Consider the following 107135-nt stretch of genomic DNA (forward strand, 5'->3'; position numbering starts at 1 on the left):
TAGTAAGTGTTTTATGAATAAAAGGCACATAGAAATATTCGTATTATTTTTTATGGTTTTTAAATGGATTTCTGTAACTATATCTAAACAAAAAACTGAAAATTATTTCAATTATAACCATTATCTCCTATTGGATATTTTCCAATACGAATATTTCTTAAAACATATTTTCTTTATTTTTTTTCTTAAAGGAATATTGCACCCTCGTTTTCATGATAACAAATAACATTTTTGGGTAATCTTAATTTTTGCTACCTTTAGTCAGCGAATTCGTCTAAGTTTTTAGCGAATGAGGTGTCAAAACAGTCGAATGAAAACTATGTATGTAACACGGTTAATAATGAAAACCAAATCACAAGTAGCTAAGAATAAAATAAACTATTTTGCAACTCTGTAAACATGTTATTTTTGATGTGTTAAAGTAGCAACATTTTGGATGTGGCGTATGAAATTTTGCTGAATTCGTCAACTTCATTTGATTCGCTTAACCGATGGCCCTGTTTATCATGATAAAATTCAAAATTATTGAACAGAATTTTTAAATTTTAATAAAGTAATATTGGACCAAAAGGTTTAATAAACAACAACAATTATCAAAAAATAGATACTTCATCATTGATCATATTGACCATATTCATCATATTGGATTACCAGTCATTCATTAGCCTAATTTATTTAAAAGATTTAATATTAAGAACAATAAGAATTATTAGAAATTGTATTATACGAAATAGAATATTGTAGTGAATTCGGGAGTGTTATCTTAAGAGCTTTTAATAGCTGTAAAAATTTAGTATTTTATCTAATATATTAGCCTTACAAGTTATTTATAAAATTACAATACTAACTTAAATTGTTCAAAAACTTCATTCCTTTACGCTGCATTTTAAAATACCCAACATTCTTTATGTTTTGATCTCATTTTTAAATTTCAATCTAAAATGCAATAAAAGAAAAAACTAATTTTCAAAATGTTCCTAATGCGATACGTGATACATCGATATGCTTTCATGTATTATATATACATAAAACATATCCTCTATAATTTTCCATCATAAATTACTAACTTTGGGCAAATTCTGCAATGTATTTTTGCTAAATTCAATTCACAATGTTATTTTACGAACGCAAACTCTCATTTATTATGCTCTTAATCCAATTATAATTTTTCAGAATATTATTTTACTCCAAAATTTTAAATCACCTATCACCTCTAATGCAGTTAATTAAAATTCTTTCTATCATAACGTTTTACAGCAACAAAAATCTACAATTTAATTATGAACATTAAAAAATTTTGTGCCATTTTTGTAAAAGAACAAAGTTAGGAACCATTTTTCATTTACAATATAGTAAGAATATGTTGCAAGAATGACTTTGTAATTATGTGATATACTTTATAATTTTTAACACAATAATCTTTAAAAGCTCAAAAGTTTTTCATTTCATCAAAAAATTAAGATTGTTTCATTATAAAAAAAGTTTTCCTTTTTTTCTCATATACAAAATTTTATGCTATATATGTGTAAAAAGTAAAAGTAAAGACAGCTAAAAAATGTTATTCAAAACGACATAATAAATTATATGTAAGTAATTATGTCATATACGTACAAACGTAAATACGAGGAATATTAAAAGGAGACCTTTGTTTTTAGAAATACTCATACTGCCGAATATGATGACAACAACCAAATAGACATAAGACATTTGGGTAAATTAAAATATTCCAAAGAGCAAAAAACTGAAAAAATTAAAAGTATTATGTTGCAAACTTTACTTGTTATACACCCAAATTAAAAAACACATAATAATTATATGTGTTTGAAAACAATGTATAACAGCTTTATTATGTTCAAATAAAAAATTTTCTCTTAAAATATTTGCAAGATTTTACAAAAAAGAAAGGAAAGTAGTTGATCAAACCTGTGCGTCAGTAACATTCGAAAGTAGTACATTTTCTTAGAAATTCTAAAATTTTTATTTATAACACTTTGGATCTAATAATAATGAAAACGTTCTATTGAAATTATTCTCTAATTGCCACATACAATTTTGCATACATTTAGGATGAATGTGAAACTAATTATTTTTCAAATAATCCCAAATGGTAAAGAATGATGAATTTTGTAATATGAACACGAAATACATTTAATTTTGTTAATAACAGTAAAAATTAAATTATTAATTGCATTAAATAAAAAATTATTTCTGTTCTGCTATTTCTATTAACAGAGTCTGCCAACAGAATCTTCAGTATAACAAGATGTTAATAAAAATTTTATTACAAAAATTTTTATGTAAATGACAAAATTGAAAAAAATTTATTACTTTTAACAAGGCTAGGTAAAGCTGAACGTGCCAACTCTGTGTGATAACATCACGAATAAATAAATTTAAGAGTTGTATAATATTGCTATTTAATGCTATTACAGCTGTACTTAAGCCATAAAATCTCATCTAATTTTACATAAAATTACTGCATTATTAACATTTTCGTTTGCGAAAAATTTCAGTCTTTAGGTGAAATATAAGTTCTAAGATATACATAAATAACTTTTGAAGTTGTATGCATACCTGATTAGTTTTTGAGCTTAGAAGAACGAACGTCTGGAAAAACGAACAAATATTGCTAAATCGTTTCAGAATTCGACGCCTATCAAAAACATATACTTATATCTATACTTAAGACCATTGTGTCTTAAAGTCACGAACAAAATGGCAAAATTAACTTGTCGTACGTTTGTTCGGGTATAAAAAATATTGCAAAGCTGCACATACATACGAGCATTTTACATACTAATTTTAATAAATCTAATAAGTATACAATTGCAAAATAAAAGAAAAAACTTAAATCCTCTTAAAATTAATTTAAACTCTTATATTTCTATATTATATACATATGTACAAAATTATTGATATACTCGTAGTTTCAATATATTTATTTTAATTTCAATAACAATTTCTTAATTTATATTGCTTAAATTATAGAAATAAAATAATTAAATGAAAAAAAAAATAATAAAATACAAGTCACTTAAAATATATCTAACTAACTGCTTTACAAACATACAAAACTATATACAACTTTTGGTTTTAATTTTTGATCAATTTCAGTACAATTTGCCAACACTATACACTATATATACATACATACTATCAATTATTATTACTACTCTTGTCATCTTTTTTACTACTTTTATTTGTGTTAGAATCTTTATTTTTCAAATCCCCAATATTATCATCACTATTAATAAGTTCGTTTCCATTACAATCTTTTTGAATAGTTAAGCTGTTATTAGAAATATTAATTGTAACATTTGAATTATTTTCAACATTTCCATTTATAATATTATTATTATTATTATTGTTATTATTATTATCATTATTATTTCTAGTTGTTCCATCACTATTTGATAAATTCTCTGTATTTGTATATGATTCATTTAAATAACCGGCAGGACATAGAATTACTTCAGTATATGGAGGTGGTCGATGTAATTCCTAAAAATAAAAATTACAATTAACAACGTTTCTTCAAAAATTTTAATTTAATATAATAAAAATTTACCAGTTCTAATTGATTGTCAGAATTTAGATATGGTGGTGGTGCATCAATATTTCTTTGAACTGTTATACCATTGTTATTAATATTATTTGATGAATTAATATTTGTTGCTGTTATTATATTTGGTGCAGATGTTAATCCATTAGAATTTCTATCACGTACATTAGAATTATTAATACCATCATATGTGGGTGGACGATCTCTTAATCTATTTATAACACGAATTTGCATTGATGTCAATGATGTTCGAGCATCACTTGGATAATTATTAGCAGGATCATTATCATTTTGATTTCCTCGTGCTCTAGCCAATGCAGCTCTATGACGCGCTCTTAAAAACAAAAATTATTTTAATTACTTTAATTATTCAACTTAAATAGAATTTTTAATTAATTATTTAACTGACATATTTAATATTTTTATTAAATAATTACAATCAAAATATTTATTGAAAGATTTGCATTATTAAAAAGATTATATTTTATAGTTCATGAAATTAAAATTCAAATAAATGACTTGCATTTAAATAAATGTTATAGATATAATTTAGTAAGATCGCAATACAATTGCAAGAAAATCATGTATAATAAAATATTATATTTAGTATAACAGATAATTTAATAATAGGATTCAAACTTACGACAAATATTTTGGCCTGGTACATAAACGGTAAACAACCATTGCTAGTGCGGCAATACCCATTATTAAAGCAGCTGATAATGCTATTTGTGATGCTGTTACCAAATATCCACCGTTAGCAGAACTATAATAAAATGGATAAAATGTCATTATATTAGACTTGCCTGTATAGCTCATAGTTTTTTTGTTGATGTATAACAAATTTTATTTTCGAATATATAATTAGAATTTTAAGTGTTCAATTTTCAAAATGTCGTTATTGAATTATTTTTTTGAATAAATTTTTGTCATTTAAAAGTTATATAGCTGCGTTATCAAAAAACTTATTTTTTACACAAATAATAACATAAAGATAAGAATTTTATCTCATATACATTAAATGTATATAGGTTATGATATGACAGAATTGCCATCATTCCCATTTCTTGAAATATTAAAAAAAAAAGTTTTTATACCACTCCCAAAACTCATACCGATTTTCAATTAAATTTATTTTGATCACCATCTTCATATAGTAGCTACCAATTATATCTGGTACAGTCTTACAAAATCATTGAAGAAAGCATATACTCAATTTAATTTTGTTTTAATTTTTGAAGGCATACAATATAGTGTATTAGATACCTGCTCGCATTTGTTCCGAAAATTATTTTCTGAAAAATGATAAATCAATTTTTACAAACACAATCAACTATACCATACGAAAACTGTAATGGTCGTTATAATAAAACTCACTATCACTATAGCGTCTACAGCTTAGGTAAGACCGGAAGTGCCGTATGAATTGATTAATTATAATTATTAAAAATTTTAATAAATAAATATAAAATCGAGTATTCACAAAGATATAATACAACTTCAAAGTGTACTCTTAACTATAATTAAAAACGAGAAAAAATAGAGATGACCTTGTCAACTCTGTTATATCCATACGAATTTGTTATCCTATGTGCGAATAAATATTCCGTAACAGACTATGGGACAGAATATGAATTTAAGTTGCCGTATTACCATATTAATTTATGCAAAATCTCAGTACTGTGTGTGTCAAACTACTATTGAAGTTGTATAGCAGCTACCAGAAAGAGTCAAGCAATTTCAACGACTTTTATCAAACACATTGGCTCTACTAATATATTTGCTTGTGTGAAATTTCAACACCATAGCTTTTATAGTTTCTGAGATATAGCCAAATAAATTTTGAAGTTGTATGGCAGCTACCCGAACCGGTACCCCGATCATGTCCAATTTAAATAGGGTTCTGGTACTTACTACAATAAATTATTACTTACTACAATAAATGATAGAGTTTACCAACATGTTAACATACTTGTATTTGGAAAATTTATTTTAAGGTAATTTGTCGTTCCAAACTAAAGACATTCAAGTTCAGTTGAGAAGATCATAATTATTTAATTATTTATCTCTAGTGTAACCTCTAGAGAATTACAGTTTCGTTCAACGAATCGACTATCAACTTTATATGCTGAATTTACTCGAAAGATTTTTTTCAACTTGTAGTTAATTCCGTTTAAAGTCAATGCTATATGAGATGGAAAGTTTATTGAACGGCATGTTAAAAATATATTAAGATTTTGTTTTGAGTAGGTATATTTATGTCTACATGTACATATGTCTAAATAGTTCATTAAAAACTTTTATTTATTGCTCTAGTTATCAAAAACGAAATTGTTTTTAATAATAGAATATTTAATTTTAATTGTAGCAATAAAATTAACTTTAAACTCAATTTTCTTTACTACGTTTTCAAAATAAAATAAGCAGATCATTCATTACAGTGAGTTGAGGCTTTGTTTACAAACAATAGAGCAATAAGTGTATATGAAGTAACTTTACCTTATAGATATTCTATATGAAATATTTAAAACGAAAATTTAAAACGAAACTAATTTAATTTAACATTTAATAGACATTCAAATTTGGTTGCATATTACTAAAATAAATAAACTTTAATGTTGTTCAAGTAAAAATCAAAATTAATGCAATTGTAAGGAGCAATAAATTACAGCACATCTGTAAAAAAGGATATGATAAACAAAATTAGTGCAATGGGATAGAAATAGTACAAAATTGGTTTTACAAGAACTTAACTGCAAGAAAAATATTTAGAACAATGATATTTTCTAGTTTTGCTTTCTATAACCCCTTGCAAACCCGTAAAACTGCATATTGACGTGGTGGATAGACTTCGGGCAAAACTTGGAAAATAATGAAAATTTTGTAAAATAAATATTACAAAATTTTGATAGACACTTTAGAGAAATATTCAAAAAATACAAAATGAGTAAACTAAACCAACAAAATCGTAAATACCCTTGATGATAAAAATATTAATTTAAGGAATGAAAACGACTCTTTAGATACAAAAAAAAATCAAAAAACAAATGTTGAAATTTTAAAATTAAAACGAAAGAAGTATGCAAGCATAATCGAGATCATTGAAATTTCAGACAAATTGAAATAAAATTGAAAATAAAATTAAATCTCCAAAAAAAGAATTTGAAGAATTAAGCATGGAATTAAAGGCTGAATTTATATATTTAGAAAAAGGAAGATTTTTCAGGTATTCTGGACAAGCTAAAAGTATTATTATAGATCTGGCTAATAGTAATACAAAAAACAAGCCAATGGAGTTAAGACAAAAAGAACAAAGTCAAACTATTCACATTAAAACATAAAATTTGTGTAAAAGCCTTCCTTTTATATTTTAACAAAAAGGCAGATATCACAGGTTCAGCGAAACAAAAGAAATTTTCAGAAATAACGTTGTAATCACTGTTTATTACAAAGTAATACTTGATCCATTTTTCAAGAAATATTTATAACCTCGCCTTGTTATCGGTTATCATTAATAATTAAATAGAAAAAAATTACCTTTTGTTATCAAGATAATTATTTATTTTCACTTAATTTTGCGACTCGAAAAAAAAAACCTTCCATTACTTAAAATAAATACGAGGATTTCTTAGAAAAAAAAATGACTGTTCAAATCAAATTAAGAAATTTGCAAAAAACAACTTATTATTAAAAAAAATATTACAAAAAGCACTAAAACTTATAGAAAGCACTAAAGATTTTTAAAAAAACAAATTTTTGAACCCTCATTTTGGGAGTACTAATTCCAGATACAACAAAAAGTTAAAGCTCAAAAAATCTAAAATCCCCTTCAGAAAAAAAATTATTTTACGTAACTTAAAAACCAAAAAAGTAAAAAATTTTGTTTACCTGCACGTTGAATAATCAAAACCACATTCGCAAATTCCTTCGATACATACTAATTCAACACTTTTACAACAGTTGCCACATGCTTCCCCTAGTGCTAAAAGTAAAATAAATTAAAATTAATTTAATATTTTTATGCGAAATAGTAAATTCGAAAATGTTATTACTAAAAGTTTTTTGAATAGTTCGTCATTTTATAAAATACTATCCATAAGTTACAATACATCCGCACAGTACATATACAGGATAATTAAGTAAAGAGTCAATATTATCACACTCATCCCTCGCTTAACGGAAGCTCTTTGTACAGAATTTCGGCTTTACGGAATTCAAAAATTACACCAAAGCCTCTTTTTACGGAAAAAAAATTCGATTTAAAAGTAGTTTAAAAATTACAATTTTTATAAAAAAACTTATTTCTGGGAATTTTTTTATTTAAATATACATACATACATATATGTTAAATATTATGTAGATCCATAAAAACCATTGTGATTATGTATTCTATGTACTCTAACATTTGCAAAGAATTTATGTATGTAATTGCTTTTTTCCAAGAATTAAAATTTCTTATTGATTCTGATTGCCTAATGTTGTAATAATAGTAAAATCCCACTATATTTTTTGCAAATTAACCAGAAATATATATGTACCTATATAAGTTAAGGTAAAGAATTATGTATACATTTTGATAGAATGGAATTTCTCGTTATTTTTTTAGAAATTTAGAAAAGCCGTTGAAAACTCCAAGTTTCCGAATTTTGAAGGGAGATATCTTGGGAAAGGTCGTGATTAAAATTTACTTCTAGTGAAATAAGCAAATTACGTCTATAAGCTGCTATAATTTCAGACCCTTGCAACTTTTCGTCTAAAAAAACCTACATATATCAGGAATTTGAAAAATTGGTTTCAAATAACAGTTCAATTCGACGGCCCTTTACATTGAAGGATGTAAAAGTTTTGAAAACAGACACACGGACAGACAAACGAGCCGGATGAGCAGAGTGAAACTAATAAACATTTTTTGTAAGTTTTATTTATAACGAAAAGCGCATAAATAATTTAATTTTACGCATTACAGCTAATAATATTTCTTAGGGATTTAACAATAATCCCTAATGTTATATAGGAATACTATAAGAAAACTTAAAATATTAAGTATACGAAATTATTAATAAAATGTCAAGTTGTTGAAACAAAAATAAAATGTAATACTTTTATAAGCTTTCATTTCTATTTCTTGCGTTCCATTTTACATGTAACTTTTTATACTGCTGGACTAAAACTTGACTTAGCATATACGTATGCCTATTAGTTTCAAAAACCCAGCATTGTCATAGTGAGTCATTTTGAGTAAATTAGAAAAAACTCCTAACTGTTTTATTAATCATGACCTTAGTATGAATTTTTGTTTATTAAACTTTATTTTGAGAAAGCAAAATCTGTTACATATATTACTAATAGCTTCTGAATTATTTCGAATTTAAAAAGTGGAATTTGTGTTTTTTGCTACCAATTATCGGAATTAATGGTTTCCGCTATGTAAACATTTTGAAATTGGAGATAGAAAGCTAAAATTTCATACATAAATAGAAATACAAGAAAATGATTTCCGTAGAAGAAAATGTTTGCCTATCTCCCCCACTCTAAAAGTTACAGCTTCTCAAAGGCCTACAAATACATTTTTCAAACTCTGTAAACGCAGGAAAATAATGTCAGCCTTTTTCTACAACGGCATATTATATTCAAATATTAAAAAAATTAAAATCCGTTTTTTCCAAAATTTTTATGTCGTTTTTCTTCTAGACCTCAGGTCACAGGAGTCTAAAATTTTAGCAGCTTTTAAATATTAATAAATAGTTCATTTCGTAAGAAGAACATTTTTTTCTACCTCCAGACCCTCTCAATTTATCACTTCTTGGAATTTGTAAAATTTGAATTTTTGGCACGTTATATTCCCGAAACTGCAAGGTTTTTCAAATTTCTATAAATGCAGAAAGCTAATGTTAAATTCCATACCATTGAAAAACAATTATTTTTTTTAACTTAGGCAATTCACCCTTAAGTTTGATCTTTACGTTTACGTCTCTTTAATTTTTTTTGTTTTATTTCAAAAATTTTATAAATCCTAATCATCCTAAATATATGCAATCCGTGAAATAGTTTCGTTTATGAATGAAAGTAACTTTAATAGTGTAGTAGATATACATAGATCTATTGTTTTTTTTATATATTATATAAATTTAAATATAAAGATTTTGTTATTCTACTTCTCACTTAAATGCAAATCTATCGAAAGCAATAATTCTCTGTGTAATCCCTCCTCTCATCTACTAATTTATAGGAGGTGAGGGATTATTATACACCTAGAAACCTTTATATAACTTTATTGAAGTATTACATACTCTCACAAATGGAACAAAACCATTATTATTTTAAGTAAATTTTACGTATATACGCAGAAATAAGATTAAAATGCTTGGAAATTTTAAGGCTATCACTCATGAGTTTATCAACATAAATTTTATTTTTGGTATTTTTACATAGCATTGCACAACGTACACTTAATTGTTTTATTTACATTATGATTTCTCTTACATATTAAAAGAAATCTGACTATCAAAAAATCAACAAAATTTAAATTTAGACTAAATTTTATAAAACGTTTTCTAAAAATAGAACGCTCTACAATTAACCTTAATTTTTTAATCATATGATTTTTTTATCAATCTCGCATATACTCGTGTATGCCTAAATTAATTTCTGATTATTATTATTAAAATTTTAATCACAATAATCTACGTAATATTGAAAAGATAAGAAAATTAGCAATTTGTTCCTAAGAACAAAACGACACTCTCTTTTCTTTTTTATAATATTTCGTCACAAGCTTGAGTAAACTCTTTTCAAAATGTCTTATATTATGATCTTATGCAAACGTCTGTATGGCTCATAAAACAAATTTAATTAATGCTAATATTTACCAGATTACGCATTGCTATTATCAGTTAAATCAATTTGAATAGAATGAAGCGGGTTTTTTTTTTTTGGTTTTACAAAATGGAATTTTTTAACATGTGTATATTTTACAAATACACAAATGGAAATATATAGTAACAATAAACACTTGTTATCTTTATTGCACATATATACAATTTTTGGATAATAAAAAAAATTTATAATCTTATATAAAATCTACATAAGTAGGTGATTAATGATGCAAAGTGATTAATGAATTATGCAATTGAACACTCCAAAATATATATGTATATATGTTTATAAACAACTATAGTTCACTTCTAATTTCGCAATCCTAGAGATTATTAAATGCAGTAAACTACAAGCCATATGAGCTCCAAAGGTCCGTTAAAGTAATTAAATGGTTGATATGAGATTTCATACATTTCTACTGGTATAACAATTTTGGGTGGAAATGCCTTCCCTCCATGGTAGGGAAGTGTAAATAAACTATTTTTAGCAACCTTTTCGGTTCTGTCGGTCTGTGTGTGCACGCGTGTATCTCAAGTTCGGCTAAACCGATTTTGATGAAATTTTAAATGTAAGTTTATTTCGACAATGGCTCGGGTTGAACAACTTTTGGGATATGTCAGGCCTACACTTTTAGAACTGGACTTTTTAGCGGGTCTGTTTTATATTTTTGACCATTTTGAAGAAAATACTCAACGGATTTGGTTAAAATTTCATATATAAGCTTCACTCGATCAAGAATTTCAATTTGAATCCTAATTTTTTCAATTGGAATAGCTAAAATTATGTTCTCGTATTTAAAATAAATTTTTCTAGATCAAAACCGATGCGTACTCATACCTTTTATATATTACAAGTCTATGTACAATACTTTGATAGTATTTCAAACCTCTCATAACTCCTAAAGTAGAATAAATTGTATAAACAGCATAGCAAATTATATGTAGTTACATATTTATGTACACTTATATATAATGAAATAAAGTTATTTAAATTTAAACCATGGCCATAACAATTATTACCTTACATTTACCAATGTATTATGTAAATATAACTAAGGGTTGTGAGTAAAATCAACAGTGGGCACTAGACATTGTAAAAACTAATACGCATATTACGATCAATAATCATATATCATTAAATTACGAAATCAATTTCTTCAACATATAAATTTCAAGTTTTGTAACCTAAATTCTGAAATGTGCTGTAAAAAAAAGTAGTATGTATAAAAACTACGTACACCTAATTCTTAATGGAATATGCATTTAATTGGTATACGCCATAATATCATAAAGTCTACATGTTGAATATTTCTATTGAAAAATATATTATTAATAGATCTATCTATTCATATGTATATACATAATATGTAAATATAATTTCTGCAATAAACTACAAACTAATTGTGTACAATTGTATGTAAAAGTTCGATACTTTGTTAAAAAAAAAACTAATTATTTTAAGTTAGTGGGAGTTTTCCTTTCAATCAACATTCATTGTTGACATCTAACCCACTTAATCATTTCAAAATATTTAATAAATATTTTCTACAAGAAAATGACATAATACCTCAGTATCCATGATCTTAATTAGTCCAACCTAAAATTTCTTGAGGGAAACACTTATACTTTTATTATAAGGCAGTTGTATGAGTAAACTATTGAAGGGGTAAGCGGACAAAGGGGTTAACTTACATTTGCATCTTGACACATTTTTTCATTAACAAATTGCAAAACTATTAATTTTGTTTTGTTACTTAACTCCGATATGCACCGTCAATCTCGTCTTCTATTAAATTTCTAGTTATAAAAGTAATCACAGTTGAAAATATATGAAATTTAATGATGTTCTATCCGAAAAGCTCTATTTTCGTCAAAATGTTAGTTAACCCCTTTGTCCACTTAACTCCTCAATTGTGAACAAATAAGAATTTTGCAAAGTTTTCTAAAAATCTTTGTATATAATCTGGGAAATGCTTCCGATTTGCAAGGAATTTTTTATTAAAGTTCAATTATTCTTACAAAATCTTTTATAGCTCCGTATTTTTTTCTGTGTCACCCGATACTGCCCTGAGTTTTAATTGTATCCTTATGTACATATATTTTCATAGTATCCAGTTTGCTTGAGTACTATGTAAGGCTGTTTTGTAGCAAAATACGCAAATGTGTATCAAAAACACATTCGTTAATCATTGCGTGATTACTGTCGGTTAAGATTTATTGTATTTTAACCTTTAATTTACATATTTAATAGATTTATATATACATACATATTATATTTAGAAATTAATTAAATAAATAGACTTTAAATTTGCTTTTTAACTAACAATTTTATTTATACGCATTACTCAACCGAGAATTCATAAAAAATTTAAAATTAATTTAAAAGATCTTCTTTATATAACAAATATGACCACTATCAAATCAACTCAACGTTAAATCAACTTCAACTTTAGTACGGAGATTTCTGAAAATGTGATTTTATACTTCAAAAATGTGACGTAAAATTTCATCAAAATTTTGAAATGGAATGAAGTAATATAAAAAAAAATCTGATGTGGTCAGCATATAACCGACCGCATTGTATATTGTCTAGTTAAGTGAAAGGGTTGCAGAATATTATAAAAATATCTTTCAAATACTTCTTTCCAATTTTTAGGACATTAGTAAGCTTATAGTTAACATACCTAGAAAAATGTAAATTTGGTTCTTAGTAGAGTTTCGCTTTGTGCTACCCGAATTCCCAGAAATGCTCGCCAGTTAACCAGAACTCAAATATTAAATTTCAAGAAATTCCATCAATTCGTTCCGCAGATATGGGGAAAAGTGTAAAATCGGCCCGCAAATCAGTTCTCGAGCCCTGATCTGTCCAAAAAATTTATATGTTCATTCTTTTAATACGAGGAATTCATATATTAAATTTCAATGGAATCGGTCAATTATTTCTTTTTATATACGCAAAAATGTATATTTGGCCCGTATAGTAAACGTCCAGTTGCTGATGCCTGATTTTTCCAAAAGTTAGGAATTTTTGCGGACGGTCGAGAAAAGCTTATATATGAAATTTCAAGTAAATCGGTTGAATACTTTCTTCAAAATGTTCAAATATGTAAAACAGGCCCGCTAAAAAGTGCAGTTCCCGAGGCCTGATATATCCCAAAAGTTGATCAATCCGTGCCATGGTGGAAATAAACTTACATATAAAATTTCATCAAAATCGGTTCAGCAGAACTTGCACACACAGACCGACAGACCGACAGCCCGACAGACCGACAGACCGACAGACCGACAGACCGACAGACCGACAGATCGACAGACCGACAGACCGACAGACCGACAGACCGACGGACCGACAGGTTGCTAAAAATAGTTTAGTTACACTTCCCTACTATGGAGAAGTGCATTCCCACCGAAAACTCGATATGCAAAATTTGTTGCCATCACATAACCTACCTATTGTTTACACAATACGGTCGGTAATAAATTCAACGCTTTCAGACTAGGCGATGAACCTTCATAACAAAAATGAGAGCTTCTTTAAAAATAGATCGTCTTAATGGGACGTACCAATGAATTCATCTTTTATACAGCGAATTTGCTAAATAAGTTTTTTTTTAATTTTGAACGTTCGAATAATATGTATATTCAGCATAGTTAAATATATTAGTTTATTTCCTTCTGGCAAATAATTTCCGACAACTCTTATAATTTTCATACAAATTTGGAAATTATTTTCGATTTACTCTTAAGCTTGATGTCCTTATAAATATTATAGTGGCATTATTTAATATTTTTTTCTACAGTACTAAATAGAAATCTATATACAAAATATCAAAATGTTATAATGTGTCTCTTTACCTTACTGAATCCTTTGGTGAACTAAATTATATATAATAAACCTCTCTGAAATGAGCTCTAATTTGATAAATCGATACATGCGAAAATCTAAAATTTGATAACACCTTATTGTCTACCCAAACTTATAATTTTTCATAGATATGATTTATAAGATATATAACAGAATTCTTAAATGATTGATTGCCATTGATTGGTGTTTTCAAAAGGTACAATAAATATGAAATTTGCCGACATAGTATGTGACTAATAAAAGAAAATTAAAATTAAACAACTTGAATAAATCAAGTTTTTTCATTATTATAAGTTGAGCTACCCCTTCGTCATATTCAAAATATTCTTAAGAATTTTAACACAACTTTTAAAATATTGCTACACTCAAAACGAATATTTATACCAAAAATTCTGTAATTAAAAATTATTCATTTAAAATGTAATTTGGTTAAAATTACAAACCTAAAGATAAAATAAACAAGTTATACTCGTACTAGAAACAAATTCTAAAGAAAAACAAATTCTACATTATTTATTACATTTTATTTTTAATATACTTAAATGACATGTCCTTAATCATACTCGTACTTTGTATATGTTAATATGAAATATATGACGAATACCCACTGGTATATAATAATTATTTAATTTGAAGTCATGTAGGAACCTAAACAATACAAAAGCGTGTTAACAAAAAAAAAAAAATTCTGTAAAAATAATTTACATTTTTTTTCTATTCAAACATTGCATGTGTTTATTTAATTTCCTTTACTAAAATACTATGAATGTCGTCATCATACAGTCCAAAAGCCCTTCAAACTATTATATGTATGTATGTACATATTTTATATATATCATATTAGAAATAATATTGAAAGTGAAAAAATAATTTCCCGCAAAATTAGATTCTACATTATGACTCCAAAAATATAAATATGTATATAAGACCAAAAATTATACATTAAAATTATTTACTATATAAATACATAACTATGTCTATTTTTAAAATAAACTTAGTATTACAACATTGTTCTTAACTTAACAAAAAAAGCACATTAACATTATTGAAAAAATAAAAAAAAATAATAAAAGAAAATACAAATTTAATAGAATGACCAGTAAAAAACAGTGCATTCCGTATAGTGGTCCATTGACATATATTGGAACATGAACATCTTCGTTGCAGTAAGAAAGCAAATTGTTTCATAATATGTTTTAGGAGACCTTTAAGACAAAAAAAATTGCATGCTCTTTAAGAGAAACAAAAATTATTTTTTTTGGCTGTCTTTACAGAAAATAGGTCTATAACTTTAACTTTGTAATCAAAAATGTAAAGCAGGCCCGCTAAAATGTTCAGTTCCCGAGGTCTGATAATCCCAAAAGTTGATGAATGTGCGACGCATCACGCATGTGCACCCACAGACCGGCAGACCGACAGACCGTCAGATTGCTAAAAATTGAAGTTCGTTCGAAGATTGCTAAAAATTGAAGATTGAGAAGTTCGTTCCCACCGAAAAGTCGATATGTAAAATTTGTTGCCATCATATGACCTACCATATCGCATACATTATATTAAAATATATACCATATCGCATACGGTTGGTAAAAATGTTTGCTATTTATAAGAAATAAAGTTGGGTCACACCAATGGTTTGTAATGTAGCAATTTACTCTACTGAAAGTAAAAAGTGAAAGTACTGTTATACGAATGAAACACACGAATATATTTCAAAGATTGCATATACTTAGGATGAGCAATGTACACAATGTTTGAAGTAAAACAAAAAAAAATTTAGAAAGACGTTAATATAATACTCGAATTATATAATATAATGGTTAAGAATAACAATTATATTTTTTAATAGCATGGAATTTACCGCTTAGGAAATGTTAGGTTTCATAAATTCAAATTTTACAAATTTCGACAGGCTTCAACTTGAGAGAGGGTGGAGGTGGAAAACAGTTTTCTTCTAACGAAATGAACTACTTATTAGTGACTGAAAACTGTGAAATTGCAGACTTCTACAATGTGCGGTGTAGAAGAAAAATTATATTAAAAATTTGATAGACGAATGGAGGACGGACAGAGTGAAATTAATAAGCATAGAATTAACAATACCAGACGAAATGGGTTCTTTTTCTAGATTTTTTCCTCTTTTCCGAATTATTGCAAATAGAATGTTTATTTATGAAAATTCAAGCCTTGTAATTTGGTTTGAACTTTCAATCAATAAAGGAAAGTTTTCTAAATTCCCGCAAACAAAAAAACGCTCGAACACTATTTTTACAATCATTCTCTCAAATTTAATTATTTCTTTCCAAAATAAATCAAAATTTTTAATTGTTTACTAAACAGTTTACAAACTCGTGTGTAATCTTATCTTAAATTTTGTTAATTACCCAAAGAATTCAAATCAAAATCAAATTTCCAACATTTTTTTTTTTTTGGAGTGCATAACGCTTTTAAAACAATTTAAATATTATCTATTTGTGAACAATTTTTAACCACTTCTGATAAGGTTTACCGATATTTTAACTGATATTTCATGTTGAAATTAATATCAAATAACATAGGTTCTAAAAAGGTATATATATGTAGGTACATCAAGTACACAAGAACATTATAAAGCTTAAACAACTTGTATTGTGTCACAATGCTAAAAAAAAAATAATAATAAAATGACATTATACAAATCATTCGTGGGGCATTTGTCAGGTCCTTGGAGATTTTTTTTATTGTGGTATATTATATATGTGCAGGTGCATAGACTTATAAAAAATAACAATTTTAACATATTTTGTATATACAAAAAAAAAGCTTTTAATTTTTTAAACTTTTCATTAATGATAGCCTATAGTTTTACTATACAACTCGTATACATACGAGTACTAAGTAATATGATGGTTGACAAGTGAAAAATTTTTGAAAACAATATTTTCTATTTCAAATTTGTTCTAAACCATAAATAGAATTAAATTCTAATAAAATCTAACTTCTTTTAGTCATCGGCCGTGAACAAAATTAGAGTGATCAAAATTCGACTAACAAATTGAGCTTCGTATGTACGTATATGTTTCGACTAAAATTATAAATGTTAGTAATTATCCCAACTCAATTTCTAATTTTTTTGAAAATATGAGTTACATAACTATTATGTAGCCATATTTAACTATAGGAAGGTAATAAAAAATTTGATTTTTGTTTAGGAAAAAACAAGAAAAACCGGAAAGAAGAGGAATGAGTGAAAATTGAATGAGGTGGTTCCCTTTTTAAAAATTTTGAAAATAAAATTTTTAATTACGAAAATTTTCGAAAATTTATTGTAAATTTAACCAGATAAAATGTACATGAAAGGATACTTGTACGAATGTTTTCTACAATTCATTTTAGCATTTTAGTAAAATGTAAATCCAGTTTTTCAACTTGTTTTGTAGCATTTGCAGATATTACATAGCTATATAATAAAACTTATGTCACACTGCAAGCTATTAGTGAATTTATTGCCGCCTTTAATTTCCAATAAATGACCAAATTATTTTAAAAATTGTATGGCATTTATTTCAGGAACTGTTTAGGAACACTTAGGAAAATTTAGTAAATCTAAGCTTTAGGGTTTCATTGTAATACTAGAATTAATTTTTAAATTTAACAGGAGCTACTCGAACCAATACTTCAACTAAACATAAATTAAGTGAAGTTTTTTCTCGGACAAGCAGATAAACAGATATATGTATAGCTTAATCCACTCAGAACTTGGCTCAGCTAAACAAAAACATATACGTCGGTTGTGTTTGAATCTTGAACGTCTATTTCTTAGCATTGCGAACGGAGTAGGCAAAATCTACGTGATTGAAAATTTATGTGAATATTATAATTCTTCAAGTGTAATATTACAATTTGATAAGTTAACAATTATGAGCTACGAATAGTTTATTTCTCATTTAAATAATTTAAAAATATTTTTGCTATTATAGATAAGAATATTTTTTCAAAATCAATGTTTTAATACTTAAAGATATCAATTTAATAATTAAAAAATAATTAAATTTAAAACTAAAAGACAATCAGTCTTTTTCAAAATCTATGAAATTCATTAAATTTAATTCTTTTAATTAAATTTTTACTTTGAAAATGACTTCTCTGTTAAATAAAAAATTGCTAATAAAATTCTGATAATAACGAAAAAAAAAATAGTTGAACTTGTCAACTCTGTGATATCCATACGAATTTGTTATCCAATGGACGAACAAATATTAAGTTGCCTTATTACCATATTAATTTTTACAAAATTCCAGTACTGTACTGTTTTTTCAATAGTTTCTAAGTATATTAAAACAATGGTTACAATAGTATTGAAGTTGTATGGCAGCTATCACAAGGAAATGAACAAATTTTAATGATTTTTGTCAAACTTTACAGCCCTAATAAAACATTTGCTTGTATACGAAATTTCGAATATTATAGCTTCAATAATTTCTGAGTTAAGGTCAAATAACTTTTGAAGTTGAAGGGTATCTACCCGAATTACTGCCTCGATCATGCCCAATTTAAATAGGTTTTAGGCATTTACTATAATAAATCATATAGAGTGAAAATTTGGTAATCTTAACTCAATTAGTTTTTAAGTTATCACTGGGCACACAAACTGATGGACAGACAAACAGATATGGTTAAGACGGCTCAGAGTTCGACGCTGATCAAAAACATGCACTTATTTCTATATCTTAGAATATAGAATATATAAAAAATTAAAAAAAAAATATTATTACTTAATAATTTATTAATTTATAACGTGTATATAAACTGTACCCACATATTTGTGTCTAACTAACTTGCTCAGAAATTTTCTAATCTAACGACTACTATCAAGTATATTGAATTTCGTATAAAAACTCCAAAGTGACAAAAATGATATCGAAAATTTGCTACAAAATTAGTTTTTATTTTTAATTTTTGATAATCACTAACATGATAACTGGGTCTTTATTGTAATGCCAACGCGCTTCTAATGTCAATAAATACGCTTTTTATCACAACAAATGCACAATTATTATCGATAAAGCTTATATAGTTATAACATAGATAAGTACTGCAATTATATTGTATATATATATACGTAATATCGTCGGTTAAGAATCAGAAAGCATTAAGTCAAGAAACTGTGTTTTGAGTAAATTCAATTTGAAAAAATCGTAAAATTGTAAAACTAATCAATTAGTGCAATTAGATTGGTCTCTTTAATTTCTAGATTTATAAACTATATTCTGGATTTGCATGATTTTTTGCCATACAACAAAGATTATATTATTCTGATTTAATTCATCTATGAAATCCGAATTCTCAAAAAATGCACTTAGTGCTTTCTGCTTTTTAACCGACGTTATATTGTTGTAAAATTTTTAAGTTACTTAATATTGTGACCTATAAATGCGCATATTTAATGAAATATATGTATACGTGTTGTTATCATTCAATAAGTAAATTAAAAAATACATGCATAAGTAGTTTATGTAATGTGGATAAAATTTATACAAAGATAAGATTTTTAATAACTCTACGTGAAATTATTTTGAAATCAATTGGCAATCTGAAAACAACTGTACATATGTATGTAATCTATTAGATGTTGCATAGTTAATAACTATTAGATTAGTCGAATAGACTGATATATTCGATTCATGATCAATGAATTTTCAATAATTATAATGTGTGATAAAACACTAACTGCCCCTAAAAGTATGCAAAATATTCAACTACATTAAAACTTCAATAATAGGTTTTAATAAATTTTCTTGAATTTCAAACACGAGTTTTCAAATTGTAAAAACAAAGGTATGTAAAATTTATATGGTATATAATAGAGCAATATTATCCAATTTATATTAGGATTTTTAATACTTTCATTTAAAACATGACAGTTTCTTATTTATTCTCGAAAGCTACTACAAAGCTACACAAGGTCTTTTAAAGACTTCTTTCAAGACTTTAAATTTGATATTTAAGCGAAATATCAAATTAGTTTTTAGTAAAAAATCTAAAAATTTATTAAAATAGAAAATTTATTACATAAAGTTCAATGTACCACCGCATTTTAAATACATATTCATACATATTTAATGTGGGTATATAATATATTGTAAAAATTTGGTAATTGCCTTCGTTTACCGTGCACGGTCTTAAACATTATATAAACACAATTTACACACTACTGTTTTATATTATATATATTGTAATTCTACGCTTATCACGTTTTTCTTTAAATATCGATTTTATTAAAAATAATATGAAAATGTAGCTAGTTATTAACTATTTACTATATTTTATCATAAAAATTTTACTATTCTTTCGTACATTCAACTTTAATACATACGGATAAAAATTGTGATAACTAACAAATGTAAGTAAATAAATTAAAATGTATATAAAATAAATATAAATAATTTAATATTATAAATATTAAAAATGCATAAAAATAGCGGACAAAGTCCTACTCGGAAACTACATGAAACTTTTGGAAAAAGGATTTGTGACTCTCGTAAAATTTACCCGTATAGTTCCCTGTTAATATTGGTAAATTTTCTGTATGTGTCTCAAAATGCCTTCTAAATTACTGCAAAAAAAATATATAAAAGACAAATTGCAACATTGTATAAGATATTTAATTTCCGTCCAAGTTAAAAAAAGTAGCTCATGGAAAACTGCACGAACCAATAGTTGATATTGTGCTTTTGTGTATAATTTGAAGAGTTCAGCTTATTAGTGGCCTACTTGCAAAAATGACATTTCTAGTAAACTGCGTTCTAAATATTTAAATATTTAAGTTTAAAGAAACAATTTAAAAATTGAATAGAGGAGTAGAGAATTTAAAGAGGAATAAACTAAGTATTTTGAAAATATAGAATAATTCTTTAGGCCATTACTGCTCTATTGAAGATAATAACTCATTTTTGCAAGAATGATAGGCCACTAATATTTTGAGCGCCTCATTTGTAATTTGGAATTTTTGATAAGTTAGCTTTTTAATACGTATTTAATATAGCGACTCTCAAAAAATTTCAAATTTTGAAAAATGATTAAATTATGAAAAATCAAACTATTAATTAGCACGGCAACACTAATCTATGATTTTATAATTTTATTCATTTATTGAAAATTTTCTTTAAATATACATTTTGCATATTTGTAAAGTAAGCACTTGTTTATAAATATGTCAACAATTATGCTTATAATGTCTGAACTTCATTCTTTAATAGAATTAAAAAAAATTATAATAATAGCGATTTTTATATATTAATTCAAATAAATAAATTTATAATTAATTATTTTTGTATGTAAGACTAATGAAAACAGGTGACAAGCAAAAATTAAATATCTATGTTTTCACAGAAATAGCTATTTTCCATTTTCATGAAAATTCAATTCTACAACTCAGTTTTAATTCAATTTACAGGGTATTCCATCCAAAAAGGTATACTTTATTATTAAAGAGGTAAGTGAACAAAAGGGTTAACAAACATTTTGACGAAAATCGAGCTTTTCGGATGGAATATCATTAAACTCCATGTATTTTCAACTGTGATTACTCTTATAGATAGAAACTTAATAGAAGACGAGATTGACAGTAGACGTAGGAGATAAGTAACAAAAAAATTAATAGTTTTGCATTTTGTTAATGAAAAAATGTGTCACAATGCAAATATATGTTAACCCTTTTGTCCACAAAGAGATGTTTTGTTCTTGTTGACAAAGAGATTAGCTTTCTGAAAAGATAAATCCGGTAATAGCGTTTTTGTTATGACGTTCTTAAATAAAAGAATAATTTCTTAAAATTTATTTTTTTTTATCAAAATACAATTCTGGAAATACCTACTGCTTTTCATAACAGCCATTTGAATCGAAAATTTTTAATATACTTTCTATACTTTTTATTACAGCCTTTTAAAATCTTGAAATTTAAATGGTGTTCTTTTCGCTATATCTCCTCGACCATAAAATATTTTTAAATTTTTGATAGCTTAGATTAATGTTTAAGCAACGGGAAAAGTTTTTATGAAAAATTTTTTTCGAAGTTTCAAAAAATTTTATAAGAAATTTTCAAGATAAAAAAAGTAAAAAAATCGGGAAAAATTGAAAATTTTTTAAAGTTCGAATTCTTGTATTTCCAAAACTACAACAAAACTACAACAACAAAATAATGCGGTATATTATTATCAGGTCATTTATAAGCCCTTGTTATACAAAACTGTAAATTTGAAGTTTCTATCTTTTTAGAGCATTGTGTACTTTTCTGAATCACCTTGTATATTTTTTATCCCGTACATTTAATAATTTTAATTTCATATTAAATATTATAATATTTCACAGTACAGATGGACTTTGATATCTATATTTATACAACTATAATACAAAAAAAAAATTTTATTAATAATATTGTATTTTATTGAAGGTATATAAAAGGTATATTAAAGGTACAATCAAATAAGATTTACAAACATAATAAAAATAAAATGAATGAAGTCAAGTCAATTAATATGCAAAAACAAATAATTATTATTATGATAAAAATTAATTGAAATATGAAGTTAATTAAATAGAAAAATAATATTTTGAAAAAAAAAATATTTAATAAGAATTATGAATTACGTATGTAACCAAGCTCTCCATTTTTTATTTTTTTTTCATCATAAATTATAATTAATTTGAATATTAAAACTATTTCAATTGGTGATAGAAAATTTTATTAAAATAATTTGTTTTATAATATTAAAAATATTGAAATGTACGTTTATTATGTGAAACACTGGGGAAACTAGGGGCTACCCAAGCGACTTATTTTGAATTGATATAAATAGTGATGAATATTAGAAGCCAAGACCTTAAATTTTCGATATTTTAATAATATTTATAAAAAAAGCCAAATTGAGTACTTATTTTCTTTTTTAATATTTTAAGAATACTTGAAATAAATTTCATAATAATCTTGAGAAAGAACGCGATACAACACAATTGGAATTTAAAGCCTTTAAAATTATTGTTACCGTTTACAGTTATATTATACTTACATACATGGTTCTAAATATAGGATTGATAATAGAAATACACTCAAAAAATCAATTAACAAAATATTAAAACTTGGGATTAGCTATGGATTACTCTGGAATATGAACAACTTATAATTGTACTCTTAGTTATAAATTTAAAATTAAGTGTTTACCATACAAAAAATGGAGTAAGATATAGGCAAATTTTTGAAAAGTTCTTAACAAATTTTAAGAAACAGAAAAAAATTCTTATACATATAACTTACACAATATTATTATTACTGCAAACCTCTTGCATAATGCAATTTTACAACATTCCTCTTAGTAGTTTGCTATTTGGTATAACAAAATGTCGTAATCAACGAAAATTTTTACAATAAAGCTTATCTAATCATTTGTTTAACCTTATATAAATTTTAAGTAAATAATAACATATTTAAAATAAAATTAACATCATTTAGCCTTGTTTTTTTTGTTAATTTGATTAACAGGTGATTAAATATTTGACATATAAGGTTGTAATTACAAAAATTTTGTTAAAATTACATTATAATTTTGGAATTTCAATAGAACGAACGTTCAAGATTTCATTAGTTTCGTTTGTAAGTAACAATGAAAATTTTTTTTAATAAAAAGAGTCTTTAAAACTAAAACAATTATTGAGAAATAAATTTGTTAGCGGTAATAGGGGTTTTTACTGAATATAGGATTGTTAAATAAAAATTTAACTCCATTAAAAATATTATTAAAACAAAGTCGAAAATATTCTGAAATTTTGATATGAGAATAAAAAAAAAAATGTTGTTAAAATTCAATAAAAAATGGAACAAGTTTTCATGCATAGAATTTTTTTTCAATAATGCACTTGAATAAATTTAATTTTAATTGCTTGTCAGTTTAAAGAAAAATATCGAGGTATGTAAAATGCATAATCGTACTCACATTTTTAAGTTGTCGGGTGAGCTTTGGAACCATAAACCAAAAGGAATTGTAAAACAAAAATTTGCAATAATTTTAAGTGCGAGCTCAGTTTAAAAAAAATCTACCCGATGGGTTTTAATTACCTTAATTCATAATTAGCTAATACGAATTTAGTATTTTTAACTTCAGAAAATCAAATTCTTCTAATTTAGAAATTATTAAAATATGTGCCTTTTAAAAGCAATTTGTTTTTATCAATGCACTTGTAATAATGGCTAATATCCTTTATTTTGTAAACTTAAAAAAGGGATATGCATAATAATTTTGTACCGAATATCTCCAAGAGAGAGAGAGGCATAAAAGTAATAGTTTTGAATTAGATATGAGGTAAGATAATATAATTTGTAAAAATCTAAGAATTTAATTATAATCACAAAAAAAAAACAAAATGGCGTAAAATGGTCGCTTTCAGAACTCATCCGCCTATATGTAAAATTGCCTTATAGCACTCAATTAGAGGGATGCTTGAATGAAAATTTATGCACTTTTAACTACCTTTAACTAATAATAAATATTAACTGATTTCTTTTCATTTGTTCCATAATTTGCATAATTAAAAACGTAAAAAAAATACTATTACTTTTAAGAATTAAAGAAAAAATATCGTAAATTACGCACACCATTAATTACGTACACCAATATTGTATTAAAGCTTTGCATAAGTCTTGGCGTTTTATACTTATTAACACATTATGAGCGGGTGGCCTAGCATGAACAGCAATGTTGCGTAGCGGGCGTGTATACAATGCATACATCCGGATACATAAAAAGTTTGAGGGCCCTATTACTCAAAAAATAACAAGTTTTTGAAAAAAAAAAATATAAGAATAAAAAAATGTCTAGAATAAGTTTCTACATCCATATTGTCTATAATAGGATTATAAGTGACAATCCACACAAGCGGGTACTACCCGACCCGCTCATAATGTGTTAAAATATTTATTTACAAAGTATTTATGTATGTATGTATATCTACAATGTTAAAACCATTTCATTATTAAATACATAATGAATACAAGAATCAAACTAAATGAAAAATTAAATTTCAAAAAAAAAAACTTTATAAAACTTACAAGGACAAATTTCACATAGTCCAGTATTGTAGTCTCTTTGGTAATGTGGGAAACATTCACAAAATCGAGTTTGTAAATCACAGTATTCGAAATTTTTACATTCACTTGATTCATTACATCGATCATTATAAATATAATCCGATTTGAAATCAACATTGAAAATATCCTGTTTTGATGTTGCATATAATCCTGTTGTACCAAACATTTTCTTATTTTTGTTTATTATTTTAAAACTTATTCCAAAGCTAATTTAATTAAAATAAAAATTTAAAAACAGAAAAAATTTATTGTAAGAACAATAAAAACAATATAACAGTAAGTTCTATAAATTCACGATTCTAAAAAAAAAAATTTTCCTATTTGAAAATACCGGTTTTCCTCGTAACGTCTTGTTTCGTGACAATTCCAAACTAATACTAAAACATTGTAAAGGAGTTTTTACTTTTTTTTTTGTTTTCTTTAACATACACACAAAGTACAACTTTCCTTTCTTTTCCAAGCTAATCAGCAAAAAAAAAAACAAAAAAACACAGCGGCAACAACAAAATGAAAATAAAAGCAATTGTATGTTTTTCTTATCGCTAATTTATCGAAATGTAAAAAAAAAAAAAATAATAATAAAGCACAACAGTCTAAATATAGTTGAACAAGTGCTTTCGAAACTAAACTTTTTTTACATTGTACTTTATAAGGTTTACACTGCATACGGTCACACATATTTATTCATATAGAGTTGGGGTAGGCGATTAAATATAAGGGTAACCAAATGTATTAATTTCTTTCTAGTAATATGTCCTTGTATACGGTCTATTATTGGACACAAATTTGTATTTGAAATTTTAGTAATGAATTTTACACGTGGTAAAATACGATATATAATTATACACACACACATCTATATTCATGTTAATATTTTATAACAATATGAAGGTTCTTCTAAAGAATTTTAAAATCGGTGTACTTTGAATGCGGCACGCTATAAATAACTAATTTAAACCTACTGATATTTTGAATATATTTCAGAAATTATTTAATTCTTTTTTTTTACATGTTACACGAATTTTTATCGTCGGTAGGTTTATATCGTTATAGTAGGTTATAAAATTTATTCAAATTAAATACCTTTTTTAATCAAATTTAAAATTAAATTTATTTTAAATTCGTTGAAACTGAAGTGCAGTGGATATTCATACAATGAGTACAAACATAATATGGTTTTATATGAATATTTACACTATCCTCTAGCTTGATTTATAGACTGATTCTTTTCTGCTATTAAAATATCTGTTATACTGGATACCCTATTCAAAAACTTTGTATTATTATAATATGCTTACTTACCATACGTTCGTGCATTCAACAAAGTAAAGTAATTATAACTCTACTCGCATAATACATAATACATATATACATATGTATGTATTTTTCAAAAGCTTCAATAATTATCGCAATGATAAAATAATCTTCTAAATACTTACACATATATTCACAAACAAATATGAGAGTACCATAAAAACTGATAGCATTATTCTTATCATTTTTTTATCATTTAAAGATTTTAATATTTGGCTTTTTCTTTTAATTGATTAACTTATCATACACTCGCTCTTCTGCGTACAAGAGTTTTCATTAAGTTTCAGTATATTGATATAGGTAGGTACTTTATGTATTTAGGAGATAGAATAGATTTTATCATAGGGCTTAGTACTTGAATTTCCTAATAAGCAATAATTTTGCACTAGTATCAATTCAAAAACTAGTGGAACGATATTAGAGTAAATGAAAGCTTCATGTACATAAAAATAGTTTTAGTTGTTAACAAGAACACATACATATGTAATTATCACACCAGATCAATTCATGTTAACACGTTTTTAAGAAAATTTTAAAAGTTTACACATAAACATATACATATTTTATCTTCAGATCTAAAAAAAAAAACAAATTACATAATATCGTAATAATATGATGTCTTATATAAAGATGAAAAAAATAAAAAACAAATAAACTTTCTGCACTATAGAGCTAGACGTTTCCAATTATTGGGTTTGCAAGTTCAGATTTGGAAAACAACCCACATAATTTATATTGGTTTTTACTTAAAGCTTAATATATACATTTTGAACCAAAATCAGTGCGAAAATATGAGAAGTAAATTTTTGACCTATTATTTTTACACGATTTTATATACATACATATCATGTAGTTCTTTGGAACACCTTTTTTTGAAGTCTATATGTCAAATTTTACTAACATAATATTACGGAACTCACAACTCATAATTTACCTACATTCTAATCAATAGGACCCAGAATGTTAAAATATCCAATACAACCACAACATACTGTATTTTTACATCATATTATGTACTTTTAGTTTTTATAAGTCATTTTTTGTTAAACAATGCAAAATAATTTCCAAAAACGATTAAACTAAAATTACATATTTGAATATAATCGCCTAAATTAATAGCAATCTGGACTTATATATATAAACGTATTTTTAATTAATAAAAAACCTGGTAAATAACAAAATATTCGTTTTATTTAAAATCTGATTTATTGCATTTTTATCAAATTCTATTTTTAATTTCAGTCGGCCTATATTTTATAAATGTATTGTAATTTTATTTGAAAATATACAATTAACTAAAAGGATTCAAAATACGTTGATAGAACTCTCGCGTTTTAAGCAAATTTTATAATGATATAAATTTCGCATTAAATTTAAAAAAAATCTAGTATACTTTTTAATTAGTAAGAACTTCCAAAGCAGCAACTACGTCCCCACGTTGCTCTCGCAAAACCTTTTCAGCTTGTGTCCTAGATATTAACATTTCATTCATCTAAAATTTATAATATAATATTAATTTCATTGCACTTTATAACCAGTTAGGATATTATCTATGATAATACATGTATGATTACTCACAATTAGTTCTATATCTTCTTTCTTAACATGAATTTTTTGTAGTTCACGTTCTTTGGCTAATTTTTCTTGATCTTCTTTTATCCTTTTATCACCAAACTGTTCAACTGCCTATAATAAATATGAAAAAGTTTTGCGATTAGAACATTACGCTTTTTTTAATGCAATATTAATTTTTATATTCAAAATTAAATGCATCGAATTTTCACAAGAACAAATGTTCAATATGCAATTTATATGAACCAAAATATTTTGAAGAAATCTGTTTCTAACTAAACCTCATATCTCTGCACTATATAATTAAGAAATTTCGTTGAAATTATATTTTCGTATATCTTCGCATATATAACATCTTATTCTGAGTTGCAATAGGTTCAGTTGCAAATAGGAAATTGTATAATGATTTAATTTTTGGAACAAACAAGTCCTAAATATGTAATAATTTTCTAATATAACATAATCATTGAATAAGGTCAAAATATGTAATACAAAAAAAAGTTTTTAGAACCTTTTTTAAAACTTGTCTCAGATTTGGAAGAAAATTCTTATGCATTCAGTATACAATATACATATGTATCTACATAGCACATGTAACATAAACTTACACTTGACATGTCCGCAGATGATATTTCCTTCTCTTCCGCATAATCTAAAATAATAATTATAATAATAAATAAAATTTTAATTCAATCATATCTTACTAACCAGTTACTCTTTCCAAATCTGCAGCACCACCATCATGTTTTGTTGCCTTCTTTTGTTTTTTGTCTTGAACCTCGTCGGTTCCATTAATTTCATGCACCTCCGTCATAATCTTATATTTATTTAAACCGTTTTTTAATCAATTGATTCGTTTTAATTAAAGAATATATCAATTTGTCCAGTAACAATAATTATTATTTTAAATTTTTTAAAAATAAAAATAATAAATAAAGCAACTCTGTAAATAAATGTGTGTGCAAATGAAATTATCAAGAGGTTATGTTCTTTAAGCTGTCAAATAATTTTGCAGAGCAAGATTTTTACTAAATTTACACGTTTCATCATGTAAATAACCAAAGTCTACGAATTTCACTGTACAGTAATGTTTTCCAATTTTTTAATAATATTTTTATTATAATGTAAATTTATTAATAATTTTTCAATATTTTTATTGCAATCAAAAAATTTTAAATAATATTTGTTTTTAGTTTCATCTAGTTAATTTGAGCTTGTCTAGTAATATCACCAATTTTGATGAAATAAAAATATTCATAGCTATTCAAAATTCCGTAAATAGTTATTTTGTTTCTAATAGGAGCGAAATAATAAAAATACTCTGAAAAAATAAAATGAAAAAGATCTCCCACCTTTGCAGAGAGCGGATAAATTTTATGTTTTTATGCAAAGCGGCCTTTATGCTCAATTGTAAATGAATTACGTTGACAGTTTGAATAACCTTTGACAGATTGACACATGTCTCGTATTTATTTTTTTTTAACGCGAATTTTCAACCTTAGTATCAGATTTTATTTATTTGATTTTTTAGATTGAACTCCAAACAAAACAAAAAAATAAATTTATTTTTTTTAATAAACAGAATTCCTATAATGGAAAGAAATTACAAAGAAGACCAGCAAAATGAAATCGAAGCTCTAGATTCAATTTATTGTGGTGATATGGAAAGTAATAACTTTTCTAAAACAAGTACATACTTATAATTGAAATATTGAAATTCAATATTTCCAAATTTACGTATGTACTTTTTGTAATATGCACATATTTTCAAAATACATATAACTTTTTCCATTTAGTTGTCACAACAGAACCATTTCATCAATTCAAAATACCTATTGCGACAGAAGGATACAGCGATGAAGAACAAAATGGTATTAAAGTACACTTAATATTTACCTTTACCGAAAAGTATCCAGATGAAGCTCCAGATGTAGATATTGATGATTCTATTAATTTAGAAGAAGAATCACATCAAAAATTGCTGAATAATATATCAGATACTATTAAGGAAAATATAGGTATGGAAATGATATTCACTTTAGTTAGTACAGCTCAAGAGTGGATAAATGTTCGTTGGGATGAATTAAAAAAGGAAGAAGACATGGAAAGGCAAAGAAAAGTGCAGGAACAGGAAGAATTAGAGAGGAAAAAGTTTGAAGGAACACGTGTAACTGTTGAGTCTTTTATGAAATGGAAATTAAATTTTGAAGAGGAAATGGGTATATCTTTGAAAAGAGAAAAAGCCAATTCAGATGCCAAAAAATTAACGGGCAAAGAGCTTTTCCTTAGAGACAATACTCTTAATGAATCCGATATCAAATTCTTATTAGAAGCTGGTGATAGTATAGAGAATGTTAGAATTGATGAATCGTTGTTTCAAAATATTGAAGATTTAGAATTCGAATCAGAGGATGAAGATGATGAAGATTACGTTCCGGGCAAAGATAGCTAAATTTTGTTCATTTATATAAATTTATATAAATTGAATCTAGAAATTATTTAATGGATTATATTTGAATAAACCTTGGCATTTTATAATATAAAATTATTCAATTATGAAAATTTTGTATCATTTCTGAAAATTTTCGTGATATATTGAAATTTAATGTTAAATTATATTTGCAATCAAGCAATTTTTTGGTGAACAAGAGAAAACTTTAATTATTAAATTTTCAAAACTTAAAATTTCAAAAACTCGCTAAAATATTAAATTGTAAAAATGTTAAAATGTAAAATTATGGAATTTCATCTTTATCACAACTTCGCATACAAATATATAATTTTTCGAAAACTGATTAGGGTTTGAAATAAAAGAAGAAACTTATTTTTAAAACCTTTCATCTCTATTTTTAGTAAGTTTTAGGTACATATACAAAATGAGAAACTTATTTGATTTAAATAATTAATATGATTTTAAAAATTAATGCTATTCGTATATTTTCTCTTATTGAGAAGAATTCTTTCAAATTAAAACTCATTAAATTCTTTTATTTAGTTTTCGAAAACAAGAGATCCAGATGCATAGCTAACGCTCGAGTCATTCATATTGTGACACTGACTGCTTTGTGCATATTTCAGAAATTTAAAGCTCAATTTATATCCCATTTTATCTCTAAGAACTTTAGCAGCGCCGAGCATAACTCCAATTGGATGACGCCCACATATCGTATTATTATATTTTCTTAAATAATCGGTAAATGCACTCAAATTCAAAGTTTCGATAATATCCATTCCCTGAAATATTTCTTCAATCCATAGCAGGTCTTTTTTTAATTTGAAAAAATTAAGAAGTTTACCTCTTTATCTAATTTTTCAATAGATTTATAAATAGGTCCACATGATTTATCATAATATGTATAACGAAATCTTTGACCCCAATGACAGAAATCGGACGATATCACAAATAAATTTTGTGGATCAGTAAAATACTGTGAAAGAAGTTCACCATACATAGACTCCTGTTCAGGAGAAAGTGAACCAACTAAAATTGGTACTATTGTAAACTGTTCTTTATAACTAAAATCAAATTAGATTTATTAACAAATCATTACCTTTTTTATATTTCATTTATATTAGTTATTAATTCAACTTACTCTTCCATTACTTTGGCAATATAAGGTAAATGCATTTCGATACTATGTTCATCTTCATCTGTTTTCATATCCATCCAAGAAAATTGGCCAGTTTTTTCAAGCTGCGAATTAACTAAAAAAAATAAATGCAATATAATCATAATTCACTTAAAAAAATTTAAGTCTTACTCTCCGTATCTATTTTAAGATTATATAAAGGTGTTTTGTATTTACTAGCAATTGATAAAGCACAGCCTCTTAATCGAACATGATGTGATGGACCTAATATGAAAATTCGTTTTCTGCCCAAGTTTATAAAAATATAATTTTAATATTTTTGTATGCTATAAATTAATACTCACACAACAGCAGGGCTAACTTGTCTATAAGCGAAACCTCCGCAAGCACCACAGTACGTATAACCAGCATGACTAAAAATATTTATACTTTTAATTCAATATATCTTTAGATATTTCGAATACTTACGGGGCTATAATTGCCCTAGCAGGACCATGAGATAAATCTGCACTAACCAACCAATCATTAAGTTGTTCAGACAATTCTCTTCCTGAAATTAAATATTAGAAAACTAATAACATTATCTAGTTATTTACAATAGTAGGTAGATATGTACATATATTTACTTTACACATTAAATTAACAACATCAAACTTGGAATTGCTATAGATACGTTTATTCAAAATGTTTATAATGTTTAAACAATTTGTTTTCTAAATTTTTACTCAAAAATTAAATTTTTAAAAAAATTATTAAAATATAGTGAAAGACATGGATTTAACATCTAAAAATGATGATGAAGCTTTTAACAATCTTCTCAAGAGTATCCGAGAAGAACTTCTAGACAATACTGCCTTTGAAAAGTATTATTAATTTAAAAAAGGAATAAGTATATGATGATTTTAATTAAAAAAATTTATTTTATTTTTAGAGATGAAACAGATCCAGCAGATGAACTTTCAGTGGAACCCAGAGAGTGCAACACAACTCCGATATATGATTTTGATTCTGAAAACTCAAAAAATTATAATTTTCTAAATGTGTCCGAATCAAAGAAAATTGAAAAGGATATAAAGCAAATGAAACTAGCTCTAAAACAAAGCCAAGAATTTTTTTCATCAGCACGCGATTCATTAGAATTAATAAATTTGGAAAATATAAAGCATCGTATTAAAGATCTACATTTATATCCGAATACTCGTGAGTTGAACGATGTTTTACGTGATTTAGAGCGAAATAAGAAACATGATGTTGAAATATTGACAAAAGTAATTGGTGAAAAATTTAAAGATCATCCAGGTGAATTTGCAGATATCCCCGAAGTGAGTTCATTCTTTAAGTTGTGCACTCAACTTCAACGAGGCTTAGATGACTTAGATAAAAAGAAAGAAAACTTGGATAGTCTCGAAAAACGAATACTTTGGGCTACAAATGTGTCTGAGAATCGTTCCAAAGACATCCAAAATCTGTTACCTAAATTAAAAAAAAATTAAAAGCGTTTCAGCTTAAATCTGCGAGCATAACTTTTATTACTTCCGCAATTATTTTCATTTATCCATCTAGCACAATTTCACAACTTATACCCAAACATTTCCTTATATACTCACACAATTCAACTCTATTTTTAAAGTTTTAAATAAAAAAAAATTTATACTAAAATCTTTTTTTTTGTTTTGTATGGGTTTTTTAAAAAAAATTTAAAATACATAAGTGCAGAATACCTTTCAATAAGTAGGTTACAAACCAAAATAAATCACATAAAAATTAATTCGTACCGTAATCTGAATACCAACTGCCTGCGTGTGTTGCTCTTCTAGTCATTATGTTTTATAATATTTTAACTTGAAAATTGAGCAGGAATTTAAAATAATTTATCAATATACTGGCACAACAAAGAAAAATATTTTGTTTTATATTTAGGGATAATGTAATTAAAGTGAAATTCAACTACACGAGACTGCGAGTTTTGACAGCACTGTAAATTACCAATTCACAGTACTCTATTGTGAATATTTTATTGTAGATGCCATAAAAGTCAAAATACGACAAAAATAGAAAAAAATGCTTTGTACTTATATGTACACTACGGAAATTACCGCACCGCAACGGTTTCGGATTTCCAGTTCCAAGATCTATGCAGAATTAGAACAGTATTTCTAATTAGAAAATTCCAATTTTATAACAACAAACTAACGTTATCTTGCTATATCATTACGGTATTTTTAACCACCGCATCGCCGTATACAACGTCAATTCAAGTTTATAAGGTATAAAAAAAAATCACGCAGTAAAAAAATAGATTGTGAATAGCTATATATTTCGAACTTTCGAACTGTCGAACAAATTTATCCGAAATTGAGCAGCTGATGTTTGTTGATATTTTAGTTAAATTTGCGGATTGTTTTTTTTTTTCAAATATTAAAAAGAACTCAAAATGTCTAAAAAAAAATATACGCAAAATGATTTAAGGCGTTTAATGCAAGAACAAAAACTTAAAGTTTCTAAAGCTGCAGGAATAAATTCAAATAATATTGAGAAAATTGATTCCCCATTAGCGAAATATGAAAATGGTAAACTTACTTGTATTTTATGTAAAAGTGTCGTACGATCTGAAACTGTTTGGAAAGTTCACATAAATTCAAAGAGCCATAGAGAAAAGGTTGCTGCAGCAAAAGAATTGAAGGATCATTTAATTAGTGCAGGTACAGCAAATGAAAATCGAAAAAGGACAAATAAAGATGAAGCTTTGTTTGTAAAGCCTGAAATTCCGGCAAAAATAGCAAAAACTGATGTGTCATATCAAAACTCTGAAGATATCAAAGACACTAAATGTTCTATTCCAAGTGATTTTTTTGATGAGAAAAGTACTTTTTTTTCTGTGACACTTAACAAAACTAGTATTAAGAAAGATTTGGTCAATATTAAAAGAAACTCAAATGAAGAAACCAAAATGGAGGTTGAAGAAACGATTGACGACGATAAATTACCTGAAGGATTTTTTGATGATCCAGTTAAAGATGCAAAAATCCGAAATACGGAATACAAAGACCCTCAAGAAGAAGAGTGGGAAAAATTTCAACGTGAAATTAAAGAAGAGACTACACACTCTGTTGAGATAATTGCAGGAGAACATGAAGAAGCAATAGCAGAAAGACAAATTGAAGAAATTGATGAACAAATTCAAAACTGGTCCAGAGTTCTAAATATGGAGAAAAAAACTGAAAGTATTCTTTCAAAAAAACAAGAAATGCGTTCAAACTGCATGGATTTAGATGAAAAGCTAAATGATTCTGATGACGAAGATGTAAATCTCGACAACCTGACAGATTGGCGAGCCAAAAAATTAAAACTGAAATCTTAAAATAATAAAATAAAACTTTTGCACAAAATTTATTTTTCTAAAAATGAATATACAAACAAAACTTTGATAGATTTATGAAAGATTTAGTATTTTAGGACCCATTCCAACTGGATCTAAGTCATCTAAATCCACATCAGAATTTTCAGAATCACTTTGTTTTCCTTTATTATCGACATCATTCTGTACAGTTTCACTTACTTGTTTTGATCTAGGAAAATCTAATTTAGCCCAAGAACCAGGTTCAGCTTTTGGCATAATAATTTCAACTTTTGTTCCATACATTTTTGCTGTTGTTTTCTTTACATCAATTATCTATGGAGAAACTTTTCATTAAAAAAAAATATTTAAAAAAAAAAGTTGAGTACTCCTCGCAATTCTAAATCCAATTCAAATTTTGCATTATTTTGTTCTGGGAAGCACAAACTGACTTTTAAACGTATAGGATTAATTTCTATAGAACTATTTTCGTAGTGATACAATTTTGCATATATTGCAACTATTACATCTTTCCCTGTTTGATGCCAATCGTAACGACAATTTACAACTTCCGAATTTTGATCCTAAAAGAAAAAGTTATGAATCAACAACTTTTATATATGCATGTTTGTGTATGTAATATATGCGCTCATACAAAACATAATTTGTAATCGTTACTAAGCAATATTTCAAGTTTAGTCAATAAATTAAAATTGTATAGAAATTTTAATCTCGTATGTTATAAATATTTTCTTGTTAAATAAAAAATGGTTGAAATATGTCAAACTGAAGACGAAATTAAAATTGTAATTAAACTAATTAATATTGCATCTCATCGCCCTGGTATAGTTTTATTGAAAAGGTATGTGAAATTCAATTGTCCTCCAACGTTTTTTGAAGCTCATTTGACGGATGACATTGACGAAGAGAAAAGTACTTGTAAGCTGTTTAAAAGAGAAGCTAGAATAATATTAAAGAAAGTAAACAAAGGATTATGGGAACAAATTTTCGAAGTACCAGAAAGTAAAGCTGCAGCTTTGGAAAAACGTAAGGCGATGGTTGAGCAATTGCAAAAGAAGAATGTTGAAATTGAAGAAGAGGCTATAAAAAAATACGATATCAAGAAAAAAGCAGAAATTGTACGAGAAATGAAACGTGAATCAAAATTACGTGAAAAATTTGAAGTGGCTAATGAACAAGTCCTAAAAAACGAACTGGGAGTAACACCAGAAGATACAAAAAAGATTAAGGAAAGGGAGGGAAGACAAAGATTAAAAAAGCAACAATGTTCAAAAATCAACGCAGTTAGTAAGCCAGCAAGCTCAGAATTAGAAAATATAGAAGAGCTAGAAAACCAAAGCGAAATTAAATTAGAAAAACAAAAATTACGAGATGACTATTGTGGACCTAAAATCGGTAAAGAAGAAGCCAATGTTATATTACAAAAAATAGAAAATCAAAAGCAAATTCGCCGAAACGGTAGTATAAAAATATCTTTTACAAAATTTGATTTTAAAACACCAAAGCGTGAATCTCAAAAAGAAATTCAAACTAAGATAATTGAACAAAAAAATAAGGAAAGTAATACAAACCAACCTAAAAATGAAACAGAAAATTCCTCTTGTAACAAACATGCTAATAATTTAGAAAATGTTGATTAATGAATGATAGAAAATTATTAATAAACAGTTTGTTGCACTTACATCACTAAACCACTTATGTTTTGAATAAGAACATCCTTTCTGATTCATAAATGCAGTGAAATCTGATGTTTTTTTTTGGCAACATGTCCAATATTTCATGCCTTCATGGAAAACTGGATAGCCTGAATGGTATTGGCATTCAGAATCAATTGTCTCTGTAGAATACACGGCAGTACAACCTGATCGTTTACAACTAGTACCTATTTTAATATCCCTAAAATAATATAGCGTAAATAAAAATAATTACTTAGGTTTTAAGTTATTACGTTTCTACTCGATTACTTAATGAACTTTCTTTTAATTTAGGAATCAATGAATCAATTGCTTCTTTGAGTGCTGGTAGTACAACTGGGTGAACTTTAGTAAGTGTTTCATTAAATGGTGGTCTTTCCATGGTCGATTTGATCGGGAGGCGTTCTACCTTAGGTACTTCTGTAACAATTTCGATATTTTTTTCCTCTTTCACTGGCTCAGGAGGTTTTATGTTCGAGTGTTTTGATAGTGTACATCCTTTAATATTTAAAAACTCAGTAAAATCAATAGTTTTTTTATTGCAACACAACCATCCTTTATATACATCATGAAAAAATGGTTCACCCGGGTGATGACAACAAGATTCTTCCAGAAAATAAATACATTTTGTTATAAATTCCAAACATTTTATCTTAACCTACATACCATCCGTATTTTCATCTGCATTAAATTTTTTACCGCATCCCCTGTTATAACACTGCAACATTTTTTAATTTAAACCTTAATCCAAATAATATTAAAAAAATTGCTAAGTAACAGTTTTTTATTTTATTTATTTTAATTTAAATATTCGACCCAAATAATTTTTAGATTTATTTAGACTAATAACAATGTGAAAGATAGTGTGTCAGCGTTCAAAATATCAAATGAAAATGAAATTTCAAATTAGTTCCATAAACATCGGTTCTCAAACTATATATAGATTGTCTAGCAGGTGTCAAAAATTAGTGTTGGTACCGTTGAATTAATTATCATATTTTATACATTAATGTGATATTAATTCTTATATAATTTTCAAGTTAGAAGTTAAAATTTTGAATACTCCTGGCATAGAGAAATTAGAGCTAGTGTGCCTGAAGGCAGTATTCTGGGTCTTATATTATACGTGCTTTATACAAGCGATTTGCCAGATTGAGAGGGTGTTACTGTATCTACATTTGCCGACGAGACGGCAATATTGGTAGTAGGATCTATCGTTGAAGAATCGACAAAAAATATACAGTAAGCAACTAAAAATTTAAGTAGATGGACAAATACATGAAAAATAAAACTAAATAAAAGTAAATCGGAACGTGTAAATTTCAGAAACAAAAATTTAGTAAACCCACAATTGAATTTGAATAGTGTCAAAGCATCAATCCGAAACGCAGCGTAATACCTAGGTATGACTTTGAATGTCAGGCTCAGATGGAAAGAACACGTAAAGGACAAAGGAATAGAATAAGAAAACAAATATAGAGGAAATTATTAACTGTTAGGTCGCAGGTCTAGATTGGAAACATACAATAAGGTGTCGATATATAACCAAATGATAAAGCCAGTATGGTTTGCAGATATGGGGTTGTGCCAAGTAATCAAACAAATTCAAAGTTCGATGCTTCTTAGTATGTGCACAATAGTGACATTCATGCGGATCCTGGTGTCCTTCAAGTAAATGACAAGATATAAATGAGGCAGAGTTTCCATATATCATATGACAAACTTTGCATCATTTATTCGTATTTATAAGTACATATATTTGTGCGTGTTCGTCAATACAACTAGGAACTTATATATTCGTTCTGCAGAATTCGCCAGGGACGCGATTGGCTTTCAATCAATGTGAGGTTACAATAATTGTTTAAATGTAAGGTTTTATGAGGTTATATGTCAATTTATCAATACTTTAAAAAGGTGAAGTTATTCAATTAAAGTTGTCAAAACCTTCAAAATACAGAAACATTATTCAAAATATTCGATGTATCAAATGAAAATAGGTGCAAGCCGTTTCATACCAACACATTCAAATCATTCACGATAAATAAGTAACAAATATTTTGAACAAATAAGTAAGAACTTTTAAATATACTACATATTATATTTTTTGGCAATCTAATGTTATTCCAGATTTAGCAGGTTTTGATAGTCATAGATAACCTTATATTTTTAAAGTTTTGAAAACCCAACATGACCTTACTTTTTGAAAGTTTTGACAACCCTACATAATCTTGTAAAACCATACATTTTCACAATTCTAACTTTACATTCTGATTGTAATTTGCAACCTAATCGCAGCTCAAATCTCTATACGTAATGTATTTAAGCTCAGTGCTTTTTAGCACTTTTCCAAAAATTTTTTTGAAAAAAAGTGCTTATTAGTCCGTCCGTCCGTCCATATTTGAAGATAGAAAGCTGAAATTATATATGTACATAGATCTTTACTAGACACTTACTTGCGTAGAACAAAATTTTTACCTATCTCCCCCCTCTAGAAGTTATATCCCCCCAAAACCTTAAAAATGGCCTATTTTAACTATTTGTTGCAATGAAACCATAAGTATTTTTAAAATTTTGCAAACTCAAAAAGGCAGCGGCTTGCTTTCCCTAGCGCGGTATACTATAGGTTAACTTTAGAAAAACGAAATGGCCGTTCAAATTTACCGTTATCTAAAGTCCTTTTTTTCCAAATGTTTGATGTCGTTTTTCTTCTATATCTCAGCCCGTAGAAGCTTAAAATTTTTCATTTCCACCCCCTCTCAAGTTATCCCCTCTATATTTCCGAAACCGCAAGCTTTTTCAAATTTCTATAAACACAAAAAGTTAACGGTAAATTCCATGACATTAAAAAATACAATTATTTTTCTTAACTCACACAATTAAACCTTAAAATCGAGCATTATGTTAACCCCTCTTTATATTAATTTTTGCTTTATTTCAAAGACTGCATGTATGCATCATCCTAAATATATGCAATCCTAAAAATAGTTTTGTATATGAATGAAAATAATTTTAATAGTGTAATAGGTATACATAGACTGTATTTAAAAGCAGAATTTTCACTTGTTGAAGGGAAAAGTGCTACAATACAAACGTTTATTGGTTTGACCCAACTTTATTTAAATTACGTTTTTTAATGTACGTGCAAACTAGACTGACGCAAATTATTTTAAATATCGAATTTCGCAGTTGTTGTCAAAAAGCATGAAATACTTGATAAATGGTGTAAAACAAATGTTAAAATGCATCGATCTTTTCCTAAAAATTTATATTCGATTTATTTCGATGTTCGATATATCGATATATATAGGCCCAGGCTAACCCTACTAAAAACTAATTTAAAATTAAACAGCGCGCGATGTGTTGAGTTCGGCATCTTAAATTTTTTATTAAATAAATAAAAAATACTTTTTCATGAGATTTTTTTGAAAGTTGTTAAAATATTACCAATATTGTACATTGAAATGAAAATTAATAGCCCATTTTTTCAACTCTGAAAATATGAAGTTAAGAAGCAGGTTTTGGCTTAAGTAAAATAAGGAATAACTCATTATTTTTAAAAAGTGGACATTGTTTTTGAAAAGTGGACGCTATTTATAAAGTGGAGATTGTTTTTGAAAAGTGAACAGCTTGATTCGTACATCCATAAATTTGTATTGACGCATCCATCCATAAAGAAATAACGGTAAGTGTTTTAGCTTTTTTACTAAAAAATTTAATTAGATGGTTTGTTAAATCGATGTTAATATGTATTTTCTAATTTATTTAAATTTTAAATTAAATTAAGTTAACAAAGTATATTTACAAAATTTTAAAACTATGTACACATTTTAACTTTATTTTACTTTAATCATTATAAAAATTGACTTAGGATACAAATTCAAAATATTTACATGATGTAAATAGCCTCAGAACTTAATTCAGAAAAATGGAACTGGTTTTCTTAAATATCGACTGCTATAACGATTAAATCGTGTTCCATAAGTTCCTCTTGTTGAATCAAATGAATCAAAAGCAGGTCGAATTTCGTTATCTTCATCAAATAAGGTAGATGGTTGATTGGAAAATGTGTTAACTGGTCGACCTAAAAAAGCAATAAAAAATTAGTATCTATATATATGTATCTATATTCAACAAGTGATGAATAACGAATTTTCAAATTTTGATAATAAGCTACATAGTTTGCAGAATAAACTTCATATAGACTACATACATATATAGAAAAATTGAACAAAAACTTGGTAAACGTAATCTGAAGATTAATAATATATTTCGGAGTTTCGTAAAATTCATGTTTAAAAATTTACGCAAATCCCGAAGTACATGTGTTATTTAGAATGTGTTACTTGGCTTAAATGTTGGAAAGAAGCATAATTTTGTAAAAGTATGGTATTTGTCCATTATTAACATATCAATGAAACGCAAAAAGGAACTATATACATATGTACAAGTGAGAATTTAAAAAAAAAATATGTTGATACATGGATTTGTGTTTAAATGTTGCTTCATGTCAATGTTGTTTTTAATTATTAATCTGGAGTTTGATCAAAGTTTATTTGAATAATATTATTGAGAAAGAAATGCGGTTTTCTAAGGCGGTTTTCTAAGAGTGGTTTTTATATTATGAGAGTTAAAAGGAGATGTATGAACAATAACAAAATTGCTGTGTTGTAATCAGATTCCAATAATTAATTTAAGTGCTTCTTTACAGACCCCCAGAAGATACATCTGTTTCAGCCCAGGATGGTTCCACTGCATCCTAATCTTAAAAAAAAAGAACTCCGGCACCAGAAAGGATGTGTTTTCCCTCTTCCTTGCAAGCACGTTATTATGCTCATTGCCCATTATTACCGACACCCAGTACAGTGTAACTTCTAATTCTTACAGATTTTGTCGTCCAATGCAAAAAAGTCTATCAAGACAACTGCACACTGTTTTAGAGTTCACTTAGTATGAAATCAACGCTCCAAACAGTGTGACTGTCCAACATGTTCGCTGTATCTTGTCTCAGATAACCCCCCGCTAGACTAAAGTGTACGGAGGTATCAGTTGCATGAAGCAAAGAAAGAAACTTGGATACATTCCAATTGGCTCGTAATACGGCATCATTTGCCGCGAGTGGTTTGTGACCTAGGACGGGCGGATATATGAATATATGGAAAATGTTCATTAAATCTTTATCTCAAGATTTATTTACCATTTTTCTATTTCTATTTTCGGTAAATTTTGTAAAAAGATGGAAAAGCTCCATCGCTACGTTTATATGACAATGGCCATATTTTTGACAAAAATATTGCGAAAATGTAAAGAAAATATTTTCTCATTGTTGCTCATTTAATAGCATGCAATAAGTACATGTACATGTATGTTTATTTATGCATATTTTATAAACAATCTGATCAATATACGAGTATTAGGTTATAAACAATTTTCTAGACCACATAATGTTCCAAATTCGCTGGTACGCGGGAATTTCAGTAATACTTATTTGTTTTTATTTTTGTTATCAAGTCAGAAATTAGGAAGAATTAGTAAGCAAATTTTCTTTTATAAATAAGTAAAAATTTTGGAATAATTTTTTATATGTATGAATTTCCATAATGCCCGAAATTAAAATACCTCTAAATTATGCATATTATATGTACATACATATGTATATATTATGTGCCAACATATTGATTGAAAAATCATATTTCAATCAAATATTTTCCTCTTTTATTTTCTATAGCCTGCAAAGTACATAATAGTAAAAGTAATATAAATGCCAGCAGTCCTCAAAATATACAGGTGCCTTAATGTAATACATGCGCTTAATATGTATGTATATACATACATATGTAATAGAAAATTTAAATTTTTTATATACGTATGTATGTATGTAATTTGTACTAGAGAAAAACTTCAGAAATTCAATACTTTTTTAAGGAAAATTACTATTTAGTAAAAATTTATCTGATTTTACATATTTTTTACTTTTTTTAAAATAGCTCTTTTTTTTTGTTTGACGGAAATAATATTTCTTTATTTTCACACTTACAGCAATTTTTTGATTAATGATTAAATTTTTGTATTGAGCTTTAATTTAATTTCTTATTTAATTTGTTTAAATTTACCATTTTATTTGAATTCAAGTTTTTTTTATAGTTTTTTCTTTTTACTAAAAAATTTTAGCTTTAAGACACAACATTTACTTTTCTCACCTAACATAGTAAATGAAAATTATCATAAATGCATTAGGTATTACATTGGTACGAAAAATTTTAGCAGTTGTGTGAGATAACAAAAGCAAATTGGCCCTTTAAACACAGAAAACAAAAAACGAAACACAACGAACAATAATGTTAATGTTATGTAACATACAATCCATAATATTAATTAAACTCTTCAGTAATGTAAAATTATTGTTAAAAGCACAGCTTATGGATTGGTAGAAAAATTTTATTATCATTATCACTAAGTTTTTGGGTATTTTTTTAAAGAAAAGGAAAAAAAGATATTTTAATTTGAAAGCAATAAATGTATGTAATTACGGTAATATTGCTTTATTTGTTTATTTATAGCAAGATTAAGATTATACATAGATTCATATATATTATCTAAATAATGTAGTCTTGTACGTTTATTCTTTTTTTCAGTAAAGAAATAAAATCGAAAAATTTTTAGGTCTATACATTAATACAGGTTACTTAGATTTTCTATTTTGAATTTGAGCATTTTAATCTGAGCAGATCTGGAGATATATATTATTATATTATTTGTGAACTTGTGCGGTTTCTCAAAAATTTTACTAAAATAGAGGTCCTATTACCAAACTGGTTTATGTGTATAAATATAACATGGGGATATAAAACATGTATGCTAATCTCTAATATTTTCCAAATTATTATGAAACTGTTGTTAACGTATACTTGATCGTCTACCGAAATTAAGTCCAAATTACAAAGAATTCGTTTGTGCTTTTTTTCAAAATTTACCGGACGTAATTATAATTATTGTATTATCAAGTTTATTTTCTTAGATACAGGCACAGACATTGGTTCATCAATTTAGAAATCAATAGTGTAAAAATAGAGAATGTTTATGGCTCAGATTACTATTTATTTGCGTTTCAAATGAAAATGTAGGCCTATAATATACTCTTTGAAAATACATATTTGGTGTTGGTGATATAATAAATTGAAATTAGTTTATAGGCATTCTAGCTTCTTATTAATATCTTAGGCATTCTTGCTCCAATCATAAATATAACTGTTATTATAAATATATTTATTTTTTTGCCTCTTACTTTTATTTTCAATTAAATTTGGGGGAATATAAATACATATGTATATATAGATATTATTATATTTTCATTGAAAGAAAGTAACCACCATTAAAAAAATTTAAGACAGGATTAAAAATATCAAAATATATAATTGTTATAGGTAATATTTAAAAAGGAAAACCAAAAGACAAGATATTATTTATAATTAAAATAATAACCATAATCCTTCCAAACCCAATAAACTATTGCCTAAATATATACATATATATATATATAGAGCAATATTATATTTCTAAAAATTAAATTAAAAAATAAAAATTAAAAAATAAATTATTAATTAAATTATAAATTTATTATAAATGAATTTTTAAACAAAAAAAAATATAAATATAAAATTTGAACTTAAAATTAAAAATTCCTAAAAAATTTTTATAACATTATGTAATTTTGAAAGAACATAAATTAAAATAAAAATAAAAATTTACAAATAATAAAAAATAGAAAAATTAATACAAAAATAAAATAAAATAAAAAATGTTGTTATTAAAAATATATTTACAAAATTAAAATTTTAAATTAAAATTAAAAATAATAATTTAAAAGAAAAATCATAATTTAAAAATAAAAAAAAATATTTTATTGAACATTTACAATTATTTGTATAGGTTAGTTAAAATTTTGTTAGATTTGTTCAGTATTATTTAATAAATATTATTTAATAAAATAAAAATTTGAAATGGAACTTTAAATTTGAAAACAATTTGGAAAGACGACGACTGAATCCAAATTTAGAAAACTTTTGCATTGTTATACGGTTCGCAAATAACAAATTTTAAATTTGTATTAAAACTATTGAGGCTCTTCGTAATAATCGCACTTAAATAATATTTATAAAAATAATTATTATTTTTAATGTTGAAAGGAATTTGAAAATTATAAAATATGTATACAAGTTATATAAATATTTGCCTCAATTTTAAAAATATGAATTTTTTAAATTTTATGATTGTGAGAGAAAGAACATTGTGAACTTTCATGTTATAAGGGTGTAATTAATAATTTGCAGTTTTGAAAACGAAAATTAAAAATAAAGCTTAAGTATACCCAAAAGTACAAAAAGGGGATTTTCGATAATTCTGTTCTAATCTAGGTCTTAATATAAAGCATGTTCGATAAATCTACACTGCAAAATCTGCAGAAATAACATTTTCGAAAATGACAATTTAGGTTAAAGTTCCAAAGAAATTTTTAAATTTTATTTTATAACTACTGCAAAAATAATATTACAAATTTAAAGAGGGAGGAGTATAACAGATAAATATTGAATATTTAAGAATTACTTGAGTCTGTTACAAATCTGCAAAAGTAAAGTATTTAATTTCTGAAATTTTGTTAGTATGTTTCGAAAGACTTTGAAGATTTAATTTAGAACTTTCTGTGCATCTTTGAATTAGCGAATATTCCCAAACGCATGCGTTTTTTGTACAACACGTGTATGATTATATAAAAATATACAATTGTATAACAATGGTTATTAATTTATTAATATTATGATTAGAATTATTTGAATTCCCATTTTATCATATAGTTAAATATAAATGCTTTTTGATATAAATTATTAAATTATGGAAGTTTTTTAATAAATATTTTTGTACAAATTATTAAATAAAAAAAATTTTTTTAATTTCATTTAAATTATTAGTTTAAATTAATTAATTAGTAGTTAGTTTTATGTTAGTTTTGGAAAAATTTATTATACAAGAGTAATTTTCATGCAAAAATTTATACATAAACGGATTTTTCTGAAAAATATTACATAAATTATTATAATGTCCTTTAAGGCACATTCAATCGACTAATTATTTTAAATTTAATTTATTAATTTTGATTTGTTCTTCTTAAAACTAAATAACTTAATTAAACTTAATTTGTATTTTGTTTATTATTAATTATTTAATGGTTTTTATCATTCACATTGCCGGCAAATATAATTTCAAAAATTAATTTACTTCATATATGTACTCGTATATATATATATACTCGTATGTTTAAAATACATAAATAATTATATAAATTATATTAAGTATTAAAATAGAAATAAAAAAAAAAAAACAAAACAATTATTATTTACTTCTATATTGTGGACTATTTGGTGGTACAAAACCATAACCAGATGCACCAATAATTACACCGCTACTTTCTTCTGGTGCATCACCGGGTGGTGGTGGAAAAACTACTGGACCTTTAATTTAAAAAAAAAAATAAATAAAAAGAGAAAAAAAAAAACATTTATAAATTAATTCATTTAAAGTACATGGAAAGAAATTTATTTGATATTATGTAAATTTAATAGGAAAAGTGGAAAAAAAATTATGCTTACGTCGTTGTGAAAATATGATGTAAGCATAATTTAAAATCAAGTATTTTTGAAATAGTTTTTATATACAATTAAATTTTACATGGAAGATTTTGAAAATAATAGTAGAGTAATTTAATATACCACATGTGTGGTTTTATAAATACCTCTATCTTGTCTTGAATCTCTTATTGGTGCTTGATAATTACTACCAGAATATGATGATGCACTATTATAATCTGGTACTAATGAATGTAATCCAAAACTATTATGACCACCAAAATTAGAGTAATGTGATCCAAAATACTGGCCGGTTACTAATGAGATCGATAAGAATAACGCAAATGCTATTTGTAACTAAAAATATACAAAAAAAAATTTTTATTATTAAAATTATTACTTAAAAATAAAATAAAATATTATCAAAACCTAAATTTAAAATTTTATCTTTATAAATATTTTGAAAAATTACAATGCATAATTGATTTTAATTCAATTTTAGGGTAAATTATAGAATGTAATTATGTGTAACAATACAACAATCTGTGAAAACTGCAGAGAGCAATTATTTTCCTAAATATGTGCTACAAAATTCTTTCAATGCTTTTTATATGAGTGACTGAGAAAGTACACTTAAACTTTAATTGGAAATTATCAAGATATTATCTTCTCCACAAGATAAACTATAAACGAAATATTTATGTTAAGACAAATCTTTGAAAAAAAAAACAAAGAATTCAACTTTAACACATTCTATCTGTTCATAAAATGTTGAAGCAGTCAACCTCCATTGTCTAGTAAAACTATACGCAGCAATAACTGAACTCGGTAGTTTTCACAAAATATTCAGGCTGGTCAAGTGTAAAATGGTAAATATACACAATACTCTTAGAATCGAATAATGTATAAAAATAATTTATTTAAGTAAGGAAACTCGTTAGCATCTCTTTCTTTCAACTCTTAAAAAAATTGTAAGAAATCCCATTGTATTAACACACAACACTGTTATCAGCCCCTTCATGCTATGATGTATACTACATTTACATATGTACTAATATATTTACAAGTTTAATATGCCTTATAAATTTTAATTTTATAGTTTCAACACTTTTTAACTTTAATATTAAAAAATAATAAACATTATTTCCATAATAAATTAAACATCAAAAAAAAAAATTTTAAACATTTAAGTAAAACAAAATTACAGCTCAAAAAACTTACAAAAAAAAAATAAAAATAAAAATTATGCAATATTTGCTCATGAATGAAAATTAAATGCTCAGTGTAAAATGTACTATGTATACAAAAATGTATTTAAATTATTTTTAACACCTGAGTTGTTTATGAACCTAGGCATACTCAAACATACATATTCGTATGAAACGTTGTGTATTGTTACATTTAAAAATTTTTGTGCATAAATTTACAAAATCTAGATTCGTCAAAATTGTTACAATTGTTACAAAAAAATAACAAATGAGTCTGTGAAAGCCTGAATTCAACAAACAAAATCTAAACAATAATAATTTACATGAAGCGAAACATTACGTTATTACAATGTAAATATTAAATGTATACATACATACTCTCATTTTTTCCACATTATTATTGTTTTTGCTGTTTTACAACACAAACACAGCTGTGTGCATGAGATTATTTTTTTTTTTATCTTATGAGAGATTCTCGCATTTTATGAATTTTTGTTTTTACTTTACATTTATATTATATACTAAAACATATGCCATGTATTTTAATTTACAATTAATTTTCCTCTATATATTTATAATATGTAAAATGAATAATAATGTCATGGTATAACATAAATGTAGCAAGTTTATCAACTAAACAAAATGGAAATAATGTAATTATAAATTTTATTGCAAATAATTTCAAATTATGTAAAACCATTGTATTTTATTTTTTTTCCTATGATACAAGTGAGAAAATTATAACATGTTAGATATATAATTTCGTACACACATACAAATTTATGTATGTACATACATTTGCTATGAATTATATAAGCAAGAAAGAAACTTAAAAATTGAACGTTGAACTAAATTTTGTCTTCCTAATTTACTTCATTTAATTTGAATCTTTAAAATGTTAAAAAAACAGGAGGGAAAAATTATATTCTCTGTAACGAAAATTCCTTATACATAGTGTAACATAATATATAAATTCACCTCTACATATACGTTTGTGTATAAAATCATAAAACAATTTACAAAAAAAAAATCATATTTTTCATTCTTTTGCGAAATAATAAAATATAAAAAAATAAAAGTAAAAGCTAAAAAATTTACTAGCGAACGTGATCATTTGGTATAAAAAGTACAAAAAATAATAATAAATAAAAAGCGAGAAAAATAAATTAAAACTTTTGATAATGACCTTATTATTTCCTAACCTCTGTATATAAAATGCATTCTTGCAATGTTTGTAAGTTTACAAGTCTGTTATATAGGTAACAGATAAAAAAATTTTGTTTTTATTAATTATTTCATTTTTAATATTGCTAATACATAAGTAGTTTATATATTTTTTAGTACTCGTATTAAATTATAATAATAATATACAATGCAATATAATTGAATTATTTGAATTCGTATATAGTTATGTGTAAAATTGGAACCTTCAGACATGCAATCCCAATAATGCAATCTTTTGTTTATATATAAATTAAAAATTTTATTTATACACGTATTCTTACATGTACATATTCTTACATATATATATATATAGCTTTTATTACATAACATTACATTACAAATATATATATTATAACAGCTCGCTTGGCAGTGACATCTATATATATGATTTTGCTCAATGAATTTAAAATAATGAGACATTATTTTTTTGTTCATTTAGCATACCAAATAATATTATATACTATATACATGAATAATATATACGTACATATACATATGTACCTACATTTATGTAAAATAATTAATTATAAAATTTTATTGTTCTTATAAATTAAATATTTGCAGTTTTGTTCATTAAATGTTGTGGTTTTTTATTTCTCTCTTCTTTCATTAAGTACAAAAAAAAAACAATAATTTGTAATTAGGTAAAGAAAAAAGACAACACCTGATATAATTAAGTACATTATGTATAAAAATTATATTAATTTTTTTATTTAATAAATTATTGATTTGAATTTTTTTCATAACGCGGTAATATTATGCACTATTAATAATAAGGTTATGTGCTATATTAATTATAATTAATGTGTTCCTAAATGCACAATAATATTAATGTCAAATTTAATTCATTGAGCAAAATTATAGATGTCACTGCCATACGAGTTTTTTTGTTAAATGTATAGATAGTTGTAATAAAATTCCATAAAATATCAAAATTAATAAAATAATGAAACTAATTAATTAATTATTACAGAATTTTTAAAAAGAAAATCATTTATTGGCGAATTAAATTTTTAATAATTCTTATTTATGAGTGAAGGATATGCAATATGTATATTGTATATTTGAGGGAAAGATCGTGACCTGAATGGCAACAAAATACTATTGATGAACAATTTATGTAATAATTTAATTGCATATAAACATAAGGGAATAATATTTTAAAGTAATTACATTGAGGTAATCAGTTGGAGTTATGAAGATAGGTAGTTACTTTAATTTGAGTTCAGTATAATAACATTCAGCAGTAACATTCTTTTTAACGCATGCACCTAACATCAACTATTTTTTTACGATTAGAATACGAATTGGAAGAAGCAATTCTTCCAATTTTTTATTAAATTGAAATATTTTTTTTTTAGAAAATTTAAAGCATTAAGTGCAGTAAGTATTGAGTGTTTTTTTATTAAATTTAGAAACACAAGATATTTTAATTTGTTATTTGAAATTGCTTATAGTATTAAATATTTTTCATATAAAAAAGCTGTAATTAATGAAGAAAGTTCAGAATAAAAAATTGAGGGTTCTTTCATTTAAAAACTGTGAAATAAACCATCAGTGTTCTGAAAGGAGGTCAGTCTTAGACACATTTAAATTATTAAAATAAAGACCAATAATGAGAAAGGAATATTAATTTATATATTTGTAATTTACATTGGGGAACAAAATCATTTCTGTTGATTGGTCAGTATTGAAATTAATATTTTACCATTACTTGTTATTCTTTGTTGGAATATTTTCAATTACATATATTATTAGACAATATGCTCTAATTCTAGAATCTATTGAATCATTACGAAAAGAGAACTGATTTAATAAAAAATATCCTCTTAGATTAATTACATTAATATTACCAAGTACATACATGCATATGTAAAAACCATTTTGTGATACTGATATTGATTTTAATTACTAAACCATTAATAAATATACAAATTCATTATTGATTGCTCTAATTTATTATATTTATTCAATTTAAAATGAAATAATTGTATAGAATGAATGACAAATGACGTTACTCTCATGTTATACGCTAATTGCAATTTCAACTATAAGGTTTAGCTCTTGTATTTTATGTATAACAACAGATTTCATGTACCATGTTTAAGGTTCTTCATGTAAATTGAAAGGTTAGATTCTTATAATTTTAATTAAAACAGAAACCAATTTAAATATGTTCTGTGATTATTTTTTTGTTTTATACAATGCCTGAAATACAATTGAATGAAAACGATTAGTATATTATGTATGTAAATAGATTTATTTTAAAATTTTAATAAAATCAAATAAAAGACAAGTATGCATATAGATAATTGAAACGTTTTCCTTTGTTTGATTAATTTATTACATTTTATAGTTTAAAAGACATTCGTCTATTAAATTGGATAAGGTGGTACTAATCCATTTTTTTACTATAATCCATACTAGATTATTGTTATAAAATTTAGTCTATATTTAATTTGTATATATATGCAAGTATGTTTATAACAATAATAAAAGATATAATTAAAATAATGTAGGTACTCTCATTCAATCAATTGAATCAAATCTGGAAATTCATTCTTATGCTCTGTATGATAATTTTATTTTAATTTTAAAGCGAATTCTGTTATACGTTTAAAGTAGTTACATCATAAACACGTATACTATACTATTTTTAGGTAATTTTGATTTGATAGCTTTATTCAACTTATTTTAAAATTATTCTTGATTTGGTAATTTATATTTTCTGTTTTAAAGTTTATAATGCGTAGTGTTCAATTTTAATCAGATTTTTTAAAAATTTAGTAAATCCTAGTTATGGATGTCAATTGAAATTAATGAACTTATTAATTTCAATTGACAAAAGTAATGAGTACTTTCTTCTATGAAAGTTATGATCAAAATAAGCTCATAGGAAGAAATGAAACAATTATGAATGTTTACAAGATAAATTGGTTTTTTTATTGCTTTTCTATTGTTAAAACTTTTTAAAAATTTTTAAAACTTATTTTCACTTTGTCTCCATTTATCCATTAAAATTATAAAATAGACTATCTATTTGGCAAATTTTCATAATGCGCCAAATATATATTTTTCTCGACAAGACCACAGAAGTTGATATCAAATTTGTGCTCATGGTAGATATTCGTCACCGCTGGCTTACGATTTTGGAGTGGAGATTCTTAACATTATTAAAGAATTTATGATTTTTTAATTAAAATCTATCTTCCAATTTGGTTAAAATAAAAAAAATGTTGGATTTTTATTTGGATTTGATATCAAAACAACAAATAATGAAAAAACATAGAATAATTATAAATTATTTTTGAAAAATTTGATAAATTTCAACATTTGTTATGAATTCTGCAAACAATTTATAAAAAGGTATCAGTGGAACAAATTGTTAAAATGAATTTTCGCATTATCAAATTTAAACCAGAAAATAGATTCACGGGAAGTTTTATTGATAAATATGCAAGAGCGATGTTGTAAAACTCAAATTGTTTTTCATTACTAAGAATAAAAAACAGCGATAATGCTTTTAAAAAATTTTCAAGGTAAAAAAAACTAGAATTGTTATACAAATTGGTTTTAATTTTTCTTATAGAAAAATATATAAATTTTATGTGCATATTAGAAATCGATAAAAAATTTAAAATTCTATTCAAAAAAAAATGTGTGAAAAATTTTTAGACCGTATTTTACTCAACACCTTAAAATTTATTAATATTTTTATAATTGAAAAACTTCAGGGAATCGAAACATAATAAAATTTAATTTACAATATACATATATGTACTTGTTATTTTATGTGAACGCTCTAGGAGTATGTGTAAATTTATTTCTCATCTTGTAATGAATTATCTATATTAAATTAAGGTTGAAGCATAGAGCTATATAGCAACAAGGCAAAAACTCTTAATTTACTAGTACGTAATGCAATTTAGTATTTGAAATTTTTGCATTTAAGTAAATGATCCAGTAAAATTCGGAATTGTAAGTTAGTCAATTTTTACCTTTATATAATTTAAACAGATGGTGTTGTTGGCAAATCTTAAAACTTAATTCTACTTCTATCAGCGGTATTACAAAGCAGAGAATTTAAAAACTGAAGAAATCAGCTCTACTAACAGTTGATAGCACAAATGACAATAAATTTTTTAATATTAAATAAAGCCTTTGAAATTTATTGACTGACATTGATTCCTTCATATTCACTTTATAATTATAGCTTTTCAATTGTATTTTTAGATTATGTCATTTTCTGATTATTGGCAGTATTAATTTTCATGCTGACAATTTGAGAGAAGATCTTGCCAAGTTTTTTTTACACAAAAACGATCTGCTTTTTGCAGTGTTGTCACAAAACCCATTACAATTTCAGACTAAAGTAAGATCTGCCGATATGAATTCAACCCTCTTTTATTTAATATTTTTAATAAATATTCTCAATCAATTTTAATACAAAATGAAAAAGAGTTTTTGTGAATTACGACTCGTATTTTATAATTTGTCAAAGAACATTTAAGGAATAGCAGAGTTCCTAGAGTTTTATATGGAAAAAAATAAAAATATTTTATAAATTTTTATTTAATAAGTTCAGTTCATTAGCACGAAATTTCTATAATTTTTAGAAATAAAATAATAATATAAATTTTATTGCTTAAATATAATTACAGTTGTCAGTTCCAATTAAAATTTATTCCCCATAATGGATTAATTTTATTGGTAGCCCTAAAATTTAATTAAGTAGAATAGGAATTAAGAAAATTCAATTAAAAAAATGCATTAAAAAAATATTGGTATTCTTTTAAAAAATATTTTAATTTGCTGAAATAAACGGTTGCAAATAATGAATGCATTCTGCATCATTATAGTTCTATTGCAAACGCTTATGTAATACAACAATATTGTTAGCGTCTAATTTAATTATGTCTTTTTGTTTCCTTTTTATTACATATATTTTAATTTTTTTTTATTCACAATAGTGGCATTATTATGGCACGGCATGTTACCGATTTTACAATTCAATTTGATTATTTTTATACAACAATTATCAGATTTATTTTTTATTGCAATTAATTTAAATAAAGAACATCCTATCAGAGACAAAAATGGTAACATATTAACTGAAACGCAAAGACAAATTGAAAGATGGGTCGAATACTTCAATGAAGCATCCAACACACAACTTCCGGAATTCCAGCCAGAAATCTGGGCAAGTCGAAATGAAGAACGCTGCAATATAAACACTAGTCCACCCTCATCCAGAGAAATTTGTGAGGCCATAGCCCAACTGAAGAACAATAGGGCTGAAGGAACTGATGGCATAAGAGCTGAATTAATGAAGGCAGACCCCTTACAATGTGCTAGAGCACTACAGCCCATAATAGGGAGAATTTGGGAAACTGAAAACATATGTAAAGAATGGAAGAGAGGCATCATTGTGAAGCTTCCGAAAAAGGGTGATCTGACCAACTGTAGCAACTGGAGAGGCATTACACTACTCAATGCCGTTATTAAGATACTCGCCATCATCCTACATTCAAGAATTAAAGATCACATAGAAAAACGACTAAGAAAAGAACAGGCAGGCTTCAGAGAAGGAAGAAGTTGTACTGAGCACATTAACACAATAAGAATAATTGTGGAACAATCTAAAGAATTCAACTCGCCACTCTATATGGCATTCGTGGACTTCAAGACAGCTTTCGACGCCATAAATAGAAGCGCCATATGGAGAGCTCTGGAGCTGAGGGGAATCCCTAACAAGATAATCAAAGTTATCAAAGCAATGTATGAAAACGCAGAGGCCCAGATCCTCCACAAGGGAAGGCTAAGTGAACCAATAACAACAACGAGGGGAGTTAGGCAAGGCTGTCCCCTGTCGCCAGTCCTCTTCAATATAGTGATAGACGAAATCATGAGGAAAACGAATGTTATAAGAAATGGAATCGGCTGGAACATCTTCAACACCCTGGATGATTTGGAGTATGCGGATGATGTATGCCTACTTGCACACACATACGAAAACATGAAGCAAAAACTAAACAAACTGAAAGAGTGCGCAATGGAAGTCGGCCTACACATAAACACGCGGAAAACAAAGACCATCAGAATAAATACAACAAATCATCAAGAATTTGAAATTGATGGCGAAATAATAGAAGATGTGGGTTCCGTGACATACCTGGGGAGCATTATAAGTTCAGATGGCGGGGCAGGCGCTGACATTGAAGACAAGCTCAAGAAAGCTAGGGCGGCATTTGCTAGACTATGGAAGATCTGGAAGTCCACGCAACTTTCCAGGAATGTTAAACTGAGGATCTTCAACGCTTGCGTCAAATCAGTAATGCTATACGGCAGTGAAACCTGGCTCACTAACAAGAAAGACATAAATAAAATGCAGGTTTTCACAAATAAGTGCCTCCGCATCATCTGTCGAATATTCTGGCCCAATAGAATTAGAAATAGTGACCTATGGGACCTGTGCAAGCAGAACCCGATAGAAATAGAAGTCAGAAAAAAGAAATATAGATGGATAGGCCACATATTGAGGAGGCCAGAGCAGTCCATAGCCAAACAAGCATTGGAATGGAATCCCCAGGGTAGGCGAAGCATCGGTAGGCCTAAGAACACGTGGCGTAGAACGATAGATAAAGAAATAACAGCAGTGGGGAAAACTTGGGCACAAATAAGATCTATCGCCCAAAATAGAGAGAGATGGAGAGGTTTAATCGAAGCCCTATGCTCCTCAACTGGAGTTTGAAAAGGATAAAAAAAAAAAAAAAAAATTTAAATAATAATATGTATGTATGAATGTATAAAATATTTGTATGATCAAATTGAAAAAAAGAATTGGTGAAATATTTAGGATTTTTATATTTCCTCTTATTTCAAGTTCATTTTTTATTTTATTGCATTTTGTTATATAAGGAGTGGATAATTTGTTAGATATAATATACAATGATAAATATGAACTTACACATATTTATGTTCTAAGGCTTGAATTTTTCGCACAGATAAAATATTAAAGTTTTAAAATGTTCTTATTTTTCTAAAGTTTCTTTTGCATAAAATTTGGGGCCACAAATTACATAATATAAAACAATTTGTTGTTGAAATTAAAACAAATTTTTCAATTTTCGGTAAATTTTATAAAGAGAGTTAATAAAAGGTTATCAAATAAATTTAGCAAAATACGCAGATTGAAATGTATCGGAATTTTCGAGATTAACTGGAATATTTTGCAAAAATTTTTTGATTTAATTTAGTTTTAATGAAATTCTATGTAATACATTCAAATCGAATTCAAACTGACCTGACATTTTTTACTAAAAATTGGTATTACTCAGGTACATTTTTTAGGTACTTATTATTAAGGAACTAATCTGGCCACTGGGAATTTCATGGAAAATTAAGCGGATTTACTTCAGAGTTCGTATTATAACCTGTATTGTTATTATTTTCATAACATTTTTAATATTATTAACATATGTATGCACAAATATTAAAATCCTATAAGAAGTATTTTGCTTTTACATCAATTGCTTTGAAAAAAATATTGGCCACAGGCTTCCTACTTATTAAATATTCAATTTGTTCCAACGAAAATTAATATCAAATTGGTTAATCGACATTTAAAAAAAAACTATTGTTTTTCATTTATTACTCGTATTTCAGATTTCTAATTTTATTATATGCACTATATGAGATTAAATTTACCATTATTAAAATATTATTTGCTTTACAATTTAAAATTGAAATGAATCTTTTAAAAATTTTAACCTTGAGTCAACAAATAATTTTTTATAGTTTTCGATAATGCTTTTGTTATATAAAATGTAAGGAAAAAACAAAATTTAAGCAATTTTATTAGAATTAATTTGCTCGCACCTTTTAGTGCATTTAAACATTTCCTTTTAAATATTTTTTGATACACAATACAATACTCAAAAGTAGTAAGCGACATATGATAGTTGCAGTATCTTCGATAATTAAGCACAGCGTGAACTATAAAAGAAGTATATGTATTGTAAAATGTTAGAAAAGCTTCTCCAGTCAGCAGAAAAACCAACGAAATTCTTTAAAAATATACTTGAACATGAAATTGAAGAGATTTTCAAAAAATATACCGAAATTTTACAATCTTCATTTTATTGCTGCGTAAATCCTCTTTCTACAAATATTAAAATAGCAATTCTTAATAGTGGCATATTTAAATTGTTAAAGCTATTCAGTCAATTAATATTTTCTCTTATTTAGTAAAGAATATGTCTGTAATATTGACATTTTTTTTTAATTTAAATTTTAAAGACAAAAAAAATCATATTCACATACCTACATTGAACATTTTCTACTAATTATTTTTCTTTGATCTATAAAATTGTAGATATTATTATAAAATGTAACATTCGGAGTGAATTTCAGTATAAAATTTAAAATCTTAATTATCCATTGAATACTCGTATTAGTGCATGATGCATTTGTCTATGGTGATATGGCGAAACTGTGTAAGTTAAAACAAAGTCAAGATAGTGCAATGTATATATACATATATTTTAATAACCTTTATTCAAATCTAAAATCCAATAATATTTGATTCAATTAGGACTATTTTAAAATATTCAAATTAGAAGTAAGTTAAATAGAATTCTAAAGATTTCTTTATAAATTATGTTTTGGAAAAATTACATTAGGAATTCGAAATTTGTATTTTATTTTGAAATTATTTACACAAATTCTACAAATTTTCAAGTTGATTTTTCCTTAATGCCACAGATCTTTTTTCATACATTACATACATTAATATTTTTTTAACTCTACAGTCCATATTAACCATATACAACATGACTTTAACGAAATAAAATTACTTAAAAATTTTGCAAATCATACATTTTTTTTTTAATTTGAGAAATTTAAAAGCAAATTTTTTTTGTCTTGTTAAAAATAGAAAAATAAATCGGCTTTTGTAATTTTATTTAAAATCTAAAAACAATGATTAGAATGAATTTAATTTTTTTTTTTTAATTTTCTTTTAGAAAATCACATTAAAAAAATTTCAAGAAAATTCAATTTTTTTTGTTTTTGTATAGAAGGAAGCATATTTTTGTTAAACGTTTTAGTTTTTGTTTTCTCTATTTAACGATTTGTTAAGGCTATACTCGTATTATACCATATACACATGTATAATTTAAATTAAAGTAAAATTATACCATGATAAATTAAATTACAAAAAATGTACAAGTAAATTATCGATTGAAAATCAATTACAACTATGTAGACTATTTTATATTATAAAAAAAATAATTTTCCATATAAACTAAAAAAAAAAATTCTAAATGGTATTTTTACAATAAACTCAATTAAAAACAGCCATCAACAAATTAAAACAATTGACCTGTTGAGTTAACATATATGATATAATTTAATTATTTAATATATAATAAAAAAATATATATATAAGTATTAAAGGAAAATTGCAATATAGTTAAGCAAATTGCATACCTTTGAATAATTTACTTTGAATTAAAATACATAGATTTTTCAATTAAAAATTAAATGATTTTTAATAAAAAAAAAAAAGTTGCTTATTGCTGAAGGTACAACTGAAAATTATTGGATATAAATTTAGTAATTCATTTACAATTAACATGTATATGTGTATATATGCGCCCTAATCAAAAATAAATTGCGTTTAAGGCAAGTTATTATTTTAAAATGTTAAATGACAGTACAAAGAAAATTCAAAAATTAAAAAAGTTTTCTTGTTTAATTAACTTAGACAATTACACTCAACATAATTTTTCTCTTTTTTGATTTACTTAATTTTGCTTTAAAACATAGAGTCTGTGGTCACAAACGCAAACTGCCTGAGACAAGTTTTGTAGTTTTTAGTTTAAATTTGAAAAATTCGGGCTCTTCAAATGATTTATTCAGTATTCTACACAAGCATTTGATCATTTTATTGAAATTAATTTCGGAGGCAAAATTGTAAAATATTTGAACTTTTTAAAAAATATCTAAAACTGTAATTTAACACCAGTTTAGCAATTTTTGTGATAAATAATTAAAAATTAAGTTGTTTAGAGCTTATATTAAAAATTAAGTTGTTTAGAGCTATCTTCAAAATTTCCAAATTAAACATATAGAAATTCATTAAAACCAACCACGTCTTTTATTTTTTAAAAGTTCAAAACTTAAAAAAAAGAAATGTTAACACTTAAAAAAAAGAAATGTTTTATTCAATAAGAAAATTACTAATTGAATAAATATAGACTGACGTTGTGAATTAATAGAAATAGAATATTTTTTTAATTAAATTTTAAATGAAATGAGTCAGAGATCAAAGATTTAGAATTAACAAGAGCTTATTGAGTATATTACAATAAAAATTTCTTAATATTTTCTGTTTTTTTTTTTGTAAAATTTTTTCTTGTATATGATTTACATTATTTATATTATAGTTAATGTTTAAAATTGTTAAAATATTTAAAGAAAATAAAAAAAGCATATAAGATTTTAAAGATTTCCTTATCTGATTTCAAATCCCAATGAAATTTTATTAGGATTTTATGAGTTTGAATCAAATTGCACACATTTCATATGCAATATTGTAAGTATATAGGAATAAAAAGTAAAAATCATTATCGCTAGAAATGATCTTATATTTGTTATATTTATATTAGGGTGACCATCAGTTCGCTGTTTATCAGTAACATCTTTTTTTTTAATATATTGTAAACTCTTTTTTCATTGTATCATTTTTAGCACTTTCCCAAAAAATTTTTGAAAAAAGTGCTTATTAGTTTCACTCTGTCCATCCGTCTGTCCGTGTGTCTGTTTATAAAACTTCTACACCCTTGAAGATAGAAAGCTGAAATTTGGTATGTACATAGATCTTCACTAGAAACTTGTTTCTGTAGAACAAAATTTTTTCCCCCCAAAACCTTAAAAATGGTCTTTTTTAACTATTTGTTGCAGTTAAACCATAAGCATTTTTGGAGGCAGCGGCTTGCTTCCCCTAGCGCGGTATACTACAGTTAAACTTTAGAAAAACAAAATGGCCGTTCAAATTTACCGTTATCTAAAGTATTTTTTTTTCCAAATTTTTGATTTCGTTTTTCTTCTAGACCCCAGCCTGTAGAAGCTTGAAATTTTAGGGGCTTTTAGACATTAACAAATAATTAATCTTCATCTTCATCTTCACCCCCTCTCAAGTTATCGCCTCTTGAAATTTGCAAAATTTGAATTTTTGACAGCCAATACTTTAACATTTCTATAAACGCAAAAAGCTAACGGTAAATTCCATTACATTAAAAAATATAATTATTTTTCTTAACTCACACAATTAAACCTTAAAATCGAACATTATGTTAACCCCTTTTTATATTAATTTTTGCTTTATTTCAAAGACTGCATGTATGCATCATCCTAAATATATACAATCCTAGAAATAGTTTTGTATATGAATGAAAATAATTTTAATAGTGTGATAGGTATACATAGACTGTATTTAAAAGCAGAATTTTCACTTGTTGAAGGGAAAAGTGCTACAATACAAACCATTGGTTTGACCCAACTTTATTCATATCTAAAACACTTTGCTTACTTGATGCTTAACTTTATACTTTTAACGTACAAAAAGTTTGTAGAGAATCCGTGGTAATACACGAATGTAAATAAAATAATTGTTTAGCAAGATCTATAAGTAGGTATATAAGGTATTGTTTATACATATACGACAAAATCTGTGAATAAATCTACAATAAAGTCCTATAAATGTTTACATGACAGACTGGAATTATCTGACAAAGGTTAGAATTTCAGACAAACAAGACTTGAAATCAGACAAAGTCTGATATCAAGCAATGCTTAAGTACACGATTTTCACCGGACTCAGATTAAATTTTAGATTTCGTCGTATGTGTTAACAGGTGTTCAACAAATTAATTTAACTTTATCAATATTATGATGTTATGATTTATGATTTTTATTATACAGATTACTTTTCCGATTTTATATAAGGAATTATTTGTTTGTTGGTTTGTTCGGATTTGTTTGATATTTTTTTGTTATAATATTTTCTGCTTGTATGATAATGGTCACCCTAACATACTTCCATACATTTCTACTATACATGTATTGGAATTATTGTTATTTATTAAAAAATCTGTTATAATTCGTAACGAATGAATATTATTATGGTTTGAATTGCAAGTTTACAAGAATATAAAAATAGAAACTATACCATTTTCGCTTTTTTATTTCATCGTTATTCAAATGCATAAATCATTTTGAATGGTGAATTCCGTTTAGCAACAGTTGTTACTATTTGAATTTTTTTTCTTTTTTTTATATAATTTAATAGTATGATATGCTAATGTCAGTATGGAGGATGATGTGAGCCAAATATTACAATAAATTCAACAATGTATACAATATTATATATTTTATTTTATATAATTATATATTTATATATATTATTAGCTTCTGAGAAAACAGAAAAAGAAATATAACTATTACTGTTATATATATGAAATATAAAAATTTTCAAACAAAGATTTTGAATTTAACAAGTTAAATTACAAGTACAAGTACCTATGAACCATTTGTACAAATATTGTACGTATTTTTGTTTTCTTTGTTATATTTTGTAAATCCCAACCAAATTTGTATAATAGCTGGATACAGAATGATGTATAAAATAAATTAAAATTTTTTTGAATGTTGCGTTTTTCAATAAAATTCTTTATTGTATATAGAGCTCTTAAGTTAGTTTTATTAATATACCATTTTGTACGACGAGTATATGATCTAAGACTCCAAAAAATAAAAATGAAAAAACTGTTAAGAGTGTTATGAGAAAAGAATAAATTCTTTCTTTTTTTTTATTTTTATACTTATAGATTTTGAATTAATTGAAAATTGAATATATAGACAGCATTGAGCTTTGCATCAAAGTCAAGTGAATATTAAAAATGTTACAAAATAATGTTGAAATAAGTTAAAAAATATTTAAGTCAACCTATTTAAGGATTAGTATTTTTGCAATTTTTGTAACAATAAAGTGTTAGTCTTATAAGAAAATTAATGATTACATATTTTTATACAAGAGTTTTTCATTTTAACATTTTCAACAACAGATGAATCGTATTGGTTTGAAATTTATTGTAAATGTAATTTAGGATTGTGTAAATTTTTAACACGACCGTCTGTAAATCAATACTTTTTTTTTGTTTTCAATTAAAATCGACAACTTGAATATTAAACAAGAAGATTTTGTTGAAAATATTTTTATGTTAACAATAAGAAGAGTAATAAATAGTTATTTTTGGAATTTTGAATAAACAATAACATAGAATTTTAAGTGAGAATTTAAAACATACTCGTACTATATAACACCTATTACCAAGAATAATATTTTCCCAATAAAAAAATTTATTGAAATTGGCTCTTAGAAAGTGAATTTTTAAAGCAAAAGTTTTTCAAATTTTAAAGGTGAAAATGGGCTAAAAAGTAAGAGAAAGGGCGTTTACCAAAACTGCAAATTTTTAAGCAAAATACGCAATCTATTTCTTGTTAAACATTTTGGTAATCAAAAATATAATGTAGACTGGTTATTCTACTTTAGTCAGCTGTATATCTTTAATTACAAAAAAAAATTCCACTTATAAAGTTTCTCTTTCAATGCATATTGAAATTTTAGTCTGCAAAAATAAGTCAAGTTGACGTCAATTTCGCTTGATTTTGACATAATGGTACAAAGTGATTTTGGTACATTCTTACTTTCGTTAAAAATTCAGATTGTACCAAAATTCAGAACGTCAAATTGATTTTTTATTTTGGTAGGAGGGGAAAATTTCGTATGGTTCTCTTACAGATGTATAGTTGCCCGGAATTTGCTTCCATTTCGATGCGTTTCCACAAACATTTTGAATGTTTTTTCTTATTTACAATAAAAATTACTCAAAAACGAAGTTATTTCCTCTTGATTTTAACCTACATATTTGTAATAATTTCGATTTTATGTATGTATATGAATCCGCATCATGGATGATGTCAAATGATTATACTTATTAGAGCAAGTTACGTACTGTATAATGTACTTAGGAATAGGTTAAATTTTAAATTAACATTCAAGTATACTAATTCATTTAGATGAAATTACATTATTATTCAAATTGAATTTAAAATTATATTTAAAGACTGAATGCAATTGTTAATCACTTTCGATTCGATTTGATTCTATATTAAAAATTGATTATACCTATTATTCCATACTATGGTATTCTGTATAGGAATTTCAATGACATTAATTTAGAATAATAAAAGAAGCGATTACATACAAGCATAATTCCATTCCAATTAATTCAATTCAATTTATTATAGTTTTAAATGTATACCTACTCATAATTCATTCTAAGGCAATTTATCTAAGGTATTTTTAGTACCATTATAGCTCGACATAAATAAAATATATTCAAACTTTTAAGAACACTAAATACGAGAACATAAATATACTTTAAATTTTTATAGTTCATTTATCATAAAAAGATAAAGTATTTTTTAAAAAATCTATTTGAATTTATTAATAAATCGATGTATATACATAAATAATATATTTCTATATTACGAGTATATATTTAAATATAGGTCATTAATTTGCTATTGAATTTTAGTATTCAATGTCATATCCGGCTATTATTATAAATATATATATATATATAAAAATTCTTTAAAGAGAACATAAACTTTACTTATAATAACAATTTGAAAATATTTATACAGAAATTATAAACAATATTTTAAATAATTACAAAAATTTTCATGCACATTTAATATTCACAATCACACAACACAATAAATGGGTACTTAAGTTTTTATGCAAGTTGTAAAAAACAAAAATCTAAGTATAAATATTTTTTTTTTATATATCGGAAGATAAAATAACTATTTTTTCTAAACATAATGCGGCAAATCATTATTATTATTTAATTATTTAACGCTCAATTTAGTATTAAGGCAAAGGTCATGCCAAGAAATTACAATTTTTGTAACAATAAAAAAAAAATTGTATTACAATATATGTAAAAAAAAATATAACAATACACGTATAAGAGTTGCTTGTTGCATTGTAAACAAATATAATATATACTTAAATATTACATTTAAATGAAATATAATATTATTATATTGTTATTTTAATAGCATCATATGCATAAAGTGTAAATAATAATCCGTATAAATAATAGCTTAAGTGCGATTGTAATGTCAGTACTATTCAATCAAAATTTGAACATTAAATGCGGAACAAATACATTGTAAAATTTGTATTATTTATGTTTGCCGGATGCAGTGCCGAATTTAAGTACTAACCTGCTAAACAAACTGCGAAGCCAAGGGTTTCAAGAAAAATTGATCATGTCATTTTTGCTCAAGAAATTTCGGACACAAATTTATATTTACATACATATATGCTTGATTCAAAAAATATAAAAAAGTACAATTTATTTACAAATTATTTTACAAATCGCATGACAATCAAATGATTTTAACAAATGACGATCTCTTGAGTCTGTCTTTAGATTAATACTTTAATCACTTGAATTTTAAAATTAATTACACTTTCAACTCACACTTTCACGACCGATGCCATATTTTTAAATTTAAATATAGATTGTAACCAGCCATTTAATTGTCGTTTGATATTGTAATCAACAGCTGCACATTTTTCGCAGTCCAAAAATATATGCCATTAAGTTTAGTGAAGTAGTTTTCCAACTAGGGGGTAATCCCTAATTTGTATTTGACGCTATATATGCACCTTTTCCTCCATTCAAGAAATTCTACTCCTCATAAGCCCAAAAGTTTTTAACTAAAAAAAATTCGGCTCTTTTTCTATAGAATTTTAAATATCACGCTATAATTAAAAGAAGAAAATGAAGTAATAGAGGCATTTGCATAATTATACTCATAAATTTGCATACCGCATACATATGCATACTTTACTCATATTATATTTTGCGTTATATATGTACACTCGTATATAAGAAAATTTTTTGTTCTTTAATTAAACCATATTATACTTTTATATTCCGCGGAACATTTAACATAATTTTATGAGCAATTATTTTACATAAATACATACATACATGCACACATATATTAATTTACGTTTTTCATATTACGAGTATCTGTAAAAATTTTTAAATTTTTATGAATAATTGCAATGCAATACATACTCGTATGTATCTACATACATTCTATAAAATTTATTAAGAGCATAAAAGTCGAAATAAAACCAAATTTTTTAAAAAATTAAAATAATATTTTTTTTCTCTCAATCTCTTAATGTTTAATTGGGGTGCAATATGTAAGGCGCTCTAGTGTAATTTTTAATGAACCTTGAATGTTTTTATTTTGTTCATATTAAATTAGGGTATGTACTTTAATTTTAATTCATATATAATATAATGCAACACACCTTCATAATATAACACCTTTCAGATAAAACAATTAGCATTATTAGTAGGAAAACGGAGCATTAAACAAAACTGAATTAAAAATTTACTCAATTGAGCAACAGTTATAAAGATTTTTGTAATTTTATTTGTTTAATTTGCTCTCATTTTTTTCTGTCAATTTCAATTTTTACTATACAACTAGAATGAGTTACTACAGATTTTTTAATTTTTTAGTAGTTATTCCATGTGAGGGTAGTTATTTGGGTGCAATGACGATTACCGTTACATTCTTGCTTTTATAGCAGTTCATTAGACGAGATAGAATACTGACAATTTATATATTTTGTTAAATATTCAGGAATAATAACTTGGAAGGATGAAGAGGTACAAACAAATTTTAATTACCAAAATTTAAAACTCGTATAACAGTTAATATTTAAGGTAAAAAAATTGATTGGACTTCTCATTTCAGTAATTTGTCATATCTAAATATTTGCTCGAACTAGAAAAGTTACAATTTGATATTGAGGAGAATTCATGAGCATTTGTTCACAAAATTGCAAGTTTATTTGTTTATGTACATATCTTTAAGAGTGAATAGCAGAGAGAACAATAATAACTGTATTTTTATACCCACACATGTTAGTAGTTTTTGTATATACAAAAACTATTAGTTTACATTTCGTGGCATTAATTAACATAATATTATGCAAAAATTTATGAATAAAAAAATTATGAGAAATATTGTAATAAATTATGACCTTCAGAAGTCGGAAGCAAAAAGAAAACAAATTTATTCTCAAAATCTCTTGATCTAAGAACATAAGATTATTAATTGAAATGTTTATTTTCTCATATTTTTATTATTATTATCTATTTACACATTTCAAAATCTACTAATTCTAAATTACTTAATTACAGTAGTATTACTATTATACACAGAAAAGAAAACCGATTATACTCTTATATTTCTGAATATTATGATAGTATATAATTTAATCTAATTATTTGAAATAAAAATTTATTTTATTTTCAAAATATTATTGTAAAAATACACAAAATTATAATTCTATAATACAAAAAAAAAATTATTTTTAAAGTGATTTTATTTCACGGTTTAATATTTTATTTAAGTATAATTTATTGCTTGCACACTTTCAATTTGTTTACATGTTTACTTTAAACACATTTTATATATGTTTTCCTTATTGTATGTATGGCATATACTATCATTAACTCTTCAGCGCAATCTGACATATCAAGTTAAATTAAATTGCTAAAGGCGGTGTGGCGTCACTAAATTGAGTTCAAAACCTTTTTCAATAATACAATATAAAACTTTAATTTAATAACTATGCTTTAATAAATTTGTTAAAAAAAATTGACAAGTTACTTATTATCCTATTAGTTATACAAGATATATTATATTATAGTTTGTGTTTGAAAGAATTATAGTTAGATTAAAAATTGATTAAATTAGTAAAATAAATATAAAATAAAATAATGTAATTGAAAATATGTTGGTAAGTATAGTAGAATTTAAAATTAATTGATTTATTTATATGTAAGTAGATGTTTGAGTATACATAAACGGATATTTAGTAAATTTGAAGTTGACAAAAATTTTTTTGAAATTGATCTTTGAAATTGTTTTAGTAAGTAATAAATTAGTTTGTGATTGTATAGGAAAATAAGTATAGGAAATTTTGAGTTTTATATTTAAAACTGAGGACATTTTGATAAAGAAATTGAATAACTAAAATTATTTTCATTGAATACATACTGTTATACAATAAGAGAAGTAATTTAAATACTGGCTCACTTAAATAATTCCGAGCCGAAATTAAGTTTAAAAATAATTGTTTATATTTTTAAATTTAATTTAAATATAATTTATTCCCAAAAAGTTAATTTGATGTCTCAAAGTTTTGCGGAATAAGTTCGCATTTCAAATATTTTTATTTTTTTTGTTTTAAAAATTTATTTTGATGATCAGGCCCTTTAAATTTAAATTTTTTATAGTAAACAATTGATTTATTTTAATAAACGCAAGTTATAATGGCAAAGTAAATGCGAAATTTTCAAGAAACCAATAAAGTTTAAGGGATTTTTAAAATACCTTGGATAAATTTTTGTGCCACATGCGAGTATTATTATAGAAAGAATATGAAAAAAAAAATATTTTTGAACTATGATTATTTCAAGTGTTCATTGTCAAATTACTTTACATGGCCTGGTTGCAAATCACAATTTATTTTAATAAATTTAATTTAAATTTAATTTCATAGTTGCAATTTATAATTACTTTAATTATCAAAGGGAACATTTTTAATTACTCATTTTATACTTAATTATTTAAGAAAAAAACCATAGATTTCCTTAACATAAATAAGACTATTAGTTTCTATATTATAATTCGTTTTAATTGTATATGATAAAAGGTTAAGTTTGTAGCAATAATTATTTTAAATTATTGATAAATTTACGTAATCTAATCTTTTGCTATGTATGTATGTAATCATTAAAATTTTCTTTTATAGATTAATCCACTTAGGAATAGCAACAATAATCTTTTAATAAACGTGAAATTAAAAAATTCTTAAAATTTTTTCTTGAAATACCGCATAATCTTGTTTTGACTTTGAACTTGAATTTTAAAAATTGATTTCGCACAAAAAAAAAAGAAACTTAACCTCAAAACCTCACTTTTATTGCTAAAAAGATTCAATTATTTTTATTTTTGCTGTTTCTTTTTTTCTAGCTGGGAAGTGTGTAATGATTGCCAATACGCATAGCAATCATTTAAAAACCATAAATTAAGGCTTAACTAAAAATATTTTATTGATTTAGTTAGATTAATTTTATGCAATATTATATGTATATGTACTATATAATATGTATAACAGTTAACAGTAAATTAAAGTAATTTTTTTTTTTTAAAGCTAATACTTTTTGTTGCTAATATACATAAGTATTATGAATTATATTTAAAAATATTTTGATATTAAAATTTATAATACAAATTTAGAGTTGCCGCTTCAGTTAAATTTAAGTAGTACTTCTCATATTACAAGAATTGTACTAGATATACAAATCTTAATTTGTATATACGAAAATATAACAGTATATCATGTAATATAACAATATTTTGGAAAATATGTAGAAAATATTGAATATATTGAGAAAGAAATTCACAGAATTGAATTCAAAATTACAGTTGAAAATTGCATACGTCAAGTGTAGAAGTTTTTGAGTTTTTTATAAACGTAGATTTTAAACAAATTTTTCATATTCAGATCACGCAAAATTCCTTGGGGATCTTATTATTTCTTTACTTATCAAGTGACAATAATATTCACTAATTGTTAAATTCAAGCCTATCACGTTTATTTTTAAATTGATTTTCCCAAATTTCCTGTTAAAAAATTTTTGATACAAAATTTCTTTCTCATAATACTAACACTTTTACCATATTTTTATGACTAATATGAATTATGACAAAAAAGTAGCTTTGCTAAAATAAGTATGTATGTATATAGCACACTGAGAAAAGAGAATTAGAAATCATGAATGAAAAGTCACTTATTAAATAATATACGGTATGTTTGTGTTTCATTTATTTCGAGTTTTTTTTTAAACCGTTGCGTACATGTAATATGCCATACTATGGCATATGATTTAATTTTAACTCTTGTATAGTAAATTGTTTAATAAATTTATTGAAATAAATTTTTAAAATTATAATGGAATGTACATACTGTAGATAATTGGTACGACATAATAGTAATTTGGTGCGGTCTAAAGTTTAAATTAAAAACAAAAATTGTCTTTAAACGTATATTAATAATTTGACAAAAGGCTAACACAATATAACAGAATATAAATAGTATTATAAGTTTAATATGAGATTTTATAATAGTTTTATTACTGTAATTTCACAATAGGAAGTTGTATTGAAATTATAAATATGTCCAATCTTATAATTTGTACAAAAAAAAAAATAATGTTGAGAAAATTGCAAACAGATTTTTAAAATATATTTACATGTATTTATATATGAGTATATGTGGCATATATGTACTATGTTTGTATATTTAAATTTTCATTTTCTACTCGCTTACTTATTATAAAATCATATTTATATTTGAAAATTTTTGAAAAAATTTTTGAAAAACTACACACCTTTTTATGTAACATTTTAAATTGGGAAAATAATAAAATGATTTCTAAATTTTAAGATTCTGTAAAACATAATGGAAAAAATTATATTTTTTCCCTTTCATTTTGTTTTTTTTTTTTTTTTATTATTTTGTAGATCACGTTAATTTTCACAATTGTCACTTTTTATAGAAAACAAAGTACATAATACATAATAAATGTTACCTAAATTAATAAAATTAAATATAGTTACTTAAGATTTTAAAATAAAGAAAGTTGGATAAATACTGAAACAGAAATATCAAATTTATAAATTGTTTAAAAAATTAAAGTAACAAATCAAACATGTATTAAAAAATCTTAGATTCAATTGGATTTAGAGTAATAATTTTTGTGGTAACAAAAGGAAAAACTATCCAATACAATATTGTCAATAAAATTGAAATATAGGTGTATTTGAATCTCTTGCATTGTAGTTCGTATTCAAACAAATATGGTTCAATACTGTTCAAATGTTAATTAGAGATCTTAAAATTTTTCTTAAAATGATTTTAAATCTTGAAATTTGAGCCATTCGAAACTATTATTTCTGTTTCAGGCGATTTTCTGATTGAAATTCCTCTAGATTTGGGATATTGCTAATATTTTTTACCTATACCTATATGGTGAGTTGTATTGCAATACATACTTTTTATAATAACAAATTTTTAAAATAAACTATTTGAATTTCAACTAGTACGCAGACGTGTAAAAGGTCTGCTACATAAATTAAATTTTGTAATAAAAATCTCAAAAAAATCGAATGAGTTCAAATTACTTTAAAATTCCAAGTATTCAATAACTAAATAAAAGAGTATTTCATGTGATTTATATGTATATATATAAATCTAAGAGAACTAAATAAAATGACTAATTCATTATGCAATATACTTCAGGAATTTGAAAAAAAAATCATATGGAATGTTTTAGAGACAACTTCTAATTAGCATTTAATAACATTTACCTATATCTATAATCTATAAATATATATTTAAATCACATAATATATATTCACATATATTAAGAACTTTATTAGAAACCTCCCACATATTTTACATAAATTGATTGAATTTGACTTCCTATCCTATTTTGTTTTTTTTCTTTATATAAATCAAGAAACAATTCAAGGATAAGTTTTTTTTTTAATAAATACTATCAATGTTATGTGTATATGTTATGTATATATATAAAATACTAAAATGTATGTATATGTATTAAAAATATTCATATATATTTTGAAATAAATAAGCCAACCCTGTATTATTATAGACCAAAAAATTGCAATTTATTATTGAAATTTAATTTGTTCAATATGATTTATGATAACCGCGTATATTATAAGAATAATTAAAAAAATATGAATTTGAGGACAAAACATGTGTATAAGTTAAAGTTCCAATTCACTAATTTAATATGCTTCAATAATTTTTTGATTTATGTAAATATATAGTAGTAATAATGTAATATCCTCTATTAATTAATAATTCAAAATTTAAAATTATTTTTATAATTAATACGATTTTCTCTACATTTTAACAAAAAAAAAATTCATATATGCCTTCACATTCTGCATGTTGTTTGTGTCCAATAGTTTTATAACATACATGCTTTAATAATATAGAATTTTTTTAATTACCTACACATTAAATATTATTTTGTTATAAAATAACATAATAAAGTTTTAATTAAATTAAAATCCTAAGAGTCGAACCTATTTATTATAAAAAAAGACTAAAACTCGATTTGATTAATTTTAATATTTCAATAATCAATTTAAACATTTCTTGCTACCTCAAGTTCAACTCGCGAATAATTAGTAAGAAATCCATGAATCTTAAAATTATATTGAGCCTTATTATATCAAATTGTATTAGTCCTACTCAATATTTAATGAAAAAGAAAATGTTGTATGTATTATAATGTCAATAAAATTATAAAAATTGTGGCCTATTTATTTATTCATGAATTGTACACACGGATATGGGAGAAGTACTGTAAAAGTAAGCATATATTAATGCAGAAAAATTAAAACTCTATTCATTATTGTTAGTTATTTAGGTTGTTATATTCGATTCTGATAGTCAAGAATTACCCGTAAATTGGAATCTCGAAAATGAAATTTCATATTGTTCATATAAGGGGATTTTTTGTTTTTTTTATTATTCCTACTTCGCTCCTGGGAGGAGCATAAAGCTGATACACGATATTGTAGATAACCGTGAACACCAGTTTCTTACGTCATTGAGTTTACTAGGTAGGTGACGAGCCTACCGTAGTTTTATATTAAATATTTAACGTTATTGATATTTACTATTTTATTTTCCTGGTTTTAGGCTATTTTAAGGATATAATTTACGCTACAGAATTATTATTCTGTTATATTTATAATTAATTTTTTTTAAAGTCATATTTTACTTTGATTTCATATTAAAAATTTTGAACATAGCTTAAACTATTAAAGCAATGTATATGAAATTTATTTATAACCGTCCTCTGAATATTTCTTTAAAAAACTTCCTTTAAAGCACTTCGTTTCTTTATTATGTTTTCCTATTTTGAGTTGAGTTTGATAAAAATTTTTTCCTTCCTCCTGTATATGGAAAATAATGTGTACTTTTTTTACTAAGTTAAATAACAGTGTCAGTAAATCCGAAATACGAAATTCAATTTGCAATAAAATAATAAATTTTTATCAAATTCTTTCTGCCTGAAATGCTGAATATCATTATATTTTTATAATATTATAATATTTTTATAATACATTCTACTTTTATAATACTCGTCTACTTTTATAATACCTTCATCTTAAAATACATATTACTTTCTTTTCAAAAAAAAAAATCAGTAAATAACAAACATTAAAATCATTCAACTTTCAATCTACAAAATCATCCTTTATTTACACACTTATTTAATCAAATACCATAATTATCCGTATAATTATATACAATTCAAATATTCAATTAATTTATTAAAAAATCAAAACAAATTGAATGAAAATCAATAATAATTGATATTGTTAAAAAAAAAAAAATCAAATAAATATTTTAAAAAAATTACTTCAATTAATTAATTTAATTAATTACTTAATTTGATTGAATTTACTAACATGCACATACTTAATTAATTAATACTTTTGAAACTAGTTTTTGTTTTCTTTTACACATTTTGATTTCCCTTTTATTATATAAGCATAAATTATTTTTTTTTAACTATTTTCCTCTTTAATATTAGTGTTTCACTCTATTTTTATTTTTGTTTGTGTTTGTTTTCTTGTGTTTTTCGAATAAAATATTTTTAAAATGTATTTTATCAAAGAACAGAAATCATTCCAATTATTTAATTGTAAAATGTTTTTAAATCAAGATGAACACATATAAAAATATCCTTTAATAAAAATTTTTGAAATAATAATCATAAGAAAAATATGTCACCTATTTCTTATTTGCTTTATTTCTATAATTATGGGTAGCATTTTTTATTTAGTATATTATGTCTATTGTGAATTTTTCGCAAGACTATTAAAATTGTAAAAAAATAATACCTGGTTTATTGAACAGCGTACTAAAAAGAATGTGATATTAATCAAATATTTGCAAACAAAAAAAAGAAATAGAGAAGTAAATGAGATTTCAAAATAATTTTTAACAAAAAAAAAATAAATGAAAATAAATGAAAATCACGATCTCTTAATTTTGAAATTAATACGAGAATTAATAAACAGAAGAGAAATAAATTAATGCAATTTTTAAAATCTCAATTTGGCTCGAATTAATTTGGATAAAGAAATTCCAAAATTTTTTATTCTATAATTATTTGTTAATATTTAATTTAACAAATTTTCCTATAATTTTTACTATTAAGTAATTCCCAAACTATTAACTTAATTATTCTACGGGCCAAGAACAATTTCTTAAAAATTATTCTCAATTTTCATTTACGAATAAAAATTGAAGAAATCAACAAATTTTAATTTGACGAAAATGCAGCAATTTACCAAAATTATTAAAAATTGTAAAATTTTTTAATTTTACAAAATTTATTTAAAATTAATAAAAAACTATTAATTATTAACTTACGTATTTCATTTTGAAGATTTTTTTTTTAAATTTTTATTTCCTTTTCCTTTTATAAAATTATGTATAAATATAAAAATTTTTTAATTAAATTTTTATAATTAACGGAACTTGTTCACTTATTCAATTGCAATAAATATATTTTGCTTCTGATTTTTTGTAATTAATTTTAAAATCACAAAATAAATTTATAATTAAAATATTTAATTATTTTGTTAAAAAATTTAATTAATAACAAATTTAAATTATTAAACTTAAAAAAAATTATTTTGAACTATCGATTATAATAATTATCTAAAGCACTAAAAAAAAAAAAATAATTTTCTTTTTTAATTTTTTGCACTTAAAGAATTTACAATTAAGATTTTTAATAATTCTCTTTACGATATTATTTTATAAATAATTAATTATAAATTAATAATTAAGTTATAAAAAAAAATAGACGGTTGCAAAATAAATTAAGAAAACAAAAAAAAAGGTTATAAGTTATGAAGAAACGATTTTTTTTGTTGTTGTTTTTTTTTTTTTTCTTATAATATTTTTCAATATTATTTTTTATGATTTTCCATCGAGTTATACCTAGTGTATATTGTGAAAAGTTAAAGCTTAAATGACTTCCATTGCTTTTGGTTTGTTTATTTTATATGCCATTTTCGTTTTCATTAATTCCTAAAAAAAACAAAACAAATCAAAAAAAAAAAACGAAAAAATAATGTCTAGCAACAATATTAAATAACAGGCAACAATTTTTTTATATTTTATTTTAACAACGATACACAAAAAGTATTATTATTTACTCATAAGTCGTGATATGATTCAACCATGTAAAAAAAAATAATAACAAAATGAAAAGAATATTAAACTTTTATATAATAACAGAAATCTCTTTTAGATTAGCTCAATTTAATAAAGCAACATAGAGCATAAGCTAGAGAACAATTTTTATGTATAAAATACTTGTATAGAACAGAATAAGTTTTAAAATATAAAGGAAATTATTTTGCATAGTAACAAATTTGCAATTTACACTATATACCGTTAATTTTACTCGGGATTTAAAATTCTCAATAAAAATATTTATTCTCTGTTTCTTCTCTCTTTTCGAGGATTTTTAAATCATAAAATATATCTCTGTTGTTGCTGCAATGTAAACTAATTTTGTTGAGAAAAAAATTTTTTTTTCTCTCAATTAATTTCAAAGAAAATTCATGTTAAACAAAAGAAGAAAATTTAAAGCAACATTTTTAATAATATTGCAAGAAAATGTTGCTAGTAGTAGTAATAATGATATTGATAAAGTTTGTATACAGTGATTTTTAGTCTTACGAAAATATCATGATGCCATAAGAATTGAGGTAAATAAAATTATTGTTTTAATTGGTAAGATAACGAAATTGATTTTAAATGGATCCATTATGTACTATAAATATTTAAAAAAAACTAATGTTCAGAAAAATTTAAAATTAAGTTAATTAAATTAAAATTTTTCTTTAAAATTCTTTATAGAGAGTTTTATAGTTATATGATGACCTTATATTTGGTTGCATCATATATTTTTAACTTAATTTTAATAAATAGTTATATAAATAACAAATATAGAATTAGTATTTAAAAACAAATTTTAATATCACGGACATTTAAAATTATTTTGGAGAAAATAAAATTTTTGATTTCAATTTTTTAAAAAATTGAAAGTTTCTCGCATGAGTCTTTTGTTTCACTCAAAGGATTTTCTTATGATGATTTTTATTAATGTTCTACAATATTCATAATATTAAATTGCTAAACACATATAAATTTTAAATGACAATATTTGTATACATTTTTTAATTTTTAAGTTAATGATTAGTCATTATGTTTATAAACATATTCTTAAAATGTTTACAGAAACACAGTGCTTATAAGAAAAATAAAAAAAATTTTCTTTTCTTTTAAATTCAAGGTAAATTGTATTTTATTTCCACAATCTCTCTCTTTGTCTCTTTGTATTTATCTTTCTTTCCAGTTTTTCATATAAATTATTAAAATATTAGTTTAAAGTGATAACGGTTATTAGAAGAAAAAAAAAATAGAATAAGAAAATGTAACTGATTAAATCCTTTCATAAATTCACTTTTCCCCTTTAATAAAAAATTGTTTGAAAATTGAAGGCTTTTTAAACTGAAATTATGGTCAACTAATAAAAATAGGAAGTTAACTATTAATATTTTGAATTTAAAATACTATTGAAATAAAAATTATTAGCAGGTGTGTTTGTTTATAATTAAATTTATTGTTTTGATAGATAAGAAAATTGTTATGAATAGAAATTGTTATTTTTTTTTTCTTTATTTTTAAAAACTCCATATAAAGATACATAGCGGGAAAAAAATTAAATACATTAATGCAATATTACATTCATAGAGCATTGAATTATTCTAAATAAATTATTATTATGATTTCTGTTGAAAAATTAAATGTTGAGTGAAATTGTGGAATTTCTATTTTGATTACTATAATAGGTGATCTTATTTTATAGCAGATAAATATGTTTCTTCTAAAATATGTTTGTCAGTCGTACTCTCGCATATTATTGATCTTACATAAAATATTTTGAGTTGTAGAATTTTAGAATAATATTTCCTTCTAAAATTTTCTAATTAAAAACTAATTAATAAATAGGAAATATTGTACTATATTAATGACATTGTCACACAATATATTAAAAATTTAAATGTTTGTGATATTAAAAGTGAAAGTTTACATATATTTTTACGATACGAGGTTTTTTAGTACAATGCCGGTATTCATAGATGGGTATCCTCCCTAAATTTTTAAAAAATATGTGTCAATTCAACCTTTGTAGAGCAAATTTATGGTTCGTAAAATTTTTGCGAACAGTTTTTTTATTCACTTGTGCTTTTCAACTTATGCCTGTTTATTCAATTAATTGAATTTTAACATGTCGGAAGATTTTATTCCATGATTTCGGGTGGGACTGTTTGTTAAAAAACTTCTCAGAAAAACTTTTAAAACATTTTTGACGATATATTGTATAATTAGATAACTTAGAATTTTCTATGCGGTTCGGTGTCTGGCATAACCGATCTCCAAACAGAACTTTTTCAGGCTTTTATTGAAATTTTCTTTAAATCTGTAGTCTCGCAGTGCTGATTTTGTATAAATGTCAAACGGAATTTGATAATCTTTTCATTTGTGCTGCATATGAGTGTATTTGCTGACCGTCAACAGTGACAAAAAAGAGATTGGGTATAGAGATAGCTATTATTATATTTAAAATTTGTCATAAAATCTGCTCCTCTTTAAAAACCCTACAATGAATCAAAAGTCAATTGTTGTCGGAAAAAAAAAATACTAAATGAATTAAATAAAATTAGTGTATTAATTTAAAATATATAGCATGATTTTAACAAATTACAATTTTTGTCTAAACATTATGAGCTCCATATACGTTCCACACAAAAATTATTGTAAGACTATAAAGTGTGGCTTTTAATAAGAACCAATTAACGTGAATTCCTTGCAAACATTATCTCATATTTCTCATATGTTCTGTGCTGCAACCATGTAATCCTTCGCAGTACAGTGTACGTCAATATTTCTATATAAAGAATCATAAATTTTTCGTAACAAAACCGCACAATTTTTTTTTGTTTTAATCGAACACTTATTATAATGTGTTTCTAAAATATTTCCTTTAAAAAACAAAAAAAAAATTTAATGATAATTTAATGAGCATAAACAATTAATTGGAAAATTGGTAGTTGTTTACTTAATTTTCAAGTTTGTTTACCTTTTTCCTTGAGTAGGTAATTTCTGTACTTATTAAATTTTTCGCTTTGTTTACCATAATTTCACTTGTTTACTGTATTATATAATATGTTACAAATCAGTTATAATAGAAATAAGTGATACAAATCTGTAATAATGGCATTCAATTGACGATTATAACGAATATTCTTTAATAAAGCAATTAACAATTTAGGCAAAATTTCTTATTTACAATGTATTTATATTAAAACACATTCGAACACTTGTGTCTATGTATAATATCTTTAAATAAATTATTGAAATGTAAAATTATGTTTTTTTCCAAATTTCATATTGTTATTTTTAATTCACCTATTGTTGAACTATGTAATTATCATATTGTTATGCTAATAATACTATATAAGTGTTGCTTTGAACTTCATAAAATTAATTACATTGACCTTTTTTGGTTATTTTTTTTTAATAGTAATTTTTTACATTACTTCCAACATAAAATCATGTATATTTTTCACTCTAACACATTTGTAAAATATGAACATTTAAATTCTATTAAAAAAAAGTACGAGTACGTCATATAGTTCAGTGTTTTTATGCTCTTAAGAACCATAAATAGTTCCGGTATTTGTGCAATATGCACACAACCTTTAACACCTGAGCGCATATTTAATTTTATCAATAACATAAAATCATTATCAATACATATACAACATAATTATGGCCTCATCTATTTCTCACGTATACACATAATTTAAATGTATAAGAAACCCTCTAAAAGAATAAATTTTAAAATTAAATTTTAAATAAAAAAAAATAAAATTCTTATATGAACTTCACGCAATTTTATTCTTAATTATTTCCTTGCGGTTAAGATATTTTTCGTAATTTATACACACTCATGTAAACTATTTTTTACATAAATATACTTATACAACTTAATTTTTCCTCCTACTTTTATTGAATAGAAATTGGTATGTATGTGCAATTGTAAGAGAATATAGATTCTTAACATAGATTTTTATTCAACAATATGAGATTTCAATAAATACGTGACAGATTTAAAATAGTTTTGAAATTTATAACAAAATATGCTTAAAAAAAATATTTTTTGCTACATTTTTTTTTATTCAATTGACCTTGAACGACTTTAACTTTGTTTTGTATACAAACGTGTAAAATATACACAAAGTATTTTCAATTCTATACCAATTATATGCAGAAATGTAACAAACTGTTAATAAAGCACTGGTCATAAAATGTTCTAGTCATATTTTGGTTTTATTTTGCCATATTAAAGAAGTCGAAGAAGTCATACATACAATTATATTATTTGAAAAAATTTTGATTTTTTAGTGGAAAACACTAAAAATACGAAAAATATGGGAAAACCCATATTCACTATTTTAAAATTTTCTAAAAGTACAAATGTACTTGAAAGTTGAAGAGCTTGTTCGTATTTTTGCTCGTAATTATGCAAATTTTAATTCAAAAAGCTTTCATTCATAAAATTATAAATTTTTACTTTTTGCAATTACGTTTCCGACTACGGCGTACACAGGCATCACATCAATCAAATTAAAAATTTGACGTATAATTTGCAGGACGTAGAATTGATTTTAATACTGTTTACCAAAATGTGAGCAGCGAAAATGTTTAGAACAAAAAGAAAAAATTTCATATTCCTTTTTTTTAAATATTGGCATTTGTGGGGATACGATTTTTGTGTCTTACCAAAATGCAAAGCAAAAGTAAAATCTGTATTTAAAAAATAATTATAAATAGTCATAAAAATGGTCTAAATGTCAAAAAAATGAACTATCGGCAACACTATATGGACGCTAATAAATACGGAAAATATTCTCAACTGATTGATAAAACTTTACTCGCAAGTCACAGTAGACATGCATACATATTATTGAGGCGAATATTTATCAAGGAATATTTAAGATAACGAGGAATTAAGAAAAAAATAAAAATAAAATAAAATCAATTAAAAAATTTTGGACGCCAATTACTTCAAAAAAATTTTAAATATCTGGTTACATTTTTTTTTCTAAATTTTTGTTAGATTTTAATTTTTTGACTTGTTTGTTCTCTTTGAAGTAAAAGACAAAACATGTTACGTTTTTTTTACATACATATACTTTTTCTACTCTCTGAAAAGATAAAAATCTCTTCATAGTCATAAAATTGGAATATAAATAGGTAACAAATTGTTCCACCGACATTTTCGCCTTTTCATATATTGCATATAATATAAGCACTTCTCGCTCAATCAGTGAAAATCTTTATAATATACATATTATATGTACTAATAATATAAGATTTGTCTTTTATTATATTTGGGTTAAAATATAAATACAGCACAGTACCACAGTTAATTTGAGATACCAATGAATTTTTTCAATAACCGCTGATTCTATAAAGGTATATGAATTTTTTTTATTAAGACCAAGACCAGATTAACGAAACTTATAATAATGGTTAATGGTACTTTATTTTAATGGATTTTTCGAAGACCGGATACTTTTTTTTGTTGTTTAGCATTTCAGCTTCTGTTATAATTTAGTGTTTATTTTATACTTATATCATACACATACTATATACTATAGTCACTGCATAATATACCTTAGAATGCAAATATGTAGCCATTATAATAGTATTTATTAAATATATTAGTATTTACATAAATGTATGTATGTATACATGAAGGAAAAAATTTCATTTGCTTTTTTTTACTTATAGGATTAGATAAAAGAATTGGAATGGAAAAAAAAATTTATGTTTTAAGAGCATTATTTGCAGATCTATTGATATTTAAATGTAAGTATGTAAGAATAATTTATATTTGTATGTATGTATATGTCTATATATAGTTTATTTGAAAATATTACTTAATAGCTTTTGAATGAAATTTTTTTTCTTTATAATGTTGATAAAATATTTTTTGTTTTTGTCTACACAATTATTATTTAATAATGGAAATAATCTTTGTTATAAAAAAAATTAATATTGTAAAATTTGCATATTTAAGAGGTTGCAAATACCAAAAAAAACGAAAGTAAGAAAAACAGAACAACCATGAAGAAAAACTTGTCAGTCTGCATAAGAAAAAAAAATTATAGTTTTATTTTTGATTTGCATTTGAAGGCAAAAGAAAAGATTAACCCCTTAAGCTCAAATTGACATTGAAATTATGTAGAACTTTTATAAAATCAATGCCGATTTTTATCATTATATAATATGAATATTGTACAATTATACGAGTATGGAAGGAAATTAGAGGAAAGTTCGACTGTTTAAAATTTGGTGGTATTCTGTAATATATTTTATTAAAGGTTCACATACTAATTATTGCTGAATTCATGGCAAAATTGCCGTTATCTGTACAGAATTTTTGCTGCATGAATTTCTCGCACCAAATTTCCATCGTCGAGATTTTTGCTAAAATTCACTTCTTCTTGACGAAAGACTTTGAAAATAGTATTTCATTAGTAGTCTATAGTAGTAAAATACGATTGCTAGAGTTTTACTCTCTAGTTTAAGTGAACTAATTTAAATGAAAATATATATCTAAGTTTTATTTGCTCAAGTTATTATAGATTTTGGAAAATTAATCCCTACCAAGAACGAAATTTACATTCTTAGATGTATGTGTATATCAAAGAATCTTAGTCATTGTGTTAAAAATTGAAATCAGTAAAATTTGAAATAGTTCACACGAATGGTGTTGGAATCTGTACAGTAAGTGTACTTAATATAAGTTCTTATGGTATGAAACTTGAAAAATTTTAATAGTTGCAAAATTTTTAAACAATCTGATGAATGTCATGGGGAAACGAATTTAGGAAGAAAATATTTTTGTTTCCTTAAACTCAAACTAATGATCAATTTGCCTCTTTCTTGGCAGACGTTCTGAGTAAGTCCTCGGTTTATTCTGTGATGATTTTATTAATATTTTTGGTTATTTGGTCAATGGTTATAGAAAGTTATTTGTACTTTCTAAATTATCAAGCAAACAAACAGCAGTACATATTATTTATTAAAAGCAAGATTAATTAATAAAATCTCTTGAACGAACCTAAATAGATTTTCCAAAAATGACAATAACTGAATATAATACTAATCTTAAATACAAAATAAAGGACAACTTACATCTAATGAAATTAGTCAGAGCAGCTTTCACATTTACTTCCATAGTAAATTTATAGGAAATTTATAAGTAATGTAGGTTAAGTAAGACATAATCAAAATATCTTTTGATCCATATGCATACATGTTTTATAAAAAAGTAACAAGAAAACATCAAAACATGACTTTTATGTGAACAACAATTCCATATTTTAATATCGAAATATTATGGCAGACAAACCAGATATATGTAGATTTATGTAGATAGATCGAAGAAAAATACATAAATTTTTAAATTCGGAAAAATAATCAAAAGCTTTGCATGTAATTTGAAAATTTATTTTCCTATTGAAATGAAATTTTAGACAAAAAAAAAAAACAGAAAAAATCCAAAAAACAAAAAAAAAATTAAACGATTCTTTAGAGTGTAATGAACTCTTTTTCCATTCACCTTCAACTTTTTTTTTTCATAATTGTATAAACGTGCAAAAATCTTCCGCGATTTTATTAATATTTTTTTGTTGTTTCTTATAAAATTTTTCATTTTGTTTCTTTCATTTTATTTTTCGTTTATTAATAATTAACTAAACTGTATTAAATGCGTAAATCTTTACATTTATAACTCAATAAATACATACAGTTGTATATTGTAAATTTGTTACATACATACATATAGTTATACAATTATATTACATTGTGTTTATATTTTTATTAATTTAGGTAATTTACGAAACGATTATTTGCGCCTTTTAATGATAAATTTAAGAATTTGAAGAAAAACGACACGATTTTTTATTTCTCTATCGAATTTTTATAGAAAAGCAAATTTATTTTTTGCTGACGAAATTAACTTTAAGGTAATTTAAATTTAGTTAAATTAAATAATCATCTTATGCTTTGTACTCGCTATATAAATAGACAGACATGGATAGATAATTTAAGGTTTATCATAAATGATTTTTATGTATTTAGCTTTGTACACATAAAATAAAAATTAAGGTGTTTAAAAATGTCTAACAGGAATAAGAATTAGTACGATTTGAAAAATATTACTTGAATATTTATGATTTAGATTTGGATAGATAATTTAATAGGTGGAACAATAAATCACTGGAGCAAAAAATTTCAGGGCGGGTTTTCCGATATAAAAACGGAAAAAAGAGTTTAGCGAAATTATCATCAGACTTTTCTATAGAATTACACGATATGATGACGCTAAACAATTGTGGAAGTACAGCTATACAAACTACAAAATTAAACTTGGGAGAACACCGATCGATAAATTTTACATTTCATATCATTCATATCATTCAATATGAGAGTTATTTGGATGGTTAATTTTACTTGATCTTGCTAATAATCTTTAGCGATTTGCTAAACGATTTGCTTCATGCCATTTCATCAGTTTTTTGATTTTTAATGACTGTTTAGTTTAGAAATCGCAAGCATAAATGCAGTAATGGTTGCGATTTCTAAACTAAACCAGGCCCAGTTCTGGCTTCCTCAGAGCCCTATGCAGTTTCAAAAATTTTCCTGCCCATTTTCCAAGCTTTCAATGGCGCTCCTGTTCCTTATATATAAATGCTTACTTTGCATATATGGTAAATTCGATGCTGACTGAAACATTATAACCAGATCAATAGCTCACATAATTTCCTTATTTCCCCGAAAAAGTATTTCCAAACTTTAGACAAATGGACCAGAAGACCTTGCAGCAAGGTCAACAAATCACGAGCTTTCCTTCTACTGAAATTGAAGCCTGAGTTTTGGTCCTTGTATAAAGATTAAAAATTAAGAAAGAGGACAATATATTCAGTCCAAATCCAATAGTTTCTAAAATAATTACACCAGTTTGTGTAGAAATTACGGAACCCGATCTGACCTTATTTCGTGTGAAAAAATTGTGAAACATTAACACCGTCATTTCGTATTTATATTCTATTACAATAGAATTTGCATTATAATTATAAATTTTTACTGTTTATGCGAGAAAGTTCTAAATTTAAATATTGAACTCACCTTTAAAACGATCGAGAATATTTAAATAGAAATACTTATTTACATTTTGTCATTGATTGACGATATATCATTATTACGCTCAATGATAATGAAAGTAAAAGAAATGACCAACGTTCCGGTTCTGTATCTTATACTCCACATGTCTAAAACATTAAAGAAAGTCTTAAAATTATTATGGAATTATAAAAATGTCCTAAAAATCTATTCAGATCTTAATTCTATTTAAATTATTTCACAATAAAATAAGCTCAATAATTTGAAAATTACATTTAGATCTCACTACTTTCTACTATATGAATAATTTCTCGCTACCGGTAACTTTTATTTATTAAATTTTACACACTCCACACACAGCTAGTTATAAAAAATAATAACGAAAAAAATTAATCAAAAATAAAAAACAAGAACTAAAATATTGATGATAATACGAAAGTTAAAAAGATTTTAATAAACACTTTTCACATAATATGAATTTCACTTATCTGAAACACTGTATAAACATATTTTTGGAGGGAAGAAACAAAAAACACGAGTAATCATTAAAACTATTAATTTTATACTTGACTTGAGATCGAAATAAGAAAATTCAATATTACTTACTAGTTGTCTTAGATACAAGAGATTAAGTTCTATTCAAAAGGTGATAATGGAAAAAAAAACAAAATGAAAAAATCAAAAGAATTCTTCTTAGCATCATATACCGCTTCCGGAATGGTATTTAAATTAATTTCTAATAATAAAGAGAAAAAAAAATGTTCAATTAATTTAAAAAAAAAAACTTGTGGATATTATTTTGACATGTGAAGGTTTCTAATATTTATAATTATTATTTAAATCTACTTAAAACTTGCTTATTTAACCGAATCAAAAGGTGTAGATTGAAATCAGCATGTAGAAGAAAAAAAAAGAATTTTTTTAAGTTATAATAAAAGGTAATTTTTTTTCTCTTTCTTATTTTAAAGTATAATAATTTGCATATTTTACACTTTTTATGTATGTACAAACTGTACAATTAACAATAAAATTTACTTAAATAGTTAGATTCATAATGTAAAGGAATTTTTGCGAATAAGTAAGCAAATTTAATATTTTTGTCTTTCAGGATTGCCAAACTGTAACAATAACAAATGATAGATTAATTTTTTATCAGTATATAGGCATCGCGCTAACAGAATTTTATACTTTGCTATTTTTAGAGTCAGCACATAATAAATTTTTAATAGCAAAAATTGTATGTCTTGTAAAAAATTTCATTGGTGGAGCTGCTAAAATAAAGAAGTAAATTAAGTTTAAGAAAAACAAAGCATAATAGATGACTTCATTACATTGATGTAAAACAAATGAAGAAGTTATTAAAAAATATTCTGATGAACAGATTTGCAGAAAAGAATAAATAATAATTATATTTAATGGAATACTATACATTTGAATACTTGTTTCTCGGCATCTTGTGCGAACTGGTAATCCAAATATGTATCTGATAAATTAGAGTGTCAGAGATAAATTCCTATCATACAAAAATATTTCTAAAGTAGCACATTTCTCTCCAGCTAGTGAGAAAATAGTTTTTTTAACGCATATTATGTATTAAATAATTATTGCATACTTTTAGGAGAACCATAAAAAAAACTAAAAGCAGCGTTAACGTAATGGTCGATGCCGACGAGTAATATGAGATTTTTTCTCCTTAACTAACTTGGGAACTTAGGTCTTTCACTTAACAATACATTCATGATTCAGTTTCATGTGTCAACTAGGTGGGTGACTAGCCTACCGTAAAGAAGACGTAGCTTTGGAAAAAGAAGAGCCGAATATTGAAGTTTTGCTAATTAGCGAGATGATATAACTTGAAAGGAGTAGAAAAAAATATTTTGCTTCACTAAAATAAATAAGCTATTAATTTCAAAACTGTTTATCCCTTTAACTTTTACAAATTGCCGTCTAATAGGAAAACAATGCTAAGTATTTGGAAATATGTATTAAAAATAACGGCCATTTTGTCATTGCTCGTATGTTTAACAGTGCTGTTTCGCAGTAGAAGAAGCAACCCATTATTTTTCTGCGTTTGCAAAATTTAAAATATTAATAAATTAAACGCAAAAAGCAAAGCATTTTTATGACACCCGTATACCCTAGGTTTTTTTCATCTTACAGGGTGTAAGAGTTTTGTAAAAAGCCTTAGTGACGACTTGATAGTTTGAAGCTTATAAGGAAATTTTTTTTTAACCAATTTTGTTGGAAATGTGCTGAAAAAAAAATATTACAGCCATCGATGACTGGCGCGTGCTTTTTTTTTATTTTTTATTTTTCTGAACCATACATCATGTGCTCATATGAATATGTATACAATGAACATATGTATGCGCGAGTGTATTGTACCATTAAACTTAAAAGGAAAAAAATCTTGTATTTTTGTATATATATGAATGTATAGATTAATATCATTTTATCACCGCGCCCTTTATAATATGCGAAAAAAAAAAATAAATGTATATGGCTTGTTCTTAAGTTTTCTTTGAGTGTTTAAATTTTTATAACCAATTTAAAATTACACGTACCTAATGTAGATCTAATAGATGCAAATTCATATTGTACTAAAAATCTATTCAAATTGAATTTGGTTAACACTCTATTTCTTTTCAAGAATTTGTTAAATTTCAAATAATTTTTATCATTTTGATTATTTTTCCTTCTTTTTTTCTGTAAAATTATAAATTAAATTGAAAATTTATTGTTGTCTAATAAATTTTTTTTAAAAATTTACGAGTTGTTTTTATAATGATATTTTAACATTTAGTTTGTGTTAAAATTTAAGGAATAAAACGGTTATTGTTGCGGTAGAGGGCATTATTGTTATTTTGAAATAAAATAAATTGTAATAAGAAATTCTAAAATTGAATTCAGCTTCAATTAACTTTTGTTTCTTTATAGTTTTCAATTTTATTCAGGTTAAGATTGAATTCGATTAAATTTGCTATTTGTTTTACATTCGAAAACTTTTGGACAATACGTATAAACTTGTTCAATAAATTTCCGATTTATCAAAGGTGAACTGTTTAGAATATGGAATTTTTCTCCAAAATAAACATTATTTTGATTTGATTTCTCATTTTGTATATCACCTATGTGTACGTTTAAAAATGGCAGAAGAAAATTAACTATTCTGGTCAAGAAAGTGTTATAAAAGAAAATAACGCAAATAAAATAAATAGAACAATAATTTGTTATAAGAATATAAAATATATTCTTATATATTTTCATAAGGCCTAGGACAGAGATTCATAGGGCCCATGAGGTAATTATAAGAAAAGGTTATACATTATGTTTCGTTTTGAATTGGACTGAAATTTGAAATAGGCTCGGATAAAATTATAATGTTCCGTAAGTAGAATCTTTAAAAAATTGTTGGATTTGTCCGAATCAATCTTTTTTAAAATTTGTGAACCTTCATTTTTAGTGAGCCAAAATCATTCTTTTGCTCCGATTTCAGATCCCGGCTTCGCATCTAAACTCAGCCTATGATCCAAAAGTTAAAAAAAAAAGTTCAATTTGGATTCGTTGTACATAAAATGAACGGCATTAGCAACAATGAGTATAGAAACTGGGTTCGATGCAAATATTTCAAGTTTTTTTTCCAAATTTTGTTGATCTTATTTTGGATATTAATTTTAGGAAATATGAATATATGAATTCAGGACTTGCTTACTATTATCACACTAAAATCATTTTTTGAACAACTTTTAAATGAGAACAATTTTTACTCTTAATTTAGGAAATTAGATATTTTAACGGGGAACAAAAAGAAAAGAAAAACGATTAACATTTTCAAAAACTCTATTGAATGAATAAAGTTAAAAAATAATTCAATTTCAACTAAATAAAATTTATTATTTAAAATTTGTTTTTTTTTTTTCATTAGATGCGAATATCTAGCGATATATCAAGAAATTCTGATTGTATTCACACGGATATCCAAGAGACTTTTTTGTTTATAGTAACGATTTTCTATTGTATCAAAAAATGCGACATAATAATGTTCTTAAGATAATATGCAAAATATTGTATATGCCTTTGTGTATCTCAAACTATATACAAATATATACATACATACATACGTATAGGCAAATTCAACAATTTAAACTAATATTAAATAATGTAATATGAGAAATTCTAGTTGGCTAACTTTCCAGCTATACGAAAATTAAGGTAAAACAGAAATAAGAGAAGAAAAAAATTAAAATATATTAAGTTGTTTGAATAAAAAATCGTGACTAACTCAACTCTTTAGATATTAGTTAACTTTTGCATGATATTCCTATATCAATTTATTATTATTTTTAAATAATTAATTAGATCTAATAAAATGTCTTTTGCTTCATTTAAAACGCTTCTTTTTAAAATTTAATAAAGTGCTTTGAATTATTAAGGTAACACAATAAGTTCAGTAAGAATAAAAAGAGAAAAGGTTATCATCTTAAATTTTTAATATTTGTGCAAATGTTTAAAAAATTAGAAAAGTATTCTTGTAAATTCTTCAATTTTTTTTTTTAGAAAAACTTGTTCATGTGAAATTTGAGGACAGTAATTTAAATTGGCTTTCCACTAAAATTGATATTAACATATGGAACAATGTCTGAATTAATTGGAAATTACGGCCGCATTGCCAAAGTTTTTTATGCAAAATTATTATACACCGGGCTAAATGTTTAAATAAATTTTGAATTCAATGTTGAATAAGAATATTTATTTTTTAATTTTACAAACGGAATGGTAAATTTATAATAAACTTCGAATTTATTTAATTTAAGTTAGTATGAGTATAAACAAATACAAAAAATTAGAATTGAGAAACTGAATATTATTTTATTACATAACTCTTGTTATATAACAGGACAGATTTCAAAGAATTTACTCTTCAATTAAAATACGAACACAACGTTTTTACTCTACATATTACCAACAAAATATTTAATTTACGATAAAAAATTTATTTATGAGAAATAAAATTTTATTTATAAATTATCTTATGCATGACCGCATGTTGTGCGTCCAATATAAGTGCAAATATAATAATTATGTCTACTGGTTATTAGAAAATAATTACAGCCTCTTTAGTCTTTATTTAAATAAAGTATAATAATTTATAAATCTTACTATATTAAATAATTTATGCAGCACAGAAGAAAATAATAAGACTTTCAATAACAAAATGCTTAAAAATTGTTTCTTGTAGTTCCTTTGTCTTCTATGCTTAAATAAATATGTAAAGGAATGCAATTAATTTTAAATATGTTATCGATTTGCATATATGCCTTATATGGGAATCTTATATACTCGTATATAAGATTCCCGTGCTTATACAAAATTATAATGATGAATAGTTCTTATTTACTTTAACAATGGATTTTGAATAAAACGTTCATTTACTCTTTCACTCATATACATAATGTCTGTAAATTACTTATAGTACCTAGTTCTATATTTTCTGGTACAACTCCGATATACAGTTCTTATATATATTGAAAATATAGTAGGTTTATTTATTTGCCTCACATATGCAAAAAATGTCCCTGATTCAATATTGTCCATATTTCGATATTTTAAAAGTATGTATTGTGTTTAATAATTGAAAATTAAAACAAAAAATTGATTTATGATCGATTAAAAGTAGGTTATACAAAAGTAGTGTATAAAAAAAGAAAAAAAATCATAAAAGATTATAAGAAAGGTTAACTAAATTGTTCAGATCTGTGTGGAAACAATAATGTTATATTGATTTTTTTGATTTCTTATTAATAACCCATTTAATATTAGATAAAATGTACATTATTATAAATTATAAATTCATGGAAGTATATTTAAGCTAATTAATGTGAAATAATTAGATAATAGATATGACAAACACTTTAAAGAATTTTTAAATGCATATATAGACTAGCTCAATACTCTAATTCTAATTTAAATGCTTTACACAATATCGTGAATAACAATTTTTGAAACCAAACCAAAATTTCAAACAGGTGGAAATTGTTATAGAAAATGACATTGTAACTGGTAATTATTATGCAATTATTATGCACATGCATTGTAATATTTTTATATTATAAAAGTACGACAAAATTATTAATAGTACAAAATAGCGTAAAGGCATATGTCGTACATATATATATAAATATACCAACCAGTCATATACAACTGAATCATTGACATTAAAATGAATTGTCTTTTGTTTCTCTGGTACGAAATATGTCAGAATTTTTAACACACGATAAGTCCTAATTTGAATATAACATACTTTGTTGCATAAAAAAAGATTTATAATAAATATAGAATTAAATTAAATGGTAACAGAATTGGAGAAGAATTCAATTTAAAAATATAAAATTCAAACAATTGCCTGTAATGTGAACAAAAACTAGAACAAAAAGTATAGTTGGATTGCATGTGAATATTGGCGATAAATTTTTAATAATGCTTAAAAATGTTGCTCTTTACAAAAAAATACTTAAATAAAATTTGAATATACGCTAACTTACAATTCTCATTTATTAGAATTCATTTGGAACTAGCGAAGTTGGCATATTGGAATGTATATAAATTTGGCATCTGAAGTTGGTATAAGTCATTTCTTAAAAACTTATAAAAAAAATTAAGAAAGCGTACTATCCGTTTTTAAGCTTCGAAAACAGTTTTACAACAAGCATTAATTTGGATTATTAATTTTCAAACACATAAGGTAAAACAAAAGACAATTATTGTACTAATTCTTACAAATCATCTCCATATATGTACATATGTACATATGTACATTTCTTGAGGGATCTTCAAATATATTATAATGGGCAAACTTTTAGAGTTTTTACTATAAGTTTGAGTATTTTTTCAATAGTTCTAATAATGATCTTACTTTTTCCAAATGAGTTCTGATCTGATCCGATTTCTGAATCATTGCCTTAGTGTCAAATATGAATTTCATTTAATAAATCTTGCTGCGAACTTTCCAAATTTTCAACTATGTATGTAATGTATATACATATGTATGTCCAAATATCAACAATTTCTGAACTGCTACTTTTATTAACTCTGATGAGTACAACTGCATAACAACACTGGGCGTCTTACATGACTTTTTTGAATTTTGGTACAATCCAGAGAAAACGAAACTATTTTTGGTACTTTTTACCAAAATGTCAAAGCTAAATCAAATTCAAGCCAAGTCGATAAACTTTTGAAAAAGAAATTTTTAATATGCACACATTCTTAAGAAATAAAATTATATTAAGAATTTTTCCAAAAAAAAATAAAATTTCTATAAAAATTGTGTTGCTTAGTTTAATTTTTTCCAAACATTGACATTTGTCAATAGTAAAAGTATACGTCATTTTGTTGCTTACCCGATTAAAAAAACTAGAGTAGATTCTGAATTGAAAAAATTATTTTCTTTACCAAAATACTTAGTAAAAAGTTGAATGTAAACTTGACATCAAAAAGTTTATATTGCAACAGACGCCCATTGTCTCTTTTCAATATACATACACATATATAATATATATTATGTATGTATAATGTATGTATGTATGTACATATTCTGGGGTACAATTTAATTAACTATTTTAATTACTAATTTCAAATAATTTTATGCTATAATAATACGAGTATTATGCGAAACATTCGCAAATGTTCTTCACAATTCATATAAAATTTTTCTATGTAGTTATAGAAAAACAAAATAAAAACAAAACATAGAAACACTGCTATTCTCACAGACCGGAAATAAAATTCTATACATAATTTCTTTTCTGTAAATAATTCATTTGACACAACAATCACCGCTATATACACTTTAATTAATAAAAAAACAAAAAGCAAATATTTTTAAAAAAAAGTTCCGGAAAAATATTCTTAAAATTATAATTGAGAAAAAAAAATGAAAAAAAAAAAGAAAAATAAATTCGCATAAATATTGAATTTTTTTTACCTTGTGATTATTAACTGAAAAATTGAAATTATAACGCATTGTTATTTAAGTGAATTCCTTCTTAATTATTTATACGATACGGTGGTTCAAGTTGTTAACGTACTAATAATAATTATGAATGATAAATCAATTTTATAGGTTGAGATAGAAATAAAATGGCAAATATAATAATGTTAAAATATTTTTCGTATCTAATGGAGCGACAATAACTTTATTTTATTGAAAATTAATTTTATTTTTTTTTTATTATTATTTATTTTAATTAGGAATAATAAAAATGATGAAAAAAATTATCTCATTTTATATAAAATTTTGTTAGAAATTAAGACCTTTGATTTATATAGAATATTTGAGAACACAGTTTCAATATATAAATAAAAATTTGATATTGTATTGTTCAGCAAGAATATAAACATTCTTTAGTTTTATGTTTTAACTTATTTATATGAGATTCAATTACGCTTATAAAGTCAATTTTGGATAACAACAACGGAATTCTATTATGGTAAATTCTACTCATAACAAACATTTAAGATTTTACTTTAGTTTTTTCAATATAGTATGCAGATATTTCCTAAATATGAGGATGCTCGTTGTATATACAAACCCTCTTGTTAGTACATAAGCATTTGCTTATTTAACTTATAACCTATGATAATAAAATTTTTTCATATTCCAAAAGTTATTTCTTCGTAATATGTTCTTAAGGTAGTTGGGAAATGATAATCGATCGTTGTTAATTAAATAACCCAAATATTGATGTTCAAAATGTTCAATTTTTTGTATGGCCGTAGTTTATTCGAAATGAGTAGTTATTCGCTTATGCTACATTGAAGCGCTTCAGATCCATAATTTTTTTTAAGTGAACTGGTTTTCAAAGTTGTTTAAAAAGCTATAATATATCAAATATTAGAATTAAAAATATTAAAATAAACTCATGAAATGCTGAATTAAAATATTAAATGCAAAATTCAAAAAACATATAGAAAACAACCCATGTCTATTGTAATGTTATTATTGTGAATGCGCCATTCTTCAGTGCTCATATAAATCTAAAGAATAAAAAATTAATCTAAAGAATCGATAAAAAAAATCTATAAAATTTTCTAATAATTCTCTGAAGCGTTTGATGAGATTTTTAAACGAAGTCAAACGAAATGAGCAAAAATGTGTTTATTAACGTAACTTTGTCCATTCGTCTCTTACAAAGCTTCTTAAATGTTTATTGCAGAAAGCTTCAAATCACATAAATAAATCTTTATTACACAAATTAATCTTTAAAGAAACTTATTTCGCTAGAAGAAAATTTTGAATTCGTCAAATGCAAATGCAGAGAGATAAATAGCTGGACTTTTTCTACTCCTTCATCAGTATTAAGCTAAAATTAACCATAATCTAGATTCTAGAACCTGTTTTTTATTTTCTTGTTAATTTAGTATTCCGGAACAAATTTTCTTGTCCTAATCTATCTTCTGAGCAATCAAAATCAACAAAATCAAGAATTTTGAGCTATCAAAATAGTAATATTAAAAGTGTAGAAAGAGTAACGGTGCATGTTAGTTTTCTTATCAGAAAATATGATCACATCAGATGACTTTATCCTGCATTCCATTATTATGTCAAATCTACTTTTAATTATTGCTTTTTTCCTAAAAGTATGCAATAATAAAAACTTATTTTAAATAAAAATATTTTGAATTACTTCACAAAAATTATTGGCTTGAATCAAATTTATTACAATTTCCGTTTTTTTATTACTTTTATTGCAGTTTTTACAATTATTATTTCATTACATTTTTTTTTGCAGATATTGATTATACCCAAATATGAATTACATTTAATAGGTTTATTGATTGAAAATCCTTAAAATTATTGCAATTACACGTCCTCTTTCAATTTTATTTTATATGCTGATGCCTTTCGATTTTTTTCAAGTACAAGTGTATTTTTATTACCATAATTATGAATTACTGCCCGATATAAATGTAACGCTGTAATAAAAATTCAATTTAAACGAGCATAGTATTTTTATTAACATAAGTATTGAAATTTCAGAAGGCTTTTGGTCCATAAAACACATACATAATGTGCATAATTACACATAGTATGACAATGATAATACTAAAGGGCAAAAACCGATAGTATACAATTGTCAAAAGTACAAGTATATTTCGATTTTAAGGATCATTAAATTTACAAGTTTTTAAAATTTATAACTTCATTTTTTACAAATTAAGAAAACTATTGAAGCATATAATAATGGTTAATTGTGTCATTAGGTAAAAAATAGAAAGATAAATGAATATAAATATAAAAAATAAAAAAATATAAAAATACGACAATAATACTTAAATAATTCAAGATCACTGTCATGAGGTTGAAACTGAACTATATACACAAAGAAAAAACAAATTGCGTTTCCTAAACAAGAGTGCGTTCAAGTTCAACGTACACACATCGAGTTGAATTCAGTACAAAAAATAAGAAAAATATGTATGACAAACGTACATACATAGACAATTATATTGGAAAATTAAGGCCTATAAAGTGGTGTACATATGGTGCACACCGTCTATAAATGCTTTAATGTAATTTTTATGTAAAACATATAGTTTTTTTCTTTCTTATTTTTTCATTCAATTTATAATCGTGTCGCAATATTCTTAAATTGTTGATCGATAGTGAATAGAAAACACTTAAGGCAAAAATATATTAAAAATAAAAAAAATAAAGTTCATATTGCACACAAATTCACACAACTGTTAGTAAAAAATTATTAGTGTGTATTAATGAGGTGCATGCGTAAAAATATGGGCAACATTTTTTTGCAAAATCAATTAGATTTCGCATTTTATAATTAGAAATTCCTATTTTGATTTGATCTCAAATCAATGCCAATATGGAATTCTGGCTGTTTGTTAGTCTCCGAGGCTCAAGAACATATCACCTAAATGAACTGATATGATTTATATGTTACGTAACTCATCTGAGATTGCTGTGACCCATTTTTAATTTGGAACAAGGCCAGAGGTTTTTGATCTATACACATTTAAGTAGTTGAAAATTTTCGGTAGTTTGTAGGAGATGTCATAGTAAGAAATGCGGCGATATGACCCATGACAAATAAATCTATGGAAATAAGTAATATCACTTGTTACCGAAAAACTGAGGTGTACTTAAAGGTTTTTGATTCGAACACATTATATTTTTTTTATAAAAATTTTTAATACCTGAACGTGTTTAATTATTTAAATTATCACTAATTTCATATTTCAATTGCGAAATTATTTTTTTTTTAGTATAGGATTACCCTATAAATGCAAACGCGATAAATTTTCAATATGAGAAAATATTTTAAATGCGTTTAAGTAACGATGTACTCTTCTTGCATTTCAGTAAACTTAAGAAAAAAAACTTTAAATAAAATTTTAAATTTTCGTATTTCATTTAAGATATCGCGTGGTTAAAGTATGAAAGTAAAAAAAAAAGAAAGAAATACAAAACAAAAAAAATTTTAATAAAAAAAGGTTTCACCTTCAGTTTTAAGTAAATGCAATATTTTGTTCAATTGGTGATTTTTTTCCTATCTCAAAATTTTAACGATATTACAAAACATGAAATTTGCTGTTCACTGTTAAATTTATACACTTGCATTATAATGTGTATGTGTATATAGGTACTTGCAGAATGCAAGAAAAGTTTAACATATTAATTTAAATGCGAGCGTAGCGTTATGCAACTGTAAAATATTGCGGTTTTTTTTATTAAAAATAAATTAATATAAGAGTATTGGTATATGAGTGTACCTAAATCTGTTTATTACCGCATAATTATGTGTTATTGAGACTATATATGTGAATTTTTAATTAATATATCTAAGTATAATTACAGTTATAGTAAATATTAAGTGTACATGTAATTTGTATATTAAAATAATGTTTATATTTTTGTTTAACATTTAATAAAGAGATAATAACATGAACTTGTTAATTTTTAAGGCATTTAGTAGTTTTTATTCTACATGTATTTATTTATTTATTTATAATGAAGTTTTTATTACAGGGAAATCAACGCGGGTTCTCATGACGCCAATCAATATTTGAAATTAAAAGAAGAAATAAAAAGATACAAAATTACTTTCATTCACATAATTCACAGATATCGGTACGTACATTTATATACTATTTTTCAAATTAACAAATAAATTAATTTTACCGCTTTGAAATCTATATAACGCAAAATAAACTTAGATCAGTTACAGTGCTATTGTGATGCCGGCAGATAATAAATGTCGCCCCCTTTACAATAATCAGACTATATACCAACCATATATGCCACATCATATTGGCTAAAGCACAGTCAAAAAACATAGACACTATGTCTCTTTAAATTTTTTCCTGATAAAATTTTTTATGCTGTAGGCAATACTCTGCTATAATTATAAAAACTATTACAACTCCAATTTCTTTCGACATATACCCGTTATCTGATCACAACCTTACTTATTACTGTGATTCCCAGGGTATTATTTTTGGTTTTGTTTTATCGTGGCATGCAACGTAACGACATTCCAGCTGTGCGCAGAGGTATTTTTATCAGATAAAATTTTCGAGTACTTAAATTTGGTTTTGATCCAGACTCAAATGAGTTTGATTTTGTACTATTATGTAACATCGTTAACTTACAAGTTACAATCAAAGACTGTTTTGGGGTAGAAGATTCTGAATCCAAATTTTCTTATCGTAGTTCTCAAAAATTCTGGCATCACCTTCAGCGTAAAATATCATTTGTTGCTGTAAGGAAGTTTCTAATTATTTATTAATATACCATCAAAATATATTGATTAAAACTTCATCTTAAAATTATGTCATTTTGTGTGTTAAAATTATGTAATTTTATTCTTATTTAGAAACATGCTTTTTTACTATATGATTTTAAATTGTATAATATTTGCAATTAAACACATTGTGTCATGTAATAAATAAATGTTAAATTTCAAGTTCCTGTATAAACTAGAAAGAAATTAAATTACGACAAGCATTTAATACAAAATATTCGCAAAATTTCTTCTCATAAAAAAATGATATTTTTTTGACCATCTAGATTCAAGAAATTCAAGTGTAGTTAGTTTAAAAATCACATTCGTTATGAAAAATCAAATTATTTTATTAGAATGTGCACATGTTTATATTTCCCAAAGTGTTACCAAAAATTTTTTATAATCCACTTTGTTTCAAAAAATATAAACTTTTCATACTTCCGTTTTTCATTTTGCTTTTCCAATCGTTATAGTGAACCCACCTTTACATTGGAGTACATTGAATATTATTTGCAAAATAATAATTAATCAAAAGAAAACCACTATTTCTACCATAATGAAGTCGATACTAACATAACAGTTTACATTTCTATTGTACATAAACATATTAAACTACAAGATTTAAGACCATATAATATAAAATTATGAACTTGATTAACATGTTCATTTTGCCGCTCCTGCATGACATCTAAATTTGTTTTCATATTGTAATATGTAGTAGTTTTTTATTAAAAATAAATTTCAATAATTTTTTATTGATTTATTTCGCTTTTGAAAAATTCAAATAAAACTATAATGTTATTGACACACATACTACATTAACTTACATTTCGTAAAAAATATTTGACATAATATTAACAAAAAAAGAAAAACTATTTCAGGACCAAAACATTTAACGGTAATTTGTTATCGAGTGTTATTAACTCGCGAAAAAAATCAAGTATTACAAGAAAGCTTATTTTCTTTTATAGTAATACTTAAAAATACTTTTATAACAAACAGTAAAAATTAAAGATTAATATTGAAAAATTAAAAATGAGAAATTTTTGAGGGAATATACAAGTTTTGGAAGGTATCTGTAGGAGATTTTTTGAATATCGAGGAAGAACATTTTACAGAGGGTTGTATATAGGCATCTATTGCTGTAGTACTGAATTGTCCTGCTGAAGGCGTCGCTCTTTCTCTCTTGCTAATTAATCCGATATAAAGAAGAAATTTAACACTACAATTTGTTTACAATTGATTGAATTCTTAAAAATCTCACACATTCTCATCAGGTCTAATTTTTTTCCAAATTTCGACAGTTTCGCAAGAATTGTCGAAAATTATTTGTGTTAATATTTTTTAATTGTGCTGAGTTTACATGTTACTTCAATATTCAACCAAATTTAAAATAAAATTGGTTGGTAAATTGACTAGAAAGAAGCATTTCAAATAAAATTATTAATTGCGAGTTTGAACGTACGAGACCTTTCCTGCCTTTCAAAGGGAAGAGTAGAATTGTTGTTTTATTTTTTAATAAGGATAAAATAAAGTTGGATCAAATTAACGGTTTGTAACGAAGTGCTTTTCCCGGACGAGAAGAAGCGGACCGGCAGACGGATGGACAGAGTGAAACTAATGAACACTTTTTTTCAAAAATTTCTTGGAAAAGTGCCAAAAAATAAAATTTTTAGGAGGCTTTATATTTAAAAAAAAAATAAACATGTGTGTACATATGTCATATATAAATCGGAACTCTTCGGTTTATATTCCGTAATCTTTGCATTGTTTTTGTAAATTTTGTTGATTCGGAATATTTCCGAAAATAATTTCAGCTTAATGGCCTGAAACCTGATGGATATACATACATATGTACATATTATATGGTATTGATAACAAAGTAAAGTAGAAATTTTTTTTTTCGAGGGTGTATGAAATACAAGGTTTTTGTGGATGCTAGAGGTTATATTGTTGAAAAAATAATACCAATGAATTTCAATTCAGCGTCTTAATAAAAGAGAGTAAAAATCGATATTTTTCTCTGATTATATATGTGCATATGTATACGTACAATACATAAATATGTTCATATGTACATATATAATATGTAACGCGAGTATGTAGTTATTATATTTTATTAGATTGCAATTAAATTTAATATCTATCTAATTTTAGTTTATCAAGTTAAACTTGTAGACAAAATGATTTTGATCTAGCTTGGGTAGTTTTATTTTTTTTTCGCAAATTATTAAAGCTGCCAATTTAAAAGTTTATTTTTCTTTTTTTTTTAAAATGAAATTATAGGTTAAGAAATCTTGCATTTTATACAAGTATTTTAAATATGTTTACATTTTATTCTGGTTTCCTTTAATTGAAATATTGGCGAATTGTCGAATAACTTACATAACAAATAGTTCCTGATTATAACAGGTGAGAATACCACACGTGAAATTGATTTCATATTGCAAATAATTTAAAGTGTATATGTACATACGTATGTATATAGTTATATTAATAAGATTTTTCAAATTTGTTGTTAGAAAATTTTGAAGATTGTTAAGAAAATTTCGAATTCATTTGTAGGATTAGTATTGGAATATTTTCAGTATGAATAATTATAATTTTAATTATAAAGCAAATTAAATTGTAATTCGTTCACTGTAAATCAAAAGATAATTTTTTCATATTTCCTGAAAAGTAGGGATCAAACAAAGTAACGAATCGAAAGTGTTTGATTTTTCTCCGATCGGGCGTTACATAGGGACAAATTGCTTATTAAAAGATTATTTTGTAAATCGTGAACTTCTGCAAGTTAAATGAAAAGAGCAAATTTTAAAAGTTAATTTTTATAAAAATTTAATATTTAAAATACCATTCACATATTATATAAATTTAAATTTAACATTTTTATTAAGAATTCTAATAAAATATAAAATTAAACTAAAACACAACAATTTTATGTGAATTCCAAGATTCATTATTATTTCCTCATTAATTTTATCAGAATAATTTTATATGAACCGCACCTTATATGGAATGCAAATAATAATTATGTGCACTTAAAAGTTTTTAATTACATAGTTTAATTTGTAATTTATCATTTTATAATGGCAACATTTTATTAGAAAGTATTTTAAGATTTTAATTATTTATTTTTTTTAATGAAACCACATATACTACAGAACTTTGATCATTATTTTTAATTATACAATAATAAATTTTAAGAGTAATCTAAATGAAAATTGATTGATCAGTTCTAAGTAGATGGTGACTTAATCTAACAGGTGTCTTCTTACAATTCTAACGATAACAAAGCATGTAAGAGTTTATAATATTCGTAATAGTATTCGAATTAGTAATAAAAAACAAGATAGTAGGATTTCTATATATTTTTTTCTAATTGTGAAAAAATTCAATACTGGGGTGGCAATATAACGTGCATGTGTCATATTATGTTACGTAAAAAATAAATATTCAATTCAAATTAGGTTTTTGATTAATTTCTTAAGTTAAAATACAATAAATAAAATTAATAAGACAAATGGTATTTACTAGATTATTATCTTTGCACGATTATTAAATAGGAGAAGTTCAGTTTCAACTTATGAAATTAATGTAACTTGAACAAAGGAAGCTTATTATCATCTTATTAATTCAAATTTGAAAATTTACACTTTAGTATAGTTATTGAAATGTGATTAACGAAAAAATTTTCACTTGTGTTTCGTTCTATTGAAAAAAAATAAATTTTCCAATTAAAAAAGTAAGATTAATATTAAAGAAGTAAGATGAATAAAATTAACGTGCCACAAAAAAGTGTTTTATGCAAAATAAAGTAGCTATTTTATTTCCAAGACTGTCGAATACATAAAATTGATATTTTCAGGTCAGTTTTAATTTGCTCTTAAAAGACATTGTAGTCAGTTACAACTCAGTTTTTTGTTGTACTCAGTTTTTCTGCCTTCAAACATGTTGACTCAAACTTTGAATAAGACCTTCCATCATTTTATAATAAGAGAAATTTTCTATTATGCATAGGACGAGACTGACTACCATGAGTCAGTTTTGTATGATTATATCAGAAAAAATACATGAAGATGGTGTTATTAAAGATTTTTTTGTTGACGACATGAATCGACTGGACTTACACTGACTTTAAAATAACAACCTTAGAATACAAAATTATTTGATTCATTGCTGACAAATGTTCTAGCAGTATACTGGTAAAATTATCTCAAAATTCGATAACCAGAATGCATTTCGCCAAAGAAAAGTAACCATATTCGTGCAATTATTTCCAAATATACCGATTTCCCAATACAGATTCTTAAAAAAAATTAGAAAGAAAATTTATTAAAATTTAATTTTTTGTGTTTTATTTTATACGTTCAAACAAAAGTCAAAAATAAATCATAAATTTTATTCAAATTCAATAATGTCATAATCCTTTACTACAATTTCCCAAATTAATTCGATTATATTAACATTAAAAAAATTATTATCGCAGATTTTCAACTTATATTACAGATAACAATGTAAATTTATTGTTTGCAATAAAAATATTTTACTGCCATACTTGTATGCTTTAATATTAGTCCTCCCCCCCCCTCCCTCCCTCCCCACGCATATACGACTTTTATACATAATTGCTGTGACATAAACATTTTATTTTCAATCAAATTTCCTAATAAGTAATAATTGAATTCTTTATTGCAAATTTATTTTAAAGCATGAAAGATGAAACATGATTTTTATTAATTATATAGAAATTTCTAAAATTATATAAAATTAAGAATCGTGAAAAATTAAATTTAGAAAAGGTCATGCTATCGCCATAACATACCTCTATAATAATAATAGATTCAATTAAAATAATTAACTGTTAATATTATTAATAACAGTAATAAGAGAAGAATAGCGAAAAAAAGCCGGAAGTTTTAATTTTGTATATAAGTATGATACAAGATTTTCCGTGACCTTGACAAAGAAAAATAAATATCATTAAAAAAGAAAAATATAAACTTTCCATTTTTTATTATTTTTTTTTTTTTGTTGTTTTTTATTAAAATAAAGTAAAATGATTGTGGCAATCCAACCTAAGTAGCATAGCATTATGAATTTACGATTAAATAATTTTTTTTTTCGTAATCTTATTTTTTTTTTCTTCTTTTGTTCATTACTTTTCATATTTCTTTTTTAATAACTTTTTTTTTCCTTTTTTGATTTTTTAATTCTCATACTATTAACGTTTATGTGTCATCAAAGACGACGATGACGATGATTATACGACCGTATACCGTTATAAAAGGAAATGAAAAGTGAAGGTAGATCGTGATATATAGAGCAAGCAACAGCACCTGACATTATTTTTATTATTAAAATTTTTATTTTATTTTTTATTTTTATATTCCACTTGATTCAGGTGTACGTATTCGCATAAATGTAGCGAAACAATGTTGCAGAATCAATCATTGTTTATTGATTTAAAAAGTAAATGGCATAATTATATTTTTGTATAGAAAATATGCACATGTTCGATTGTATAATTGTTGATTATGTTTGTCATAAAAAAAATGATATTGTAATTTATTTAATATTAAATTTTACAGTTATTTCATTATTATAAAGGTTAAATAATAAATAATTACATATTTATGTTCATTATAAAAATGTAAAAATAACTGAATTACTTTATACATATTTATTTGTTTTGGCATATTTTAAACCATGATTGTTATGTACGTTATAGATGTTGGATGTCATGGCACTTAATTATGTTATAAAGGCATTAAATATCATTTTATAAATATTTATTATTTTTTCATAATATACTCGTATTACACACTATATACATATACGAACATTTATATAATATAAATAGTCAATTAATTTTAATGTGAATTTTATGATAACAATGAAATTATGTATTATTTATAGAATTGGGTTTTGATTTTATATATGTATAAGTTTATTGAAAATTTCGTTACAATAAAGTATTATAGCATAGAGAGTATTATATAGTAGTGTGGTGTATAGTCATACATTTAAGCAACAATTATGTTGAAAGACAAATTTTATTAAGGCAAAAAGATATTTAATTGACATATGTAAGTGCATTGTTACCATATTATATGAAACAGAAAGCTATAATATTATGAATTCGTAAAGTATATTATGTAATTTTAAAATAATTTTATTCGGTAATTAATTGAGATGAATTGTAAATTAATATCTAGCAACAATAAATAAATAAATAACTAAAAATGTGTGTAATAATAAATTATATTTTCTTTATTGGTATATAGCTGTATTTATATATAAATAATGAAATTTTTAGTAAATTTTTGCCAATAGTTTGTTTCAGACTGAATTAATTGCAGTATAATTTCAATGGTAATAATTAAAAAATGCTGTTACTAAAACTTATGTTTTGAATCTTAGCTTCAATTTATGTCTAGAAGTTATATCATTATCTACAATAATATAACTAAGCTAAAATTGAAAAAATTTAAACGATGTCCTATTTGAATAATTATTTTGTTCCTGAATAATATTGCATATATTTAGGGGGAATCTAAAAGAAATTATGTACAGGAATCTTATATACAGGGTGAACTTGTAACGTAGTTTAATCTCTCGGGGGCAGAAATATGGGACAAATTAAAATATGGATTTATGAAAGTCACAACTGGGAGGGTCGAAAATGAATATTTAATTAAAGTTGAAAATTTTTGGTTTCAACAAAAAGATGTATAGATTTAAAAAGCTATAACTTCCATAATTATTAGCCGATTCGTTAAATTTATAATAATGTACATAAATATATAATATATTCAAGTAATATTACACCTCATATGATGGCATAAAGAACTGTCTGATTCTAGCTAGTGATTTGTTTTTTAAGATTGTAGAAAATTTCCTTGGACAGCACTTACGACTTCTCGATTCTGAAGCATCCGCGCTTTATGGTTTTGGAGACCATAACTTTCGAATAAAATTTATGATTTTTGGGAAAGATGTTCCCTAAATACATATTTTATAGGTAGTACGATGTTACTATAAGTTTAAACCGGATTTAGAGAAATTTAAGGAAGAATTTGTTCGTATAAAAGATTCTGTTTATTATAAAGCTTTACTCAAACTTTTTAATTTTGTACAAATTTGTTGGAATTTATACAAAATTACGAGTACTACCAAATGAATTCGTCAAACTTTTAAACTATTTTTAAATACATTTGTTCAGAAAAAAAAACTGTAGTTTGACGACCTAGAAAAGAAATAATTTAAAGAGTAAGAAAATTAAAAAACTTGTAACCAAAGAAACGCATTCTTATATTTGAATATTATTTGATGAATTACCTATTAAAAGTTAAATTTAAACAGAAGTTCAAGTTATACAAAGTTCGAGAAAGGGCAGTTTGTTTGTTTTGACTAATTACTATAATTTAAATTCATGAGAGGGGCGAAATAGGTAAAAATTTGAAATACAAGCATATTGTTTATTATATTTCATTTTTCAAAACTGTTAATTTATTTGCCATAAAGAACTTGCTAAATAAATAAATATTTATACTAAAAGCAAGAAAATGATATTAAACACAATTTTCATCAAAAAATACCATTTTTAAGCCGATTTAATTCATATGATTTGTAATATAATAATAATTAAATTAAATTTTTCATTATAAAAAGCCGTTACTTACTAATGGTACATAATTTGAATCTTTTATGTCAACTTGTGTATATACATACATGTAATTGAAAATGTACAAAACAAAAAGCGTGTGATCAAAGTGTCATTTAATGTGTAAATAAAAACAGTTAATTACTTGCACTATACATATAAAATCGAGCCGCATACAAAAAGTGGATCTTTTATGACATACTAAATTCCATGTGTACGTCCATATGTATATGCATATATAAATAATATAACCAAATCTATACTACTTTTTTGTTTTTCTTCTTTGCTGTAAATATTTAAGATAAAAATCAAGTTAAAATCTCGTTACTTTTACATTCATAATGTGTAATTTATGTTTGTGGAAAAGTAGATCAAACAAAATTTCAACTTTGTACAAATTTATAAACATTATATACATAAATATTTTGTATACTATTTTTTGTAAAAACATATTTCCTATTTTAAATATCTCAATAATAATCATATTTTAATAATATTTACATGTTCAAATAGTTTTATATAGAATATGCATGTAGGTAGGTAAAGCGTGTATTTAATAAACCCCTTCGCAACACTATTATTAATGTACATTTAAAGTATAGATTGCTATTAATATCAGCATTAAATGTAATTTAATTAAATATTAAAAAAGTCGGCTTTTTGTTTTTATTTTTTACTCGAATTATTTATACGAATGCCAATGCAATGGAAAATTTCTTCCGTAAAATTTAACATTTTCCACATATTGTACGAAAAGAAATGTTCAATGCATTTCTACATGTATATATGAATGTATGCGTATTAAAAATTTTTCTTTTAATTATTTTATAATTTGTATGTGTTTGCCCATTTTATCAACATGTAATCAATTTTTTTGTTGTCAAAATGATAACGAAAACTGGTGTTGTAAATAATTACTGCTTTTACAGATAATTAACAGTAACCAATCCTTACTGTTATGATTTCTACAGCATCTTATTGCTAAAAATATAACAAAACGTATCTACATACATAACGAAGAAAAAACTTTTACAGATGTATGTAGTCGAAATTAATTTACATTTTCTTTTAATTTATTAATAAAAAATTCCGATCAAACCGATTCTCATGGTTTGGGAAAAATGGAATTTTATGGAGTTTGAGGGGCTACAACTTTTAGGTTACGGGCGAGATAGGTAAAAATTTTCTTTTAGAGGTCTAAGTTTCTATTAAAGATGTATGTATATGTACACAATGCAAATGCAGATGTCGAACCTTTCCCAAAGCAATATTTTTAATTTCCAGTGTTAAATTTATGACAATTTCATATTAAATGAATTTCAAAATCTTAAATTTTCCAAAACAAATATCGTATTGCATATGAAAAATTAATTAAAAGTCCATTCAGGCAACAATTAACAGTAAATTGATCTGTTATAGGAATGCCACCTGAATGAGAATGATATGTAAGTAAATTATATATGGACATTTGTATTTCAAATTTAATAGCCAAATTACATTGCAAAAAAGATTTTTAAATACATACATATATGATTTTAAAATTATTAATTATGCTATGAATAGCTGCCAATAATATTGTATGCTAAATTTAATAAATGAATTTCTTGAAAAAATTTTTGTTCTTTGATAAAAATAACATAAAATGATTAAAATCAAGTAAAATGATTTATTTTTATTTAATAAATTTATAATTAATGATAATCAATTAATTCAAAAATCATTACAATGATTATAATAAAATAATAATTTATTTAGTTAAGTCCGGTAATGTAAATAAATTATTTTAATACGCATAAGTAATATACGTACCTATATTACATATATTAATTTGTAAAATATATTTTTAGACAAACGAAATATGTAAACATGTACATATATGTATGTAAATAATTATATTCTAAAACATGAATAGATAAAACATCAGACAGTGATGCAGTGTAACTACATATATATTTTAAACCCCGATCTGGTTGCTTAATATCCAATGTTAAAAATATAATTAGGTTGTGAGTTGAAAGCATCAAATTTTGATAAACTTGTTCTAACATTTTGTCAAGAATGTCACCAATTGATGCCGAATTGTGATACAAGTTAGGGAGTTTCGCATAGCCGCCAAAGAAAATAATAAAGAGATTTCACGGCAGCCTTTTGGCTGGTTAAAAAATTGAAATTTATTACTCACCGAACGCATTTTCAAACAAATTATTGTTAAATATTATTAACTTTAGGAGCTTTTTTCGGGTTAGGGGTCACGATATTTTGACTTATTAATATCCTTTCTTTCGTTTAATTTTTTTTTTGTTTTTGCTTGAGTAAAATGATTTCACAGAATTTAATAATTCAAGTCACTTAAATATTTCATATACGTTTTATATACATACATATATTACCAAAAAAAATTATGTTCAATATTAACCTTTCGAACTTTTTAAAACTCTTGTAAAAAAAATTTACAATGACGCAATAAGCTTCAAAAAAAATGACTCAACAATATTTTTAAAAATTAATCATAGTATTTACGTGTTTTGCACGTGCTACAGTTACACAAACAATAAACAAAGATAATCAACATATAAAATCAATTTAAATATCTACATACATACATACTAACACAATTCAAGTTAATGAAAAAGTGTTAATTCAAAAACTTGAAATTTGAGTTTTTATTATTAATTTCAGAAATTTTTCAGCTCATAAGTTTATCTACAGACTATATAACACATACAAATGCTTGAAATAAATAATTAAAATAGGTGACGTCATCGTTGATCAAAATGATTGAGAAGTTCCGCTTTAAATTAAATCTACTGTACAAATATCCTTATTAAACATGTTTTCAGAGACAAGTTTATATTTTTTTTATTATATCTCTTGTTAAACTTAACAAAACAAAATATACCCTGTTTAATCAGTTTAATAGCCTTCAATATAAATTTTCGTTCTAAAGGCAGAACAATTTTTTGTAAGTAAAAGGGTATTTTATTTACATCTGGTAATTTTTTTAATATATCCGTGATAAATTTGCAATATCAAGGTTA

General features: G+C 24.7%; 9 protein-coding genes across 9 annotated transcripts; 4 read left to right on the forward strand and 5 right to left on the reverse strand.

Moving 5' to 3' along the window:
- Positions 1 to 2873: 2873 nt before the first annotated feature.
- On the reverse strand, positions 2874 to 25754 carry LOC129612347 (putative uncharacterized protein DDB_G0286901). Its single transcript, XM_055525904.1, has 5 exons — positions 25380 to 25754; positions 7451 to 7544; positions 4206 to 4328; positions 3569 to 3896; positions 2874 to 3501 (listed from the first exon to the last, which is right to left on the reverse strand). The coding sequence occupies exons 1-5, from the start codon at positions 25582 to 25584 to the stop codon at positions 3157 to 3159; spliced, it is 1095 nt and encodes a 364-aa protein (XP_055381879.1). The 5' UTR covers positions 25585 to 25754; the 3' UTR covers positions 2874 to 3156.
- Positions 25755 to 27901: 2147 nt separating this feature from the next.
- Positions 27902 to 29287, reverse strand: LOC129612020 (huntingtin-interacting protein K). The gene is made up of 4 exons (XM_055525464.1): positions 29013 to 29287; positions 28913 to 28956; positions 28311 to 28418; positions 27902 to 28224 (listed from the first exon to the last, which is right to left on the reverse strand). The coding sequence occupies exons 1-4, from the start codon at positions 29116 to 29118 to the stop codon at positions 28129 to 28131; spliced, it is 354 nt and encodes a 117-aa protein (XP_055381439.1). The 5' UTR covers positions 29119 to 29287; the 3' UTR covers positions 27902 to 28128.
- Positions 29288 to 29759: 472 nt separating this feature from the next.
- LOC129611515 (RWD domain-containing protein 1) lies at positions 29760 to 30974 on the forward strand. The gene is made up of 2 exons (XM_055524702.1): positions 29760 to 29972; positions 30101 to 30974. Exons 1-2 carry the CDS (start codon positions 29897 to 29899, stop codon positions 30754 to 30756), a joined length of 732 nt encoding a protein of 243 aa, XP_055380677.1. The 5' UTR covers positions 29760 to 29896; the 3' UTR covers positions 30757 to 30974.
- Positions 30975 to 31132: 158 nt separating this feature from the next.
- On the reverse strand, positions 31133 to 33856 carry LOC129611364 (protein MEMO1). The gene is made up of 7 exons (XM_055524482.1): positions 33670 to 33856; positions 32363 to 32444; positions 32239 to 32307; positions 32066 to 32178; positions 31898 to 32009; positions 31601 to 31820; positions 31133 to 31538 (listed from the first exon to the last, which is right to left on the reverse strand). Exons 1-7 carry the CDS (start codon positions 33713 to 33715, stop codon positions 31296 to 31298), a joined length of 885 nt encoding a protein of 294 aa, XP_055380457.1. The 5' UTR covers positions 33716 to 33856; the 3' UTR covers positions 31133 to 31295.
- Positions 32671 to 33477, forward strand: LOC129611368 (uncharacterized). Its single transcript, XM_055524495.1, has one exon. The coding sequence runs from the start codon at positions 32788 to 32790 to the stop codon at positions 33385 to 33387; it is 600 nt and encodes a 199-aa protein (XP_055380470.1). The 5' UTR covers positions 32671 to 32787; the 3' UTR covers positions 33388 to 33477.
- Positions 33857 to 34271: 415 nt separating the features above from the next.
- Positions 34272 to 35344, forward strand: LOC129609573 (zinc finger protein 830). The gene has a single exon (XM_055521573.1). It carries the CDS (start codon positions 34329 to 34331, stop codon positions 35253 to 35255), a length of 927 nt encoding a protein of 308 aa, XP_055377548.1. The 5' UTR covers positions 34272 to 34328; the 3' UTR covers positions 35256 to 35344.
- On the reverse strand, positions 35252 to 37820 carry LOC129609567 (cysteine and histidine-rich domain-containing protein morgana). The gene is made up of 5 exons (XM_055521559.1): positions 37613 to 37820; positions 37201 to 37552; positions 36935 to 37148; positions 35621 to 35815; positions 35252 to 35567 (listed from the first exon to the last, which is right to left on the reverse strand). The coding sequence occupies exons 1-5, from the start codon at positions 37671 to 37673 to the stop codon at positions 35328 to 35330; spliced, it is 1062 nt and encodes a 353-aa protein (XP_055377534.1). The 5' UTR covers positions 37674 to 37820; the 3' UTR covers positions 35252 to 35327.
- Positions 35865 to 36784, forward strand: LOC129612110 (uncharacterized; the record flags this gene model as incomplete). The annotated part of the gene is made up of 1 exon (XM_055525632.1): positions 35865 to 36784. A coding segment is annotated over exon 1 (786 nt), but the record flags the coding sequence as incomplete, so codon positions are not given.
- Positions 37821 to 40707: 2887 nt separating the features above from the next.
- LOC129609491 (uncharacterized) lies at positions 40708 to 73954 on the reverse strand. The gene is made up of 4 exons (XM_055521421.1): positions 73720 to 73954; positions 46731 to 46920; positions 46339 to 46449; positions 40708 to 41027 (listed from the first exon to the last, which is right to left on the reverse strand). Exons 1-4 carry the CDS (start codon positions 73726 to 73728, stop codon positions 40864 to 40866), a joined length of 474 nt encoding a protein of 157 aa, XP_055377396.1. The 5' UTR covers positions 73729 to 73954; the 3' UTR covers positions 40708 to 40863.
- Positions 73955 to 107135: the final 33181 nt, after the last annotated feature.

This window comes from Condylostylus longicornis, unplaced genomic scaffold (genome assembly GCF_029603195.1).
Source record: "Condylostylus longicornis isolate FDR11 unplaced genomic scaffold, ASM2960319v2 ptg000004l, whole genome shotgun sequence".
NCBI lineage: Eukaryota > Metazoa > Arthropoda > Insecta > Diptera > Dolichopodidae > Condylostylus > Condylostylus longicornis.

Excerpts from the sequence above, each read along its gene's own strand:
- LOC129612347 (XM_055525904.1), bottom strand. The coding sequence starts at position 25,584 with ATGTTTGGTACAACAGGATTATATGCAACATCAAAACAGGATATTTTC. Across the intron at positions 4,329-7,450 it reads TTTGATTATTCAACGTGCAG|TTCTGCTAACGGTGGATATT; the intron begins GTAAACAAAATT and ends ATTTTATTATAG. Across the intron at positions 3,897-4,205 it reads ACCAGGCCAAAATATTTGTC|AGCGCGTCATAGAGCTGCAT; the intron begins GTAAGTTTGAAT and ends TTTGTTTTTAAG.
- LOC129612020 (XM_055525464.1), bottom strand. The coding sequence starts at position 29,118 with ATGACGGAGGTGCATGAAATTAATGGAACCGACGAGGTTCAAGACAAA. Across the intron at positions 28,419-28,912 it reads CATCTGCGGACATGTCAAGT|GCAGTTGAACAGTTTGGTGA; the intron begins GTAAGTTTATGT and ends TATTTATTATAG. Across the intron at positions 28,225-28,310 it reads AAGAAGATATAGAACTAATT|ATGAATGAAATGTTAATATC; the intron begins GTGAGTAATCAT and ends TATAAATTTTAG.
- LOC129611515 (XM_055524702.1), top strand. The coding sequence starts at position 29,897 with ATGGAAAGAAATTACAAAGAAGACCAGCAAAATGAAATCGAAGCTCTA. Across the intron at positions 29,973-30,100 it reads TTATTGTGGTGATATGGAAA|TTGTCACAACAGAACCATTT; the intron begins GTAATAACTTTT and ends TTTTCCATTTAG.
- LOC129611368 (XM_055524495.1), top strand. The coding sequence starts at position 32,788 with ATGATGATTTTAATTAAAAAAATTTATTTTATTTTTAGAGATGAAACA.
- LOC129611364 (XM_055524482.1), bottom strand. The coding sequence starts at position 33,715 with ATGACTAGAAGAGCAACACACGCAGGCAGTTGGTATTCAGATTACG. Across the intron at positions 32,445-33,669 it reads CAGTTGGTATTCAGATTACG|GAAGAGAATTGTCTGAACAA; the intron begins GTACGAATTAAT and ends ATTTAATTTCAG. Across the intron at positions 32,010-32,065 it reads TCTTAAAATAGATACGGAGA|TTAATTCGCAGCTTGAAAAA; the intron begins GTAAGACTTAAA and ends TATTTTTTTTAG.
- LOC129609573 (XM_055521573.1), top strand. The coding sequence starts at position 34,329 with ATGTCTAAAAAAAAATATACGCAAAATGATTTAAGGCGTTTAATGCAA.
- LOC129609567 (XM_055521559.1), bottom strand. The coding sequence starts at position 37,673 with ATGTTGCAGTGTTATAACAGGGGATGCGGTAAAAAATTTAATGCAGAT. Across the intron at positions 37,553-37,612 it reads TGCAGATGAAAATACGGATG|AATCTTGTTGTCATCACCCG; the intron begins GTATGTAGGTTA and ends ATTTTCTGGAAG. Across the intron at positions 35,568-35,620 it reads TGGATTTAGAATTGCGAGGA|ATAATTGATGTAAAGAAAAC; the intron begins GTACTCAACTTT and ends GTTTCTCCATAG.
- LOC129609491 (XM_055521421.1), bottom strand. Across the intron at positions 46,450-46,730 it reads AGATTCAAGACAAGATAGAG|GTCCAGTAGTTTTTCCACCA; the intron begins GTATTTATAAAA and ends TTTAAATTAAAG. Across the intron at positions 41,028-46,338 it reads AAATAGTCCACAATATAGAA|GTCGACCAGTTAACACATTT; the intron begins GTAAATAATAAT and ends TTGCTTTTTTAG.